This window comes from Octopus sinensis, linkage group LG16 (genome assembly GCF_006345805.1).
Source record: "Octopus sinensis linkage group LG16, ASM634580v1, whole genome shotgun sequence".
Taxonomy (NCBI): Eukaryota; Metazoa; Mollusca; class Cephalopoda; order Octopoda; family Octopodidae; genus Octopus; species Octopus sinensis.
Window position 1 is genome coordinate 3,150,053 of NC_043012.1, and position 144,179 is coordinate 3,294,231.

The 144,179-nt window shown below is 36.3% G+C and overlaps 5 protein-coding genes across 7 annotated transcripts in view; 2 read left to right on the forward strand and 3 right to left on the reverse strand.

Moving 5' to 3' along the window:
• Positions 1-3,438: 3,438 nt before the first annotated feature.
• LOC115220452 (transmembrane 6 superfamily member 1) lies at positions 3,439-31,046 on the reverse strand. Its single transcript, XM_029790579.2, has 7 exons — positions 30,589-31,046; positions 23,890-24,091; positions 20,304-20,386; positions 12,566-12,702; positions 11,456-11,539; positions 8,978-9,067; positions 3,439-6,125 (listed from the first exon to the last, which is right to left on the reverse strand). Exons 1-7 carry the CDS (start codon positions 30,773-30,775, stop codon positions 5,703-5,705), a joined length of 1,206 nt encoding a protein of 401 aa, XP_029646439.1. The 5' UTR covers positions 30,776-31,046; the 3' UTR covers positions 3,439-5,702.
• A 3,548-nt stretch (positions 31,047-34,594) lies between these two features.
• LOC115220557 (dynein assembly factor 4, axonemal-like) lies at positions 34,595-55,936 on the forward strand. Of its 2 annotated transcripts, XM_029790703.2 has the most exons (11): positions 34,659-34,864; positions 35,655-35,805; positions 38,204-38,337; positions 42,173-42,283; positions 42,940-43,027; positions 46,123-46,241; positions 47,983-48,083; positions 50,234-50,314; positions 51,917-51,989; positions 53,034-53,139; positions 55,740-55,936. In XM_029790703.2, exons 1-11 carry the CDS (start codon positions 34,742-34,744, stop codon positions 55,832-55,834), a joined length of 1,182 nt encoding a protein of 393 aa, XP_029646563.1. In that variant the 5' UTR covers positions 34,659-34,741; the 3' UTR covers positions 55,835-55,936. The 2 variants fall into 2 exon arrangements, with proteins under 2 accessions (XP_036365727.1, XP_029646563.1); XM_036509834.1 differs by lacking the exon at positions 38,204-38,337 and having other exon boundaries at positions 34,595-34,864; positions 35,655-35,801.
• A 10,388-nt stretch (positions 55,937-66,324) lies between these two features.
• LOC115220571 (cytochrome P450 3A7-like) lies at positions 66,325-96,012 on the reverse strand. Its single transcript, XM_036509835.1, has 14 exons — positions 95,413-96,012; positions 92,982-93,078; positions 90,035-90,087; positions 88,778-88,874; positions 87,043-87,159; positions 86,070-86,158; positions 85,036-85,184; positions 83,988-84,112; positions 83,387-83,516; positions 79,213-79,370; positions 78,269-78,357; positions 76,228-76,365; positions 68,152-68,314; positions 66,325-66,518 (listed from the first exon to the last, which is right to left on the reverse strand). Exons 1-14 carry the CDS (start codon positions 95,481-95,483, stop codon positions 66,444-66,446), a joined length of 1,551 nt encoding a protein of 516 aa, XP_036365728.1. The 5' UTR covers positions 95,484-96,012; the 3' UTR covers positions 66,325-66,443.
• An 8,063-nt stretch (positions 96,013-104,075) lies between these two features.
• LOC115220577 (cytochrome P450 3A24) lies at positions 104,076-133,196 on the forward strand. Its single transcript, XM_029790729.2, has 14 exons — positions 104,076-104,727; positions 112,112-112,208; positions 115,029-115,081; positions 116,231-116,327; positions 117,958-118,074; positions 118,958-119,046; positions 119,932-120,080; positions 122,605-122,729; positions 123,200-123,329; positions 125,674-125,810; positions 126,686-126,774; positions 128,675-128,812; positions 130,848-131,010; positions 133,032-133,196. The coding sequence occupies exons 1-14, from the start codon at positions 104,657-104,659 to the stop codon at positions 133,104-133,106; spliced, it is 1,530 nt and encodes a 509-aa protein (XP_029646589.1). The 5' UTR covers positions 104,076-104,656; the 3' UTR covers positions 133,107-133,196.
• LOC115220624 overlaps positions 130,235-144,179 on the reverse strand; it is a 46,703-nt gene continuing 32,758 nt past the window's right edge. For both annotated transcript variants that reach the window (XM_036509836.1, XM_029790770.2), the window contains one exon: positions 130,235-130,246. The gene's annotated coding sequence lies outside the window, so the exon portion shown is untranslated. The remainder of the gene's footprint in view (positions 130,247-144,179) is intronic.

Genomic DNA, 144,179 nt, shown 5'->3' on the forward strand with positions numbered 1-144,179 from the left:
ACAATTACAGCTACAACAAACACTTTGACCAGCTCTAATTTACCCACATTTTCATATCACTACCTACTAAATAAAAAAAAAAATTTATTTATTGCATCTTTAGCGACTTCAGATATTGCTTATGAAAATGTGGATAAAACAAATTCTCATACTGGGGTGGAGGAGCTGAGATTCTAACTGGAGGTGCTGAGCACCCCATAGCCCCCTCGTGTGCCTGAGGTATGGTAAGGTATATTTGCACTAAGGCGGCGAGCTGGCAGAAACGTTAGCACGCCGGGCGAAATGCATAGCCGTATTTCGTCTGCCGCTACGTTCTGAGTTCAAATTCCGCCGAGGTCGACTTTGCCTTTCATCCTTTCGGGGTCGATAAATTAAGTACCAGTTACGCACTGGGGTCGATATAATCGACTTAATACCTATGTCTGTCCTTGTTTGTCCCCTCTGTGTTTAGCCCCTTGTGGGTAATAAAGAAATAGGTATATTTGCACTAAGTAGCAGGGGTACTGTAAGCCAATTTGAAACCCTTCAAGGGAGATGGGGAAAATAATGAACAGCCAAATCACTAGTGTGCCCCTATCCCAAAAAATTGGGAAGAGTTCAGTATCCTTGGAACTCGTTTAAAACTTTTATTTAAAAGAAAAAAAATATGATGAAGGGAGAGAATTATGAAAGCTAAAATAATACTTGGATAATATGAGTTATCTTTCCTTACATTGTCAAATTCTAGCATCGTAGTTGAAGTTACTGAAGTCAGTGAAAAAAATCTGAAGTTTATAGAAACACCATCACCATGCTTGTAAAGTTATTTCAAACGTGAAGAGATTCAAGTGGACAAAGCAATATATATCAAAGCACTTTTATTTCCATTTTTACAAAAAAAAAATTATAAAAAAAAGGAAAAGAGAAACAAAAAAAAAAATCAAAGTTGAAAAATTAACATTAATTTGCAATATGTTAATTCATGATGTTAGTTCTTGTAGACATTAAAATCTAAGTGGAACATTTTGCCCATGTTAGACATGAGTAGATCACTAACCATGCTAGTCTGAAGTGACTGATGAATAATCGGTGAAACAAGTTAGATATGGGATGAGCTAATTTAGTTAAAATAGCAGATTTTTTTTTAAAAGTGTTCAATTTGAGAGGAGAGTGTGGTAGGTGGACTGTCATGTGAGTGAAAATTGGAAGAATGGTCTACACCCCATTGATGGTATTTTACCCCCGCGCATACATATAAATACACACACATCAATTGTCAGGTACAAGAGAAAATGTGTTTCAAGAAGCCAGTGAAATTGTTCTCATTGTCATATAATGTTTGATACCATTTATGAAAACAAAATAAAGAAGTATCATATTTGCTGGCTTATAAGTTTATTATTTTTTTTTTTGCTTAACAAATAAAAAAAATTACCTTGCAACTAATGTCACCATATTATGGATGGGAGACCAAGTGTCATAAGCTAGGGAACCATAAGCTACTAATACTAAAATACTGAGAAAAGCCAAATTATCACAGACTGTTGAAAAATTGTTCACAGTACATCAGCAGTTAAATAAGAAAGTCACTTCATATCATGATTCATCCTTCCTCAGAATACATAATTCACACCTGATATGTGCCTTACCTTATTTAATGAATGTATTACTTTTTAGAAACATTTATCTTCGATTTTCTAAATGAAAATTTCTCTTAGAGAGATGAAAGGAATGTTAAATTTTCATCCACTTATCGGCAATTTGCAACAAGTGGATAACAACAAAACAATAGCAGTGGTATACCACCCTGGTGGCTGATCACAACAGCAACACAAAACATCATAACCAAACATACAAGTTTTACATCCTATGTGGAATTCTCTTGATGAAAATATAAACAACTATATGGTCAATCTGAAAGAAGATAAAACTGAAAGATGGTACTCCCAAAATGTAGTCTATTTATGATAAATTTATGGTTTCATACTTTATTCAGTATACTGTCGTAATAGAATCATACATTTTCTCCCATAAAACCACTTTGAAATATCTTCTAATGAGTGTTTGATGAAACACAGTGAATTTGTTTTTCTCATAAAATATCCATGTGAAATAGAAGTGCATCTCATGAGAGGATGTATCTTATATGCCAGCAAATACAGTAGTTGAAATAGAAATACTGTACAAAGCCAAATAAAAAGGAGGGAGAGGGCGTTTTTGTATCATTCATTAAAGAAATTAACTTTCAAATTATTAAATGAAAGAGAGGGTCCACAGATATACAGTATTGTCTGAGTTTTTATAGTTAATTTGTATCAACTCTTTATCATTTACTTTTTGTCATGTTCCCACTAGTTTAATAAATTTAGCACAAATAATCATAATACAGAATTAATTTCAGAAACATTTCCGTCACTGCTTGGAATAAAAACACTAAAACAGTTTTATAAAAAATTTATTTACAAAATCAAAAAAAGCAACAAACTTCTTAATAATGAAATAACAATATCAAACACTTACACTAGCTCCACCTTGAAATCTTTTTATCATGTAATTTTTTTCCTTTCATTTTAGAATTATTTACTACTTTTTATCTTCCCTAGGAGCAGAGACTGTGTGAATGTTTTATACTAGTTATTGACATTGGAATGAAAATTTCACAGTTGGATGAGCTCCCTAAACAGAAATAGGTCCTATTTAACCATACTTGACTGAGCTACGTAAGAATAAGACACTAAACCAAAAGATATAACACAATATTAGTAACAGCTAATATTGACTAGCTAGCAAGATGTTATGAAAGAGCGAGATAGCAGGAGGCACCACTGAGGATTCGCATGAGGTAAAAAAGAAATAACGATTTTTATGGTCAATGGCCAAGACCCAACTATAGCTTGTTCACTGTAATTAGCAGTAAATTGGGGTTATGGTATATTCATGGTACTTTGGTCAGCGAGTAAGCACAATGACTACTGAACCATCATATGCCAATTGCTTAAATATAATCAGTATAACGTATCTGTGGGATGGTAATATGTTTCTAATTACACACACTTCAGAGCAGAGAAATCAGCTCACAGCGTCCTATCTCTGAAAATTTCTGAAGAGGATAGCCTAACCCCGAAATATTGAAATGAAAAAATAAAAGTACAAACCATCAGCTTGCATGGTTCCTTATAACTGGAATTGTTTTAACTTTAAATAAAAATTAATTACATTTCTAATTGCATTGAAATTAAATTTTACAGGTAATGCTGCAACACATGGTAGCAGCTCATGTCTAGAAAGAGTGGACAAATTGAGAGCTGTCTTTTTTCCAGGGACACAGCAAAGCAAACCACTGAACGCAAATTAGCCCCTTAACTACTTAGCCTGATACAACACTAATAGTTACACGAAAGCAATATTATAATTACAAAGTAATTAAATTTTGTAATAATTTTATAGTTTTACACTTTCTTGTCTCAAAGAGAATTTTTTTCTCCATGACAAACTGCAGTGAAAAACCTTTCAAGGGTTCAATATCTCTCAAATGTATTTGAACTAGTATCAAGTTTGCTTATTCTCAATTACTGTTTCACACATCCACTTATGAAATTGCTACAGCCTAGGATCCCATATACACCAACGGTCAATAGCTTTGACTTTTTTTTTAAAGTGAAGCTAAGATTTTTAATCACTTCAGAGTTGCCTCTCTTTGATATCTAGTACTGGTGAGAAAAAAAAATTAGTTAAAAAAATGTATTTAACAGTCCTATGGAGAATATTCTGAGCTGATATGTTTTACACTTTTTTCTCTCAAGAGAGAATTTTTTCTCCATGGCAAACTGCAGAGAAAAGCTTTTTTACAGATTCAAATATATATCAAGCCTATTTGATCTGGCACCAATTATAGTATATTTATAATATGCTAGTTATTAAATTAGAGCATTTTTTGATTGATGTTTATCAAGAGAAAAGAGATTTTCTTTGATCTGAAGACCCAATTCTTGGTTTTTGTTATTCAGGCTAACACATTTGAGATCTAAGATTCCATGTTAGTAATATATAACAGGGTTTTCTTGATTTTTTATGTTTACGATGGTTAAGACTGACAGACATTAAAAATATGGAGAGATATTGGTTTGCAAGGCAATTAGTACTTAATAATGGTTTAAGTATGTTTAGGATCATTAAAGGTACATCAACTGAGTAACATCTGGAGGTGTCAGATATTTTTCTTGGTGGAGCAAGACGTTTGTAAATCAGAACAGAATAAGAACCAGTTTTAGAAGCATCCACATATTCTTTTCTATAAAGTGATGATATTGAATTGGGAAGATTTTATGGAGAGGTAATAAAAAGATTTATCAAATTTGTAGATGTTTGAAGGCAAAGTTAAAATTAAATTCAGAATAAATACAGGGTTTGCTGAATACTGAGTTATTATCACAGAATAACAGAAGCTGTGTAGAATGTGAATGAAAGGGCTTGTAAAATTACAGAAGACAGAAAGAGTAAAATAGATAAATATTTGATTGTGACAAGCACCGATAATGTGTTGCATTATGAAAGTCATTTGCAAAATTAATAACTTCTTGGCAAAAGTTTCAATGAATATATATAAAAGATATATAATATCTGTGCAAGATTTACAAAATCTGAAAAATTATTCATTGAGCTGCCACACAATAATTTATGAACCACTTTAGAGATGGTGATTTTTTTTCTTGGTGTTAAAAAGAAGTTGGAAATATAACATGCAGCCTAAAAAAGGATGAGTTCTGAGTAGGCTTTTTCTTTTAATAATAAAACACTTTTTTTAAAGAAAGCATCAAGAAACTTGTCATATCTCCATTTCAGTCACATATATATTTTTTTCATGGATCAGCAAGTTCCTCACTCTTTCAAACATTTTATTTACATTTTATTCTTCATTAAAAAGAAAAATATTGTGAAAATGTGTAGGCATATTGCTAAGGCCATGCTGGAGCAACATTGATTGAAAAGCCAAAATATACATTTCAAAATAGAGAATATTTGAATATTTAAAATAACTGAAATCAGTTATGAATATATTTCTGTCGCTATAATTATTTGCAGAGTAGCAGAAGATTTGATTTAGCCATGGAACTGTTATTTTAAGTGAAACTTTTAAAGCTCAACATTTTACATGGATTCAAGCAAGAATTTATTTATTTACAAAATTCTAAAAAAAAAAAAAATGAATTAAAAAAAAACAAAAACAGTTCTGAACAAATATAAGCTAAAACTTCCTTTCACCATGGTTTATATTTGGTAACAGAGATATTCTTGGAAATTCATTAATATAAGAATAAAAAAATTTCTGATATGTCCATATATTCAAAATACTTTAATATCAGACAGTAAAAAGTTTAAACCAAATATTTCAGTAAAAGTTAAGAATATTGATATTTCAGCCTCAGAAAACATGAGGCTCATCTTGAATGTATAAATTACAAATAAAAAAATTTTTGAAATCACAAAAATCAACCAAAAAATAAATTGGTAGGGCTTAAAATAGAACGGTCTAAAATATTTCTTTTTGAAATATTGACCTTTAAACTAGGGCTACTGTGTTAATATAACAAAAACAAAAATTAAAATTTTCTCTGAAGGTATTAAAAACAAAATAAAAATAATAAAGCTTGTATATAGAAAATGACATTGTAATTGTGCTCAAAATGGAATGTCTTAAGATAGCAAAACCTTTACTTTTAGCATCACTTAGGTTGCAAAGCAATTTTTCGGTTTCTGGAAGCATTCTCAACAAGTCGATCAATAGCATCCAGCGATTCTTGACTGTTCATCGTTGCCATTGATCTTTTTATATCAGGACCTTCTTCTTCCACAATTGGCACAACTTTGGATTGGCAGTAAATCATAAACAGTTGTGGTACCATAAGCAATGAGAGATTAATACCCCAGAAGGTAATCCAGTGAGATGTCCTCTGTGGTACTCGGAGGCTGTAAGGTGTTCGATAATGCAGAGAGGATCCAATGTGAGAGAATTGGGCTTGAGCTGCGGCTCCGGCATGGATGAACGAGAAATCTATGACCCAACTAATTAAAGATGTTTGTGTCGATAGAAGGAAGATTATCATGGATATATAATATGGCAAAAAGTAGAACAGATAAACCAACATCTGGAAAAATAAACACACAAAAGAAAGACTTTAAAAAACAAAAGGAAAAAAAACATGAAATAGCTAAAGCTAGTTGCATCATAAGCTAAAATATGTAACACATTTTAATAACAAGTAGGAGTGGCTGTGTGGTAAGTAGCTTGCTTATGAACCACATGGTTCCGGGTTCAGTCCCACTGCATGGCACCTTGGGCAAGTGTCTTCTACAATAGCCTTGGGCCGACCAAAGCTTGTGAGTGGATCTAGTAAAATCCACTACTGAAAGAAGCCCGTCGTATATATATATATATATATATATATATATATATATATATATATATGTATGTGTGTGTGTGTGTGTTTGTGTGTCTGTGTTTATCTCCCCCCAACATCGCTTAACAACTGATGCTGGTGTGTTTACGTCCCTGTAACCTAGCGGTTCTGCAATAAAATTATGGAATTTGAACTCAGAACGTAAAGACAGATGAAATGCCTCTACAAATTTCATCCATGCGAACAATTCTGCCAGGTCACCGCCTTATTCTATACCAAGAATATTTATATCTGAAAACTCTGAATAACTTGGCATCTTCTCTTACACTATTTCGTCCGTAGCAAACTGTTCCCATGTTATCCACAGACTCGTGAAATTTGCGATGCCGTCACACAATTAGTTGGCAATTAGTCTACAAGATCTATAATGAGATGCGTCACCATCATCTCAAAATCCACTGTTGCATGCTTGTGTGGGTTACATGGAATTCAGTGAGGTAGATTTTCTGTGTATGGATGCCCTTCACATTGCCAATTAAGGTAATATTTTCCTCTGGCTGGACATGTTTTTACTGAAGATTGGAAATGAAGGACACTGCTTGTATGATGGTGACACTCATTTACAACTATCATGTGATTTCAAGACAACTTGTCACTAATACACACAACATGTGGAGCCAACACAGGTGCTTCTTACATGGTGCCCACACAGGTGTTCTTTACATGGCACCAGCATGGTTACCCTTTACCACAACTATATTGCCCAATATACGAGGTCTGACCAATAAGTGCCCGGACTGTTGTCATAGTAACAAAGCTAAAGCACGCAGAGTGAAGCCGCTAGGCACAGATTGCCCTTGACCTCTGCTGTGCATGTGCACTAAGTTTTAACAATCTAGCTCACTTCTACTGCTTACAGCAATACTCTGAAGTAACATGTGTAATGTGTGATAGTCGCATTGACCATAAGAGAAAGTTGTCGTGGTGATACCTGCTCAAGAGGCCTATGCAAAGTTACAGAAAGTGTATGGAGAGGAGTGTATGAGCCACACACAAGTGTAAGAGTGGTTCAGACGTTTCCAAAATGGCCGAACAAACGACAATATTGATGAACATTCTGGGAGACCTGCAACCAGCAGAACCGAGAAAAACTTTGCAGATGTGTGTGCATCTGTGAGGGGAAATCATCGAATCCCCATCCGTAAATTATCAGAGGATGTGCAGATTAGTTACAGTTCAGTTCAGTCCATTATCACTGAAGATTTGGGTATGAGATGCATGTCTGTCAAGTTTGTGCCAAAACTGCATTCAGCTGACCAAGAAGACACTCGGGTTTCAATTGCACAAGATCTCCTTGATTGTGTCAAGAACAATGAAAAGTATTTGAAAACTTTGTGTAGGCCTCTGAGCAGGTATTGCCAAAAATTTGGTGCAGATTCTCTGCTCAACTTTCTCTGTCATGGTCAATGCGACAATCACACACTACACACCTTCCTTCCAAGCAGTGCTGTAAACAGCGGGAGTGAGCTAGAACCTTAAAACATAGTGCACATGCACAGCGGAGTTCAAGGTCAGTCTGTGCCAAGTGGCTTCACTCTGCATGCTTTAGCTTTGTTACTATGGCAACAGTCCAGATACTTATTGATCAGACCTTGTATCTTTCCTTTTTGAAGAAAATAAGGGTTGTGATTTGAGGAACAATTGGCAAGTGGCTCAAGTGACTACGTCGATACCTGCTCATTAGTTTATAACTATATTGTTATTGTTCAGAAATAGCACCATTTTCAGAGAGCTGTCACTGTCTCAAATAGGACTTTATGGACACAATAGATTGAAATGAATAAATATCCCAGTATCAACCAGGCTATCAGAGGTTGTTACACATAGCTGGTCACAATGCATTTTCTGGCATTGTTGTAGCTTTTGAATAATGGCACCCTGCTGGTTAGGCAGATAGGCCAACATCCCCCACCCTGAATGGGATACCAGTCTATCATGGGGTTACAGATTTACGGCTGAGTGGATTGCTCTACTAGTCTAGGAATCAAAACCACAATTGCAAGATTAGTGCAACACTCCAATCACTAGGCTATGTGCCTTCACAAATAAATATAATCATGGTGATGCATGTAAAAAGCACCATCCGAATGTGGTTGATGCCAGTGCTGCCTGACTGGCTCTTATGTTGGTGGCACGTAAAAAGGACTATCCGAATGTGGTTGATGCCAGGCTCACCTGACTGGCTTTTGTGCCGGTAGCACATAAAAAGAACCATCCGAACGTGGTCAATACCAGGCTCACCTGATTGGCTCCTGTGCTGGTGGCACGTAAAAAGCACCATCTGAATGTGGTCGATGTCAGGGCCACCTGACTGGTTCCTGTGCCAGTGGCACATAAAAAGCACCCACTACACTCTCGGAGTGGTTGGAAGGGTATCCAGCTGTACAAACATTGCAAGATCAGATTGGAGCCCGGTGCAGTCGCTGGCTTTCCAGACCTCAGTCAAGCCGTCCAAACCATGACAAAATGGAAAATGGGCATTAAACAATGATGATGATGATAATGACGATAGAAATATAAAACTCTGTGAGATAACTTACTTGTATTTTAGGGAAAGCTGAAGGATCCATCAAATAAGGTTCCATATTAATCAAGTAGTACTTGAAAATGTGGTCACCACCAAGAACAGCCTTTAGACCAGAAAAAGAGGGAAAGAGAAAAAGAAATAATATAGATGCAATTGTTAGAAACATGACAAGTAAAGAGATAAAGCAGAACAAAAAGAAAATCGATTTCAAACTTTAGCACAAGGCCAGCAAGTTCAGGCAAGGGGGATAAATCAATTACATCAACCCCAATGCTCATCATCATGTCTTTTAAATCCAGGTTTTGCTCCTATTAATGGGGTGGCTGGATCTACCTCAATGCCATTGCAACCGAGGCAGGCAGGTGCAACCCACCCCAACCTTTGGGCAGGCTGGCTGGTGCCCATTCTCCCTGGCTATCATGAGACTTTTTTTGGAGCTGTACTGTCTATGGGGAGCATGCCCTTGCTTACTCTCAACCTCAGTTTCTATGAGTGGTCCTGAGACCAAGGCCTCTACCACGATTTTTAAGAAATGTGGTGGAAAACTAGCTCAGGAAGACAGGGACGCTACTCCCTGAGACCCCTTTCGGAGCCCCCCACTACCTAAGCTGGTGCTTATTTTATCAACCTTGAAAAGATGAAAGGCAAAGTTGACCTCAGCAGAATTTGAACTCGGAACATAAAGATGAATGAAATGTTGCTAAACATATTTGCCTGGCATGCAAACGATTCTTTTCTACTCTAGGCACAAGGCCCGAAATTTTGGGGGAGGGGGAGTCGATTAGACCGACCCCAGTACACAACTGGTACTTAATTTATTGACCCCCAAAAGGATGAAAGGCAAAGTCGACCTCGGCAGAATTTGAACTCACAACGTAAAGACAGATGAAATACCTATTTCTTTACTACCCACAAGGGGCTAAACACAGAGAGGACAAACAAGGACAGACAAATGGATTAAGTCGATTATATTGACCCCAGTGCGTAACTGGTCCTTTATTTAGCTACCCTGAAAGTATGAAAGTCAAAGTCGACCTCAACAGAATTTGAACTCAGAACATAACGTCAGATGAAATACTGCTAAGCATTTCGCCTGGCATGCTAACATTTGTACCAGCTCACTGCCTTAAGCAAAACAAAATATAAAAAGTTTATATTACACCAAATATATTTCCATTTTATCAATCACATTGGAGAAATACTTTGGAATTAACATAGCCTTCTAATAAGAGTTTTGTTTTTATTGAGAAATATATTACAGGCGTAGGAGTGGCTGTGTGGTAAGTAGCTTGCTTACCAACCACATGGTTCCAGGTTCAGTCCCACTGCGTGGCACCTTGGGCAAGTGTCTTCTACTATAGCCTTGAGCTGACCAAAGCCTTGTGAGTGGATTCGGTAGACAGAAACTGAAAGACGCCCGTCATATATATGTGTGTGTGTGTGTGTGTGTGTGTGTGCGTGTGTGTGTGTCTGTGTTTGTCCCCCAACACTGCTTGACAACCGATGCTGGTGTGTTTACGTCTCCATAACTTAGCAGTTCGGCAAAAGAGACCGATAGAATAAGTACTAGGCTTACAAAGAATAAGTCCTGGGGCCAATTTGCTTGACTAAAGGCGGTACTCCAGCATGGCCACAGTCAAATGACTGAAACAAGTAAAAGAGTACCATATTTTCTGGTATACAAACTGATGTAGTATATAGTGTAAAAACAACAAACATTCAATCATCATTATCTTCCCAAATCCTGTTCCATTTCACATGGAATTTTTGGTCCTTCAAAGTCGTCTTATTTCTTTACTGCCCACAAGGGGCTACACACAAAGGGGACAAACTAGGACAGACAAACGGATTAAGTCGATTGTAACGACCCCAGTGCGTAACTGGTACTTATTTAATCGACCCCGAAAGGATGAAAGGCAAAGTCGACCTCGGCGGAATTTGAACTCACAACATAACGGCAGACGAAATACCGCTAAGCATTTCGTCCGACGCACTAACGTTTCTGCCAGCTCGCTGCCTTCCTCCAAAGTCGTCTTGGTGTATAAGATGACCTACCCTTTTTTGGCTGTAAATTTTGGTCTGAAAAATTCACCTTGTATACCAAAAAAATGCACATCAAGTTATTCAAACATTTTGTAGACTTGACAGACAAAATGGCAAACATGTTACTTGAAGAAAGCACCAGAGGTGTGCTGAAAGAACCATACCATCTTGGAAAACCACAGTTGATAATATCAATGAAGATGGTAGGTAAGGAAAGCGTCCAGTGATGAAGTAGCAGGCTGACAGGCAGAGTCAAAAACATCTGCTGTATGTCTGCCATGGCATTTATGCCACTTTCAGTTCTGATGTCCAATCTTTATGTGAAACACTGATTTAGAGGCAAAGGTTGTCTAGTTGGATACCAGTCAACCATTAGGTTTTGTTTTTGACTAGCTATTTTTGCCTTAGAGTGAATATTGAAAAATTATTTAAACATAAAATTACTTACAAAAGCACGTAAAACAGCAACTAGACTTGCACCCAAGAAGAAGATGAGGAAAAGGATAGCTTTGGGATTCTTTTTAAGAAATGCCTGTAAAATAAAGAATTTTTGTTAGACACAATATTTAATTTATATAATGTGCAATCTCTCCTGTTAAGATGGTTTCGCAGGAAACAATCATAAAATTTGTCTCAAAATCAAATATGTTGCATTTAAGGAATTAAGGTATTTCACTACTAAACAAAGATGACATAAGTTCAAAATCCAGATATCAACATGAAATTATACCCTTGCTCAAACTTTACTGGTTTCAATCAATCTAGCAACTCCACAAATGGTTTAAGATGTCTATTAGACTCCTTCATGCAAAACTCTTAACTTGTAGCACTATCTAACCCCCTTTTTTTTAACCCTTTAGCATTCAAGTTACTCTTATTTATTCACATTGTTTTGAATTAATCATGCATAATTTTGTAGTTTTGAGATTTTGTTAATATGATTGGTTATTTTTTGAATTACAGGATAGATACAAGAGGCTAGATCTGACAAGTTTAAAGATAAAACAGAATAATTTGGACAGGTATGGCCAGTTTAAATGCTATAAGGTTAACAGCTCAGTCAAGAGGAAGAAAGGTAATGTCCATGACCAGTTTCTGAGACTGGTGGGAACAAATTATCCTTGAGTTGAAGACCTATCCCAAAAGTTTGTAATAAAATAGAGGGGTTGATGTAATTGTCTGATACCCTCCTCCAAAGCTGATGGCCTTGTGCCAAAATTATTATTATCATTATAGCATGCCAAGCAGGCAAAATGCTCTGTGGCATTTGGTCTGTCTGCACATTCTGAGTTCAAATTCCACCTTTCATCTTTTTGGGGTTGATAAATTAAGTACCAGCTGAGTATTGACGTCAATATAATTGACTATCCCCCTCCCCTATATTCCAGGCCTTGTGCCTATAATAGAAAGGGTAATTATTATAATTATCATCATTATTATTATTATTATTATTATTATTATTTAGGAAGCCAAACCTCTCAGATGAGAATTAATTATTGTCAAATTAGGAATTAATGAGAATTAAATAATGACAGAGAAGTAAGTATATTACACTTACCCATTTTGAAGACTGATTGTCATCTATGTTAAGTACTTGAACACGTGGTCGGTCCTGAAGCAGATTGACACCGACCCAAATTGGAATAACTAAATATGGAACATTCAAGAAGATTACCCACTTTATGGGATATTTACCTGTGAATAAACACATTTAAAATGATATTTAGATTTTTAATAAATTAATTGATTGCTACCAAATAAGACTGACCTACACAGATTAACCAAATTTAGAACTTTGAAGCAACCAATAAAAAGATTTGTTAGTAATGTCTAAATCAGACATTTCAAATCACATTACCTGAACTCTTTTAGTACCAGGCTACTTCATGGGATTATGGGCTACCATTGGTTGGATTTTGAATCCAACCAATGACTCTACTCAGAAACTGGGATGCATCCTGTTACTTGTATGATTCAGGAGTGTCACCTCAGACTGTTTGATCATGTTGCCTGGTTTTCCAAGTTGGATCTTGCATACCACGTTCTCTTCTCTGATAATCCTGCTGGTGGTGATGGCTCTTTCTATTTCTTTACTGCCCACAAGGGGCTAAACATAGAGGGGACAAACAAGGACAGCCAAAAGGGATTAAGTCAATTACATCGACCACATTGCGTAATTGATACTTAATTTATCGACCCCGAAAGGATGAAAGGCAAAGTCAACCTTGGCGGAATTTGAACTCAGAATGTAACGGCAGAAGAAATACTGCTACACATTTCGCTTGGCATGCTAACATTTCTGCCAGCTCGCTGCCTTTCTGGTCAACCACATACCACATGGTCATGATGGATGAGGAAGTATCTTGTGGAGATGGGGACTATCTGGGACACTGCTCGGAGGGTTGCCAAGCAGATACTGAACAGATAGCAACAAATGGTGTGTACAGTAACATTCTGCAGCAACACATGCCTCCATACCTGTCCTGACCTGACACTTTATAAATTCTAGACCTAACAATTTAAAACAAACTTCCATGGCAACCATACATTTTTCACATAGTCTTGTTCCTTGTCAGAAATGTTTCGAGACTGCAGCTAATGTTTCAGAAAGTACAAATCTGTACTATATTAGCACGCTACCCACACATACAGTGTTCCATCTACATTCATATTCTGAGTAAAAATAAATGTTGGGGGATAGGGGCAGACATGCATTTGAAATACAAGTTTCCACACACCAACATATCACAACCCCAGACCCATTCTCACAATATGTCTCTCATCTGTCTTTTTGACTCTGAATGCAATTTCCTGATGAAAGTTATAGCAGTTTGAATATGATTGATTGAACTGTGATTATTCTTTCATGATGGGAGTTACAGCAGATTGATTATGATTGATCTTTTATGATGAGAGATACAGGAGATCAGCTATGATTTTTCACATCCACAAAGAAAAGAAATGTGAAATGAAAGATAAGTAGCTTAAATAGCAATAGATAATAAATTAAGTTTTTATAGCTTTACATCCTTGTACTGTTTGTCAGAAATGTAAAGACAATACAATTGACTCCATTTCTCTTACATTACCAGCCTGAGAGGAAACAGCCACTTTGTATTTCATATGTATATAAATTTCATCTATTGGGTTGGCAACTAAGTTCCTGCCGTTTTTTTGAATTAAAATTTTTTAAAAGGTTTAATAAAAAATAACAACTAATTAATCAATAATGTATTCACCCTTGTTGTTTACAACTTCTTCCCAACATTCAACAAGATTTTCAATACCTTGTTAGTAGAAATCACCCAATTTCAACTTGAAAAATTGATCCAACCAAGCTCTCAATTCTGCATCAGTATTGAACGAAATTCCACGCATAGCATTTGAAAGAGATCGAAAGAGGTGGAAATTCGTTGGTACAAAATCAGGAGAGAACGGCAGGTGTGGAAGCACTTCCCAGCCATGCATTTGAATGGCTTCCTTGGTCATATTGGTGATATGAGGGCAGGCGTTGTCGTGCAGCAGAAGAACTCCATGCTGCTGATTAAGTCTTTTCTCTTGAATAGCCGTACTGAGTCGTTCCATCTGTTGAACATAGAGTGCTGTGTTGACCGTTTGGTTCCGTTCAAGCAATTCTTAATGGATAATCCCTTCCCAGTCCCACCATACACACAACATCGTTTTACGTGGATTAAGATCCTGTTTCACGTGTGGTGTTGTTTGTTTACTGGGGCTAAGCCATTTCTTACACTGCTTCATATTGATGTACAGGCACCATTTTACGTTGCCAGTAACGATTTGGTAAAGAAATCATTACTTGTGTCCATGAGTTGAGCAGTGACGAGTAAGCAAACCGGCGTAGATTGTGGCTCGTTGATTTTTGTTGCTGTCACTTAAAGCATGCGGAACCCATGCTCCATTCTTCTGAACCTGTCCCATCGAGTGAAGATGCTTCTCTATAGAAGTGTTGGAGCATTCCATTTTCTCTGCCAGTTCCCTTGTCGTTTGACAAGAATCTTCATGCAAAAGTTGGTTTAATCACTCACTCTTCATCGAACTCAACTGGACGGCCAGAACAAGGTGCGTCTTTGAGGTCAAAATTTCCATTTTTGAACTTGGCATACCAATCGCAAGTGGTTCTTTCAGCTATGGCACAAATGTTGCAAGCAGCTTTTGTGGCCTTGGAACCTAGATTAAAAGCAAAAAGAAGGATGTGTCAAAAATGCTCGTATTTCTTAACTTGACATTCCATTTTAATGATCTGAAAATAAACAAAAATTAACTAAAATTTACTTGAAAAAAAAACAAAAAAACAAAATAGATTCCAAAATGATTCAAAAATAGAATTCTAGAAAAAATAGATTCCAAAATTTAAAAATGCAATAAATTGCAAGATTTAAAAAATACAGCGGGCACTTAGTTGCCAACCCAACATAATCAAACTATATGTGCATGTAGCTGTCATCATAGTAGACCCTCATAACTAATTAGTTTCTAGAGGCAGCACTTGAAGATTTTGGTCAAGATTTAGTATACTTAAGACAAATTCGGACAAAACTCATCCTTGTCCAAGTAACACTTACACAAAGATTTTGAACTCAGTATAGCAAACAAACAAAACCCTTCCCTAGTTATACAAAGCTTCTGCTCTCCAGTGATAAACTGTAATCTCCATTATGACATCTGTCTAAACAACTAGGCTTATTGTGATGTCAATGGACACTGTAGAGCACCAATGGCCAGCCAATGAGATAACCTCTTCACACTTGTATTTCTTCTTTATTTTTAATAAATGTAGGTATAGTTGAGAGGCTAAGAAGTTCCAGTTCCTACCAGTTCATTTCAGAGATGCTAGAGATGGCCCATCAATTGCTGAAGAAGCCATAGAAGTGTTATTGAGACATACAGTTTGTCCTTGGTATTTTAAACTTGGGTGGAGGCGTGTCGCTTAGTGGTTAGGGTGTCAGCATCAAGATCGTAAGATTGTGGTTTTGATTCCTGGACCGGGCGACGCGTTGTGTTCTTGAGCAAAACACTTCATTTCACGTTGCTCCAGTCCACTCAGTTGGCAAAAATGAGTAACGCTGCGATGGACTGGCGTCCCATCCAGCTGGGGAACACATGCGGCATTGAAACCGGAAAACCGGGCCCTTGAGCCTGGCTAGGCTTTAAAAGGGTACATTTATTTTCATTTTATATAAACAGATATCCAGTCCCAGCTTGTTAAATTCTCTGAATCTCCTGGCCAACAAATATTTATTTTTTTATTTTAAACTTGGTAGACCCCACTCCACTCTCTCTCTCTCTCTCTCTCTCTCTGACTAAACACAGCCTATTTCTTCCAGAGAAAAAGTGGAAGTACTTAACTGGTACTTTACTTACTTTATTTATTGACCTCAGCAGGATGAAAGATAAAGTTGACCTAACTGAGATTTTAACTCTGAGCAGAGCAAGCCAGAACAAATATAGCAAAGCGTTCTAGCTGATACTCTAATGACTTTGCCACAGAATGGTCCTGTACCAGTAATATACTGAGTTGAAACATAAAAGTTACAAAGTTTAAGAACGGTATAAAATTTTAGTATCTAGTTAGGTGCAAGTATAGTTGTGTGGTTTTAGGTTCATTCCCACTGCACAGCACCTTGGGCAAGTGTCTTCTATAGCCCTAGGCCAACCAAAGTCTTTCAGAAACTGAAATGGTGAGCTGGCAGAAACATTAGCATGCCAGGCAAAATGCTTACCAGTATTTCATCTGCTGCTATGTTCTGAGTTCAAATTCCGCTAATGTCGACTTTGCCTTTCATCCTTTTGGGGTCGATTAAATAAGTACCAGTTATGCACTGGGGTCGATATAATCAACTTAATCTGTTTGTCTGTCCTTATTTGTCTCCTCTGTGTGTAGCCCCTTGTGGGCAATAAAGAAATAAGAAACTGAAAGAAGTTCATCTTGTGTGTGTGCGTGTGTGTTTGAGTACATGCACACCTGCCTGCCTATGTGTGTATGTATGTATCTATCTGTCTGTCTGTCTCTTTGTGTGTGTGTGTGTGTGTGCATATGTACATGTCTCCTTATCATGACACCATACGATGGTTCTAAATTAGCATCACCTTCATGCAAGAGATGTTGTTTGTTTCCAATCTTCCATAAAAGATATGCCTAGCCATGGGGAAATACGACCTGACTTAGCAACAGGTAAGGGTTGGCGACTGGGAAAGCATCTGGCCACAGAAAGATCTGTCTCGACGAATTCTGTCTCACCCATGCAAGCATGGAAAAGTGGATGTTGAAAAGATGACGACAACAAGGATGAATACACTGAAAGGAATAAATTCTCTTCTTTCTGCTCTTCATCTGCCAACCACACTCCTCCTCCACCTCCCCTTGCTTCTCCTCCTCCCCCACTATGTTCGTCACAATTTCAACCACGACAGGATATCAAGTTTGCTCTTTTGTTTGAACTAACTGACAACTGCAACATCAACAACAGGCGCAGCTGTGTCTCTTATAAATGATTTTGTCTCTGGCCTCTACTTTGCCAATTAGAAGGAATGCAGGATTTAGACATAACAAAAATTGCAACAGAAAAGAAAAAGGTCACTTCTGTGTCTATGTAAGCAATATATACCTCAGGTCAGTTAAAAAAAAAAGCATATGTAGAACACTATATACATATATAAATATATGCGTATATTTATATACATATATATAACAACCACATGTCTGTGTGTATATGTGTGTATGTATATATATATATATATATATATATATATATATATAGATATATATATAGAGAGAGAGAGAGAGAGAGAGAGAGAGAGAGAGATAGAGAGAGAGAGAGAGAGATAGATAGACATATATATATATATATATATGCTAGCATGGAAAACGGACGCTAAACGATGATGATGATATATAAACACACACGAGTGTTAAAGGATACTTTTGTGTATATATCATATGTATATATAAATACACACCTGAGTGTTAAAGGTTACTTTTGAGACAAGTTTAACCTGTTCTCTATACTAACAAAAGGTTGTTGCAGCTGTAGGCTTTGTTTAAGCTCAGATCTGCCTTGATACAGCTGACCCATGTTTATACAGTCAAAGGTATTCAAACCATAACCATTCTATATTTTCCAGGAATACCCAGGATTACAGTATTAATCATTTTCCTTTTTTATGATGCTTGGATATGTATGAACATGTCTGGTGTGAGGGAGGTTCAGCTGCTGTTTCTAGTAAGGTGGACAGACAACCATATAGATCAGTCATGGGTAAATTGCAACCTGCAGCACTTTCTGAATGGCGTACCTAATGATAAACTACCTTGAAGCTTTTTAGCAGTGTGACCTGCTTGATGATGAGCCATGTCCCATATAAATCCACTTCCGATAAAGGTTGACCAAGCCCGATACTAAATACTCTTTTCTGGTTCATCTGTGCCAACAGTTTTCTATGTCTTGTGAATGGATTTGATAGTCAGAAACTGAAGGAAGCCTGGCATACATACATATCATCATCATCATTTAACGTCCGCTTTCCATGCTAGTATGGGTTGGATAATTTGACTGAGGTCTGGCGAACCTGATGGCTGCACCAGGCTCCAATCTGATCTGGCAGAGTTTCTACAGCTGGATGCCCTTCCTAACGCCAACCACTCCAAGAGTGTAGTGGGTGCTTTTACATTCCACCAGCACGAGGGCCAGTCAGGTGGTACTGGCAATGACCACGCTCAAATGGTGCTTTTTATGTGCCACCTGCACAGGAGCCTGTCCAGCAGCAATGGCAACAACCACACTCAAATGTTTTTTCACGTGCCACCAGCACAAGTGCCAGTAAGGCGACACTGGTAACAATCACGCTCGAATAGCACGGAAGCCAGTTTGTTGCTCTGGCAACGATCATGCTCGAATGGTGCTCTTAGGGCTCCACTAGCACGGATGCCAGTCATGGAATTTGATTTCGATTTCACTTGCCTCAACAGGTCTTCGCAAGCAGCAATGTGTGTATGTGTGTTTATCTCCCACTACTGCTTGACAACCAGTGTTAGTTTGTTTACATTCCCCAAAACTTTGTGGTTCAGCAAAAGAAACTAACAGAATAAATACCAGGCTTAAAGAAATAGTACTGGGGTCAATTCATTCGACTAAAAACTCTTAAAAGGCAGTACTCCAGCATGGCCACACTCTAATGACTGAAACAAGTAAAAAAGTAAAAGATATATATATATATTCTTTTATTTGTTTCAGTCATTTGAATGCAGCCATGCTGGAGCACCGCCTTTAGTTGAACAAACAGACCCCTGGAGTTATTCTTTGTAAGCCTAGTACTTGTTTTATTGATATTTTAATGCTGAACCACTAAATTACAGGGACATAAACACACCAGCATTGGTTGTCAAGTGATGGTAGGGGACAAACACAGACACACAAACATACATATACACACATATCTATATACACACACACACACATATATATATATATATATATATATATATATATAAACAGGCTTCTTTCAAAATCCAGTCAGAAGGTTTTGGTCAGCCCTAGGCTATAGTAGAAGATACTTGCCCAAGGTGCCATGCTGTGGGACTGAACCTGAAACCATGTGGTTGGTAAGCAAGTTACTTACCACACAGCCACTCCTGCGCCTATGTATATATATATATATATATTCAGGCTGTACAACAATCTCCAATCAGAGATGGTTGGTTGTAATAAGGGCCATGGGCACTGTCCCTTCTCTTCTAACTGATATAAATAAATACCACTCTCCAAAACAGGACATGCTAATGTGTTGATGTTGTTGTTTAGCCCCAGGTGAACCCTGAACAAGCAGACTTATGCTCAAAAGTGTCCCAGAAATAGCAATTTTACTCTATTTTACCCAGACACAGTACATCTAGGTCCGCATTGTTGTGGCATTCTTGTACAAAACTTTCTAATACTGCCGGTTAAGTAAACTGGAACCATACAAAAGTGAGCAGAGACTTAACGAAAGACTAATAAAGATATGAGAGCCAAGTAATTAGCAAGAAGTTGATTGGTGTCCTTAACACTGATATCAAAGCTGAGTACATCTAAAAATATATTATTCATAGAGACATTAAGACACACAGACAGACTCACACAGACACAATCACAGAAACATGCTCACAAAAACAGATATACTTCATAGAAACAAGTAAACATACTCCTCACACTAACAAGCATACACACACACACATATATGAACAGTCAAATACACACAAACACACAAAAACATGTACACACACACACACACATACTTACCAATAACACCTCCAGGAAGCAGGATGAACATACTATGAACAATAGAGCCGACCCAAAACAGACCAACTTCTCGATAATTCTGGCTGGAATAGATTAAAAAAAACATACATTAATTTATCTCTCAGCATTGTGTATACAGTGTGTGTGTGTGTGTGTGTGTCAATGTATGAAGACAGGCATGCACACACACACACACACACAAAATACAATATGAAGCAGGAAAGTGTATTTAAATATTTGTTTATGTATGTGTATGAATGAGATAGACACAGACACACATGCACACAGACACACACACATGCATGCATGTGTGGACGCACACAATTAACAAAACAAAACAGGAAAGTGTAGTCAAGTATTTGTGCATGTACGTGTGTATGAATGAGATAGACAGACAGACACACACACATGGCAAACAGGAAAGTGTATTACTGTATCAGTGTGTGTGTGTGTGTGTGTGTGTGTGTGTACGTGTTCAAGCATGTTTACCATATTTCATAATTCAGAGTTACGGCAATAATAATTATATACTGTACTTATATTCCAATAATTCTTTCTAATTTTGCACAATGCCAGCAATTTTGAGAGAAAGAAGAAATCAATTTCATAAACCCAGAGCTTAACTGCTACTTGATAAATGGATCCCAAAAAGCAGAATGGCAAAGTCAATCTCGGCAGAATTTGAACCCAGAATGTAAAAAAACTGGAAGAAATGCCACTAAGCATTTAAACCAGCCATATCAGGCATTTAGACTCTTTAGCATTTAAACTACCCACATCAGACATTTAAACCAGCCATATCATTGATTTGAACCAGCCATATCAGGCATTTAGACTCTTTAGCATTTAAACTACCCACATCAGACATTTTTAAAACCAGCCATATCATTGATTTGAACCAGCCATATCAGGCATTTAGACTCTTAGCATTTAAATACCCACATCAGACTTTAACCCAGCCATATCATTGATTGAACCAGCCAATCAGGCATTTAGACTCTTTAGCATTTAAACTACCCACATCAGACATTTAAACCAGCCATATCATTGATTTGAACCAGCCATATCAGGCATTTAGACTCTTTAGCATTTAAACTACCCACATCAGACATTTAAACCAGCCATATCATTGATTTGAACCAGCCATATCAGGCATTTAGACTCTTTAGCATTTAAACTACCCACATCAGACATTTAAACCAGCCAATCATTGATTTGAACCAGCCACATATCATTTAAACTCTTTAGCATTTAAACCACCCACATCAGACATTTAAACCAGCCATATCATTGATTTGAACCAGCCATATCAGGCATTTAAACCTTTTAGCATTTAAACCACCCACATCAGACCCAAACATTCTACTTGTTTCAAGTTCAAAGTAGCCATATCCAGCCTCTCACACCTACCCTATAATGCCTTTCAAAAAATAAACAATCACATCATCAAAATCTTGAAGCTACGAGATAAGGCATGATTAATTCAAAACAGTGCGAATAAATAAGCATTACATTTGACAGAATAATCTAAATGCTAAAGGGTTAAATCTAGGGTAGTAATGAGTCTGTCAGCTCACCACCTTATTTATGTCCCAATAATCCTTTCTACTAATAGGAACAAACCCAGAAATTTGGTGGGAGGGGGACTAATCAATTATATTGACCCTAGTGCTTTAACTCGTACTTATTTTATCAACCTCAAAAGGATGAAAGGCAAAGTACACTTTGGTGGAATTTGAACTGAGAACATAGAGAACCAAAAGAAAAGCACCTGAGAAATTTGACAGACTAATGATTATTTCAGTTCACTACCTGGTTTGAAATTAATATTCCTTCTAGTATAGGCACAAGGCCTGAAAATTTGAGAGAGAGGCATAGCAGGTTACAGCAACCCCAGTATTTAACTGGTACTTATTTCATCAACCTTAAAAGGATGAAAGACAAAATCAAATTTGAACCCAGAACATAAAGCCAGATGAACTGTTGCTAGGTATTTGAGTTAGTGTAGTGATTATTCTGCCAGCTTGCCATCTTATTTATGCTCCGATTACGAAGGCAAATTTGTGATAATAAATAAACTGTTTTAATGAGTTTAATTAAACTACTCAAATGAAATAGGGACAAAAATTTTGAATGTTCAAAATTTGGGAGTGTGCCAACATGTCAACATGTGTGTGTGTGTTGGTGTGTACATGAGCATGTATGTGTATAAACACATGCACTCACACATATACACACATACACACTGTGGGTGCAGTCATTTGGCAACCTCATGGATTTAGGTTCAATCCCATTTGTCAGCTACCTCACCCTTGGTTTGACAAAAGCCTTCCAGTAGATGAAAAACTATAGGAAAAGCCCTTCAAAGAGAGACAGACAGACAGAGACTGGCCCTATGCTTGAGTAGGATACTTAATCTGGTCCCTGAAGTAGAGTCCACTATTTTGTCAATCCAGGACAAGTTTTTGACCTAAGGATGACTTCCACCCTCTCCTTCTTGCACCAGTCTTAGAGATCCTAAAAAAAAAAGATCATAGGCACTGCTGCCTTTCTTCCTCTAAGTAACAGATAATATTAAACACACACACACAAACATATACTTACACATACATTCACACAGATGTTTAATTTAAAAATTACTGGAAATACGCTGCTTGTGGAGAAAGATTAAAAATAGATCCAACATTATTTCTGGACATGTCTTTTCCTTTTATCAAGTATACATGAATACACTTTCCTATATTGTGTGTGATTGTGTGTGTGCGCGTGTGTATGATTGTGTGTGTGTGTGATTGTGTGTATATGTGATTGTAAGTGTGTATGAGATTGTGTGTGTGTGTGTGTGATTGTGTGTGTGTGTGTTGGTGTGTGTATGTGATTGTATGTGATTTGTGTGGTTGTATGGTGTGTGTGTATGTGTGGTGTGAGTGTGATATGTGAGTGGTGTGTGTGTCTGTCTGTCAATCATGTAAACAAACCTTCCTGCTTTCTGTGAATTTATTTATTTTAAATATCATCATCATTTAATGTCTGCATCCCATGCTAGCACAGAGTGCCTCGGTGTGTGCGTGTGTGTGTGTGTGTGTGTGTAATGTCAGGTCACTCTTAGAGTTATTGCTAACATGTAACCCAGGGCAACCTACGGCTAAGCAAGGAGGTGGTTTTCAAAAAACAAAACCTGCCAAAAAGTGAATGAAATTAAGAGAATCAAGAGTCGGTCGCCTGCTGACACTCGTTGACGATACATCGAAGAGGCCAGGGAACAGAAGAAAGAAGACATGCACCCAATACCAGAGCTGAAGACACCTCCGAAGAGGGTGGGGGGCACCACATCAAAACAGTAGAGGAGTAGGGGCTGAAACTGGACGTGGTTCCCCCTGATGATGTCTTGAGCTAACTGGATCCTATAAAGGAGCTGTTGTGGTAGCAGACCATGAAACACGGTTGAAATTCCTTTCAGGAAGAAACTAACCGTGTTTAGACCAGCAGAGGATGGACTCCACCAATTTATCCACACATGCAACCATTCACAACAAGTGTTTCTATCAAATATATAGAATGAAAGGGTTAATAGGTTAATTCTTACTTCCATGATTGTGCTGTTAACATAACCAGGTACATGGCGTAATGTGCAATGCCATCCCAATAACATATCATTGTGCCGTGAGAGGTTCTCAAGTAGGGTTCTCCTTCTCTTAAGTAGAATTCCATGAAGTCGTCAATAATTCCATCGTTTTCTAAAGCAATGATCAAATCAATTACAGAGCTGAATGTAAATATTCCCAACACTGAAATAAGAAATAAAAAAGAATAAAGAATAAAGATTATAACGAATTTAAGGAATGTATTGTTTTGTTTTAAATTATGAAATCATGTAGTGATGCTACTGTGTAAGGTTCAGCGCGCATGCGCAGAATGGGACTACTTCCGGGTGGCCACCGGAAGTCTTCCCCATGCGCATGTGCGGGAAACTGACCCCCTAAGGCACACTCACTCATTCATCCTCTCTGGGCATTTCAGCCATCGTGAACAGACATGCATTGGTAGTCTCTGATAACCACACCGACTTAGCTGCGGACGACATCGAACCACTTCAACCAACGAACAAGAAGCTGTACAACAGATTCGGCTGTCGTTTTCCCAGAAACAAACTGCTGTCTTTCACTGATAACCTGACTTCATCTGTTTATATCTAACTCTTTGTATGTGACGGATCGGATCACCCCTTTCAGTGATACCGATACCAGATCCTGTTACACAAATACAGACAGAAAAAAATGTAAGAAAATAGAGACAAAAAAAGATTTTTGTTTTCTGGAATAATCAATTATTTTGGTGAAAGACTGACTGTTAAATTAAATAACAGGCATTCCTTCTTCAATGATCCCTGGCATTAGTATCATCCATGTTTTATAAACCGACTACTATTATCCAAATTTGTTATAGTATCCCTGTAACCTTTAGACATTCTGAATAAATGAAAGTATAAAAAATCTTCCAAACAAAAATCCAGGAGGTTAAAATGTTAAACTATTCATTTCTTGGTAATGAAATCAAACCTTACAAAGTGCTACATCCACCAAGTTCTGCTCATAGGCAAGGAACATATCAGTCTGTGCGGTTAACTAACAGGATCTGCTTCACTTTGCAGTTAGTGGTATTAAAAACAGTTGCTTCGGTATGGAGCAATGCAAATTGTCCAAATTGACAAAAAACTCTGCTGAAAATTGCACAGAGAAATGGATGTCCATGTTAAAATAAGAGGAAATGGAGAAGAGGAGACTAATAGAAATAATTTACTCTTTACTCTTTTACTTGTTTCAGTCATTTGACTGCGGCCATGCTGGAGCACCGCCTTTAGTCGAGCAAATCGACCCCGGGACTTATTCTTTGTAAGCCCAGTACTTATTCTATCGGTATCTTTTGCCGAACCGCTAAGTGACGGGGACGTAAACACACCAGCATCGGTTGTCAAGCAATGCTAGGGGGACAAACACAGACACACAAACACATATATATATACATATATACGACAGGCTTCTTTCAGTTTCCGTCTACCAAATCCACTCACAAGGTATTGGTCGGCCCGGGGCTATAGCAGAAGACACTTGCCCAAGATGCCACGCAGTAGGACTGAACCCGGAACTATGTGGTTGGTTAGCAAGCTACTTACCACACAGCCACTCCTGCGCCTATTTGATTTGTTTTTTACTATAAAATTTCTCCTTGAAGAAACAAAATAATTTCTTTTTAATAGTCATAAAGGTACAAAATTGGTGGGAAAATATAGTTTTAAATTGACCTTAGTGTCTGACTGGTATTTATTTTTTAAATATGAAAGAGAATGTTGATTTGCTACACCAGCACAATAAAATGTTACAGTGTTGTGGGATCTGGATTCACAACAGCATACTATAATACTGAAGAGAAGAGGATATGAACTGCCACATAGTTGGTCTCTACCCCATTCATTCACTCATCTATGCTTCAGTTCAAACTCTCTCTCAAACAAACATTTCTCACAGATGTACTCCCCTTTCACTGAATTTTCTACTGTAACTACAATGGCCTCTGCTCATTCAGAGTTAGTTGGTTGCATACCACCTTCACTGAATCCCAGTCAATACAATTGGCTCTCTTCCTTTTAGTACAAACTGTTTCCCTACTTCCAGGCCTGCATCGACCACATTACTTAATCCTTCCTCCCCATGAAATCAAGTCTGTGGTTGTATCCATGACTTTGCGAAGCACTTCAAGACTAATTAGATCAATACAGTTGACATTCTTTAACAACTGCAAGGTATTCACATCAGAAGGAAAAAAATAAAATAAAATGATAAGCCAGTGCATTCAAACTCTGTTCATGTTTTGCTTGCAGTTGTTGACATTTTAATTTCATATCCCACGTTTTGAGAACAATAGCACAGCTGGTTATAGCCTTCCAAAGAAGTCAGTTAATGGTTAGCTGAATTTTTGATGGTAAAAATGTAAAAGGAATGTCTATGCAACAAGGATAGAATAAATACCCCAAGGTAATTTTGTTTGAATGCCCTGGCTTATCATTCTATTTTTTTCTTTCTGATGTGTATACCTTGCAGTTGTTAAAGAATGTCAACTGCTTGAGAAAGTCATGGGTACAACCACTTTCTTCTGACTATTCCATTAAAAAAAAAAAAAAAAAAAAAGAGAGAGAGAGAACAAATTAAACCAGTTCCTAAGACATATTTCTCTCAACAAAAATAAAATAACATCGACTGATATTAGACGGTGCACTTTTAAAACAACAACTCTTGCTCAAACATTTTATGCAAATAAAATATTTTACAGAATAGCAAATTATCTAACATTGGATCTTTATAGCAACCTATTTTTTTTTCTATATAAATTACAAATATTTCCCCAACATTGAAGCACTATTCACATACATCTGGGTTACTTGCAGCCACTATTTTTTCTTTACAATATGAGCTAACAAAAAATCTTCTTTGTGGTTAATCGATTGCCAGATGGGAGCCAAATCATATGCTACTTTGTAAAAGGAGATATACATTGAAAAATATTGCCCAAGATACATTGAATAATGTGCTCCAAGATATATTATAAAAGGAGAAAAAGCAGGATAGTTACAACTTGAATGCTTTGATCAGAGCTGGCTAGGAGCAAAACAAGGACAGTAAGAACCTTCATAATAGACTAAAACAACAATCTGTCTAAATCAAATGAAGCTGATCAGGAGTGGCTGTGTGGTAAGTAGCTTGCTTACCAAACCACATGGTTCTAGGTTTAGTTCCACTGCATGGCACCTTGGGCAAGTGTCTTCTACTATAGCCTTGGGCTGACCAAAGCCTTGTGAGTGGATTTGGTAGATGGAAACTGAAAGAAGCCCGTCGTATATATGTGTATATATATATATATACACACATACATACACACACACACACACATATATACATAAATTTATATATGAAGAATGAGTACAATCAGCAAAATCACAGATAAAAGAAATTTTTTTTTAGAATTTGAAAATTTAGCCTTCGTCAGCTACCATGCTAAGGATTCTGACTGTTTTGATACTTTTATATACATAATCAAGAAGAGCTACACAGTTGCTATTTAACAAACTCGCGAAGCTGTCAACAGAAGATACTTATCGAAAATGCTTTGCATTTGGAATCAAACCTCGTGGTTTGCTGGTTTGCAAAGCAAAATGCTTAACAACACCATCCTGTCTATACCTCTTAGATTCCAAGTTCAAATGTCATACAAACAGACAGAATATATATCTATTAGTTGTTGGTAGGGACACCATATTTCATCATGCAACCATAGAATATTATCAAATATATCAAAGGCTTAGAAGTCAATATTGTACCCCACCAGTGTTAGTAGATAAATTATTTCACTTTTGAAAGTTATCTCTACAGACATTCTACAGAAATTAGAGCCAGCACCGATCTGTTACATTTCAAATACAAACACATCTATGTAAACAATATGATTGAAGATAAAAAAATAGGCAATAGGTGTCTAGCATATTTCAGGAGTTCTTGCTCCTTCTTCAACACATCATCCAACTCATTGCTTAAACAGCCACCAAATATAGCAATGTAGCATAATTGGATATACCAATTTTACATAAATAGATACAGGTACAAACTGGCTGCCATTATAATTGAACACATCCCTACCCACAAAAGATTGCTTTGTGGTCTTGTTTTATAAAGAAATCAGGTCTCATTCTATATTTAGTATTAGACAAGTGAACAAAAGAACCTCTATGCAGTTGTCTGTCCTATTAAAAATAACAGTCAGATCTCCAAACTGTATTCTACCAATTTGGGCCTTGGTGCCCAAATCCTGAACTGAAAGACTTCGCCAGGTGGTGCTATTAAGTTAGACATGGCCTGGGCCAATACTGGCCAAAACCTTTCTAAGTTATTCTAAGTTATAGTGGACAATGTATGCCATGATGGTCATAAAGAGCTGGAACTCTTGTGATCAAATGTGTGTCTGTTCAATCAAGATTTACCTGGTGCTAAAACAACTTAGAATTTGGTGAAACTTAATTTACGCCCCACTTCTGTGTTTACTTGCTGAGTCTAGAAGAAGGTACAGTGGCCATCACGTTTGAGAACCCTTCAAGACTGGTGAGATTAACACGATAAATACCTGCAGGAAAGAGATACCAGAAACCCAGTGTTCTAGGAGAGAAAAGACTGGTCATAGTGATTAAGGTAGGGCCTGGAAGAATGAACACAGTAAGGATGAACACAGTAAGATAAGTGCGTCAACAGAACCCGAGTAGCTAAAGTATAAGACAAACCAGTTCCAAGGAACAGGGGCCATTATGATAATAGAAAAGACAATAAACCAGTAAAATAAGTATAGGTTTAGGTACAGGCATAGCTTCCCAACCATATGGTTCCAGGTTTAGTTCCACTGTGTGGCACTGGGCAAGTGTCTTCTACTATGGCCCCAGATTGACCAAAGCCTTGTGAGTGGATTTGGTAGAGGGAAACTGAAAGAAGCCCATTGTGTGTGTCTTTGCATCTGTGTTTGTCTCCCACCACTGCTTGACAAAGGTGCAGGTTTGTTTACATCCCATAACTTAGCGATTTGGCAACAGAAACCAGTAGAATACATATCAAGCTTTAAAACAAAGTACTGGGATTGATGCAATCAACCAAATAATTCAAGCATGGCTGCAGTCTATTGACTGAAACAAGTTAAAGATTTTTAAAAAAAACATGTCAAAGAAGTTTCTCTATTCAAGACATTATACATCTAAAATATTGCGTTTCTTTTTGGCTTTCCCACCAACTTTGTTTCCTCGTAAATTTCAGAAAAATAGATATTTTTTCAATGAAATTTTCAACAACTACCTTTCAGATAGGGTAGAGGATCTTTTCACTTTGACCAGCAGATTTTTAAAATAACTTCTTTGTAACTAAACACTTTTAAGCTTCGTATACTGGTAGAATGTGTTACATAAAACATCTTTTTCTCTTGGCTTTCTTGAGAAAATTCTGTAGTTTGTAAGCTATTTGTTGTTTAATTTCTTGCATTTCGGCAATTTCAACCAATCAGTGACGTCTATTGAGGTGAATACATTTTCTGCCGTAGTGTGTCAACAACAATTATTTGTGGTGTCCTGAGGTGGATTAGCTCGACTAAAGGCGGTGCTCCAGCATGGCCACAGTCACATGACTGAAACAAGTAAAAGAGTATATACTTGTAATCTACACCATCTGAAATGGCTTTGTAGTAAATTTTATTAAAAAATATTAATTTTTCTGAGTTATGAGGAAGCAAATTCAGACAGAGGCACACTTGCATAGGGATGTCTTCTTTTCATTTAAGTGCACCAATTAGCTCTGCAGTTTGCGGCTATATGTGGTCACTCAATATGCTAGAAATAGCAGCCAAATTCCAGCAACTCATACTCTAATGCCTTAAAAAGCGATTCTTTGGATAATATAGTTTTAATCTGGCAAAAAGATAGGTTAGCCAATTGCTAGAAAACCTTCAATCAAATCTGTTTAATGTGACTTGACTAAGTGGCTATCAACAACAACTTTTGGCTGACACAGGAAAGTTATCAACATGTCAACCCTTTAATCAAAGGCGTTCAAACAACAACCACCTTAATTTCTTTTTTGGAACAGTGGATCTCATAGTACATTAAACTATAAATACTAGCACGTAAATATTAGGTTGAAAATCCCTTTGGGGAAGAAAAAGATCGAAGGTTTCCCCTGGAATACGAACCCACATCTGTAAACACACCAAGGGTTCTATTATTTTATTTATTTTTCAGTCAGTATTTGTAAGACTTAAAGGCAGAGGTAAAGAATACGTACACCACCTGTTTTCGCGTAATAAAAACCCTAAATACCAGGTGTACGTGTTCCTTACTTGGTTAAACTAAAGCGTTACACCATTCGCCGGATATACTCTGTATTTGTTTTTAAGGAGAATACAATTTAAGGGATATTCGGCGGAATTCCCGAAGGAATCTGGTCACAGATTTGCAATTAGCGTGTTTCAGTGGTTGCCGAGGAAGCTGAGTCGAACTTCTTGTGAGAAACTGACAGAAGAGCTTGCAAGGGAATTAACTGTGTCTGTGGTTAGCAGAGGGCGGGGAGGAAGTATATTATAAGATAATTAAACATTTTGACGGCAAAGTAAACAACTCGAGGAAGACAACAGCTGAAAAGGGTAAAACAAAAAAGATTAATAAAAACTACATAAAAACGATGTTGGTTGAAATTTCATGGTGACTTACCATAAAAGAAACGATCTGTAACGTTTCGCCGGTTTCGTATGTAGAGGTATGGAATACCAATCATAACAGAAAGGACGAATACACCGCAGAAGAGTATTAGCAAAGGTTGTCGCACTGTGAAGATATTGTTTAAGCAATAAGAAGTGGGAATTGCCAGTAACGATGATAGAAAGACGATTGCCGACATTCTGAGTTGTTAGAGATTAACAGAACAAGTGGAAATATAAGCTTCTAGAATAGTTAACCCTGTTTGTTATCCAATTGACTACTGCGTTAAAATTATTTAAATTAACAGAAATCTTTTCCTTCGTTGATGTCCTTCCAGATATAACAAATAAACGTCATGTTGCATTTAGTTTTGCTTTGCTTGAAGCAGCAGCTTCTGGATTTATAAAGAAATAAGTTATCTCTCGGAATAGCAGTTTTAAGAAGTGCGGGTGAATGAGAGCTGAGTGAGAGAGGAAAGAAATAATGTGTGTGAGAGAGGGGAGAGAGAGAGAGGAAAGAAATAATGTGTGTGAGAGAGGGGAGAGAGAGAGAGAGAGAAATAATGTGTGTGAGAGAGGGGAGAGAGAGAGAGGAAAGAAATAATGTGTGTGAGAGAGGGGAGAGAGAGAGAGAGAGAAATAATGTGTGTGAGAGAGGGGAGAGAGAGAATGGAGGCGGGGCGAGAGATAGAGTGAAATTGTAATTAAGAAAAATAGTCTTTTGCTAATGTGAATCTTCAGAGAAAAATAAAGACCCGTAGAGTATTTCAGAATCGCAAATTGGTTTGTTTTTGAAAGATCAACCCACCAGGGAGACTAAATAGTGACATTTGCCGCGCTGTTTGAGGCAGCTTGAGCAACGCAGGATATAGGAAAAGCAGTTTTTAAAAGCGAATTGATATTTTTGTATGAAATAGCAATAATTAAGTAACTTTTAAAAACAGAATAAATCCGTTTTTTTTTTTCTTTTTCCTTTTCGATTCTCGATGCACTTGAAAATTACAAAGCAATCCTCTCATCAGATGTTCCGATTGATTGGTCAAAATTAGTTCAAAGTAGATACAATCGATAATGCTACCTGACTGCAGTAGCTTAATGAAAATTTCGTAACTTTTGAAGCTCGTTATTCAAACACTTGACCCTTTAAGGTAATAAACATTGTATTAAATACACCTGAAACGAGGTTATTCTATTGAGAGCAAGATCAAATAAAAATTATTTTTAGATATCTTTCCTATGTCCGCAGCATGCTTATTTAAAAAAAAAATTTCAGTTGTGTTCTCTGTTTTGTCCAATTTTCTAATTTAATTTTGTAAAACGGTAAACTTATGTTGAATGTCTCTAAATACATATGAAAAGTATACAGAAAAGCAATTTTTTTTAAACATTGTCTTTATTAAAAAAAAAACACGTTTATCTTTTGGTATTATTTTCATAATTCTTGATTTTAAAAAAACGTTGATGATTTTATTATCAAAATCACCCATTTTCAATGCTGATTCTTTTAGTAGTTCAGCCATTGGGCCCTGGCCATGCTGGAGCACCACCTTCAAAATTTTTGTCAATATCGACTCAATGTGGGGCTTAATTTATCAATGGCTGGTTTTGCCCAAGTTATCTCCCTTCTACAGACCTTAATAATGGTTCCAAATTTTTGCATGAAGTCAGCAATTTTAAGGGAGTCGGTATATCGATTACATCAACTTGTACTTATTTACCAACCTCGAAAAGATGAAAGACTATGCCAATCTCAGCAGAATTGGAACCCAGAAAGTAAAAAGCCAGAAGAAATATAGACCTTAATACTACAAGGCATTTACATACACAAAGGCATGCTTGCATACATGCTTGCATACATACATACATACATACATACAGGCATGCATACATACATACACAAACCCTCTTAAAATTTAAAGGATAACTGTTAAAACGAAATGCTTTTCTTTACAACACAAAGTATGTGGTTAGTCAAAATTTACTTTAAATTAAAAAGGGAAAGAGAAGATATACATACATGCGTATATAAATACATACATAAGGAAAGAGAAACTGTGTACAGTTGTGGAAATTAGCAGCTCAGAGGATGTTAACATAAAGCTAAAGATCAACAAAAACGAAAATACCCAGTGGCAGATGCAGGGGCATTGCTCTAGTTACGCGGGCAACACCCGTTCTAGCTGAACTGACACCAAAAGAACCGAGACCAAGGTTTATTACCTGCCGTTTCATATGCATATGGTCTGCTACAACTAAGGTAGAATACATAAAAATGGGTCCATTTGTTACGAATTACGATTCCCACCTCTTATAGTTTTTTTTAGTTTTTTTTTGAAATTTTTGGGCAACACCCAAAAAGAAATCCTGGATCTCCTCCCCCTGATACCTACACTGAACTATTGAGGAATCTACAGCTACACTATCCAGATTACAAGTTCTGGTTAATACTGGTAATTATTGGGGCACTAGGATATGTGACACAATGCCTGAATACCAATCTTCAGAAATCAGGTTTCTCAAAACTAGAAAGGAGAAAGCCGATTTGAAGACTACAGATCCAATCCATCACTGAAACTGTAAAAATTTGAAAAACTTTCCAGAAGTTTATCATTTAAATATATGTGAGCATGTCTAGAAACGCAACGCATTTGTAGACATGCTTATATATGCATGGGAATACACACATAAAACATACAAATCTGCACATACATACATAATACAAACAAAAATACTCTGTTGATGTTGAGATTCCAATGAAGGAGCCTTGGATCTATTGGCAAGAAATCTTGAAATAAACTGAATAATGCCATACATACATATGTGTATGTGTGTGTGTATCGTGTGCTTTCCATTTACTAAAATTCATTCAAAAGAGACAAGTCAACTGAAGTTATAGTGTGACACTTGCCCAGTGTTCCACCCAACGGGGTCAAACTTGGAATCAAGTAGTCGCAAGGCGAACTTCTCAATCATGAGATCCCTTATCAAGGTGCTATGCTGGGCTTGATCTTCAACCATTAAATTATACAAAATGATTAGTCACTCATAAACAAGATAGGGTAAATTTGCCTCTCAAATTCTCCTGAATTACATTTGAGAAACAAAAATTTTAAATATCTGGGTCAAATTGAAAGATGATCATGAAAAGACAGCACATGATATGAAATTAACAAAAGTCAACTAAATCAAAAAACTCATCATAAAATATTCTCTATAGCTTCTTCATTGATCTGCTTGAGTGTTTCTCTTCATGACATATTTACACACATTCAGTTAAAGAGAAGAAGTTATTGCAATTAGTTATTACTCATTTTGCCCCAGTTTAGACAACGTTTTTTGGAAAATTGAACGTTATCAAATTAGACATTAGGGGGGGGGTGACTTGGAATCCAACAGAGAAAAGAATATTGATTGTTAGTGACCAAAAATTATCCAAATATTTTAGTAACCTCTATTACAATTGGGTTAAAATTTAAGAAAAATTTCTTGAAAAAAGAGGACCTGCCACATATGTTTCAGATTCTCTCAACTTCAACAACAACTATACTGACCGATTTTTCTCTTAAATATAATGTAGCAACACAAAATGGTGATGCAATACTTGTAATATAATGATTTCAAATCAATAAGGAAAGAATAACCAAAGATCAGAAATTACTCATTTTACCCCACTTACTAATATATATAATTACACACATACAAGATGAGCTTCTTTCAGTTTCTGTCTATCAAATCCATTCACAAGGCTTTGGAAGATACTTGCCCAAGGTTCCACACGATGAGGCTGAACCCAGTTACACCTACATCTGTGAATGTGCGCGTACACGCACACATACATACACACGCACGCAACTACACAATAAACTATAAGGAGCCACCGAGTTTGACCTGCTAGAAATAACAGCTCTTAAATCCCCCTCGTATCCTGTCCTACTGCCTTAAATAAAGAACACGTTAGATAGTTAAATAACACTCGTCAGATGGTCACGGTCAGAATTCCTTTGATCATATGTCTGTTTGACCTGGGATTAAACGATGGGAAAGCAACAAAGTGAAAATCCATCAGCATCGATGTGACTAAGGAACAATAACTCTGTACGGCAAAATATTATACGAACACTTTGCGGTTACCAAAGCAACAGAAATAAACTATATTAGTCGGAAACATGCCGGTATTAGTAAAAGATTATGAATGGGAAGAAACCGAAACCAATGTACTCATCAAAGTTGCTCTAAAAGGAATACACAGCAGTAAAGCTGATGTATTAACGTCTAGTGAATATCTAAAGGTGAAATTATACTTCTTTTCTACGCTGTTTAGAAAACAGTTGGGTGTGTATATAAACTTTGGTGTGCATTGATACAATGTTAACAAAAGACTAAAAAAAGAAAAAGCCCATCCAAATTCTGTCGGAACACATTATACACAGGAATGTTGTCAAATCGATACTAACTCTTTGGCATACCTATACAATTGTACCGCACCCTCCGATTTCTTTCCTCATAACTTTCATTTTGTAGGTATATATGTATGTATGTCTGCACACCCACCAACTTTTTTTTCTTTACATTAAATTCTGATATAATCGTAATCCATACCATCTGAAAGATATTTACAGAATATTTCATTTAAAAGTAACCATTTTGAGGAAACAGTATCGACTCGTGTGATGTCCTAGCTTGGTCATGATAAAAAAAAAAAAAAACCACCCTTTTCACGCCTAGACAGGCTCATGGGCTCGGTTTCTGTGGCATATGTGATCCCCACAGCTGAACGGGACGCCAGTCCATCGCAGTGTTACACATGAAACAGGAAAAGAGAGAGAAAGTTGTGGCGAAAGAATACAACATGGGTCGCCACCACCAACTGCCAGGGCCTCGTGGTGCTTTTAGGTGTTTTCGCTCAATAAACACACACAACGCCCAGTCTGAGAATCGAAACCGTGATCCTCTGACTGCGAGTTTGCTGCCCTAACCACTGGACCATTGTGCCTCCGCTAGTTTGGTCACAACTCAGTTATTTTGCCTTTGTAAAATAATGATTGAATTTCATTTTAATATTTTCCTCTTACTCTACAGGTGAACTACCGACCTTTTCTCTTTGAATGTTTTCTTCATGAAAAAGTCGACACTGCTGCAAGTTCTGTACAGCTAAAAAATGGAGAAGTGGTCTTTTTACTGTTAAAGCTAACACCTGGTCTGTGGACTAAATTGCAGTCTGATATAGTGGGTAATAAATCTTTGTATTATTTTCAAATATAATTTGTTAATCTATTAAATAAATTATTTTACAGTTGTTTCTGATTTCTTTTATAATTCACATGAGACAAGTAATGTACCAGCCCCATATTTGATCCTTAGAAGAAGAGAGGTTGGCAAAAAAGCCAAACTCAAATTCTTCAATTTGGTTTCCACCTATGACCATCACTGTTGGGTAATGAGCAAAAGAGTAAACTAACACTCCATCAGTTATGATGATGAGTGTTCCAGGTGATCCGATCAACGAAACAGCCTGCTTGTGAAATTAACGTGCAAGTGGCTGAGTACTCCACAAACACATGTACCCTTAATGCAGTTCTCAGGGAGATTCAGCACAACACAGAATGCAACAAGGCTAACCCATTGAAATACAGGTACTACTTATTTTTGGCAGCTGAGCAAACTGGAATAACATAAAAAAAAGTGTTTTGCTCAAGGACATGAAGTGCCACCGAGAATTGAACTCACAACTTTATGATTGTGAGCTGAATATTCCTAACTTCTAAGCCTTCACATAAGTATAAAAGTATGCTTGTGAATACAAGTGGCCAAAATGGGGTTCCACTTAACGATCTCTGGAGTAATGTTACTTGACAGATCATACAGTTCAGAGATCAAGGAGTCTCTCCATTTGCAAGGCTTTGCTTGATCTGAGGTTATAGGATAAGATTCTTGCCCAGATACCTTCCAGGTAGATTGAACCTCAAATCACATAGTTGAAAGTGAAAGTGTTGGCCAACATAAAGTAAAAATTTCTTTTGGGTGTACCCCTCTGTCAGAGAAGATAAATGATTTATCTTCATACTAGCACTATTACCCAGCAACGCCGGATCATAGTGCTAGTGCGTGCATATACATCTGCGTGCGCACATACACGCGAGTACTGTCCAAATCTCCGCCCAATCACATACAGCTAGCTAGCATTCAATTGGCGTTTGAAGTTTTGGGCATTTTGGTTGGGTTTTGGATAGAAAATTAACAAAAAAGCCACTTCTATTGATTTTTTTAATGGCTTTGCGGGGTGACTGGGGAAATGTAAAGATGTGCACGACCACCCTTGGACGGTTTTGAATGACCATAGAAAGTGCAAGCCCTCTAACTGAAAAATTGTGGATTCGTATAAAGGACACACACGCAGACATTTTGCCGTTTATATATATAGATAGGTTAATAGTTTTTATTTTAACCCATATTAACACACTGTCCTCGTTTGAGGACAATTGTATTTAGTTCATTTAATGCAATAACGGTTAACTGGATGCAAAATAGTGCCTGTTGTATTTATTTAACTATTGTATCTGGTTTATTTACTGCAATAAAAGTTAACTGGACATTTCCGTATGTTTGTTATCCCTTTTTATATTATTATCTTCAAAATTTTGACAGGGTTAACATGGGTCAAAATGGGTTAAGGTGGCAGCTTAGCAGAGTCATTAGTATGCCAGACCAAATGCTTAGCAGCATTTCATCTCTCTTTGTATTCAAGGTTCAAATTCCACCAAGGTAGACTTTGCCTTTCATCCTTTCGGGGTCAATATAATAAGTGCCGGTTGAGCACAGAGGCCAAAGTAATCAAATTACCTTCTCCCCCAAAATTACTGGCCTTGTGCCAGAATTTGAATCCACTATTAAGGTGGTGTGCTTGCAGAATTGTTTGCATGCTGGACAAAATACTTTGCAGCATTTTGTCTGTTTATACATTCTGAGTTCAAATTCCACCAAGATTGACTTTGCCTTTCACCCTTTCAGTACCATTAGGGCATTCCTTTTACTCTTTCACTTGTTTCAGTCATTTAAATGTGACCATGCTGGAGCACTGCCTTTAGTCGAGCAAATTGATCCCAGGTATTATTCTTTGTAAGCCTTGTACTTATTCTATCGGTCTCTTTTGCCGAACCACTAAGTTACGGGGACGTAAACACACCAGCATCAGTTGTCAAGCGATGTTGGTGGCGGGGACAAACACAGACACACAAACATATATACACACACATATATATGACGGGCTTCTTTCAGTTTCCACCTACCAAATCCACTCACAAGGCTTTGGTCAGCCCGAGGCTATAGTAGAAGACACTTGCCCAAGGTGCCACGCAGTGGGACTGAGCCCAGAACCATGTGGTTGGTAAGCAAGCTACTTACCACACAGCCACTCCTGCGCCTTTGAAAATCAATTGAAACAAAGGCAGAGCATTTCAATATAAATATTGTAACAATTTGCAAAATTGATGTGGCTGTGTCAATAAGTCTAAGTCAATGCCAATATGAAACGACTGTTATGATAGATGTAACATGTTAATGATGAAAAAAATGGTAGCAATGTCAGTACTGTATTTATGCTTTGGGCATTTTCTTGTGATGTGTTTCAGGTGACAAGGCTGCGATGAAACTCGTGCGGGACAAAGCAATAGAGGAATCACAGAAAGAAGCAGAAGAGGCAAAAAGTAAACGAGCCGAGACAAAAAGACTAAATGAGAAATATTCTTTGAAAAAGATGATGAAAGTTAGTAGTAAGTTTTTGAGAAATTCAAATTTTAAACAATGTATAATATATATATATATATATATATATGTATTTTTGGCATGTAAAAAGCACCATCCGACTGTGGCCATTTGCCAGCCCCATCTGGCACATAAAAAGCAACCACTACACTCACGGAGTGGTTGGCGTTAGGAAGGGCATCCAGCCCTAGAAACACTGCCAGATCAGACTGGGCCTGGTGCAGCCTTCTGGCTTCCCAGACCCCAATTGAACTGTTCAACCCATGCTAGCATGGAAAGCGGACACTAAATGATGATGATGATGCTGATGATGATGATGATATATATATATATGTATGTATGTATTTATATATATATATGTGTGTGTGTATGTATGTATGTATGGATGGATTTTTCTTGGGCAATATGCTGTGCTTGAGAAGACCCGGTGTGTCAATTGAAATCGTTGTAGTGACTGATGCCAGTGCTGCCTGACTGGCTCCTGCACCAGTGGCATGTAAAAAGCACCATTTGAGTGTGGTCATTGCCAGTGTCGCTTGAGTCCCCCCCATGCCAGTGGCACATTTAAAAGCACCCACTACACTCTTGGAGTGGTTGGTGTTAGGATGGGCATCCAGCTGTAAAAACCTTTGCCAGAACCGATTGGAGCATGATGCAGCCTCTTGGCTTGCTAGTCCTCAGTCAACCCATGCCAGTATGGAAAACGAACATCAAACAATGATGATGATGATAATGATATATATATATATATCACATGCCTAAATGAGATGTTTTGAAAAAATGATAAAGTAGATCTCTGGAAATGGTAAGCTAATAATGGTGCCACATATAACCACATGCCTAAATGAGATTTGTCGCTTCTGATATATATAAGTAACAGCAAATAATATATTCATTGATATTGTGAATAGTCATCGGGTTAAATAAAAAATCTGGCTTATACAACCAAAGCAGTAATAAATTAAAAAGCAATCTATATATCATACTTAATGTATATACAACAATGTGTGTACATTAAATCTGCTGCCTTGGTGGTAAGATATGTATGTGTGTATGTAAGTGATGCTGATTTCATCAACACGAGTAAAGGTGTTGAATGATAATGGAGAGGATGAAAGATGTTGTTTTTGATGGTGGTAAGTAGCTTGCTTACGAACCACATGGTTCCGGGTTCAGTCCTGCTGCGTGGCACCTTAGGCAAGTGTCTTCTACTTATAGCCTCAGGACCACCAAAGACTTGTGAGTGGATTTGGTAGATGGAAACTGAAAGAAGCCCGTCGTATATATGTATATATATATATGTATATGTTTGTGTATCTGTGTTTATCCCCACACCATTGCTTGACAATTGATGCTGGTGTGTTAGCAATTCAGCAAAAGGCACCAATAGAATAAGTACTAGGCTTACAAAGAATAAGTCCTGGGGTTGATTTGCTCGACTAAAGGCGGTGCTCCAGCATGGCCACAGTCAAATGACTGAAATAAGTAAAAGAACATACTTCTACAATACATTAAATATTTTAACAATTTTTCATGCAATTCCTAAAAATGTTTAATTATAAAAATATCAGGATTTTTTTAAACATTGAATGGCTATGAGGGTCGAGCAGAGGAAAATGGGAATCAAAGGGATCCTTTCCTCATCCTTATCCAGGGTGTCATCACTCCTGAAAGAGGAACTCCTCCTTGGATTCTTTCCATTGCTGCTCATCTCTGGCCAGTCATGGCCAAGTGGGCCCCAGCCAGAGGATGAAGTCTTGTCCATTGTTTTGGTGTCCACTCCATCACCCTGACTGTCCATTTGTTGTCCTTTAGTCATAGCAAGTGGCCAGCCAAAAGGTGAAAAATGGTTGAGAACCATTGTTATAGAGGTCCTATCATTGACTTGGAAATAATGAAGTTGATGGGAATGATGGCGGCAGTGAATGAATGATACTGATTCAATTGTGTGACAATGGCTATTTTTTTTGTTATGGCTTCGATAATGGGGGTGGTCATGATGGCATGCAGTGGTGCTGGTGGTGGTGGTGGTAGTGGTATTTTTGCTTTTTTTGGTTGCTATAGTAAACTCAGCTTTCATTCAGGATTTATGGTATGAAAGCATCTGATTGACTATAGTCCTTTTCTTAGTAATTACTAGCAGTATCGCCCGGCGTTGCTCGGGTTTGTAAGGGAAATAACTATATAAGCATTTTTAGAGAGTTACTTCCCTTATAGATGCCAATTCGGGCTTTCTTAGCCATTTCTGTTTTGGTGTCTTCAAGCCATGAAGTCGTTCTAAAAGAACGCTGGTCTCCTTGACAACGCTTTACGACGTTGATTTCCTTACACTCCCTTCCCCACAGCTTCACGAGGGAGGGAAGAAGGGGGAGAAGCAAACAGGTGCAGGTGTAACCATGGACGCCAACTCCGCCGCCATCGACACACGAAAAATTATGCATTAAAATGGAATAAAAAATGATGTTAAATTATTTTTTAAATCGTAGACTCATCGTAGACGCGCGCTAATAGCCAGACGGGCTCGATATGAATCACGACTATAAGATACCCGAATTTGGTTAAACTGCACCGCAAAATGTGGGAGGAGTTAGGAATCTAAATCGAAGGGGACAGACACTCACACAACTACAGTTTTATATATATAGATATCTCTTACCAGCTCTACTTTAGCATGTCAAGGATTTCTAAAGAGCTGTTGTTATTATCGTAATTGGCAGCGGCGGCGGCAATTACAATAGTGGCAGAGGCAGTGGAAACAGCAGCAATAGCAACAGTAGCAGCAATGATGTTGCAACAGTAAACTCAGCTTGAACAGGTTTATCTCATTAAAGCAGATCATTGACCACAGGATTTATATATTTTAGGCGGTAAGCTGGCAGAATCTTTAGTACGTTGGGCGAAATGGTTACTGACATTTCGTTTGTCTTCACATTCTGAATCCAAACTCCACCGAGGTCAGCGACAGGATTTATATTTCTGGCCAGCTTACTCTTAGTGAATGCAGAATTTCTTGAATGTTGTCATAGTTGGGGGTCTTTTGATTAAACTATGATTAAAGCCACTTCAGCTGTGACCAAGCTATGCTGTTCTAAGCATCAGCCACGACCCTCTCGCATGTTGTCTGGATATTTGGAGCTAAATGGGGAAGGTCGAGGAGGAATTTTGTTTGAAGGACTATCAGGACTGAAATTTGGTTTGGGACTAGAATATGATGGGGATGGGTGATAGATAGTGTTGATGATAATAATTGCAAATACTCTTTGCTGTTATAATTCAAGTATTCACAATAAGATTACAATGAATTGGTTCCACCATAGTGTTGTGGATTCTCTATCAGATCTGCCTCGTTAGATTTCATCAGAGTTTCTAAGAAAGGCATGTCTCTTACACGGTCTCCTTTAACTCTTTAAGCATTCAGATTTCTCTGTGAAACGTAATGCTTATTTATTCACATTGTTTTGAATTAATCATGGATTATCTCATAGCTTTGAGGTTTCAATGATGCGATTGTTTACGTTCAGAATGACATTGTATGGTAAGTGTGTGAGGCTGAATATGGTCAGTTTGAACAAAAACCAGGTAGACTATTTGGGCCAGATAGGGCCGGTTTAAATGCTAATGGGTTAAACTCATGAGCATCCAGATTACTCTGTCAAATGAATTACTTATTATTCACATTATTTTGAAGTAATCATGTATCATCTCATCGCTTTGAGATTTTGATGATGTGACTGTTTGAACGTAAAACAGGTAGATTATTTAGGCCTATTTATATTTATCAGTGTATCATAACATATTAAATGAATATATCGTTTTTTTTTTATCATGCTATTCAGATTGAAGATGACATGAGAGAACGGATTCACAACATCAAAGAACACGAAAAACAGAAAGCAACTGAAGAAATCGAGGAATGGAAAGCCAATCAAAAATTATTAGCTGAACAGGTTCTTATTCTTTTATAAATGTTATCCCTAAGGCTGTGGCCATGCTGGAGCACCACCATTATTTTTGCCAGATGGTGAAATGAATATGTCTGATAGATTGACAAGTGGCACTCATTGCAAGTGGCACTCATTGCAAGTGGCACTCATTGCAAGTGGCACTCATTGCAAGTGGCACTCATTGCAAGTGGCACTCATTGCAAGTGGCACTCATTGCAAGTGGCACTCATTGCAAGTGGCACTCATTGCATGACTTTCAGACAAGTGGACTTATTTGTCTCCATTTTCAACACTTGTATGGCATAAATAAATTTATCTATTATTAACTCTGACACAGTAAGTTTTGGGATTGTACTATATTTCTGACAAAACTTCTATGATGTAAGAGGACAGGTTTTTGGCCCTTCAGTATCAGAATAGGAATGTGTGTGTGCGTGTGTGTGTGTGTGTACCAGTGAGAGATGTCAGCTACCTGAGTTTCTCATAGTTAATTCATAAATATTGCATCAGATCCACAATCAGAATATTTAAGACTTCACTTTATATTATTCTCATCCTCTCCCGCCTCTCTCTCTCTCTCTCTGTTTCCCTCCCTCCTTAGTTGGTGTTGTTTTTATTCAGTAAAAATATTTATTTATAATTTATCTTTTTCTTTTCAGGAAAAGGCAAAATTAATCAAAGAAAAAAAAGCCTTGAATAAAAATACCAAAACTATTAGCAAAAAGAAATTACCCGAAAAAACAAAGAGTAATTTTCTTTTAATATTATTTTCACAAATTTGCAAAAAAATATTTGACATAAGCTTGAACTTGAAGAGTTTAAAATGAAAATGAAGAGTCAAATTGTAATTTGGATTTATTTTTAAAATATTTAAGTTTGATATAGAATTTTATATTATGTTCATGGCCAGTATATATATCAGTTAGTTTTCCATTTTCACACTTCTGTGAGTTGGAACTGTGTCTCAAATGTAGTCTGTGCTTAAATATAGAGTTGAAGGGTAAAAATTTAGAAATAAGAGATTGTAACTGAGAGAATGTATATAAATTCATATACTTTATTTAAAAGCAGCAGAGATATAACAAAAGCTGTTACTCAGAGTATCACGTTCCCGTTCGTCAGACAGTTTTGTTAAAATAGAACAGAAATAATGATATGATCAAAACTAGTTAAAGGATACACCTTTAAAAATGGATTTGTTTCATTGGTCCTTTCAGATAATGGTCTTAAGCATGCGATAAAGAAAATAAACAAAATAAATGAATTCAATATAAATTCATCCTATTGTAAAAAATCGTAAATGTGAAACTCTGAGTAACAGCTCTACCTCTGATATTTGAGTACTCTTTTTTCCACATTGTTTCACATTTATGTGCTTATTCTGGTATAAATTCATATATACATATATGCTTATATCCATCTATCCATCCAATATATCCATTTTCTTTTGCTGTCTCCCTCTGACTGGGTAACCATGTTTCTCCTCTAGCATGTATCCCTCTATCACACTCTTACCACTCATCACCTGGCACAAAGCCACCTTCTCCAATGATCTCACTTCAAAGGATCTTTGTCTTGCAAGTTACTTGGTGACCCTGCCAGTGCTGGTGCCATGTAAAAAGTATCCAGTCCACACTGTAAATTGGTTGGCATTTTAGAAGGGCATCCAGCTGTAAAACATGCCAAAAATAGACCCCACCAGAACTGGTGCCATGTAAAAACAACTCAGTTCACTCTGTAAGGTGGTTGGTGTTAGGAAGATCATTCAGCTGTAAAAACCATGCCAAAATAAACAGTGAAATCTGGTGCAGTCTTCTGGCTTGCCAGATCATGTCAAACCATCCAAACCATGCCAGTATGAAAAATGGACATTAAATGATGATTGTAGGGTAGGTGTAAGAGGCTGGATCTGGCCAGTTTGAACATAAAACAGGTAGAATATTTTTGCTGAATATGGCTATTTGGATGCTAAAGGATAAAAACTGATCAGCACAGTTTTTTTTTTTCCTCTTTGGATGGACTTTGCCTAGTCTTTGTCTTCCTGGACACACCTACAAGGCAGCCAGGCTGGCTCCCACCACAGCTAAGATAACCTTATCCGCTCCTCTCCCAGGCAGATGTCCTGACAAGAACTAGACGCCCATCACTCCCAAAGTGATCTTATGGTGCACTCATTCACTTTATTGAATACTTCCTTGTCCCTCTATGTTTTCTGTCATGTTAAACCAGTGGTTGTCAGCCAGGGCTCATTTGGCCCTTGGGTGGGGGGAGGGGGTGGGGGTCCATACAAGATTTTGTTGTTAAAATTTATGTGTGATAAATTGGTTATGGTTCTACAATACATAATCCTAATAATATTTAATCATAAAAATACAGTCGGATCTTTTTTATACGCATTGAATGGCTATGGTGGTCCAGTGGAGTTAAAATAGGAATCAACTGGATACATGGGGGGAAAAGTGGTTGAAAACCACCGTGTTAAATGAATGAATGAATGAATGTAAAGATTCCTCCTGAATAACAGGTTTGATGGAAATAGTAAGTTCACAAACCTGTTCTGCTACTTCATGATAAATTGAAGCCAGTAGAGATGCCTAGTCTAAAGACACAGAAAATATCTGACTGTGAGATAAGCCGATAGTCTGACATCCAGTCCCAAACATAAATACTGTGTGTGTGTGTGTGTGTGTGTGTGTGTGTGTGTGTGTGTGTGTGTGTGCGTGAGTGTGTGTGTGTATGCATACAAGCATGCGTGCATGCATGTATGTGTGTGTAGAAGGAGGAGGTGGAGCTAATCTGGAAAGAAATAAGATTACCCATGACTGTATTAGAACCTTCTGGAACTTAGCTGTTATTGGACAGTCCATACTTTGAGTGATGGTACAAGTATCTGTGTATCTGTTGGTGATAGCTAATAAAAATTGGTGGAATATTTTTACACATTTTTTCTTCCATTATATATAATAATAATGAAATTATTGTATACAGTGCTCAGGTGCACCACAACTTGTCAGAAAGTGCGTATAAAGCATATGCAGTAATGTACGAATGTCTGGAAAGTGAACAATGTATGATTCAGATACATGCTTGCGTGTGTATGGAGGGGAGAAAATCAGGTGTAGTGTTGGTGATTCTCAGGAAGCATGGAAGTTTTGAAGGATGCAGTGCTCCGACAACTAACAACTGATGCTGGCAGTTTGTTCCGTGCTTCAGCAACTCTTAGCGTGAAAAAATGTTTCCTAAAGTCATGGGAGCAGTGCTGCTTTCTGACTTTGTAAATATGTCCATGGGTGTTAGACGGGTGGAGTTTGAAAAGGTGCTCAGAGTTATTGTTTGTAAGATGGTTAATAATTTTATGAATTTACATATTCCTTATAAACTTGAAAATTTCATAGAAATAAACTAGATAGCAGGGAAGAGGATACAACATGTCCAGACTGTCACACTTGGCCACAGCATATTAGAGCATGCTGTATAGTCTTCAGATAAATGGATGAATAGTACATCTAGAACAATAGCTTTATAAGTTATACTTAGTTGTTCAGTTGATTACCATAGATCTACACAAGCATTTTTAATACAATGACTTTAAAAGATGTAACTTGGTGCTAATTTACATAAGAAAAGAATTGATTAATTAATGAAGTTTTGTTATAATTTCTAATTGCAATTAGAATTCAGGAATTAATAAAAAATTTTTATAAATTATTTAATGAAATGATAATATTCTGTTGTAAATTCTATATGCTATTAGTATTTATATTAACTCAGAAACTTTGGGAATTTGAATTTGATTAAAAATATGCATTGAACTTCTGTTTTAATTTTTTTTTTTACTTCAGCGAAAAGTGATATATTTTCTGATATTCCAACGAGAGAAAGTGGGAAAATTGAAGTAAACTTTACTCCAAGAGTTTTTCCTACACCTGTCAGAGAATCGCAGACACCTCAAGAAGAAGAGGTAATGAAGGCTTATCTAATTATTAATTACCAATAATAAATTATCGTAGAAAATTAAGAGACATATATCATTTAATGAAACCCCCAGTGTCACCATGAAACAAGTATAAATGTCATAGTTCACTTCACATTGGGTCTGGCCTAACCAAAGGCACCAAAGGGAAATAGGGGCATAGTGTGGAATCTCTTATTTTTTATTGCAGAACATTCCATACCATTAATTACCATTTGGATTTTCCCAGTAGTTTAGGAGACTTTAGAAACAAAATCAGTGCAAATTTGTGTTAAAAAGGGAAATGATTTGAAAAGACTACTACTACTACTACTACTGCTGCTGCCACCACCACTACAATGACTACAGTGACTACTACTACTACTACTACTACTACAATAAGGCAGAATTATCAAAGCAGGACGCTGAACCTTTCAGGTGAGATGACAAAGTACTGAGGTACCTGGCACCTTGCTGTACTCAAGAAGACTTGTACTTCACAACAGAAATGTTAAGACTGGTCCTTCTGGTGGTGCAAAACACTCGTGGTGGTGCCACATAAAAGCACCCATGTGGCACAACACAAAAGCACATGTGTGACACCATGTAAAAGTACCCATGCAGCACTGCATAAAAGTGCATGTGGTAAGTAGCTTGCTTACCAACCACATGGTTCTGGGTTCAGTCCCACTGCATGGCACTTTGGGCAAGTGTCTACTACTATAGCCTCAGGTCGACCAAAGCCTTGTGAGTGGATTTGGTAGACGGAAACGGAAAGAAGCCTGTCGTATATATATGTATATATATTTATGCGTGTGTGTATATGTTTGTGTGTCTGTTTTTGTCCCCCCAACATTGCTTGACAATCGATGCTGGTGTGTTTACGTCTCTGCAACTTAGCGGTTCGGCAAAAGAGACCGATAGAATAAGTACTAGGCTTACAAAGAATAAGTCCTGGGGTTGATTTGCTCGACTAAAGGCGGTGCTCCAGCATGGCCGCTGTCAAATGACTGAAACAAGTACAAGAGTAAAAGGTATCAACATGCAGGTTTTCTTTTATTCCCAATTGTAATGATGCAGTTGAGTTGTGGCACCATTACTAACTTACCTTTTCCATAGATCTACTTTATCACCTTTTCAAAGCAAAACAAAAAAACTTTCTTGATAACCAGTTAATTAATAATTGTTTATTTTTAATAAAAATAATATGTCACATGGTTTTTCTAATCAAAGTTCTTAGTTCATCATCATCATCGTTTAACGTCCGCTTTCCATGCTGGCATGGGTTGGACGATTTGACTGAGGACTGGCAAACCAGATGGCTGCACCAGGCTCCAATCTTGATCTGGCAGAGTTTCTACAGCTGGATGCCCTTCCTAACACCAACCATTCTGAGAGTGTAGTGGGTACTTTTACGTGCCACCGGCACGAGGGCCCGTCAGGTGGTACTGGCAACAGCCACACTCAAATGGTGTTTTTTACATGTCACCTGCACTGGAGGCAGTCCAGCGGCACTGGCAACAACCTTGCTCGAATATTTTTTCACATGCCACCGGCACAAGTGCCAGTAAGGCAATGGTGGTAACGATCACACTCGAATGGTGCTGTTTACGTGCCACCTGCATGGAAGCCAATCTGTTGCCCTGGCAATGATCATGCTATATAAATTTATTGCTTTTTGTTACTTTTAATTAATTAATTATTTATTTATTTTCATTCTACTTTTCATTCTGAATTCTTCTGACCAAAGTGGTTAAGGAAACAGGCTGAAGCCACTCGGATAAAGGAATTTATGACAAAGGATCTCACAGAAGAAGAGAAAAACCCTCTCTTTTTGAGGGATAAAGGAAAGTAAGTACCATCCAGTTCATTGCATTTCCTGTACATAACTGGTGGATCATAGAATCAGTAGAGCATCAGATACAATACCTTGTGGTATCCTGCACCAATCATCTGCCTTGGTAGGGACTGAGATTAACAACTGTCATGTATTGAAGATGTCAGGCAACAGCTCCCTGTGTTATTGTTACTATTATTCCTACAGAAGGCGGAGGAAGAAAAGTGGACAAAAATACCTTGTGGTATTTAGTGGAATCCCTTTTCTATTTTGAGTTCAAATCCTGTCAGAGACAACTTTGTTCTTCTGTTGTTGATAATATAGTGCCCATCAAGTACTTAGTGATCAATATAATTAATTGTACCCCCTTTCACACACATACAGACATAAATGATTATGACAGTGTGCCAAAGGTAAAAACTATTATTACCATCCTAAACACACACATAGAAAGATATTCAAGCAAATATGCACAATCAAATGATTTATGCTCACACATACTTATCCTAATACACACACACACACACACACACAAAATACATGCAGACAAACTTGCACAAGCAAGTATTTACACCAACACATCCTTTCTTAGCCTAGCTGGTGTTGGTGTCATGCAAAAAGCATCCAGTACACTCTGTGAAGTGGCTGGCATAAGGAAGGGCATCAAATCATAGAAACCATGTCAGAGCAGAGACTGGGGCTCAGTCCAGTCTTCTGTCAAAACATCCAACCCATGCCAACATGGAAGCTGAACGTTAAATGATGATGATGATACATCACAATACCCACCCTATGACATTATCAATTATACTAATGCAGTCATTATGGTCCCGCCACCAGGATATTAGTGTTCTACTAACCTTCTTTTTAACAACCAAAAAATATTGTTTTATTAATGTCGTTGCTATTTTGCTGTTTCTATTCTAAAAATATATACTGTGGAGTCCTTGATGCTGTGCCACCAACTTTGGTTTTTTTTTTGTTACAGAGCCTTCACCATAAATATTTTATTCTCGGTTCCAATTATTCATTGTTCAAAGACAAATGGTCCCTTTATACATTGTGATTTCCTGTAATTCTGTAGGTGAAAAAAAAGATTAATTGCAAAACTGAACTGAATCTCATCATTCATCCTTTAAACTGCACACGCCTGGGTGTATAAGGGCAGTGTATGAGATGTTTTGGCACAGTCGTTTTGTCGCTACCAATTTGGCATCACTGATTCGATGCTGACTTATTTGACACCAGTTGTTTTAATGTTTCTTTATTTTAATTTCTCTCTCTCTCTCCCTCCCTCTCTCTGTTTATGTGTGTGAGCATATTTCTCTATTTGTTTGAAGAGAGGAAATGACTCTCTCTCTCTCTCTCTCTCTCTCTACCTCTTCCCCGCTTTCTATCACTTTCTATCTGTATATTTCTATGTGTACATGTGTGTGTGTATGTGTGTGTGTGTGCACGTGTCTGTGTGTGAGAAGTAAAAAAAAACCTTGTATTCATCTTCCATTGAAGCTTTGCATTATTGGAGTGGTTCCCAACCTTGGGTCCATAGACTCAGGTGGTCTGCAAATGTAGTACTGGTAGTGTGTATATATATATATATATTTCCTTCGCCATGATAGATCACGAGCCACTACACATTCTTTATTTTCTTTCCTTGTTTCTTTCTGTGGAAGAGCATAGGTTCGAAACGTTAAAAACTTTTTCACTTCTCAATCGTTATACTAATACATCCATTTGTTGTCTACACCACCTGTCTTTGTCTGTTGTTTTTTTGTGAATTCTCCATATATATATGTGTGTGTGTATATACACACACACCTAAGGATAAGCATATTAAAAGAGGTACATTGGAAAACTCATTTAAATAAAAGATGTTGGGAACTACTGTGAAAAGGTTGGCATCCACTGCTTTATTGTACGGCTTCCACTCCTAAAAAAAGAACAAAAACAAAAAGCATTCAGGCTTTTTGGTGTCAATAAAATATCAGTCAGGCTTTGGCATTGATTTAATATTTTTATCAAGCATTATTGATGTGAAAGAAAGAATAACAGAGGCTAGGATCTAAATAATTCAGTCATTATGTTAAGACAGTATATTTAACATCCGTTTCATAGTTGAAATTGCCTGAAAATAATAATTTTTTTGTCTTTTTGTTTTTTTCAGTAAATTCTTCCAAGATGGGAACTATTTGGCAGCCATTAATATATATACTCATGCTATTCAACTTGATTATAAAATGCCAGCGTATCTTTTAAAATATACCATTTAGGCCAGAAGTGGGAATGCGTTGGCAAGCAACTTTATGTCAACCAGCTGAATAGTCTTTCATTGAGTGCAATCTAGCTCTTTGTAAGTGTAGCAGTCGCACCATTCCAGATGTGGGAGCAGTACTCAATTATGGGTCTTCCCTGAGCTTTGTAAAAGGTTGGTAATTGCCAGGAGATGACAGACTTTTCTGGCTCTGATGAGGAAAGTCACACTTTGTGATGCAGTTTTCGCTATGGTATGTTTTTATTAATTTATGTTGGTTTGGCCAGGAGGAAGTAGGATTCAATCATGATTTCCATTTTATATGGTTGGTGAGATTTGTGGTGAACATACTTCTTGAACAATTGCAAGTCATTGAGTTCCAGGTGGATCTGGGGAGAAAGGACTGGAGATAGTGATTAATGTGAGACTTGGTGGATAGGTGGGTGAGTCACAGTATGAGTGATGAAAAGAGGAGAGATGAGAGGATCAGGAGTGCCTGAGTAGAGATGGTATGAAACCAGCCCCGTCTTTAAGGAGTAGGGGTCACTATATTTAGCAGTAGAAAATGCAGTGGTATGACATCTAGGCCAAAGGTGGGGGTGTGTTAGCAAGCAACTCCATGTCAGTCAATTCAGTAGTCTGTTGTCTTTCTTTCATTGCAATCTAGGACTTTGTAAGTGTCACAATTGCATTATCCCAGATGTAGGAGCAGTACTCAGTTGTGGGTCTCCTCCGAACTTTGTAGAGTGTTGTTAGTTATCAGATGATGAAGGACTTTTCTGGTTATGATGAGAAAAGTCTGACTTTGTAATGTAGTTTTTGGTATGTTAAGGATATGTGTGACATAGAGAAGGAAATGTCTAAGAGGATGGTGTCAACCACCTACCTAACTGTTTCTAATAGGTCAGGGGTCAAAGTTCCTGAGCTGCTAGTAGTGTTAAGTAAAGTAGAACTGGCAGAGATTTGATCAATCAACTGACTTGGGAGTGCCACTGGGACTGTGACGTGGGTGGTGGCATTTCGTAATTGAGTGGATATGTGGTGGGTAGTCACATCCAAGTTCTGATGATTTGATAGGTGCAGAGATGGTAATATTTTGGAAGTGCAAGGCAGTGAGCTGGCAGAATCATTAGCATGCCAAACTAAATACTTAGCAGTATTTTGTCCATCTTTATGTTCTGAGTTCAAATGCTGCTGAGGTTGACCTTACCTTTCATCCTTTTGGGGGTCAATAAAATAAGTACCAGTTGAGCACAGGGGTCAAAGTAACTGACTTTACCCCATCCGCCAGACTTGCTGGCCTTGTGTACAAAATTTGAAACCAATATTTTAGAAGTGTTTGGATTTGGCAGTAAAAAAGATATTGAGGATGTTTAGAGTGCTACCAACGCCAGAGAGATCATCTACAACATGACTAAAGAGTCTTGTACACATCAAGATTTTTGGTTCTTTTCAGAGTTTCTGCTCCCTTAAATGGGTTGCCAGTGTGTAATTTGCAGAGCCTTCATCTCTCAGTAGTGAGTTCTCAGATGTTTTATATCAATATAATTATCTTAAGTTTGTTGTGTTTTTCCTTAATATTTTCTTCATGTTCAGTTTATATTCTAACCGAGCTGCTTGTCACCTTAAAGTAAAGAATTATATGAAATGTATTGAAGACAGTTCAAAGGTAATGCGTTCTTTGTTTTTTGGACATTATAAACACCAATTTGAGACAGAAAAGAGCAATAGTTCCATTGATGAGATATGAAATACATATCTATCACTTGCTAGAGATGATATATACCAATATATACTCCCTCTAACTGTGATGATATACATCAATATATCAATGCTGTATTGGTGCTCTAGTAATAATTACGTATGGAATATATTTATCATACAATATTGCTGTGTTATATTTCATGGTTATGATTATTTTTGGTGAAGGTGCCACATAAAAAGCAGTGGTGCTGGTGCCAGTACACCCTGTAAAGTGGCTGGTATTAGAAAGGGCATCCAGCTCTAGAAACCATGTCGAAACAGACGATGAACCTGGTGCAGTTCCCATCCTTGTTAGCTCCTATCAAAACGTCCAACCCATGCCAGCATGAAAAATAGGCATTAAATGATGATTATGATGAAGATGATGAAATGTCTAAATACCTGGGATGAAACGATGAATCTATGTTAATGAGATTCTAGTTCTTCAGTTTTATGCCTACATAGGTGCAGGGGTGGCTTTGTGATACGAAGTTTGCTTTCCAACCACTTGGTTCTGATTTCAGTCCCACTGTGTGGCACCTTGGGCAAGTGTCTTCTACTATAGACTCAGGCTGAACAAAGCTTTGTGAGTGGATTTATTTGACAGAAACTGTAAGAAGCCCATCTCGTGTGTGTTTGGACTTGTGTTTGCTCCCCACCAATGCTTGACAACTGGTGTTGGTTGGTTTATGTTCTTGTAACATAATGGTTCAGCAAAAACCAACCCATAGAATAAATACTAGGCTTTAACAGAAAAATAAGTGCTGGGGTCAATTTGTTCAACTAAAACCCCTAAAGATAGTATCCCAGTACGGTTGCAGGCCAATGACTGAAACCAGCAAAAGACAAGAGGTTAAAAAACAACTACATTTTTTACTGGATCTCTTCACAGATTCAAATCTGGAATCTTTATTTCTAATCTGATGAAGACTTAATGTAGATTCTTTGTTATTTCCTATTCATTGAACAGGCTTTGGATCTACTCCTGCCTCCTGTACCTCAGAATGCCAGCAGCAGGTGCAGAGCTTTTGTGAGAAGAGGAACAGCGTTCTGTAAACTGGAGCTTTTTGTGGAAGGTAAATTACAGCTCATTATTAATTTTATTCAAAATGTTTTAGAAAAACGTGTCTGTGATATCATTTTATATCATCATCATCATCATCATTAGCAGCAGCAGCAACAACAACAACAACCACAACAACAGCAGCAGCACCAGCAGCAGCACCACCACCATCATAATCATCATGATCATCATCAGCAGCAGCACCATCATAATCATCACGATCATCATCATCAGCAGCAACAATAGCATCATCATCATCATCATCATCATCAGCAACAACAGCAGCAACAACAGCATCATTAATATCAATGTCATCATCATCATTGTTATTATTTAACCTCAGTTTTCCATGGTGGTACAGGTTGAATGGTTTTACAGAATCCAGCAAGCGCTGCAGGGCTGCATTGCACTCCAACGTTAGCTTAGGCATGGTTTCCTCAGTTAGACGCCTTTCCTAACATCAACCACTTTTGACACACACACACACATATGCATACACACACATTCATACACACACACACATTCATACACACACACATATGCAAACATAAAATGAAAGAAGTGAACTAAACTGGGTGTGTATGACCAACAGAGCACAAGTGAGCTGATAGGAATCAAAATCAAATTCGATGACTGACATCCATGCTAGTGGACCGCTAAAAGTACCATCCAAGCGTGATCATTGCCAGAGCCACAAACTGGCCTCCGTGCTGGTGACATGTAAAAGGCACCATTCAAGTGTGATCGTTACCTGCGTTGCCTTACTGGCACTTGTGCCTGGCTCATAAGGGCTGGTTTCCTGGTTTCTGTGGCGTATAGGTTCCCCACCTGGATGGGACGCCGGTCCATCACAGGTGAGCTGCAAGATGCAGGAGGAAAGAGTGAAAGAAAGTTGTGGCAAAGGAGTCAGCAGAAGTTTGCCATTACTTGCGGCCGGAGCTGCGTGGAGCTTAGGTGTTTCCCTCATAAACACTCACATCGCCCGGTCTGAGATTCGAACCTGCAATCCCTCGACCGCGAGTCCGTTGCTCTAACCTCTAGGCAGTGTGCCTCCACACAAGATTGATTATAATCTATCTTTATTCCTCTACCATTCGATTTTATCACTTTATCTCTCTTCTATCAGTGCCCCCACCTGTCACTCTACTGCCTTCCACCATGTTGTTGGTATAATGAGGGTAGAAAAAAATTTATAGAGTTTATATCTATTTGTGTTAATAGTTTCATTTGTAGGCAACCTTATTTAAATCCAGTGTCGTCAGGTTTTAATGAGAATCATCTAGAGTTATCTCCCCTGTCACATCGTTAACAAGGTGACACTTGTTAGATATAAAAAGGCGTGCTCAGCCAAGTAACATCTTCTTCTCTTCTCCCACGCGGCCTCTACATCTCTGTTCCGGCTACGAGACAACCCCACGTCGATTTGAATTTTTGTTAAATCCTCTATACTATTCATGGAAGGCGGCAAGACAAAAACCTTTTCTTATTCAACTTCCATTCTGTTCTGTTGAATGTTAATGCACAAGCTGTGTAAAATGCTCTCATCCCAAATCGGAATAAAATACTCCATGTACAATAAAGTCTTCGGAAACTCATACGAATTGTTGTTGTTCCTCACTGGATTAATTCCTACGGCTATCGAAGGAGACCGAATATTATATTAAATAGCAATATCACCCGGCGTTGCTCGGGTTTGTAAGGGAAATAACTATAAAGCATTTTTAGAGAATTATAGCCAAAAAATAGCAAAAAAATGCATTAAAAATGGAAAAAATATGATGGTAAATTTTTTTTAAATCGTTGACTCATCGTAGACATTTTAGAGAGTTACTTCCCTTTAAAAAAATATGCATTAAAATGAAAAAAAATGATGGTAAATTATTTGTAAAATCGTAGACTCATTGTAGACGCGCGCTAATACCCAGACGGGCTCGATATGAATCACGACTATAAGATACCCGGTTTTGGTTAAACTGCACCGCAAAATGTGGGAGTAGTTAGGAATCTAAATTGGAGTAGACAGACACACAACCTTTCTTTTATATATAAAGATTAGTGGGCTAAAAGCTCGCTAAACATTAATAATCACATTATCCGAGTTCCACAAGAACGAGAAAAGTATCTCTGACCAATCAGATGCCAGGTTTTCATAGGCTTTCAGCTGCTAGGTTTCAGGGCTTTCATAGGCTCTCAATAATTTATGCTGATGCATAAGGCTTATTCTCATTGGCTTATTCAGATCATTTGGTGCAATCAACTGCTAGTGTTTGCTATCATCATCATCATCATCATCATCGTTTAACGTCCATTTTCTGTGCTGGCACAAGTTGGACGGTTCGACCGGGGTCTGGGAAGCCAGGAGGCTGCACTAGGATCCAGTCTGATCTGGCAGTGTTTCTACAGCTGGATGCCCTTCCTAACGCCAACCACTCCATGAGTGTAGTGGGTGCTTTTTACGTGCCACCGGCATAGAAGCCAGTCAAGGCGGCGCTGGCAACGGCCACGTTCGGTTGGTGCTTTTTACGCGCCACCGGCACATTTTACGTGCCAAGACTTATTTGGTTATTTGCTTTGTTTACTTGACTAATTATTGTTTCTGTATTTAAATTTCAGGTTTACAGGACTATGAAGCTGCCCTGAAATTAGATCCCAGCAATGAACAACTTATCAAAGACGCTGAAGAGATACGGAAAGTGATTCAGAGTTGAAATGGACAACTCAGTCCATTTCCTGTTTTATTGTAAATTCTTGTGAACCTGTTTTACACTTTAAATAAATTTCCAATAAAAAACAGTTTATCAACATTGTGAGAAAGTTTTGTGTTATTTACCCTTCAGCTCAGTTTTATATCTGTATTCTATATCATCTCGGATTTTAGCTACTTCATTCACTCTTCTATCCAACGAATACACTTCTTATAGATTTTTATAAATTTTGAAAATAATCATAAATTTGGAGGGATTTAATAGAATAATTAACTTTTATGGTAATTTATTGGCATTTAAACTTAACTTAGCAATGGTTCTTGCATAAAATTTTGACTGAAGATTTCAGTACAGATATGAAAACCTTAAAACAGAGACAACTTTGTATCATAGAATCAGGAGTAGTTTCATGTAGTTTGGTATCAAAAAGGTTAATAAAATAGAAAGTAGGACCCATGAAATCTAGTGATTGGTCTATGTTGGCAAGAAGTGAATATAAACAGTAAAACAAAAAAAAAAGGAACAGATTCACCATAAGGAATAGATGGGAATTTTGGATCAGATACTTGGGACTCTTACTTCTCTGATAATCTGTGTGCTTCTCCAAAAATTCATGAGCTAAAAACAGTGACATTATTATTATGTTGCTTGTCAATAAATCATCTGTTGACTTTACACCTTTGAAGTGATACGGAGTAAGGGATGACTTGTCTCGAAAAACATATAAGGGTTAGTGACAGAACAAACATTTACATGTAAAACAATACCTCAATAATATATCCCTACTCCATGCTAGTGGAGAAAATCAGTTATGCAAATGAGCAAAGATTATTTACACACACACACACAACAATCTCCCTCTTAATTACACAACTTGAACCTAACCAACTGTGCGTATTTAGCTGGTAGAAAATCATTTGCACAGATGTATGCCTGTGGTCAATCACAGCAAGGTTCGTGCATGCACATCGTTTTAGATGATATTTGTCACCTTTCCTATTAGTTTTCTCCATGATGTCAAGCAAAGGAAAAGGGAAGCATTTGAATGAATCCCAGAGATCAGATATCATCGCGAAGTTGATCAAACTGAATCATCCAAGTAAACTTGAACCTGGGATTCTTGAAGATTTTGTGCATACTTATCTGGGACGCATACTTAAATGGGTTTGTACTTAACTGGGAGGTCACTGTGTACACACACACACACACATACATAGACCAAAATTTCCAGAGAACTTATGAACCTTTTCTTTGGTTCTCTCCAGGGTATAATGAACAATAAGCAGTGCATCATCCCTGTAGATAATCTATCCCAGATCTGTGAAGTGGCAGCCTAGCTCATAGAGGAGTTACAAACTCATGAGGTCAGTTAGCTGAGCAGAGTTGGAAGAACCCATGATAATGTTGAGGTTGTCCATACGCCCTTACTTCCCCCACAAATGGCCTGGAAGACGATGAGGATATTTCTAGCCATGAGAATAAGCACTCACTAGAGTCAGGAGATTCCAGTAGACTTTCAAGTAAAGATAATGACCTTATTTAGAATAATGGATAAGATGGAAGAATAATAATTATCTAAATCAAATTGCAGGAACGAGGTGCATGGCTTACTATCAAGCCTATAAATATGTGTGTGTGTGTATACACGCGCACACACCACACTATTTTATAATAGTGTATCATTTTATGACACAATTTTCCTATCAAAAACTATTCTTCTTAGATAGTGATAACAGAATTATCTCCCCTAGACCAAGCACACGCGTTAATTTTAAGACGACGGGCTTGGCAAAATCCTTCGTAACGTTATGAGTTGGAATTGACTTTCCCTATTCTCCTGAAATTATTAGCCGTGTACCAAAATTTGAAACCAAAAATTTATGCTCCCAGTTGTGTTGTCTAGTTTGATATAAAATTTTCTATTTGTCTCACCATTTTACCTGGTTTAAACAGTTAACAGAGGAAATATATTTTATGAATAATTGCTTAGCTATCATGTACACAACAACCTAATTAATCTGTTTTCCTTACAACAGTAATTACTGGATCTGTAACCATTATAGTGGAGGCGCAATGGCCCAGTGGTTAGGGCAGCGGACTCGCGGTTTCGATTCCCAGACCGGGCGTTGTGAGTGTTTATTGAGCGAAAACACCTAAAAGCTCCACGAGGCTCCGGCAGGGGATGGTGGTGATCCCTGCTGTACTCTTTCGCCACAACTTTCTCTCACTCTTTCTTCCTGTTTCTGTTATACCTGTATTTCAAAGGGCCGGCCTTGTCACTCTCTGTGTCACGCCGAATATCCCCGAGAACTACGTTAAGGGTACACGTGTCTGTGGAGTGCTCAGCCACTTACACGTTGATTTCACGAGCAGGCTGTTCCGTTGATTCGGATCAACCGGAACCCTCGTCGTCGTAACCGACGGAGTGCTTCCAACCATTATAGTATTTTTATGACCTCTTCAATAATTATTCTCATCTAGTTCCATTCTCATTTTGAATGCCTTATGGGGATATGAAAACGTCTGTGTGCACCTATCCACTGTTGGATTTGACTCCTTTGCTAGCCAGCATTTGGTTGTGTTTTGCTATGTTACTTAGTCTTTCATTTGATCGGAGTTGATAATATAAGTACCAGTGGAGTACAAGAGATGATGTAATTTACTCTACAACTCTCCCAAAATTGCTGGCCATGTTTCAACATTATTGTCATTAAAACGTTGTCATTAAAATGCTGGCTGCAGAATGCTTGTGTGGATATGCGGTTATATCAAGGGTGTTGAAAATTCGGCAGCAGATGCACTTTCTAGAATGAATGTAGATGCATTAAATTCACTAAACACTATAAATTTGGAAGAAATGTCTAAGGATCAAGTTGCGGATAAAGAATTTTCTTTATATAAAAATTCCAATTCAACTTCTTTAAAATTTAAAGTGTTGCCGATCCATCGTGTAATTCACATATTTGGTGCGATATTTCTACAGGTTTTTCGAGACCGTTTGTGCCTGAAAAGCATAGAAAAGTTGTTTTTTCTACCTTACATAATTTATCTCATCCAGGTATAGAAGCTTCATTGAAATTAAAGTACTACTAGCGAACAGTGGTCCCGCTGCGCGCACTCGCGCTAGCTAGTCGTAAGTAGTCGATCCTACAACGACTTGCGCGTATGTTTGTATTTCAAGGCTGATTACATATCAAAGAAAATTAAATAATATTTTTCGAACAAAGTAAATAATTTTTTAAACTAAGTAAATAAATTTTTTTATAAAAAAACTAAGGTTGGGTTTAGGGTTAAAAGTCGTTGTTGGATCGACTACTTACGACTAACTAGCACGCACCGGGACCACTGTTCGCTAGTAGTACCGAAATTAACATCAAGTCGTTTTGTTTGGCCTGGTATGAATAAAGATATTCGTTCCGGGCTCAAATCATGTATGCAATGTCAAAAATCAAAAGAACATCGTCATATCAAAGCACCATTAGGTACATTTGCAAATCCAGATGCGAGATTCCAACATATCCACATCGATATAGTTGGACCCTTAACTCCATGTGAAGATAATATATATTTGTTGACGGGAACAAAGGCGCGAGCTGGCAGAAACGTTAGCACGCCGGGCGAAATGCGTAGCCGTATTTCGTCTGTCGTTACGTTCTGAGTTCAAATTCCACCGAGGTCGACTTTGCCTTTCATCCTTTCGGAGTCGATAAATTAAGTACCAGTTGCGCACTGGGGTCGATGTAACCGACTTAATCCGTTTGTCTGTCCTTGTTTGTCCCCTCTGTGTTTAAGCCCCTTGTGGGTAGTAAAGAAATATATATTTGTTGACGTGTATATATCGTTTTTCGAGATGGCCGGAGGCTTATCCGATAAAGGACGTATCTGCAGTAACTACAGCGAAAACCTTATTTACCAATTGGATGTCTAGATTTGGCATACCAAACACAGTGACAACAGATCGTGGTTGACAATTTGAGTCTAGCTTATTCGCAGAATTCAATAAGTTGTTGGGGATTAATAGAATTCGTACAACTTCATGTCACCCACAATTTAACGGAATGATAGAAAGGTTTCATGGGCAGTTGAAATCTTCATTAAGAACTTATTCTGATTCTAACAGTTGGTTTGAAGCCTTACCAGTGGCATTGTTAGGAATTAGAAGTGCTGTTAAAGAAAATTTACAATATTCTCCTGCTGAACTCTTGTACGGAACAACATTAACTCTACCTGGTCAAATGTTCCAAGAAACCAATTCTTTTAATGGAGATGTTAATGATTATGTAACTCGTCTACAAGAAAATTGCAAAATGTTAAAAGTTTTGTTCCTTCTGATATAAATTCTTGGACACAAAGCTTATTTCGACCAATATTCCTGTCATGAAAATGAAGATGTGAGCAATACATATCGACATAGTTTGAAACAAAGTGATATTCAAAGCAACAAATCTAATGTTAATGGAAACACTCTAAAGTCAATTTTGAAATCCCCGACCCAAGTGAAAAAGACTAGAAGTGGCAGAATTGTGCATTTTCCAAAAGAACTTTCTCAGTTTGTTTGAGGATTTTCAAAATATTTTTTATATTTCTGGATTATATACATAAATTTATTTTTTCCACGTGAACTGAAAGGAACTGTATTTGAACATTATAATTGTAAAGCCGTATTGAAAGGCTAATTTCATATGTTTAACATGTAATTTATAATGCATTGTATATATTGATGTGTTATAACTATTAATGCAAATGTTGTATTGAAAAAAATATGTATTACGAATTTCTTTTTCGCAAAATTTTAATTTTTCTGGCGAAAAGCTGAATGTAGCAAGTAGCCATTTTAGACATTTTGAAATAAGGCGCCAATTGGTGGTAGCTGGCAATATGACGCAATGTCGTATTACTCTTTTACTCTTTTACTTGTTTCAGTAATTTGACTGCGGCCATGCTGGAGCACCACCTTTAATCGAGTAACTCGACCCCAGGACTTATTCTTTGTAAGCCCATTACTTATTCTATCGGTCTCTTTTGCCGAACCGTTAAGTGACGGGGACATAAACACACCAGCATCGGTTGTCAAGCAATGCTAGGGGGACAAACACACACGCATATATATATATATATACTTTATTTTAAGCAGCAGAAAATTCAACAAAATCTGTTACTCTGAGTTTCTCGTTGCCGTTCATCAGACAGTTTTTGCTAGAATGGTTCCATTCTAGCAAAAACTGTCTGATGAACGGCAACGAGAAACTCAGAGTAACAGATTTTGTTGAATTTTCTGCTGCTTAAAATAAAGCATATTACTCTACCACTGGTATTTGAGTACTCTTTTTTCCACCTTGTTTCACATTTATGTGTTTACTCCGGTATATATATATATATATATATATATATATACATATATACGACGGCCTTCTTTCAGTTTCCGTCTACCAAATCCACTCACAAGGCTTTGGTCGGCCCGAGGCTATAGTAGAAGACACTTGCCCAAGGTGCCATGCAGTGGGACTGAACCCGGAACCATGTGGTTGGTAAGCAAGCTACTAACCACACAGCCACTCCTGCGCCTATATTGCCAAAGAATTATTATTTTCGTTTTTTCCATTGGTTAATATAACTGCTCATATAAGGATTCTAAAAAGTTACGTAAAGAATATTTGTAATGGATTTCGATTCTTTTAAGTCAAGTTGAGCAGTTACAAAAACCCTGGATTTTGGGAAAAACTTTGGATCTTTTCCTTTTGAACGGCACATGTCAACACAATTTCTAGTTAACTAAACACTTTTAAACTTCGTATACTGGTAGAATGTGTTTATAAAACATCATTTTTTCTTGGCTTTATTGAGAAAATTCTATATGTTGTAACATATTTCCACTTTAATTTCAAGCATTTCAGCAATTTTAACCAATCGCTCACCTCCATTTGGGGTGAAAACATTCCGTGCTGTATGAATATGTCCCTCGTTTAAGAAACAGATTGGGTTTATTTACATTTGCGATGAAAAAAAGATACCCTTCCCCCACCCCTAACACTAACCCTAACTCTAACCCTAAATCTAAAATAGATTGAAATGCAATAGATCGATACTAGGGTTATAATTATGGGTGACATTTTCATTTGACACCGCTAGAAAAAAATCCCATTTTCCGTAGCAGTGTAGTATTAATTTAACAATTAAAAAAAAAATTAGGGTTAGGTTTAGGGTTAGTGACAGGATGTTATCTCAGTTTTAGACGCAGCAAATGATTTTAGCTCAATTAGAGGCGATTCATTGGTTAAAATTCGAAAAATTAAACTACGTTAAACAAACAAATTACAATTTTCTCAAGAAAGCCAAGAGGAAAAAATGTTTTATTTTGACACATTCTACCAGTATACGAAGTTTTAAAGTGTTTAGTTAACTAGAAATTATGTTGACATCTGCCGTTCAAAAGGAAAAGATCCAAAACTTTAGTGTTTTGTTGGATGTAACTGAACTCCATGACACTCACTCCTTTGAAACATTGGTGATTTTCATGCCATGTCCAAAGATAATCACAACAAGTCTATTTTGAATTGTTCATTTATTTATTAGTTAGATTTACGAATTAGCTAGTGAAATATATAGTCGTACTTCTACACAACGAAAATTATCTTTTCTTTCACATGTACATAATATAAAATGTTATATTTATAGAATAAAACTAATTTAGAAAATGTTTCTCTTCACGTTTTTTTCAAATGTGTATAAATATGCATTTCTGTAATCATTTCTGCTACCATTTTGTTGATATGTGTGTTAAATGAGGCAATGTTGCTCATTTCTATTCCAAGATCACACACCATATTTGATTCTGGGATCGTTGCTCCACTTGGTCCAACGTACTGATGTCGTGATTCCTGAGTAGTGCTTAACTGGTAGCGGAGGGCTTGGAATTTACTTGCATTAAATTGCATGTTGTTATCCTCAGCCCATGTATAGATGGCATCTAGACCTTTCTGTCAGAGCGTAGCATCAGAGGTTTCCTTGACTGACTGTGAGACTTTTGCGTCGTCGGCATAGCTGGTAAGCATGACTGCCTTTGTCACTGATGGCATATCCGATAGGGCTACCACGAAAAGCAGTGGCCCCAGCACAGTGCCTGGGGCACTCCACTCACTATTGGTGTCTCTGTGGAGAGAGCTCTGTTGGCTGCTACAGCTTGGCTCCTATCCTTTAGGAAATCATGCAGCCACTCTCCGACTTCACCTGTGATGCTGAGTCCCCGTATTTTGTGGTATATCATTCCATGGTCGACCTTGTCAAATGCCTTTTCAAAGTCAAGGTATATCACATCCACTTTTGAGCAGTTCATTAATTGCTTCAGTACCCAGTCATAGTGTCGCAGAAGTTGTGTAAGACAGCTCCTTCCCAAGCGAAACCATGTTGGGTGTCAGAGAGCAGGTCATTGTCCTCAAGGAACTCAATCAGTCTCTTCCTGACAATGTGCTCCATGACTTTACTGACGTGGGAGGTCAGGGAGACAGGTCTATAATTACTAGCCTCTGCCTCTGCTTCCTCCCTTATGGATAGGGCATATTCCTCTTTTAGTTTTTGGGGGAGTTTCCCCATCCTGAGGGACTCCTGGAAAAGGATTTGAAGTGGTCTAGCTAGAGCTCTTTTGAATTTCTTTAGGAGGATTGCAGGGAATCCATCAGGGCCCGTTGCTGAGTTTGAGCTCGGCTCTTCAATGGCTGATATCACATCAGTTTCCTCTATTTGCGTTTATGTACAGAGATGGACATTAAAACTCACCTTCTTTCTTTCTTTCTTTATTTATTCATGGATTTTGTCTGAAAAATAGGCTGTCATAAGTTGAATAGTTTATATATTTTCACATGGTATGTTTGTGTTGGTAGTCATTGGCATTTTAAAACTAGACTATAGAAACTATAGTTACATACATGCACTCACACACACTCACACAACCATACAGATACATTTTAGATTAGACTCCCCATGTTCAGTCCATTGCAGAATGAAGGCGTCAGCATCTTCTCTCCACCAACCACAGTCTGATGTGTAGGCCTTGAATTGGAGCTTGAGATCATGCTGGTTTGATGAGCTTGCTCTGCCACATTGGTTCAACATGGCTTGGTAGAGCGGGCAGCTTTTATACTCATTCCCATAAATAATTAAGTTGGATTCATCCACCCCAGTGCTCAAATGGTACTTATTTTATCAACCCTGGAAAGATGAAAGGCAAAGGTTGACCTTGATGAAATTTGAACTCAAAACATTAAGGTGGATGAAATACCACAAAGCAATTTGCCTGACATTTTAACAATTCTGTATATGTTGAAGACATAATCCATAATTTTGGGACAAGTAAAGCAGACAAACAGGTGTACCATTCTCAAACACTCATATATTAGCAAATATTCAACATCTCAAATTAACTGGAAATTGAAAACCTACACAGCATGTACTATGTCTAAGAAACCAGATAATTTGTAGAGGTTTTTTTGTTGAAATTCTGAAAACGTCCTTTTGAGATATTTCCCGCCAGCTTTAACAAGCAATTCTTTCTAAATTCAACATGTTCAAAGATGAAGCTTTGTTAAATTATATGTTTGTCTTAGTTAGCTCTGAAAGAGCTGACTTGTGGGCCAGTTAGATTTTAAATACTGTCATTTTGTATGGTTAAACATATATTTCAGACTATGATATCTAGTTTGTTCTTTTTATTCATTGTAATTTTTATGTGTGGGAAAAGTTATTTCAATAATATTTGATTGGTTTTCCTAATACTTTGAACATGTAGGATTTATCTCATTTGCTAATTAGCAATAAATGTCGTTGTTCTGATTATTTATAATCTGAGTTCAAATACTGCCAAGGTCATCTTGTCTTATCATTCAGGCTTCAATAAAATATAATACTAGGCAAGCCATTGTTCATGTACTTCTACTCTTCTATTCCTTTTACATTTTCCTCTCTCACTTTTTAGTCACTTGGACATCACAGACTCGTGCATTTAAACCACTCAGAGATTTTATCTAGTTTGTGGTCAACGCTACTCAGAGTTATTTCCCTTTCCATTAATTACAGTATTTGTTGACATGAAAAAACACAGGGGTGTATAAGACATACCCCGATTTCAGCAATGCATATTCAGAGTTAGGGACAAAATTTGTTTATGGGAAGTCCAACTTTGCATATAGAACCCTGGTTGTATACAACACACATCTATATATATATTATTATATATATATATATATATATATATATATATATATATATATACATATCTACTACATATGTGGAAATCTGTAGGTGTGTTTGTTATCTAACTCCTCCAACATTGTTTTATCGATTTCTATGCAACCTGACGTGTGAGTAAAACTTAGGTCTGGAAAACTAGTGACATACTTTGATTGTTGAAAAAAAGTCGATAATAGGGCCCTTGGAAGGGATTCCCTTTACTACATATAACTAATGTATTATTTTTAAACATCCAAGGGAAAATAAACCATTTGCTCCTGAAAGGGATTCTTATATATAGCCATGGGAAATGACCCATTCATGTTCATAAATTATTTCATATAAATCAAATTGAGTATGCTTATTTCATAGTATTTGAACTATTTGAGTTATTTTCACAATTTATCCACTACAATGCTTAAACAAGTAAATAGTATTTCCTAAACAATAGATCAACTTATTTTGTTTAGTGACTTATTCATGAATATACCAACACTAGCACCGCTGAGGGTAATATTCTCTGGGAAAACAAAAGCTTTTTTCAGAGTTATTTACTTTGAATTGTTATTATCTCATATCAGATTAGCCTGTTATTATATATATTTTATGATTTTAGTATACATGCCTTATTAGTATTTCCTCCGAAGTTCTATATACTCTGGAAATGCATTAAGGCCCTTTTCGGGGCTACTTTATTTGATTTCTTACTATCGAGTAATTAATGTCATGTTATTACATAACTGACTTCACAATTTGGGTATTCATAACTTATTGGGAATTCCTAAAAACAAGATCTTCTGTAAGACAGTTCGGTATTCTCAATAAATGCACAAAAACCATTTTAAGGGCAACATACTTTGTATTGTTGTTACTGGATTAGCAAAAACAGTTTTATGAGACAGAACCAAGGGAAAGCCCCACTCTCTGGAAATATACAGAGTACCTCAGATAGTATTATATATTATTTGTTTGTATGTCTGTGCTTGTCTCCCCACCATCACTTAAGACAGTTTCGGTATTCTCAATAAATGCACAAAAACCATTTTAAGGCAACATACTTTGTATTGTTGTTACTGGATTAGCAAAACAGTTTTATGAGAACAGAACCAAGGGATAAGCCCCACTCTCCTGGAAATTACCGAGTACCTCAGCTAGTATTATATATATATTTGTTTGTATGTCTGTGCTTGTCTCCCCCACCATCACTTGACAACTGATGTTGATGTGTTTATGTCCCTGTAACTTTGTGGTTCAGCAGAAGATATATATATATATAAGAAAAAGAATTTATATTGTTAAAGAATTATTCTGGTGTTGTCTACAGGAACTAATTTTACTGTTTGAAATGTGAAGAACATTATAGCACAGCATTTCTTTGGCAAATTTCAGATTATCGTTTTTCAGCCTTCAACCATATTCCATTCTTTGCATAAAGAAATATTTGCCCTCCTGTCTTAAGAGGAACCTAGAAAGAGAATTACCAGGAAATAAAGTCAGTGAGCATTAAGATATTTCAATTGTTGATCAATGATAAAGTGTGACAATCAAACACATACAACTAATGATATTTCTTTAAAATTTCAGATTCAGTCAAAATATGAAATCTTCTAATATTTATAACAGTTACAAAAACTCATTTATAAGAGAAGAATTCTTACCTTGTTCAATCAAAATTTAGATTTCAAATGGTCAAAGTCATCACAATACACTTAAGATTCACTTCACTTTGGAAGATGCATTAATACTTCAAATGTCGATTTCCCATGTCCCCAGGTGAGTTACAAATTCATTTCTAACTATACTAGTGGGGCTGAGGGTACAGTAATAAATTATGCATTCAGCCAGCCAACATGCAATCCAGTTTCAATTCCCAGTTGTATTGTATACACTCACCTTTCATAACTGACATTTCGTAACAATAAATCATTGCTTGAAATTACATTATACTAGCAATGCACCCTGGCGTTGCCCGGGGGGTTATTACCTACAGCCACATTGTATTATTTGTTCCTTTCTTATGGGCAGAACCAGCTTATGAGGAGTATGAAGCAAACAACTCTTCTTTATAAACATGTTTTTCAGTCATTTTCTGTTGAACAATGCTGCAGTTTCAATCAACCAAATTCAGTCACAAGTCTGTGGTTGGCCTAGGGTTATAGTAGAAAACACTTGCTCAAAGTACCATGCAGAGGGATTGAACATGGAACCATGTGGCTGGGAAGCAAACTTCTCAACCACATTCTTGCACTCAATATGTGTGTGTGTTTACATTTGTTGTAAAAATCGAGTATTGTGCCCCATTATGTCTCAAAGTTAGCAGTTCATCAAGCAGAGATCTATAAAATAAATAACAGATTGAAATACGTACTGAGCTCAGTATGGTCAATTACATTTTTAAAGGTGATACCCTATCATGGTGACAGTCAAAAGACTAAACCCAGTATGATAATGTTTAAAGACTTAATGGTTTCAAATTTAAGGTAATGGATTACTAACCACAAGATAACGAGTTCAAATTTCATATTGAACTTCCAATCTATACGATAACAGTATATGTACATCTCAGTCTACAAGACTTCCAGCAATTAACAATTGTTTTTTGAAGCTGAATGGTTAGCAGTAAGAAAGATGTCCAGATTTCTTACAAAATTATTGTGCAAAATATTCTGAGAAAAAGTATTTTTTTCACTACAACAAAACACACACAGACACACACACACAGAGGTGTGTCTGTAGTAACGTGTGCTACTACAGAAAGCAGCCAAATCTCTCTTAAAACACAACCTTTCATCAAAAGAAAGACACAGATCTACAGTATTTCAGGAAGGAAAAAAAAGATATTCGATGGGTCTGCTATATCAGAGGTAACGCTGGGCTAAACAAAACACAAAAGTACTTCACATTAGATCATCTACTAAGTAATACTAATAAATCTTACATTATTTGGTCGATGAAAGATTACTGAATCATTTGATACCTAATACGCCAAAATCGGCAACTAGGTTTTCAAATCCATAAGGAACATATGTCCATGCACACACACACACACACACAAACTCTGTTTTATATATTAAGATTTCATATTCATATTATCTTACCTCGGTTTTCGGAGATTTCACAAATTTATATTTTCTGATTATGGTAGCGATAGCAAGCTTAAATTCCAATCTTGCCATTTTCATGCCTATACACATTCTTGGTCCAATGCCGAATGGTAAGAAGGTATAAGGATTCAGTTTGTCTTTTGCTTCAGGTGCAAATCTGAAGATTAGAGTACCGTTATAAGAAAATACCAAATGATTCGTAAATCAAGACAGCTTTGCGATACGCTAAAAAGTAATATAAAACACATACAATTTTGGGAATGAGAATTTACCTTGTAAGGTGCATAATATATCGTTATTCATCTATGTGTATTTTGTATTGTAGCAAAGAACTATACCAGGTAGCTATGAGGGAGGTTAGAAGACAGGTATGCTTGGCCAGGGGAGAAGCAGAAAGGAGAAAGCTTGTCAATGGCCTGCGATGTGAAGACCAGAAGCTTGAAGTATTTTGGATTGCAAAACATTGTCAGAGAAGATCGTGCTGTGGTAGCAGAGCAATGTGTTCTCATAGATGATGGCTCACTTGCAGTTAGTGATTTTGCAAAGAAGAGGCTTGGAAGTGCCACTATGAAAGGTTGCTAAATGTAGAAAATGCATGGGAGAAGGAGAGCCTGCTTAACCCTTTCGTTACTGTATTTATTTTGAGATGCTCTGTGTTTCTTTCAATTACTTTAAATATAACAAAGAATTCAGTAAAATAACATAGTTATCATTAAGCTAGTGTAAGGAACATAAATTGAGATTAAGGTTTGGTGGAAGATTTTCATTCAAAACTTATGAAAACAGCACATTTATACTCAGAGCCAGAGCCGGTTTCAGCCGGATAGGTAACGAAAGAGTTAATCTGAACCGAACAGAGAGACCAGCCATCTGGATGACAGTAGCTTAGTAGATAAAGCAACTAAGGATATGGAGACAGGAAAAGCCTTCAGCCCATCAGGAATCACTGCTGAGATGCTTAAAATATCTGGCAGAGTGAGATATGACTTGGTCACCATTATAGTTAATCAGGTTGTCCAAGTGGGAGTCATGCCCAATGATCAGAGAAGCAATATTATAGTCAACTGCTACAAAGACAAAGGTGATGTCCTAGACAGAAATAATTACAGAGGCATCAAATTTCTGGCCCAGGTGATGAAAGTTGCAGAAAGGGACGTAGCTCAATTAATTAGGAAAAGAATTAGCATAAATGAGATGCAGTTTGGATTTGTACTTTGAAGAATCAACACTGATGATATCTTCCTGATGAGGCAACTGCAGGAGAAATACATGGCCAAAAACGAACGTCTGATTTTGGCTTTTGTTGATATGGAAAAGGCCTTTGACTGGGTTCCCCATTCCCTTGTCTGGCGGGGAATGAGGACACTAGGGATAGATGAGTGATTAGTGAGAGCTGTACAAACATGTACAGGGATTCTGTCAGTAAGGTGAGAGTCGACAATGAGTATGGCAAGTAGTTTAGTGTAAAACAGGAGTCCATCAGGGATCAGTTCTTAACCCCCTCTTGTTTATCATGGTCCTCCAAGCTATAACCGAGGAATTTAAGACTAGCTTCTAATGTATGGGTGCATGAGGTTATCAGATGTGTGTATGTATGTGCAAAGGTATGGGTGAGTATATACTTTATGTGAGTAGCATGCGTGTGTGCATGTGTTGCTTTTAGGTGTGTGTGTGTGTTAAAGGCATGAATGTGTGTTTGTGCATAAAGTGTGTGCTCAGGCATTATGTGTGTTTATGTGTGAATATTGTTTACGTTTGCGCGTAACCACAGGTGACACCAACAACATCCTCATGCCTTAAGGCTACCAAAGATACACAAGGAATGCATATATGGCCAGCACCCAAGCCTGTAAATATATCGGACTGTCCAGCTCAGCTTTCGAGTGAAGCTTCTGCAACCACCACTCAACCTTTGGAGTCCCTGGCCAGCTATGTGTGGCACCTCAGTGATCAAGGGATCCCATATGATATCAGGTGGAAGATCATAAAACATCCAGGCCCATATATTAATGGGAACAGATGCTGTAAGATCTGCAAAATAGAGCAAACCAAAATTCTTAAAAAGTAGAAATATAGATTAATTGCCAACATAACATGGCAGTCCTGGTTTAGGACCAATGTTGCTGTAATTTAGCCCCAGGAGACATCATCTCCAGCTGGCTATATGACACGATCTGTGTCCTTATGTTTTCGAACAAGAGAATCTAGCATCCCCACTCAGCTCAAAACAATATCTGTGTATCGCGATTTCTGGGACTAATTTACAGCAATATTAGTCCTAAACCAGGACTGCCATGTTATGTTGGCAAACAATCTTTACTACAAAGTACTGTTGCTGAATATCTCGTGTTGTGAGATTTTAAAAATAATAATTTTCTAATTGTAAAGAAGTTTTCTGAAAATGTGTTCATTTCAAGCACGACTGACTGGAAAATTGGGTCTTCCAGTTTGCTGTTTAAGCTAATAAGAGACCTTCACAAAATAGATACTAAGCCATACTCAATATCATTTTTTCACTGTTAGTTGTTTAAAATTTTGTTGTAGCATTTTTCTGATTCGGTGAGGTGAAAAGTTAAATTAGTCTTTGCATAGAGTCTGATGAGCCGTCTACAAAGCTGTTGCTTTTGTGGATACAAAACTATCGGTCACTCTATGACCAGACTTTAAGTTTATGCTTTATAAAATTAAGGCAAAATTTTCCTGAAGAAGTATCTATGTCAAATTAAGGGATTTGCCGAGGGTCCATGGATATTATAAATAATATTTAATAATATCCTAAGGATATGGTAAGGTAGTCCCATAAGAAGACATGTCTTGCGAAAACATATGTAGCAATTCGTTAATAAAAATATAAAAATCTCCATCAATGAAATATTTCTCATTATTAACATAATTAAAGCAGGTAAGGCTATATATATGCTACAGGAGGGCCACAGTTAGACTCCCAGTTCCATAATAATATTAATGAGGAGTCTAATGTGGGTGTTGTGTGAGCCTGTATATGTTAAATAAAATGAGACTACAAAATGGTTTAAATATTTTAAATGTTTTAAATGTTTAATAATAAATATATATACATACACATATGTGTGTGTGTATATATATATATATACAGTTGCGGCCAAAATGTTTAGAACGGCATTGTTTTCGTCAGAAAAGTAGGTATAATATTTTATCAAAGTTGTTTTGTATTCTATAAATACGATATTAATTGTTATTGTCTGAGATTTTGGTGTACTTTGAGAAGATAATACAAAAGTTATGGATGATTTAGGGATTTACTGCAATCATTTGACAATCATTTTCTAAAAAGAGAAACCGGTAAAGTAAATAAACATCTTTTAAAATTGCATTTTCAAACCTTCTTTCATATATAATTCCGCTCATGTGGTACCTTACAACTCCACTTTGATATATATATATATATATATATACGGGAAGCTTTATGAAAATAGACAAAAGACGAAGGCAGGTGGAAAACAAACAAACAATTGTATTAGTATGGCGCTCAGGAAATATAAATAAAACAAGTCTTTAACGTTTCGAGCCTACGCTCTTCAACAGAAAGATACACACAGAGAGAAAAACACAGAAAGGAGAGAAAAAAAATGTGTGCAGTAACTAACGAATCAACATGGCGATCTGATTTCGGCCAGAAGTCAAAGATCAAACATGAGACGCGAGAGCGAAATAAGGGGAGATAATAGGGTTGATAATAGGGTTGAATGACCACCTATTAGTGCGTAGGAGGGGTCTGGACGTGTGTATGTATAGGGTTGGTGTATGTATTAGTATGTATTAGTATGTATAAGGGTGTGTGTGTGTGTGTGTATGAGAGAGTATTAGTACGTAGGATAGGTCTGGACAGGCGTATGTATGGGGTTGGTGTATGTATTAGTATGTATTAGTATGTATTAGTACGTATTAGTATGTATAAGTGTGTGTGTGTGTGTATGAGAGAGTATAAGTGCGTATGAGGGGTCTGGACGTGTGTATGAATAGGGTTGGTGTATGTATTAGTATGTATATATATATATCTGTATGTATGAAGATATGCATATGGGTATAGGTACATAAGTATGTGGGCCTACATAATAGTGCATATACACATTTTTAAGCATGTGTGTACATGTGAATATCTATATGCATAACTTGCTTCTTCTCTCTGATTCATCAGCCCCCAATATCACTTTAGCTAGTACAATAAATAACTACTTCTATTTTTACAAACTTGACCATTATATCTTATTCTTCCCTCGTTTTTGAGGTTTACTACTCACTTTACTACCCCCACCCCACACCATAACATTTTCTTTGCCTATCTCCCCACCTTAGTACCTTCCAAACATATCACCCCACCTCCCAATCCTCATGCATATTCCTTCCTTACATTCTTATTTCTTCCTTCTATCCCTCCCCCTATTCCTTTTATCCTGATAGCTCTCCTCTCCCATCTCCCTTACAATATCTTGACCACCATCTAGCACTCCTTTTTCTATTTTTCTTCCTGTTTCTTTCTTTCTTTCTTTCCTTATTCCTTTTGACTAATACCATTCTCCTCCTAACATATATATCTATTCACTTGTCTCTGTCTACCTACCCCTACCAGTACATTCTCAAAATTTCATTCCCACCACAAGACCCCTTTGAATGAACAACACATGGAATTTATGTCTCCACACAATCTACTTGTAATAACAAAACATGAACTCCAATTGGAATCTACATACCATGCACAAGAAGTATTTCTACCCATTCTATACAGCACTTTCTTTGGATAACGGACCTGCAACATCCTATGTATAGATATAATTTTATTTTTTTCCTAAATAACGCCTTATATTGAACACTACTATTTCTCTCTAGTTAACTCTCTCATATTGTCTCTGATGAAGGGATATCACTAATATCCCAGAAACAGTTGTAAGACTACCTTTCCCTTTATAAACGTCCTATAAATTCCACAGAGAATTGGTTATATTGTCTCAATTTATTTAACACTCATCCACCCACTCCCCACCATACATACAGATATATATATATATATGTATATATATATATATATATATATATATATGTTATATTAAATTATATATATATATACATATATATATTGCCAGGATAGCAGAAATCGGCTACTGAGTTAGGAGGAAGAATAAGCATATGGGTGGAGGGAGGTGCAGAAGGAGAAATATAAAGAGACGTACAGGGTAGATAGGAAAAGGAAGGAAGGTATGTGAAAATAAAAGGAATGGCGATTGGTTGTGTGCATAGTAAAAGGAGGAGGGGTAATTGAGAACAGGGAATAGAATTGAAAGGGTTAAGGAGAGGTTGGGGCAGAGAATCATGTATCAGTGTGTAGTTAGGAATGCTAGTAGTGAACAGTGTCTACAAAACTGATGTGCATTTGGGCTTAAAAATATGAGAGGAGTTGAAGTGATTTGGACTAAAATCACAATAGCAACAACGATGATAGTGATGATGATGATGAGGAGGAGGAGGATGTTAGGCAGACAAGGAGGAAGAGGAGGGTTTTAGCAGAAAAGTAATGAAGTAGATTAAGTAAAAAACAGTAAAAGTAAATACAAAAATTTTGGGTTTTCCAGAAAGTTCATGCCGATTTATAAGGGAAAGAAAAAGGTCAATAAATACTTGCCATTTCCTTTTTAATCAACCAAATATGAACCATTTTGTTACACAATGCATCTCCATCTTTCCTTTAACTTGAAAATACCCAAGCTTCACCAGGTGCTCATAAACGACGGATTTTGATAGGTTGAGGCTTTCTTCCAATTCTCAGGTTGTGCAATCTGGATTATACCTGAGGTGGTTTCATGGCAAAGAATTCATCAAGGTATCTTTTTACGTCATCCAAGGAATTGAAATTTTTACCATTAAGACTATTCTGCAGAGACCTGAATAAGTGGGAATCTGAAGGAGCAATATCTAGTGAATATGGAGGGTAGGGTAACACATCCCAGCTAAGCTACAGCAATTTTGTCTGGTTCCCAAAGAAACGTGCGGTCTTGCATTATCATGTTGGAAAACAGCACCCTTCCCATTGGCCAATTCTGGATGTTTCTCTTGAATTGCTGCTTTTAACTCATCCAGTTGTGTGCAGTATTTCTCAGAATTAATTGTCTGGTTACTTGGGAGAGGCTCATAGTACAGAATTCCTTTCCAATCCCACCAGACACAAAGCAAGACTTTTTTAGAGTGAAGACCCGCTTTTGGGGTGGCTAAGGGTGGCTCATGTCACTTACTCCAGGATCGCTTTCTCTGAACATTTTGGTAGATAATCCATTTCTCATCACCAGCCACAATTTGCTTTAAAAAAGGTGCATTTTCATTCCATTTATAAAGCGAATTACAGATGGAAATGTGATCCAAAAGGTTCTTCTCATTCAACTCATGTGATACCCGAACATCGTAGCAATTTGTGTACCCAAGCTTTACCAGGTGCTCGTGAATGATGGATTTTGATAGGTTGAGGTTTTCTGCCAATTCTCGGGTTGTACAATGTGGGTTATTCTCAATTAATGACTTGATTTGGTCATCATCTGTAGTGGACGGGTTGCCAGCTAGCTCTTTATCAATAAGGCTACAATCTCCAGTTCGGAACCTTACGAACTACTTCCGTACAGTTCTTTCGGGTAAAGAAACATCACCATAAACTGCGCATATTTCTTTCGTTGCTTGTGCGGCATTTTCCCCTTTACGGAAAAAGAAAAGCATCAAGTGCCGAAAATGAACTTTATTATCTGCCATTTTAAAGGGTTACAGAATTAACACAGGTTATAGGAAGATAAACCTTCTTCCACAAAAAGATAGCTTAAACTGTGCTCTAAATGGAGGTGTAGTCAAATCCTATTTTATGGACTCAACCATGTTCTAAAATAAGTTGATAGGTAAGCTACTATAAATTGGCATGAACTTTCCAGACAACCCAATATATACTTGAATAAATTGAAAATATATATCATCCTTGGGGGTTAACAGTGTTCATATCCATACAACCTATATGCACACATTCAATAAAGATAAAAAGCATAAATCTATATGCATAAACGCATATATAAATATATTGGGTCATCCCATAAATAATGTGGTTTTTTATACATCCTTTACTTTACAAAATTAAAATAAACAAAGTCCATTTTTAATCTCCCTGGCCACATAGTTGGCATGACTTTTGTTCTATGTGTGGGGTTATAAATTTCACTATGTTCAATTATAATGAGTGTTGGGGATTTTGATTTTTAAGTTGCTAGATGTATTCAGCCAATGAAGTAGTGGGCCAATTTAGGCTTTGTGTATGAGGGGATGTGTGTGTAAATGTGCTTCTTAAAGTTGTTGGCTGTGGCTTCAACATATTCTCTTGTAGTTGAACTGGTAATCACTTGACATCTGTAAATGATGCTTTTAGCAAAGCAGTTTCTTTTCAAAGGGTACTCAAGTGTATTTTTATAATAACAAGTTTTAGATGTAGAGGCTCCTCAGGTTGGATATATCAGTGTCTGATATTTGTTCAGAGCAATTGTAGAAGTATGTGGGAGATATGAAACAGTGTTTGTAGTTAGAGCAGCCAGTTGGGTTTCATTGAAGGTCATTCTGCACGGAGAGAAGAGGAATTGGGAATGTATGATGCTGGAAATCAGGATCAGTAAAATTAAGAAGTTGACCATCAGATATCAGAGGATGTACAACATTGTATTTTTTAGTGTAAAGTTATTATTCCCAGTCATGTTATCTGCAGGGTTGGGGTTGTAGAGTACAATAGCCTAACTATATGGTTATTAGATACTTGGTAAATGTGTGTGTATGTGCATACATGTTATGCATTCACATGCGCACATGTGTGTTTATGTGTGTGTGTGTGTGTGTGTGCACGCATGCATGTAGAATGCTTTTATATAGATTTTTTTTTTAAATCACTAATTATATGGCTATTCAAATATATTTTAACCTTTACCAAGATAAGTTCATTGATTATTATTCAGTTTATATTTAAATATATCAATATTGGATTTCTTTGTTTTCTTATATAGAAATTTTAATAATTTGACCTACCTTTCTGGAATAAACTTATGTGGTTCTGGCCAGTATTCAGGGTCATGTTGAAGGCTATAAATAGATATGTCTATAGGAATGTCTTTCGGAATTATCCAGTCCTTTATCTTAACAGTTTCCTTGGCATACCTCTGAAGCCTGTATAAATGAACAATAGGGAAAATTCTTAATTAATTGCAATATTTAATACCTAAGAATAATTCCATAAAATATACAGATATATATATTAAAGCGTCTAGCTGACACAATCATTAACAAAACAAGGAAAATGTTTTGTGTTGGGCAAAATGCTACATTCTGAGTTCAAATTCCTCCAGTCCATATTTGCTTTTCACCCTCCCCGGATTCATTAAATAAATACTAGCTGAGCCTTGTGGGCCAATGTAATTGATTTACTGATCTCTGAAATTGCTGGTCTTGTACCAAAATTTGAAATCAATGTACAGATATATTTACACATCAAAAGCAATAAAATATATTCCCATATTTTAGCAAACTCTTGAAAGTAAATGAAGTTAAAATTATTGACTCAGTACTTAAACAGAGTTTTGATCACTATATATTTGAAGGTGATGGTCTGATATGGACACATCACAGCTGAATCACAGACACAATTCAGATATAATAAGAACACTGGAGAAACTCTTCTAGATTCTCACTTCATGTTTGTCTGAGACTGCCTCAATAATGTACAGACCATAATTGCAATAGAACACAATTATAAGCACATCATTACTTCACTTTCGTTTGATAATGTAGCATTCTCTTTGAGACAGGAATATGAACTTATACATTTTATGCACAGGATGTTCTGTTATTAGGGCAATGACTGACTATTACATTTATGTTAATAGTAGGCATCTGTCGGTCTTGGGAGACCATGGATCTATGCCTGAAGAAATCATGTCAGCTGCTGATGGTGATGCAGCACGTGTTGTGGCTGTATAGGCCCACATGTGAGTGGTTGTATAGGCCCACATGAGAGTGGTAATCATGCATACAACGATTGCATTTAAAGAAGCTTTCTACAGGTGCTACTGGTTTTTCCTTTCATGAAGTGCACTTTTCTTTGGTTGCAAGTTCCTGTTTGTCTTCCACTTGCTTCACACACTTTTGCAATATTTGTCTCCAGCATGGCGATCATTTGCAGTCTCCTCCCCTCTCAGAATGTCCAGAACCATCAACTTCATATCTTTCTTGCAGACGTACTTGAAACAAAGATGAGGTTGTGCTCTTGTGCCAATGTCCAATTCTCCATACAGGATGTCCTTTGGGGCTCCCCCTGTCTGGCATGTGAAGTACATTTACATTATATCACAACAACAAAGTAGATTTTTGCATGTAAACATATGATGTCATAATTTGTTGTAATGAAAGGTTATAAAATTTGGTACTAATATATATTTCTTATGGAACATATTTTTAAAAATCAATAAGCGGAAGTATTGATATAAATAGGGAGTTACAGAACAGGAGATATGCCATTGCTATTATTATGTATTTGGTAATATTATGTATTCCTTATGGAACATATTTTTCACACCAAGTGTAGAATATTGATATGAACATTGGTACTATCATACATTCCTTATGCTACTATTATGTTATTTGGTACTGTTATGTGTTTCTTATCAAACACATTTTTGGTACTATTGTATATTTCTTGTGGAACACACTTTTCAAAACAATAAGGGAAGAATATTGATACAAATAGGGAGTTACAGAATGGGAGATATGCCATTGAATATTGCAGCTTTCCTTTATAATTTTCTCCTCAAAATTGTTCGTTCACTTTTCAATTACTTGCTCTCTTCTCTTAAAAGAAGGCCATCAACAACAAGTAGTCTTATATCCCTTCTCTATAGTTTTCATTTGTATTTAAGTAGAATATATTCTATTAACAAACCATACAGTTGATACAATTTAATGTGGAATATTCCTGATAGTAATAAATAAAATTCATAATGCATCACATTAGCTCACCTCTTTACAACAAACATTATTTAATTATTTCATGCACATGTAAACATTGTAACACTACCTGAGTGATGCAGGATACATTCTAAGTAATTCAGACATACACATATCGAGGTAAGTTAGTGTGTTCAAATTTTCAACCGTAGGTTCTTCCTGCAAACAAATAAATATCAAATTCAATTCATGACACTGATTTGCTACTGAATCATAAATAAAATAAGTGAAATATAAGCATTTAACAAAATACAGTTTAGGATTATGTTGATATTAGATTCACAATAGCTACTGTCATTTCCACACTTTTCTGAGTAATCACAATTGTCTTTGTTCATATTTTAATTTTGCAACCAAAATAATTATTCTATCTATATTAATATCCAAATAATATTAGTGAATATATATATATACACACACACACAAAGCAGTTATATCACAATCACCTCAGACATATGCAGCTGAGTAGCCTCTATAGTTAGAAATGTATCACTGGCTTAGATAGACTTCTAAAATAATTACTTTAGAAGTCTATCTAAACCAGTAATTAGTTATAATTAATGCTAAATTTCTCTAAACATTTGTATTCACTATGACTAGAACTTTTAAGTCACAGACAACCAAAATTTTAGAGTCTCATTAGTGATGAGCTAACCAATTGCAGATCTCTTGCATTATGTCTTAACACAAGTGCAATTCTACAATACAATACATATTACTTGAACTCAAAACTGTTTATCACATAATACAGCAGTACACATCACTACAACATCTCTGGTTTATGAATTATTCAGGTATTATTAGGTTACTGACTCGCCAGCACACCAGGTGAAATGCTCAGCAGCATTTTATCCATCTTCATATTCTGAGTTCAAATTCCACTCAGGTGTTTTTTGCCTTTCATTCTTTCAGGGTTCATAAAATAAGTACCAGCCAAGTACTGGGGTTGATGTAATCAACTTAGCCCCTCTCACCAAATTACTGGTCTTGTGCCAAAATCTTAGGGAAACTTACGTCACCAATGACATCCATCACTTCATCATATACCTTCTGCTGTATTTCTGGCTGAGTGGCAAGGATATATGAAAAAAACGACAACTCAGTTGAAGTTGCGAAGTGTGAAGCAAATAAGAACAACACCACCTGTGCAACAATTTCTTCATCTGTTAAACCTATATTAATAAAAGATGATAAATTGAGCTTATGTTGCTATATAGTAAGATTGAAATATCCTGAACTAAGGATACATGTACATGTATACGACAGATAATGGATGTACATATGTATTTGTGTTCATTTTTGATTGAACCTAGTCATTTTACACATACATGATAACACCTCTCTCTCTCTCTCTCTCTCTCTCTCTCTCTCTCTCTCTCTCTCAGTCAAACACATGCTAAAAGAGATGTGAGGAAAAGTAAATAAATATAATTTATGCTATCTCTCTCTTTTTCTCACTCTCTGTCACACACATACATACAGCAACACACACACTTTCTCCCCCTCCTCTCTCTCAGTCAATCACACACTTGCTAAAAAAAGATGTGAGGAAAAATGAATTTAAAAAATGTTCAGTCACCCTGTCCCCTACATCTTTCTCTCTCTCTCTCCTCTCTCTCTCTCTCTCTCTCTCTCTCTCTCTCTCTCTCTCTCTCTCTCACACAACACTCACTTTAAATTTATTATTCAATTTTCAATAAGCTAAAATCTTAAATTATTAATTGACACATTATTAATTAGCATAATAGCATAGCCTGGGAAAAAACATGGATTACATGGAAAAATGCAAGCAAGAGAAATAATATTCTTAAGATTATAAATCTGGAAAAGTTCAGGAAAAGTTATTACACTTGGAAAAGTTCAGGACAAGTTATTACGTCTAGTAAAGTATAGAACAAGAAAATTTTTACTTAAAATATTGCAGCTAAGGATAAAATCTGAATATTAAAAATTATTTGACTTTAATTTACGAACTAACATGATAATTAAAAAACATACCATCATTTTGTTAAAATAGTGACACATTAGATTACTTAAAAAATGAGAGCCAGAAGTACCAATATTGCTATAGTTTTATGCAAAGTAGAATAGTATATAAGGTAGGTAAATTCATTATGTAAAAAATAGGTATTGGGTCAAGACTGAAAATGTGAAGTCTTGGCAATAACTCGAGCAAATTTTACTGTAAATTTGTTGTTATACGTAGATTTTACAGTAATATATAATTAATTTTTGCATTATTTTATTTATTGAACTAACTAATTATATATTTTTCATAACCTATTTTCAAATTTCTAATTATTAATCAATAATTAAAAAATTGAATTTTTTTGAAGGGTAAAAAGTATTTTGAGTTATATTTTATTTTTAATAGAAGTAACAAATGAAAGTAATAACTTGAAATACAATTTTTAGTTTTAATAAAAGCTAATATTTTCTAAATCTAAATATCCTATTTGAAATTTTATCCTTAGCTGCAATATTTTAAGTAAAAATTTTCTTGTTCTGTTCTTTACGAGATGTAATAACCTGTCCTGAACTTTTCCAAGTGTAATAACTTTTCCTGAACTTTTCCAGGTTTATAATCTTAAGAATATTATTTCTCTTGCTCCCATTTCCCCATGTAATGAAACTACTGCTTCGTTAGATTTGTTTCTTCACACTGGCTTGCAACTCAATTTATGAACAGCTATGTTTTCTAAACAGTGTTTGGATGCTCTCTCTGTTGATTTGTTTTCTGATCTGGTTGAACAAACAACTACTGTGTTGTGCTGGTTAGAGGACAGATATCATTATTATACCAATACTATCAGCCTTCCTTAGATAACTTAATTGCTTTTGCACATGTTCACTCTTATCTGATAAGATTGCCTAAGAACCACTGTTTCTAATATCTACATCTTTCTCTTTCCCACGGACTTGTTTCATTTTTATCTGACATTCTGCTTTTGCATTTATATCTATAATTGTGTCTGGTGACTGCATTATGTATCTGCATGAGCTCTCCACTAGTTGGCATGAATGTTTCACTGTTCTCATTCTGCTCTCTGTCATGAGACGCAGAGAGCAGAATGAGAACAGTGTACCTGCTGTGGATCAAATAAAAGGTGAGGTCTGAAATTCCAATACAACAACCAAGTAGAACACAAGATATCTGAAGAAGGCAGGAACATACAACAGCTGAAATGTAGTGAAAGCAACAATCAAGATGAGTACACCAGTTCAACTAATGTAAACAGTCAAATTTTATACTGTTTAAGACACCAAAGACCTTACAGGTTTTCATGGTACTGGTGATTAAGACATAATTTCAGACAACTGTTTGTCTGGGTCTTACGGAAGCAGTAAAACCATAGCACAGAAAAGCACTACGCACCCTTGTGCATTGGTAAAGATTTTCACTGGCATATGTATTGCCATCAAGCATGCATCATGTGCTTTTTTTGGTGGTAGTTATAAATTACTATTGTACCTTCATGGTTCAATGATAGATTTCTTCCTAGTTAAGAGATTAGTTCGAGTGAGTGGTACTTATGTGCATACACATAAAAACGATCATGCACACACAGATATATATATATATATATCAATATACACACACAAATATATATAAATATATGTGTGTGTGTATATCATCATCATGATCATCATCATGATTATCATCATTTAACGTCCGTTGTCCATGCTGGCATGGTTTGGACGTTTGACTGGGCTAACATGCTGGAAGGCTGCACCAGACTCAAGTCTGATTTGGCATGGTTTTCTACAGCTAGATGCTCTTCCTAATGCCAACCACTCCGAGAGTGTATTTGGGTGCTTTTATGTACCACCAACATGGGCACCTAAAATATGGTATCCACACCCAATATTGATTTTCCATCTTTGATCTCATTGTTGTTTACATGAGGCATGAGGGATATGAAATGTCAGAGCAAAATAAGTGCTGGCTGTATTTTCTACAGAAAATCTCTAGAGATAACCTTAACCTTAAGTGATGTAGTAGCACTGCTAACACAGTAGAACACAGGATTGACTTATCAAAATGTTTAATATACTTTGTAGTATATTATGGTTGCATAATGAAATATGGTGTGCCCACAGATCATTACTATTCATATTTAGCTGATGAGACACAAAACTCTAATGTATTAGAATATTTATTTTATCAGATCTTAATAATGCCCAAATATTCTCACTGAGATCCATTATAGATTATTGCTCACATATCAAATATGGTGCTGGTACTACTACACACACACATATATAGACATCCTAAACATTGTCCACAAAAAGGTCACCCAACTCACAAGCAGACTCCAGCCTCTGAAGCAAAGACATGCTGAGTTATATTCCTCAGCTTTTCCTTTTGCTACTAAAATAATTCTTGCTTCTTTGAGCATCTCCTCTGAGCATTTCCGATTTACTCATTTCTTTTTCCCTCTTTCTCTGCCCAACCCCAATAGATCCAACACTAGTTATTGTGCCTTCAAAATCCCTTCCCTGATCATGTATTTTCTGCAGATGTTGATTTGCAAAAGTCATTTTCACTCTGTTCTATGTACACACTGACATTACCCTTCCAATGGAGCATACTGGCTTTACTTCCTTCAAGATTTGCATGTCCTTTGTAGTCATAGCCCATGTTTGACAGCCATGTAGCATAGCTGTACATACACAGGCATCATACAATCTGCCTTTCACTTTGAGGGAGAAGTGCTTTGTTACCAACAAATGTAGTAGCTCTTAGAACTTTACCCGGCCTATTCTTACTCTAGCAACTATGCTTTTAGAGCTTCCTCCATCACTGCTAACTTGGTCTCAAAGGTAACAGAAGCTATCTACTACTTCTAAGGATTCCTGGGCATTGCAGGAAGTCTGTTCTCTGCACATTCTCAGTGTTTATTGTACCCACACATTTGCTACACACAAATCTATTTTCTCTGTTAAACTTCCCATGACACCACTACACCTTCAATGTGTTCAAAGCTTGCACTAAGTAGTTTCTACTAACACATTTCTTACATATTGAGCAGGGCTGTCTCCTTGAAGGGATTTGTGATTCATCTGTTTTCCCACTTAATAAGGCTTTGGTCTTTTCTCAGTGAATTTCTGCAGAATACTGCATCTAAAGCGTTCATATATATTTTGTATATCAAACCTATATTTCAAATAATCAAAATTTACTTGCCTCTTTTTGACCTCCAGTCACTCATGTTCTCAAATGTGAGTGTTTCCAGTTCGTGTTTCATATCATCATCAATTTTATCAACATTTTCAAGTTTTGCATCCAACAAAAGTTGGAGAAAATCATGTCTTACCTAAAACCAACAAGAAAATCTAGAAATATTAAACAGCTGAATAAAATTACTGAGGTTTTAATATAAATATTAGGCATTCTAAGTACTAATTTTAGAAATATCCAATCACTGGATTTTACTGGTAGATTTTTTTGGACAAGTGGAACATTACTATGAATGAGATGTATATTGTGATATGGCAAAATTGCGTTTTGGTATTCTATAGACATATGATGAACAGAGCAGTAACATAGAAAACTCCTTTTCAATTTCTTGTAAATTCAGTTAAATAGAAACTGTAATAAGGAAATGCAGAACATATATTTCATATTTTTCAGTAGACAGTATATAATTCTAATTCTCACTGTCTAATCTCATTTCCTCACTAGAAAAAAATGTTTTTCTTGCTGGTTATAAAAAACATTTTAAAACACATTGACTGAAAACATACTATGAAATGCTCAATAACATTAAATAAATTTCAAATATTACCGTTTTATTTTTTCTCCGTTCTGCTATAACATCTTTGGAAAACATAGAGATAGAGTGCAATGAACTGGAAAAGTTAGTGTTGATTCCGAAAGTACCCAGAATTTTTGGAATTACTGGAAATAACACTGAAACAACAAATGCACAGGCTAATTAGTACAGTTGATTATATTGGCGATAAAAATTTGTATTCCATGTAATAAACCAATAAACCTTAGCAGTTTTCTTGAAACGAATGATATACATGTTAATAAATAAACTCACTGATCAAAACTAGAAACTTATTGAGAGTTCCTTTGTTTTTAGTGAAATCAACAATCAAAACAGATCCAAATGTTCTCAACAAGCTTACGTTCTATTTCAGATGAAACTGTTTTTGCCTGTTTTGTGTTGATTTTGTAGAGGTAAATATTGTAAATGCAATGAAAGATAGGCTAGGTGCCTTGCTATCTCTAGATTTGTTCAATAGAAAGTGGAATTTTCTGGAGAGAAAACAAAAGGCTTCAATTTAAGACTTTCTAGAGAGTTTCAAAAGGTTAGTGTTGTATAATTCATGTACCTGAAGAGTGAAGTGCAATGATTTATTTATATATAAAGCCGAAAAAGGAGCTTAATTTCAGATTATTTTGTGACCAAAATAAAGGGATATTGTGATATTATCTGTGTTATTAGGCATCATTGATCAGAGCAGAACACCTGAGCACAGGAGTGCTCATTCCAACCTGTTATCTGCCCATATAGACAGGTGCACCAACATATAGCATAGATAAATTAACAACAACTAGCTGAAGCATCGTTCAGTGAGAGATAAACATAACTGCAATGATGTCTGAGTTTGGCTTTTCTTTCTTTTCTGTATATTTATCATAAATACAGTCTTTTATCTAATGTATAGAGGTTAAAATTTACACACACACGCGTACAGAAACTCATTTAAACATACATCGATACAAGCACACACATGATGTGTGTCACTGCAATACACACAGTTAGCAACAATGAGGTCATATTCATTCAATAACATATCTTAAGAGAATAAGTAAATATTTACTTTGAACAGAAGTGATCGGGTCATAAAAATTGACATAAAAGAATTTGTCAAAGCATTTTATTAATGCATGATCTGGATTCTTCTGTGAATTAACTTCGATGCCAAACGCAGTAGATGCAATCATATCAACTGTGTAATGTGAAAATACTCTGAAATGAAAATAAAGAAATAAGAAACTAAAATAATACTAAAACTCACTTTGTTCTGCTCTTTTAAATACATTTTAATTGGGAACTATTGTTGTGCATTGAGTACATTTTAAAACAAAAGCTATGCTACTAGTATGTGACGTGATGGTATAGATTCAATTTACAGGTTAAATTATTTCACATATCTTACATTGATAATAATTATTGGAAATGTATCAATTCCAGTTTTTCTCTCCAAATACAAAGCTATCATGCATAGTGAGAAAGACATGATTTCTTTTTTCCTGCTTATTATAAAATTAACAAATTGCTTGTAATTTTTCACTTCAATGGGTCAAATACCTACACTGGTGCTTTTTGGCATAGACAGTACAATCCTTACTCTGCCTCAGAATGCTGAACCTTTCAGAAAGAGATGACAAAGGACCAAGATACCTGGCACCTTGCTGTACTCAAGAAGACCTATCCTCCACAGCAGAAGTGTTATGGTAGCATTCGCTGGTGAAGGGGATTGGCCTGCAAAAGTCCTGTGCGGTTGCCATATAAAAGCAATTGTGTTGGTGCCATGCTAAAAGCACCCTACACACATTGTAAAGTGTTTGGCATTAGGAAGAGTATCCAGCTGTAAAAACCAAGCAAAATCAGACTGGAACCTGGTGCAGCTCTCTGGTTTGCAAGCTTTAGTCAAACTGTCCAACCCATGCCAGCATGGAAAATGGACATTAAAGAATGATGATGATGCTATAATAGTTTATACAAACATGGTTGTGTAACTTGGTTAAGGATAAACACTTTATTTGACATCAATACATAAACACTCTTACATACTTACACATAACAACAAGAACAACACAAAAGTAAATCAGTTTAAACAGAGTCACTCACTGTTTCATTTCAACAGCTTTGTCACTGTCAGCAAAAAGAGAAAAGTTTTCTTCCAGGTTTTTCACAACACTATTCATAATTCCCATTGTCTGAAAGAAATTGAAATTCCCAAAATTGTTCTTATTCTTTTCTCATGGTTTTAGTTTTACTGCTGTAGACGTTTAAGACAGTTGATTTTCTAATAATTCTTGAAAATATGATTCATGTTATCTCCTCATTTTAACAATTCTCACAACATCTACGGTCTACATTGGTCTTCTGACAGAAGCTAGTTGTTGTATACTATCTCTGCTTAATGCCACATGAAACACCTCCTCTTGTCACACCTACTGTATCTTTTCTTTAAGAGCTGCACTAACCATTCAGTCCAATAGCTTTCCCAGTGAACCAATAATCTGGAATTCATTTCCTACCCTTCCTTTCCCATCAGTCATTGAATTACTGAAATACATTAATACCTCAGGTCGTTGAAAGCCAGCAAACATTTGTAAAGATCAATCCTCCTAATTAGGCCATTAGAAAAAAGGTATATTAATTAGTTGAATCAAATTCATTCTCCCCAACACAATTATAAAGTTATGTAATTGACATAAATAAATGTGGTGAAATCTTATGATGAAAATGTATATCTTATAGGCTTTTATTAAGTCAATGTGTCAGCATTGAAGACTTTCTCCATATAGTATATGGAAAATAAGCTTGGTAGCAACAATATCTGAGTTTGCTGTAAAGAGGAGTCTTGCCCTGACACAACAGATGCTCTTTGTAAAACTATTAACATTATGATTTGTTAGATAATTACAGCTTATTACCTTTAACCAAAGCTATAGAGCCTCTTGTTTATCAACTAATGATTCAAGGAAAGGAAAAATAATATTTAAATGTATTAACAACATATTTTTAATTTAGAATAAGAGGAATATAATTTTCATTAAAATTAAGACTATATGAAATTAAATAGAATTGATCTTACCTGTTTTAAGTGACTGGTACTGAAGGTTGGGAGTAGTACAGTACGGGTAAATTTCCAATGATTGTCTTTGAGAAAACTTATGAATCGATCACTAATTTTGTTTTGTGGCAATACATCCTATAAAGAACATGTGACATCTGATCAAAGTGAACACACCATGAAGAAGACATTACAAAGAAATAATTCCATCTTACTTTGAAATGAAAATAGAGAGAAAAGAGGAGAAATATGTCACATTTTGTGGGGAAAATGAGAAAAGTCAAAAAGATTTCTGAATCTGCAAATCAAATTTTGGTGAGGATAATCCACTGACAAACAACATTGTCAGTGAATAAAATCTTTTTGCATTGGTAAAAGCTATAGTCATATTAGCTTAATAACCAAGTAATTGAAAATCAATGATCCTGGTAATTGATGAGGACCTAGAAATTAACCCATTACCCTAGGGTCATGGCAAATGCTTTGTCATCTCAGACATGTACAAAGTTTATTCTAAGAACCATGAATGATGATTAAACAATTTAGTGTTGTTGAATTTTATCAGCATTGCTATCAGAGATGATATGACCATGTTTACTGCTAGAAGTCTGGAGGGAAGCTTCAATTGATTCCATCAGCCTTTATCTTGAACAAGTGTAAAGAAAGATGTTTATGATAAATGCATGTTTATCATGGCCAGAGGATTATACATGTCATAATAATCCATACTGATATCCTCACTCACAAACACTTCTCGCCTGATACAATCATCCCATCACACTGATGCAATTGGGAGAGGAATTGAATTTTCACAAGTGTAACTTCAGTTACTCTCATCCCTGGTAATTACTATGATCAACACACAAATCCTCCACATACACTTGATGTTTCTTTCATTTACAAACCCAACCTCTGCCATATCAGACACTAACTTTGTATCAATTTAGTGGTAAGAGAATTATATATCTCATAATAACCCATAATAATCCATCATCACTCACAAATACTTCTTGGTTCTCACATTCATCTGAATATGCTGATAATGCTAGTGGAGTAACTGAATATTTTACATTTGTAAATCTTTTACATCAGTTAGTTTTGTCTTCAACAATTGTCTCTTTTCAACACGTGAATACTTCAAGTACCATCAATTTAGTTTTCAGCCACACGCCCAACCACTGCCAAACCAAAATTGACTCTGTTCCCATCTCAAGGCAAGGTCTCTTCCTTATCACAACTACCCATTACATATCTATGTACTATGCATCTATCCTCAGATCTCCAACTCCATAACATTTCAAGTCAACTGGTTCTACAATTCATATTCTAAATATGCATGATGACACATGTACTTGTAACCTATCAGAAACAACTCATCTTTTCACTGAAACCATCTTCTTCAGTATATTTCTCCACATCCCACACGCAACGAAATTTCATAATTTTAAGTACCCAAAATCATTCACTCATTTTGGGCTATGCCACAGAATTTCAGCAGAGAAAATGACCTAGGCACAAACAGAATGGAAACTCTCATAATCAACAGACTTCTCCAACATGAATATCTCTCACTCCTTATTTAACGTTTGTGCAGTTTTCTTATGGCCAACTCAATGGGAGAACTTCCCTCTTATGCTATTCAGCTGTAGGTCCACATCTTATTGAAAATCTGTTAATGAGGCAAGAAAAGAAAGCTTATGTTATTTAGATGCATGCCTGGATGTAAAACATCTTAAATTTTAAAAAGTAAACTTACGTATCTGTTTGTAAATACAGCAAATTGTTTGATGCAAATTTCTTTAACCATTTCTGGGTCACTGATGAGTATATGAGGTTGATTACAAATGTAAAATCTGTAAAAGTAAGAAAACATAGGAAAATTACAATTCAAATTTTCATATCTGTTCACAAAATTGCATTGTATATCTTCCGGAACTTATAACATGATTGGTTTTTGTGTCGACAGGATGGACAGTAAAATGTCCACAACACTATCTGCATCAAAAAAAGTGACTGTTAGCATATTTAAAGTTGGAAATAAAACAATTAAGAAGAAATAACTATAAAAGAATAGAAGAAAATATTTACTAAAGATTAAAATTAAATGAAATTAAATAAAGCTACATTTCTAATGGAACAACAACGATCAATGATTAATAGAAAATATGAGAGAAACAGAGATATCACTGGCAATACAACTGCACTGGACACATGGTCATAAATCCCTGACACTGTTACCAAATATGTAAGGACATGCATGTGTATGTATGTGGTGTGCATGTGTTTATGATCCTGTGAGTGTGGAAGCATTCCAGTATGTATATGTATCCAGGCTATGGACAAGGAGCCAAATCAGGCACTGCAGTTGATGTGACCAGCCACATTAACACTGACACACACACACACACACTGAGAAAGGCTAAAGAGCTAGAAGCGTGCATGTGGGAATCTGCTAGATGGAAGCACTGAATTGATATGGTGTTTTTACACCTTTTATCATAAGAGAGAATTATTTTCCTCCATGGTGACTGCAGTGAATTTGCCTTTTGAAGCTGAAATATGTGGCAAAAATATTTTAACTAAATTAAGGTTCATCTATTCCTAATCACTGCCTCGTGCTGATACTGCTATTTTCATTCCATCCACTCGTGCAAGGTAGTCACTGATGTTCACTGCATTATTTGGTTAAAGCTATGGCTCTGAATTTGCCTAGGGTTATGTCTCTAGGGTATTTCCCTATTGAGGAGGGCTAAAGAACCAGAAAAGAGCCAGAAATGTGCTTATGATAAAAGGTTTTTACACTTTTAACATAAGAGAGAATCTTTTCCCCATTGCAACTGCAGTGAATTTGCCTTTGTAAGTTGGAATGTGTCACTAACATATTTTAACTATCCTAAAATTCATATTTATCTATTTTCATGACCCCAATTGCACTTCAAGAGGAATAAACAATAAATGTACACACTTAGTCATCACATCAGAATGAGATATAAACTGTTTAAAATGTTCGTACCCTAATACTTTTCCATATTTCTGTTTCATTTCTTTGTCAAACTTTGCCATTCCCTAAAAAAGAATAACTAAATTACAATTTCAATATAGAAAGGTTTAAATACTTGTTTTTTCACTCCTCCAAGATAATATTTTTATGAATAGTTTTGTATTAATAAGCAAATCTAGTTTCATTTACATAAAGATCCAATCACAATATTATTATAAAGAAACAAAGTAAAGAAAAAAAATTAATGGAGTGGGAGGGATTAAGCAGCAGAAAATGGGTGTGTGGAGAACACTTCTGGAATAAAAGAGTACAATCAAATTCTGCCACCATTGACTTTACATTTCACCCTTTTAGGGTTAATAAAATAGGTACCAATCAAACACAGGGGTTGGGGTGGGGGAGAATAATCGACTAATCCCTCCCCAAAATTACTGGCTTTGGGCCAAAATTTGAAATCAATATTATACACACACACATACACACACACTCACATATAAACCAAGAAAATGAAGAGTTTCTACTGGTTGGTAAATTTTAAAAAGTACAAAGAAGAAAATGCTCCAGTATGACCACAGCCATATGACTGACACGAATAAAAGAATACTATTTTTTGTAGCATTTGTAAGTTTCTTCATGGGATATCATGCGCTCAAATATGTGCATTTCTAAATTACAAAGTGTGTACAGCTCAAAATAACTGCAAATTGGGACCTTGAAATTTCCTTGAAATTTCCGTGGCTGATAAGGAAAATGCTAAAACTTATGTAAACTATTAAAATGTGAGAATTTGACATCTAACCAGTAACTGTTAGTGCATTGGTACACATTGAATTCTAATTTATACTTTTGCACCAGAAATATACAATACAAGCGATGTGCCACTCTTCGTTGCGGCAACCCCCGCGTAAGTCTCCATGACCGAGGGTCGACGCTCCTTCTATAAAAAGTAACGACACACAGCGACAAGAGACTCGTGCAATTCGATCCTGTTCCATCTCTTTCTACAATTTTTCACTTTTTATTTTCACTCTTTCACACAATAATAACGTCTGACTCTGACAGCAATACATCAGGTACTCAGTTGAAGCATCTTTCGAGAAAACAGACATTACATACAGCTAAACTTCATATAGATACTTAATGCTAGCTAATTAGCAAATAATCTTATGTAAAAGCCGTGCACAGCTCCATCTGGACTATTCCATTTCTGCACTTAAATTTTATTTTTTTATTTATTCCCATTCCTGTGAAACCACTTATTCAAGTTCAAGTCATTGATGCGATTTTATACCAATAGCTATTTTTACTTTTTTTATGTTACGATAATATTATACTTTAGTTTGATTTTAATTATTACTTACTACATATAATTCAATTGTTATTGTGAAAGCATCTGACATAAAATAGAGAAATGTTTTTGTTTCACTTTTAACACATTATACTGAAATAGTGGAGAAGATATGATATGGCTATGGGCTCGCTCTAGGTAAGAAGTTGAACATTTTTCTTGCCCATGAAACTACATGGACCCTAAGTAAGGCATCTGTAAAATTTGAATGAAATTGGTTGTGTAGTTCTCAAGTTTTAGGGAAACACACAGACAGACAGACACACATTCTCAGTTTTATATATAGAGAGATATTCTAAGAATATGAGAAAGACTGATTTTCCATAATATTTATCCCCAGGGTGTGAAGTGAAGCCATTGCTTTTAATATTAAAACATGGATCAAGGCAGTGACATGGCAGAATCATAACCATGCCAGGCAAAATGTTTAGTGGCATTTCATCTGTCTTCATGTTCCAATTTCAAATTCCAATGAGGTTGGCTTTGCCTTTCATCCTTTTGGGATCGATAAAATAAGTACAAGTTCAATGCTGGGATCGATGTAATCAATTCATCCCCTCCCCCGAAATTGCTGGCTTTGTACCAAAATTTGAAATCAATATTAAGACATGGATCAAGGCTGCAAGCTGGCAGAAACCTTACCATGCTAGGCAAAATACATTTCATGTGTCTTTATGTTCAGAGTTCAAATTCTACTGAGATTGATTTTGCCCTTCATCCTTTAAGGGTCAATAAAATAAGTACCAGGTGAACACTGAAACACTGGCTTTATGCCAAAACTTGAAACCAATCTTAAGACATGGAGCGAAATAGAAAGGAAATGCGAGGTTGTAATTTCCTGTTTTCAATGAGGGCATAAGAAGTGTGAAAGGATGGAATTGTTTGCAAGGGTGAAAACTTGTAATTTCCCTTCTGGATCATTGATACGTGCTTAAAAAATTCTTTTCAAATTGTTATGTAGGATGATGGAGTTCTATAAGTGAGGAAAAATGTCAAATTGAATTGTTCCCAGTGTATTACTGGTACTGATTTTACTGAATCAAAATGATAAAATACCAATCATTAAACCTTATTGTTTAAAGTAAAGAGTAAGATTATATAAAAATAACAAGAAATAAATAAAAAATATCTACTTTAATAAATGCCAAATCAACACCGACAACAATTATGTTTAGAATGCTGAGAAACCAATCACAATGCAAAATTTTAACTACCGTATACACTCGCAGATAGGTCACACCCTTAGTTTGGGGTTGTCAAAGTAGGTCACACTATAATCTGAGGAGTTACAATGGCCCCCTTTATAACGTAAATATAACTAATATTTCTTAAACATTATCAAATATACATCTTTATTTCAAAACTTTGCTTATAAATATTAAAACATTTTGTGGAAGTGACTTTATGAAGGTAGTCTGATTGATAAATCTACTTCACCATTGATACACTGCCATCTACTTCAGATAAGTTGCAGCCCTGATTTTATCAAAATTTTTGGTAAAAATAGTGCAACCTATATGCAAGTATACATGATAACTTTTATGTCATTCAGCTATCTAAGTCTATCAAACAAGGTACACATAGGGTATGAAAAATTCCAATGCCACCTACCTTCTTCATGAGTTGTAACATATTTCCAAAAAAGAACCATGGCTCTGGGCCAGGAATATTGATGTTTTTGAAGTAATCATATGGTTTTTTTGCCAGTCTAATATGTAATTGAAAAAACATTGCATTTAAGATTATTGTAGATAAATACTGTTTATAAAATTTAGAAATACTCGAACTAAAATAATTAAACTAGTTTATAATGGAATATAAAATAGATTCAATCATATAAATGCACTCACTGCTTTCGATTTGAGAAATGTTGAAATATGAGATTTATCCATTGTGTTGTTTTAGAAGTGTGCACTTAGAATTTACAAAATCTACTGACATTATTAACCTATATCTTTCAGTGAGAAAGTGGTCTGTTCATAAAAATCTCAAAGTATTATTTGAGTAATGATAAGTCATCATCATTACTATTGCCAATTAAAGTTTGTTCTCCATGCTGGCATGGGTTGGATGTTTCAGCAGGAGCTGGCCAGCTACAGCACTTGCCAGTTGGAGGGCTGCCTGAACTTGTTTATCTGTTTTAGGCATGGTTTCTATGGCTTTACAGAGTGTACTGTGTGCTTTTAACAGGATACCGGCTCGAGTGCTCTTACATGGCACCGGCTTGGATGTTCTTACATGGCACCAGCTTGGATGTACATTTATGCAGTAGTGGCACATGTGTTTATATGTGGAACTTGGATGGGCACTCTTATGTGTCACTAGTACGGGTGCTTTTATGCAGCCCCAGCACCTGCGAGTCTGCGAGAGTAGGATCTCTTAGCTGAGAGACGGATGTAAAGGACAAGCCTGTATGTATGGATGGCCACAATTTTACTTAGCTTCATGCGTCTTGCCTAGCACAATACACTGCTTAATGTCTCAGTCCCTTGTTGTCCCTTCAGTGAAGCCCAACATCTGAAGATCCTTTCTCAAAATTTCATCCCACATGTTCCTTCCTCAGTTAGAGATTAGCAATTCTTGATGCAGCTGTCCTCGTCCATATGCATCATATGTCCATATCAGCACAATCTTATCGTTCACTACATCTAATGTTTTATATACCCAACTTTTTTTTCCAATCACTTACACCATCATACATGCACACTGACATTACCCATCCAGCAGAGTATGCCGGATTCATTTCACGTGTTGTCAGTGGTCACAGCCCATGTTTCACTGCCATGTGGTACACTGGATTTCAAGGATTGCCAGAATGTTCTGAAATGTTTCTCAAACAGACTTCTTTCATTGGATTTATAATTTCCAACCATCTACAACAGGTATTTTTTGAGTAATTCGAATATATTTCGACATATACATTAATTCTTGCTTTAAGAGTTTAGACAGTAGCTAAAATGAATGTTAGATAAATACATAGGTACAGTGCTGGCCTATAATGGATGAAATTGTTTAAAGAAATGCAAAACATTAGCTTCTAACTTCTCTCACAAAAGTCAAGACAAAACTGTTTATAAACTAGTGTAGTATCATGACAGGGTATTTTATGCTCAACAGCATGTTTGATATGCATATTATATAGTAGAAGATTAGCATATTCAGAAGGCTCATCATCGTTTAACGTCCGCTTTCCATGCTGGCATGGGTTGGACGGTTTGACTGAGGACTGGTGAGCCAGAGACCACACCAGGCTCAATCTGATCTGACAAAATTTCTACAGCTGGATGCCCTTCCTAACGCCAACCACTCTGAGAGTGCAGTGGGTGCTTTTACGTGCCAGCAGCATGAGGGCCAGTCAGGCGGTTCTAGCAACGACCATGCTCAAAAGGTGTTTTTATGTGCTACTCACACAAGAGCCAGTCCAGCGGCACTGACAAAGACCATGCTCGAATTTTGTTTTTCATGTGCCACCAGCACATGTGCCAGTAGAGTGACACTGGCAATGATCACACTCGAATGGTGCTTTTCATGTATCACTGACATAGGAGCAAATTCATGGCCCTGGCAACGATCATGCTCAGATGCACTTTTAACATTCCACTGACACGAGTGCCAAGCAGTCAGTACTGTCATAAACACAGATAGCGTAGACTCTTGAGTGCCACGATATGTCCTTACTAATAGCGTTAGAGACCTAATGGAGAGAAATTTATTTTATCTTGGAATGAAATTTGCCCGTAAACTCCGTATTCTGTCGTGCATTGCAGTAAGAGGTGGACAAAAGTGTGTAGAAAGTGAACTCATAGAATTAACTCTTAGAACATTTTAATAAATTAGCTTTTAAATTAGCTTATAAGTATAAACAATTAATTGATATTTAAAAATGGTCATAGTGAGTATAGAAACTTTAGTCGTAATGAGAATACAAATGCTTTAGTAATAACGTTAGTATAAATATTTTAGTAATTTAGTTGGTAAAAGATTTTACAATTCGAAGTTTGTGTAATTTTTTTCTGAATAAAAAGTTGATAAATTTACTTACATATATAATAGCAGAAGAACAATTGAGAGGAGAACACAATTCGGTATAGTAAAGAAGCTGAGGGTATCCATTGTCTTAGAATTTGCTGATGAACGACTGTCAAAATCAATATAGAAAAGCTAACTACACAACTGTTTTCATCATATAACTAATGTCGGCTGTAATAAAGTTAACATCAAAGAAAAGTCAAAATAATATCGGATGAAAAAGAAAAAAAGATTGCTACTGAAGTATTTCTAATTTAAGCAGAAGGCTAGCGATTTTATGGAGAAGAGGTAAGTAATATAAACGACTTCAATACTTGACTGGTATCTCAATTTATCGAACCTGGAAATTTACTGTTAAACAGGGCTTGATTTGAATTCAGAACGTTAAAAAGCGATAATGGATATTGCGAGTTATTTTGCAGACGTTCACTAAAAATTAAATTAAAAAACCAGTAACAATTTAAGGGCGTAGCTAAACTCGCAATTTGTTAAGCGACGTACAACCCGTCACTCCACCCAGCCATTTAAAACCCTCCCCTTTCTTTTTCTTTTTCATAGTAATTTAATTGTGATTCAAATTACGTAATTAAAATTACAGTATATTTGCAAAGCGAGTTTTTTTTAAATCCTCCAACTTAGTAAAGAATGTTGTGACCTGAACTGCTTAATGTTATCTAAATAATATTATATACTGATATAGACGGTGGCAGGTCAAAGAATCTGCAAATAGAGATTAGAGATAGGAGAGGAAATTTAACATACGAGAAAATACAGTAAACTGCAAAAGTATATTGAAAAATTTATACTATCAATTAATAAAATTCAAATATCAAATATAGTAAAGTCCAAAGTAAACGTTCGAGAGATCTTTTACCTGTCAGAAATAGTATCGAGGTCTCTCAAGTTTCCATCAATATCTATAAATCTGAAATGCAAAAAGTTTGTTTGTCTCGTTTTGGCATTTGAACAGGTTAAAGGGCACTGCATTGATTCCAAATTTAACAGGGACATGTAGAATGAGGTGAGGATGAGAGTGGGCTAGGTTAGAAATCCATATCTTAAAAGGTGTGGTTATTAGGGCAAAAAACGCACACTTTGACAAGTCTTCTCCCATTCTTTTATGTGTCTGTCTTCCTCCGTTTCTCTCTCTTTCCTCCCTTCCTTTCACGTTCTCTCTATAACGTCGTTTGACAGTGTCTACTATCTTTCCCCCGCCGCCTTCACTCTTTTTTCCACATCCTCTCTCTCTACGTCTGTCTGCATTCATAGAGAGAATTATTATCGCCACAAGAACCACACAATCATGAGAACAAATATTTTGTTGAATTTCTGCTGCTTTTAAATAAAGTATATATATATATATATATATATATATATATATATATATATATAATGTGTGCGCATTATGTGGTCGGTTGAGCTAAAAATATGCACACCTATGTTAAAAGTGCTGGCGATTTTGCATGGCATCTATTTTTTTTCCTCAATTGAAAGGCGTGACCTCTAGGAAAAAATTCCTCATCTTATAAAATGTGGCTTGAGTAGACCCGAATGAAATCGGGTTATGTTAACCAAAATGTGAAAAGGGGTCTAAATGGGTCTGGAAGGGGATTCAAATTTACAGGAGCCGGTGTTTAGGAATTCTGTTACATCAAGCTAAAAAATTTGCGCCAGCCTTTTAATCGTCAATGTGTTGCCGTCCATGATGAAGAAGTTTTGAATGCTTGCCATGGTGAGTCTACTGTCATGAGAAAGAATCACTTCAAAACTTGGTGTTTAGGAATTTTCTTTTACATCAAGTTCAAAATTTTACGCCAGCCGTTAAACTGCCACTACGTTGCTGTCCGTCATTAAGAAATGCCAGCCATGGTGACTCTACTATCCTCAGATTCTATCCCTTCAAACTTTGGTTTCCAATATTTTATTATTTTTATTCAGCTCGCAAATTCTTCTGTCCCCTTTAAATGTTAGTGTTTTGCTGTCTGCCTTGAAGCAGACTTTTCCGTTGTCACTGCCTGATATTTATGAATGATCTTCCAAAATATTTCATTTCTCAACTTACTCAAGATCTTTTGTTGTTTATAAATGGGAGAGAGATACATAGAGAAAGATAAAGAGTAAAAGAAAGCGAGGGAGAGTCCGAGAGAAAGGAAGAGTAAGAGAGTGGGAAAGTGAGAGAGAAAGGAGAGAGAAACAAAGAGGGAGAATGTGGTGATAAAAAAACAGGAAAGAAGCAACAGAAAGTAACAACCACACTCTTACCCGTGCATAGGCTAGGCTATCTTTTAAAACGATAGAGTAGTTAAATAAATAATAAGGTTACAGTTATTCCATTTTCTGAATGAGGTTAGTTATAAATAGAATGTCAAAGATTACACTGGGGAACAATTTTTAACGTAATTTCTGTTGTTTGGTTTTTCACTTGATTTAGACCAAAGGTTTTCAGCGGGTCCATTGGGAGCTCGTGGTTGGGTTTTGGAGCAAAGGGGCGCTAGGGGGCGTTAAGAGATTTGGGCGGGGAGGGGGAGACTACTGGGGTGCCGAAAGTCCCTTCTACTTATTTTCACATCTCTGTGACAATCAGTTTTTAAAATATACCAGCCTTATATTGGAAATTTTCAAAAACTTAAAAAACACTTTTTCCACTTTGGCGACACCAAGCAAAATCCTGGTACCATGTGTAACCGGTGTTGCTAGAGTGAAACGCTCAAACCGAAAACAAAAACTAAAAAGATATGAATAGTGACAGATGACTAATAGAAAAAAAGCAACGAATAAAAGCAAAAAACTGAATGTATGTGTTATGTGTATGTTTGTGTGTAAATATATAAAGAATGGTGGTCAGAATTTTAAACGAAACTGGCTTTTGGGAGTGGCTGATAGGTATGTGGTTGTGTATGTGTATGTATGTATGTATGTATGGGTATGTTTGTATGTATATGACTGCGTGTATTGCCGATTTGAATTCCTTTCTGTGATTGAACTTAAATTGATCCCTGGCTATTAAAGGCCCAACCACACACACACATTCGTTTTAGGTTTTGTACCCATTTGAACTGCGGCCATACACCAGATAACGTGGTAAGTTTTATGTTCCGAAATTTAAAGTCTGAATTTGTTTTAATTATAATATTGTACCTTAGCTAAAAAGGCATATTTTGGTTAATGTTTACAATATTACCACGAAACGAACAAAGAAGAATAAAAAAGTGCAACCGGCGTAAAAAGATGTGTATGAAACGAATATGAAAACAAAAATGTGCGCAAACCAGCGAGGGTGGGGACAGGACTTTTGGAAAATTCACAAGATCCGAGTTTTTTTCCCCAAAACTTTTAGGGTTAGTAAAAACATTTTGTTTGTGATCCTTCAAAATTAACAGAGGTTGCTTAGGATCAAGTGGTTCTGTCTTCATTTGTAGGTTATATTTCTCCATGATTTTCATAGCCTCAATGTTGGCTTTCTTAAGTATTCTTTTATCAGCAATTTTATACTTTTTCTGAATTTCTTTTTTAAGTAATTCCAAATAATAGTCTTTATCAAGTTTGTACAGATTTCCAGTCTTATCCAACATAGTATCCATAGAATTGATTTCTTTGGTGATGTTGCGAAGATACCCCAGATGTTTATTTCTTAGTGGTGATCGTTGAAAATTTACATTTCTCACAATGGACCAGAGATCATCTTCAAATTGCTTCAATCTTGGGTAATTTAGATAACCTGAATGAAATATTCTTAATTAAGTTCTTAGTAATTGCTCTAGGATGATTACTAAATTTGCTAATGTACTTAAGATTGGTCAACGGTTTACGATATTTTTTCTAAAAATACTCTAGTAAACACGGTTATAGAGCGAGCATACAGATGTAAGCATTGGCAAAAACACACATTTAGTGCATATAAGTAATCTCTATAATTATATATAATTTAAACTTTAATTTCCTTTATATTTAACATTCACTATTGGTATCCATACTCTTTCTGTTAGCTACTTATGACGTTATATCATATAACGTTTTTTTAAACAATATTAATAGCGTTCTGTCAATCGCTAAACAAATCCATCATTTTTTGCTAAAATGTCGTATTGACGAGTTTCGTTTTTTTTCACTTTCCCGAAGAGAAGATTGCATTGTTTATACCATTTATTCTTTTGAATAGTATCAGTGGAATTTTCGAAACATGTGTCGAAAGTAAAAATATTTGATTTACACTGCGTTAAACTCCATTTATTTATTCATATATATATAAAATATATATATATATATATATATATATATATATATATATATATATATATATATATATATATATATATATATATATATATATTCAAGATGAATAAAGATAAGGAACAATTCTTTACAAAAATGAAGATATTAGGATGGGCAATGATGTACAAGGGAAAGTGTCTTTTGAAGGAGCTCAATGAAACAGTTATGCATACAATTTCTTGTACATTGTGAGGACATTATTATACAGACTAAGCTAAAGTTCTAGATAGGTTTATAGGGAAGTTGCTGTGCTTTTCATATTTTCAGCCATTCAGTTTGGAGGGAACTTTGTTATGAAGTATTGTTCCATATTTTTTCTGAAGAAGGTGTCATTCCTTGGGCATTTATAAAAGGGAAATATCTTGAATTTTCCTTCTCCACATGTTTCTAAGTGTTTACTCAGTGGAATCTTTCGCAGTTCCTCCTGTTGGACATGTTGTTGGTGAATTCTGGCTCATTGACATAAAGAATTTCCAGTTTTGCATATATAATTCTCCTTGCATATGGCACAGGTTATGCTGTATATTATGTTCTGCGTCTTGCAATTCATGTCTGCATTTACTTTGAATGTGTAACCACTCTTATATTTTATTCATATCCCACATGAGGCATGTGGGATATGAAATGTTATAGCAAAATCAGTGCTGGCTATATTTTCTACAGAAAATCTGTGGAGATAACCTTAAGTGATGTAGTAGCACTGCTAACACAGTAGAACACAGCATTGACTTATCAAAATGTTTAATATACTTTGTAGTATATTATGGTTGCATAATGAAATATGGTGTGCCCACAGATCATTACTGTTCATATTTAGCTGATGAGACACAAAACTCTAATGTATTAGAATATTTATTTTATCAGATCTTAATAATGCCCAAATATTCTCACTGAGATCCATTATAGATTATTGCTCACATATCAAATATGGTGCTGGTACTACTACACACACACATATATAGACATCCTAAACATTGTCCACAAAAAGGTCACCCAACTCACAAGCAGACTCCAGCCTCTGAAGCAAAGACATGCTGAGTTATATTCGTCAGCTTTTCCTTTTGCTACTAAAATGATTCTTGCTTCTTTGAGCAAGTTAGGCTCATACTATCTCCTCTGAGCATTTCTGATTTACTCATTTATTTTTCTCTCTTTTCCTGCCCAACTCCAGGAGGGTGGGGGTAAATGTTGGGTATGTAGGTGTGGATGGCATGGGATGGGGAAGGATCGGAAAGGTGGGGGTTGAAATGTTTAGGAGTGGGGTGGGCTTACGAGGGAGGGGTGACGATGAAGGGAGAAAGGAGAAGGTGGGTAGGAGTGAAGAGAAGAAAGAAGGAGAGTAGGAGTGAAGAGAAGTAGGAGTTGGTGTAAGAGAGGAGAGGTGGGTGGGAGGATGTAGCTGTGAGGGGGAGAGAGACGAGGGGAGGTTAGATGAAGAAGGGAGGAGAGTTGAGCCCATGTGGCGTAAAGGAGTGAAGAGAGAAGATTAATCCCTGTTCACGGCTCAAGCGGGAGTCTGGATGGCCCCTATACAAGGGCAGTCTGAATATGGACAGGTGTTGCAAAGAATGACCAGCAGAGCGGAAATGATGTGAGACCGTGGTGTCATTGCTGAGTCGGGTGTCTCGGAGGTGTGCCACGAACCAGTCAGCCAAGCGGTGTCCCGTTTGCCCAATGTATAGAGAATGGTAGAGAGAGCAGGGGATGCAGTAGATGATATTGGTAGAAGTGCAGGTGAAGGAGTCGGTGATGTGATAGGGTCAATGATGGGTGCCAGTGAGGAGGGTGGTGTTGGAGAGGTAAGGGCAAGTGCGGCAGCGTGGGCGAGAGCAGGTGAACGAGCCGGGTTGGGAGGTTGGGTTAGGGAAGAAGCTGTGAACCAAGAGTTCTCATAGGTTGTGGCTCGTTTGAAGGAGGGGAGGGGTCGGTTAGAGAAGATGTGCTAAGTCGAGGGGTCAGACTGGAGTCGCCAGAAAGCTCGGAGAATGGTGCGTTGGAGAGGTAGGGTGGTGGAGTGGTAGGTGACTGGAAATGCGAGGCAGGAGATGGCGGGGCGGGTTCGGTGGGAGAGTGCAGATGCATGGTCCATGGAACTTGCTCTGGCAAGGGCGGTGTGAATAGTGGTGAGGGGATATCCACGTAGGATGAAGTGGCAAGCCATGAGTTGAGACTGAGTCTCAAAGTCATGGTCATCACTACAGAGCCTACGTAGATGGAGGAATTGGGAATAAGGGGTGGAAAGTTTGGTGTGTTTAGGTTGGGAGGAAGAGAAGTTGGGGTATGAGTGTGAGTCTGTGTGTTTGTAGTGGATGGAGGTGGTGAGAGTGGAGTGATAAATGCTGCCTGAAATGTCAAGAAAGGAAACAGAGATGTAAGAGATAGTGCAGGAGAAGTGGGGGGCAGGATGGAAAGATTTCTCAAAAGAGATGAAAGAGTCTAGATGTTCGTAGGAGAGTGAGGTCACATCGATACAGTCGTCAAGAGTAGGACCAGTGAAACTTGAGAATATTTGGACCTCAACGTAGCCAACGAACAGATTCACATAGTTGGGGTCCATTCTCGTTCCCATGGCCACTCCCGAAATCTGCTGGTAAAAATCACCCACGAACGAGAAGCAGTTAAGTGAGAGGACAAGTTTAATGCTTTTAATGTGGCACCAGCACTGGCAGAGTAACCAAGTAACTCACAAGATAAGGAATTATGAGAGGAGCAGGGGCATTTGAGGAGGGGAACTTGTGTCAGAAGATGAAAGGTTAGAGTGTGACAAAGAGACAGAGACAGACAGAAGCAGGTGTCTTGCCATGACGGAATGGACATTAAAGGAGGTGATTTAGTATCAGATGATGAAAGGTTAGAGTGTAACAGGGAAATAGAGAGGCAGATATAGGTGTCTTGCTATAGAAGAGGTACATGGTTACCCAGTGAAAGAGAGAGAAAGAAAAAGAGGGAGAGAGAGAGAGAGAGAGGGGGTACAAGAAAGAGGCTAGAAACAAGTGTGCTGATGTAAAGGAGATACTTGCTTACCTTGTCAGAGGAAAAACAAGAGGAGAGAGTGACCACAGGGAAATAGAGAGAGAGAGAGAGAGAGAGTATATGTGTGTGTGTGTGTGTGTGTAAGAGAGAGTAGGAGAGAGATGGTGAAGTGCTAGGGTGTACTTACAAGTAACAAGAATATGAGTGTAGAACCGGGTTGGAAAAATAGGGTGTGGGTGTGGGTGTGGGGGGTTTGGGGAGCAGTGATACTCTGAGCAGGGCAGTGAGGGCAAGAAATGGGATTGGAATGCAGTCATAATTTATGAAGAGGAAATGTGAGGAAGAGAAAGATGCAGTTAGAAGAGGAGTTGTAGTTTGATTTCTTAGGGTATATATATATACACAGTCTTAATCTTTCAATCTACCAAATTCCACTCAGATGGTATTGGTCTACTCCAGGCTAAAGATATCATACAGGCATCAAACCCAGAATTATGTGATTACAAAGCAAAAATCTAAACCACAAAGCCATATTTGAACTTATTATGTACAGAGATGGACATTAAAACTCACCTTCTTTCTTTCTTTCTTTATTTCTTTATTTATGGATTTTGTATGAAATCTATACCTTTAGTATAAATAGGCTGTCATAAGTTGAATAGTTTATATATTTTCACATGGTATGTTTGTGTTGGTAGTCATTGGCATTTTAAAACTAGACTATAGAAGCTATAGTTACATACATGCACACACACACACACACACACAATCATACAGATACATTTTAGATTAGACTCCCCATGTTCAGTCCATTGCAGGATGAAGGCCTCAGCATCTTCTCTCCACCAACCATAGTCTGATGTGTAAGCCATGAATTGGAGCTTGAGATCATGCTGGTTTGATAGCTTACTCATCTTAACGCCCCCTCCCCTAGCGCCCCTTTGCTCCAAAATGCTCCCTCAAGTTCCAAATGGCCTCCTTTGAAAACCTTTGGTCTAAATCAAGTGAAAAACCAAACAACAGAAATTGTGTTAAAAATTGTTCCCCAGTGTAATCTAAGACATTCCATTTATGACCACCTCATTCAGAAAATGGAAAAACTGTAACCTTATTATTTAACTACTCTATTGTTTTTCTTAACATAGATGGAAATTTGAGAGACCTCGATACTATTTCTGACAGGTCAAAGATCTCTCGAACGTTTACCTTGGCTTTTATTATATTTGATATTTGAATTTTAAAAACATACTTTTGCCGTCTACTATATTTTCTCGTATGTTAAATTTCCTCTCCTATCTCTAATCTCTCTCTCTCTCTCTTCTGTCATTTAATATCTGCTAAACTCCACCTTCCTTTAATTTTCTTATTTGCAGATTCTTTGACCTGCCACCGTCTATATCAGTATATAATATTATTTAGATAACATTAAGCAGTTCAGGTCACAACATTCTTTACTACGTTGGAGGACAAAAAAAAAAAACTCGCTTTGCAAATATACCGTAATTTTAATCACGTAAGTTGAATCACAATTAAATTACTATGAAAAAGAAAAAGAAAGGGGAGGGTTTTAAATGGCTGGGTGGAGTGACGGGTTGTACATCGCTTAACAAATTGCGAGTTAAGCTACGCCCTTAAATTGTTACTGGTTTTTTAATTTAATTTTTAGTGAACGTCTGCAAAAGTAACTCGCAATATCCATTATCGCTTTTTAACGTTCTGAATTCAAATCAAGCCCTGTTTAACAGTAAATTTCCAGGTTCGATAAATTGAGATACCAGTCAAGTATTGAAGTCGTTTATATTACTTACCTCTTCTCCATAAAATCGCTAGCCTTCTGCTTAAATTAGAAATACTTCAGTAGCAATCTTTTTTTCTTTTTCATCCGATATTATTTTGACTTTTCTTTGATGTTAACTTTATTACAGCCGACATTAGTTATATGATGAAAACAGTTGTGTAGTTAGCTTTTCTATATTGATTTTGACAGTCGTTCATCAGCAAATTCTAAGACAATGGATACCCTCAGCTTCTTTACTATACCGAATTGTGTTCTCCTCTCAATTGTTCTTCTGCTATTATATATGTAAGTAAATTTATCAACTTTTTATACAGACAAAAATTACACAAACTTCGAATTGTAAAATCTTTTACCAACTAAATTACTAAAATATTTATACTAACGTTATTACTAAAACATTTGTATTCTCATTACGACTAAAGTTTCTATACTCACTATGACCATTTTTAAATATCAATTAATTGTTTATACTTATAAGCTAATTTAAAAGCTAATTTATTAAAATGTTCTAAGAGTTAATTCTATGAGTTCACTTTCTACACACTTTTGTCCACCTCTTACTGCAATGCACGACAGAATACGGAGTTTACGGGCAAATTTCATTCCAAGATAAAAGACATTTCTCTCCAATAGGTCTCTAACGCTATTAGTAAGGACATATTGCGGCACTCAAGAGTCTATGCTCTCTGCGCTTATGTCTTCGTTGACATCTTCTCCAATTGTCAATTCCTCTTGTATCAACATCTCACATCATCAGTACGCTATGTGCCTTTGTTTATACAGTAGAACCTCGCAATACGAGTGCCCCATTGTATGAGTAATTTGCTGTACGAGCCGAGACTCGAGCGAAATTTTGTCTTGAACTACGAGCAAACAAATCGTCCCATCTTTAAGGTAATTCAGTTAATAAGACCAGTTTACATATTTCTTTTGCATTCTCTTTTTTATAATTGTCATTTTGCTTGTAACTACACCTTCTCTGTTTTAACAACTCATAAAAAAATTATTTTTGAGTAGTTTTGGGGGTTCTGGAACAGATTAATTATATTTTAGTTAATTTCAATGGGGAAAATTGATTTGTAAAGCGAGTAAATCTTAAGACGTGCTCGGTCATGGAATGAATTAAGTTCGTACTGCGAGGTATCACTGTATATACATTTTTTGTAACACTTGAGCATTTGAAAGTGTTGAACTTGTTCCAATTTATAAAATTTATTTTCTAAATCATACGACATGAATTGGAGCCGCTTATTTATTTTTTGTATTCATCTTGTAACTTAATGAAACAGTATGAAATGTTCTGGATTAATCAACCCCGCCTCTACTTTGTTGCTATAACAACGTCTCTACTGAGTTGTTCTGAAGAAAGAGAGGTAAAGAAAGAGAGAGAGAGAGAGAGAGAGAGATCATGATGTGTGGGAGAAAATAGAAACCCACAGTAAGCGGAGACATACTGGAAACATCGGGAGACTGTTGGGATAGTCTGTGAAGGACAGCCTAAGACTTGGCGATTATAGTACCAATAGGTGGAAATACACCAATACCAGGGGCAGGAGTGCAAAGGATCCTTGGTTCAACTGAGGAGGGTCGTTGGGTGAAGGCAGTAGGACTTGCTCACCAGGGTCAATGGATGCAGTGGGACCAGACACTCAAATGTCCACTGCCTTGGAAGGAACTCTGGAACACTGACCAAGGAAGATTGGCCTACTTCCCTCGTGCTGTCACTGATCTCTTGCCAACCTCAAACTATCTTAAAATATGGAATAAAGAAAAAGACTCATTCTGCAAGCAGTGCGGGGCAACTCTTTGCACTTTGAACCACATTTTGACCGGATGCTCTAGGGCTTTGGGAAACATGACAAGGTTCTTGCAGAAATCGTATAGTGGACTTATATGCAAAGGGTGAAGGCTAATAAACACCACCCACCTCCAAAAAAGGGTACCAAATTCCTAAAGATAGGTGACGAATATCATAAGACGAAAGCAATGAAAGGCGCCTTGTTTGCCATTTTGCGTTAAGCATCAGACTGGGAGATGCAAGTTGGCCCGAGGGGTAGACTTGTTTTTCGAGAAGAGATAGTGGTAACCTCACCTCAACCAGAGATGTTCTTGCTCTGCAAGTTCCTGCATCGTGGTCGAACTTACAGTGCCCTGGGAGGACAGACTCGATATTTCCCACCAAGTAAAGAAATCGAAATGTCTGGACTTAGATAACAAGGCTTTGTCAAGGGCTGGCTTGCAGCCTTATTTCCACTGAAATCGGCTGCCGCAGCTTTCCATGTTGGTCGGTCTGCTATTTCCTGCAGAAAATAGGTCTGAGACCCAGACAACTAAAGAAAGCCATCGAAGAAACAGGCACATCTAAAACTAGAACAAGATAGCTATAGCTGATAAGAGACCGCAAGTGAAACCCTTCGGTAGGTGCTCTGCTCAGATGAAGGTTACCGGCAGAGGGGTCAGCTAATTGCTTCACAACGTGCGGATTCGTTATTTTTTTCTTTTTACCTGCGTAAAAAAGTGTGTTACTATCTGGGAGATCTTTACGGTAGCAGAAAAGGAATTTTTACTCCTATTTCTAAATTCGGTGCGTTGTGAAGGAATTAGCTATTATAGAATATTTGTGTGTGTATATATATATATATACAAAATTAGAAAATGGAGAAACATACTTAAATTAATCAAACATCAACCATCAGATAATACCCAATCAATACTTTATTACACCATTACATAACAGCAAAGGCATTATACAAAATATATTGTAAATATAATTAGACAAGGAAATAGAAATATAAAATATAAAATATAATATATAATTATATCATATCTGACAGCTGTTTCGGCCGTGAGGACAAGTATGCCTCATTTAACCTATAAGCCATATAAGGCAGGTATAAATGAGACATTAACAAGGATGTCCCACGGCCTCTTCAGAGAATTTAATTTATTATAAGTGTGAAAAATTTTTTTTACATATAAATATAAAAATATAAAATATAAAAACGTGTGCATAGACACTCATAATTCTACACATATATATATATATATATATATATATATATACACAATAATACAATATAAACAAAATAAACAAAATATATCAATATACATTCACAAACACAGTTATTCTACATATTGGACTCCTAGTTCCATAATATATATATATATATATATCGCTTTTGGAAAAGCATAAATCCGGAGAAGCACACTCTAAGAAATAGAGCAGTCTATATTTTATCACTGGTGAAGGCCGGTTTATGGGGGTTTCCTGGGTTTCCCGTCCATAAAGGGTTTAACTCTATGGCATATCGTCAGACCCCAAGGCCTGTTGGCCTAAAACCCCTATCCAAGGTAACCCCATAAACCGGCCTTCACCACTGATAATATATGAGGGGGGGGGGGTTATTTGTTATGAAAGAGAGATCTTTGTAAGAAAAAAAAATGAGAGAGAAAGAAATATAATGAAAGAGAGAAAGACGCAGTAGAGGGCAGAAAGAGAAAGAGAAAAACTGAGAGTAGATTTGTAGACAACATGTTTTAAAAAACACAGACGCAGTTTAAGGAAAGGGAGAGAGAGTAAGCAAGAGAAAAGTATTATAATATATTTGAAAGTTCATTCTGCATTCATAAGCGTGTAACGAACTTAGTGTGATGTGTATCTTCTCTTGTACTTTCGGGGTACAAGAAAGCAATCACTAGCCGTTGCTTTAATAATACAGATTCTCTACCAGTCAGAAACAACAAGACGCAGACGTAAAATATATATATACTACTTTATTCTCTTTCTTGGTAACAATAACAATAAGTGGTTATCTGATGTCCTTGGTTTGGGGCGCGCAAGGCTGAAAGTTAATCGATTGTAATATTTACAATATTCAGCCGCTAAAACCAGAACGGGTTCAAGATGGCGTCGAAACAGGGAAGTTGAATGTGGTCGGCAACAATTTGGTTAAAGGCATTCGGCCGACTGCTGCTAGAATCAAGTCCTGACGGAGAGAGAATATACGTGACCGTTGCCTTCGATAGCCATGTCTCAAAGTCCCCGCTGACTGCTGCTAGTGGTCAAACGTTCTAACTGCTACGTAGGCAATAGGGTTCTTCTTCCGGTACTTCGCACATGCGCGAGAGGGCCCTTCCTCTCTCTGCCTTGGTAAAGGCACCAACATGCGCGAAATACAAATGGACGGTGCGCGAGCGCGCGCCGTTATAGTGTCACTACAAGCGTAACTGATCTCATTTTACACATAACAAAATGCAATGTGTTTCACATCGGTCAACGTTGCAGAGAGAAGTAAAGCAACAATCGGAGCATTCAGTGCAGGCGAACTGTAGCAAGATGTTTACAAAATTGTTGTGCAAACTGTAATCGTAAATAATATTTATTTTAAAAATTTCACACATACGCACACACGCGCTTATATATATATATATATATATGTATATATAACAAGTAAGTGTATTATTTTGACGCTCGGGAAAACTGAAAAAGTCTTTTATGTATATCTATATAAATAAAACTGAGAATGTCTGTCTGTCCGTATGTATGTGTGAATCCCTAAAACTCGAGAACTACTCAACCGATTTCATTCAAATTTTACATATGCATTACTTAGAGTCTGCTTTTTGCCTAATGCGGGCCCAGAGCAATCTCTTAGACTGGCTCGGTATTACGAGATGGGATATAATATTGTTTCACTTTTAATTCTAATGTGATAACACTAAGATCATATTTTTTTACACATATATCGTTCAATTAACAGTTAATAATTATCACCGCTGTTCCAAGGTTGCAAGATATTTATAGTTACATATTAACCCTTAGATTAACGTTTAATACCTGTACTTAATCCATATATATAAGAATTCTTTGTCTCTCTGCCTCTCTGTCTGTTCCCAATGCATTCTCAAACGGCTCCACCAAATCATATTAGTGTCAATATGTAATTTTTTTCATTAAAACAATCTTTCTATAGTCAAATGTAGTACAGCACATTTTATACCACGACGATGACGACAACGTCACATTTTGTATATGAGTGTATGTCTGTCAATGTATGAGTGCGCATGTGTCTGTCAGTGTGTATGTGTGTTTCAGCAATCGACAACGTCACATTTTGTATATGAGTGTGTCTCTGCGTTAGGTACGTTATTCAACACACATACATATACATATGTGACGACTGGCATGCATGAATGTATGTGTCTCTCTTACTATATGTATGTGATTGTATGTGAGAGTGTGTGTGTGTGTATCGTCACATTTTGCATATGAATGTGTATGTATCTATGAGTGTGTTTGCACGCCTGTTACGTATGTAATCAAGACCTGGGATGAGGTGGTGAAGCACGACCTTCAAACATTGGGCCTTAGTGAGGCAATGACTAGTGACCAAGACCTTTGGAGATATGCTGTGCCTGAGAAGACGCAACAAACCAAGTGAGATCATAGCCCACGGCATATGCCAATGGGTGTAACCAACCCACTTATGAATACTCTCATTCATTAGATAATAAACTTTGCTTGCGAAGACCTATTGAGGCAAGTGTAATCAAGATCTAAATCGCTGACGTGGCCGATGGCAGTACCGCCTGATTGGCACTCATGTCAGTGAAACGTTAAAAGCATATCCGAACGTGGGGTGTAACCAGCCCACTTATAAGTACACCTCATTCATTGGACAATGAACTTTGCTTGCAAAGATTTTTGAGGCAAGTGTAAACAAATCTAAATCGCTGACTTGGCCGATGACAGTACTGACTGCTTGGCACTCGTTGCCAGTGGAACATTAAAAGCACATCCAAACCTGATCGTTGCCAGGGCCACGAATTGGCTCCCGTACCGGTGACACATGAAAAGCACCATTCGAGCATGATCACTGCCAGCGTTGCCTTACCGGCACATGTGCTGGTGGCACGTGAAACACAACATTCATGCAGGGTCTTTGCCAGTGCTGCTGGACTGGCTCCTGTGCGGGTAGCACATAAAAACACCTTTTGAGCATGGTCATTGCTAGAACTGCCTGACTGGTCCTCATGCTGGGGGCACGTAAAAGCACCCACTGCACTCTCAGAGTGGTTGGCGTTAGGAATGGTATCCAGCTGCAGAAACTTTGTCAGATCAGATTGAGCCTGGTGTGGTCTCTGGCTCACCAGTCCTCAGTCAAACCGTCCAACCCATGCCAGCATGGAAAGCGGACGTTAAACGATGATGAGCCTTCTGAATATGCTAATCTTCTACTATATAATATGCATATCAAACATGCTGTTGAGCATAAAATACCCTGTCATGATACTACACTAGTTTATAAACAGTTTTGTCTTGACTTTTGTGAGAGAAGTTAGAAGCTAATGTTTTGCATTTCTTTAAACAATTTCATCCATTATAGGCCAGCACTGTACCTATGTATTCATCTAACATTCATTTTAGCTACTGTCTAAACTCTTAAAGCAAGAATTAATGTATATGTCGAAATATATTCGAATTACTCAAAAAATACCTGTTGTAGATGGTTGGAAATTATAAATCCAATGAAAGAAGTCTGTTTGAGAAACATTTCAGAACATTCTGGCAATCCTTGAAATCCAGTGTACCACATGGCAGTGAAACATGGGCTGTGACCACTGACAACACGTGAAATGAATCCGGCATACTCTGCTGGATGGGTAATGTCAGTGTGCATGTATGATGGTGTAAGTGATTGGAAAAAAAAGTTGGGTATATAAAACATTAGATGTAGTGAACGATAAGATTGTGCTGATATGGACATATGATGCATATGGACGAGGACAGCTGCATCAAGAATTGCTAATCTCTAACTGAGGAAGGAACATGTGGGATGAAATTTTGAGAAAGGATCTTCAGATGTTGGGCTTCACTGAAGGGACAACAAGGGACTGAGACATTAAGCAGTGTATTGTGCTAGGGAAGACGCATGAAGCTAAGTAAAATTGTGGCCATTCATACATACAGGCTTGTCCTTTACATCCGTCTCTCAGCTAAGAGATCCTACTCTAGCAGACTCGCAGGTGCTGGGGCTGCATAAAAGCACCCGTACTAGTGACACATAAGAGTGCCCATCCAAGTTCCACATATAAACACATGTGCCACTACTGCATAAATGTACATCCAAGCTGGTGCCATGTAAGAACATCCAAGCCGGTGCCATGTAAGAGCACTCGAGCCGGTATCCTGTTAAAAGCACACGGTACACTCTGTAAAGCCATAGAAACCATGCCTAAAACAGATAAACAAGTTCAGGCAGCCCTCCAACTGGCAAGTGCTGTAGCTGGCCAGCTCCTGCTGAAACATCCAACCCATGCCAGCATGGAGAACAAACTTTAATTGGCAATAGTAATGATGATGACTTATCATTACTCAAATAATACTTTGAGATTTTTATGAACAGACCACTTTCTCACTGAAAGACAGGTTAATAATGTCAGTAGATTTTGTAAATTCTAAGTGCACACTTCTAAAACAACACAATGGATAAATCTCATATTTCAACATTTCTCAAATCGAAAGCAGTGAGTGCATTTATATGATTGAATCTATTTTATATTCCATTATAAACTAGTTTAATTATTTTAGTTCGAGTATTTCTAAATTTTATAAACAGTATTTATCTACAATAATCTTAAATGCAATGTTTTTTCAATTACATATTAGACTGGCAAAAAAACCATATGATTACTTCAAAAACATCAATATTCCTGGCCCAGAGCCATGGTTCTTTTTTGGAAATATGTTACAACTCATGAAGAAGGTAGGTGGCATTGGAATTTTTCATACCCTATGTGTACCCTGTCCGATGGACTTAGATAGCTGAGTGATAAAAAAGTTATCATGTATACTTGCATATAGGTTGCACAATTTTTACCAAAACTTTTGATAAAATCAGGGCTGCAACTTATCTGAAGTTATCAATGGTCAAGTAGATTTATCAATCAGACTACCTTCATAAAGTCACTTCCACAAAATGTTTTAATATTTATAAGCAAAGTTTTGAAATAAAGATGTATATTTGATAATGTTTAAGAAATATTAGTTATATTTTCGTTATAAAGGGGGCCATTGTAACTCCTCAGATTATAGTGTGACCTACTTTGACAACCCCAAACTAAGGGTGCCACATATCTGCGAGTGTATACGGTAGTTAAAATTTTGCATTGTGATTGGTTTCTCAGCATTCTAAACATAATTGTTGTTGGTGTTGATTTGGCATTTATTAAAGTAGATATTTTTTATTTATTTCTTGTTATTTTTATATAATCTTACTCTTTACTTTAAACAATAAGGTTTAATGATTGGTATTTTATCATTTTGATTCAGTAAAATCAGTACCAGTAATACACTGGAAACAATTCAATTTGACATTTTCCCTCACTTATAGAACTCCATCATCCTACATAACAATTTGAAAAGAATTTTTTAAGCCCGTATCAATGATCCAGAAGGGAAATTACAAGTTTTCACCCTTGCAAACAATTCCATCCTTTCACACTTCTTATGCCCTCATTGAAAACAGGAAATTACAACCTCGCATTTCCTTTCTATTTCGCTCCATGTCTTAAGATTGGTTTCAAGTTTTGGCATAAAGCCAGTGTTTCAGTGTTCACCTGGTACTTATTTTATTGACCCTTAAAGGATGAAGGGCAAAATCAATCTCAGTAGAATTTGAACTCTGAACATAAAGACACATGAAATGTATTTTGCCTAGCATGGTAAGGTTTCTGCCAGCTTGCAGCCTTGATCCATGTCTTAATATTGATTTCAAATTTTGGTACAAAGCCAGCAATTTCGGGGGAGGGGATGAATTGATTACATCGATCCCAGCATTGAACTTGTACTTATTTTATCGATCCCAAAAGGATGAAAGGCAAAGCCAACCTCATTGGAATTTGAAATTGGAACATGAAGACAGATGAAATGCCACTAAACATTTTGCCTGGCATGGTTATGATTCTGCCATGTCACTGCCTTGATCCATGTTTTAATATTAAAAGCAATGGCTTCACTTCACACCCTGGGGATAAATATTATGGAAAATCAGTCTTTCTCATATTCTTAGAATATCTCTCTATATATAAAACTGAGAATGTGTGTCTGTCTGTCTGTGTGTTTCCCTAAAACTTGAGAACTACACAACCAATTTCATTCAAATTTTACAGATGCCTTACTTAGGGTCCATGTAGTTTCATGGGCAAGAAAAATGTTCAACTTCTTACCTAGAGCGAGCCCATAGCCATATCATATCTTCTCCACTATTTCAGTATAATGTGTTAAAAGTGAAACAAAAACATTTCTCTATTTTATGTCAGATGCTTTCACAATAACAATTGAATTATATGTAGTAAGTAATAATTAAAATCAAACTAAAGTATAATATTATCGTAACATGAAAAAAAGTAAAAATAGCAATTGGTATAAAATCGCATCAATGACTTGAACTTGAATAAGTGGTTTCACAGGAATGGGAATAAATAAAAAATAAAATTTAAGTGCAGAAATGGAATAGTCCAGATGGAGCTGTGCACGGCTTTTACATAAGATTATTTGCTAATTAGCTAGCATTAAGTATCTATATGAAGTTTGGCTGTATGTAATGTCTGTTTTCTCGAAAGATGCTTCAACTGAGTACCTGATGTATTGCTGTCAGAGTCAGACGTTATTATTGTGTGAAAGAGTGAAAAAAAAAAGCGAAAAATTGTAGAAAGAGATGGAACAGGATCGAATTGCACGAGTCGCTTGTCGCTGTGTGTCGTTACTTTTTATAGAAGGAGCGTCGACCCTCGGTCATGGAGACTTACGCGGGGGTTGCCGCAACGAAGAGTGGCACATCGCTTGTATTGTATATTTCTGGTGCAAAAGTATAAATTAGAATTCAATGTGTACCAATGCACTAACAGTTACTGGTTAGATGTCAAATTCTCACATTTTAATAGTTTACATAATTTTTAGCATTTTCCTTATCAGCCACGGAAATTTCAAGGAAACTTCAAGGTCCCAATTTGCAATTATTTTGAGCTGTACACACTTTGCTATTTAGAAATGCACATATTTGAGCGCATGATATCCCATGAAGAAACTTACAAATGCTACAAAAAATACTATTCTTTTATTCGTGTCAGTCATGTGGCTGTGGTCATACTGGAGCATTTTCTTCTTTGTACTTTTTAAAATTTACCAACCAGTAGAAACTCTTCGTTTTCTTGGTTTATATGTGAGTGTGTGTGTATGTGTGTGTGTATAATATTGATTTCAAATTTTGTGTTTGATTGGTACTTATTTTATCAACCCTAAAAGGGTGAAATGTAAAGTCAATGGTGGCAGAATTTGATTGTACTCTTTTATTCCAGAAGTGTTCTCCACACACCCATTTTCTGCTGCTTAATCCCTCCCACTCCATTAATTTTTTCTTTACTTTGTTTCTTTATAATAATATTGTGATTGGATCTTTATGTAAATGAAACTAGATTTGTTTATTAATACAGGACTATTCATAAAAATATTATCTTGGAGGAATGAAAAAACAAGTATTTAAACCTTTCTATATTGAAATTGTAATTTAGTTATTCTTTTTTAGGGAATGGCAAAGTTTGACAAAGAAATGAAACAGAAATATGGAAAAGTATTAGGGTATGAACATTTTAAACAGTTTATATCTCATTCTGATGTGATGACTAAATGTGTACATTTATTGTTTATTCCTCTTGAAGTGCAATTGGGGTCTTGAAAATAGATATATATGAATTTTAGGATAGTTAAAATATGTTAGTGACACATTCCAACTTACAAAGGCAAATTCACTGCAGTTGCAATGGGGAAAAGATTCTCTCTTATGTTAAAAGTGTAAAAACCTTTTGTCATAAGCACATTTCTGGTTCTTTAGCCCTCCTCAATAGGGAAATACTACAGAGACATAACCCTAGGCAAATTCAGAGCCATAGCTTTAACCAAATAATGCAGTGAACATCAGTGACTACCTTGCATGAGTGGATGGAATGAAAATAGCAGTATCAGCACGAGGCAGTGATTAGGAATAGATGAACCTTAATTTAGTTAAAATATTTTTGCCACATATTTCAGCTTCAAAAGGCAAATTCACTGCAGTCACCATGGAGGAAAATAATTCTCTCTTATGATAAAAGGTGTAAAAACACCATATCAATTCAGTGCTTCCATCTAGCAGATTCCCACATGCACGCTTCTAGCTCTTTAGCCTTTCTCAGTGTGTGTGTGTGTGTGTCAGTGTTAATGTGGCTGGTCACATCAACTGCAGTGCCTGATTTGGCTCCTTGTCCATAGCCTGGATACATATACATACTGGAATGCTTCCACACTCACAGGATCGTAAACACATGCACACCACATACATACACATGCATGTCCTTTCATATTTGGTAACAGTGTCGGGGATTTATGACCATGTGTCCAGTGCAGTTGTATTGCCAGTGATATTTCTGTTTCTCTCATATTTTCTATTAATCATTGATCGTTGTTGTTCCATTAGAAATGTAGCTTTATTTAATTTAATTTAATTTTAATCTTTAGTAAATATTTTCTTCTATTCTTTTATAGTTATTTCTTCTTAATTGTTTTATTTCCAACTTTAAATATGCTAACAGTCACTTTTTTTGATGCAGATAGTGTTGTGGACATTTTACTGTCCATCCTGTCGACACAAAAACCAATCATGTTATAAGTTCCGGAAGATATACAATGCAATTTTGTGAACAGATATGAAAATTTGAATTGTAATTTTCCTATGTTTTCTTACTTTTACAGATTTTACATTTGTAATCAACCTCATATACTCATCAGTGACCCAGAAATGGTTAAAGAAATTTGCATCAAACAATTTGCTGTATTTACAAACAGATACGTAAGTTTACTTTTTAAAATTTAAGATGTTTTACATCCAGACATGCATCTAAATAACATAAGCTTTCTTTTCTTGCCTCATTTACAGATTTTCAATAAGATGTGGACCTACAGCTGAATAGCATAAGAGGGAAGTTCTCCCATTGAGTTGGCCATAAGAAATAAGGAGTGAGAGATATTCATGTTGGAGAAGTCTGTTGATTATGAGAGTTTCCATTCTGTTTGTGCCTAGGTCATTTTCTCTGCTGAAATTCTGTGGCATAGCCCAAAATGAGTGAATGATTTTGGGTACTTAAAATTATGAAATTTCGTTGTGTGTGGGATGTGGAGAAATATACTGAAGAAGATGGTTTCAGTGAAAAGATGAGTTGTTTCTGATAGGTTACAAGTACATGTGTCATCATGCATATTTAGAATATGAATTGTAGAACCAGTTGACTTGAAATGTTATGGAGTTGGAGATCTGAGGATAGATGCATAGTACATAGATATGTAATGGGTAGTTGTGATAAGGAAGAGACCTTGCCTTGAGATGGGAACAGAGTCAATTTTGGTTTGGCAGTGGTTGGGCGTGTGGCTGAAAACTAAATTGATGGTACTTGAAGTATTCACGTGTTGAAAAGAGACAATTGTTGAAGACAAAACTAACTGATGTAAAAGATTTACAAATGTAAAATATTCAGTTACTCCACTGCATTATCAGCATATTCAGATGAATGTGAGAACCAAGAAGTATTTGTGAGTGATGATGGATTATTATGGGTTATTATGAGATATATAATTCTCTTACCACTAAATTGATACAAAGTTAGTGTCTGATATGGCAGAGGTTGGGTTTGTAAATGAAAGAAACATCAAGTGTATGTGGAGGATTTGTGTGTTGATCATAGTAATTACCAGGGATGAGAGTAACTGAAGTTACACTTGTGAAAATTCAATTCCTCTCCCAATTGCATCAGTGTGATGGGATGATTGTATCAGGCGAGAGGTGTTTGTGAGTGAGGATATCAGTATGGATTATTATGACATGTATAATCCTCTGGCCATGATAAACATGCATTTATCACAAACATCTTTCTTTACACTTGTTCAAGATAAAGGCTGATGGAATCAATTGAATCTTCCCTCCAGACTTCTAGCAGTAAACATGGTCATATCATCTCTGATAGCAATGTTGATAAAATTCAACAACACTAAATTGTTTAATCATCATTCATGGTTCTTAGAATAAACTTTGTACATGTCTGAGATGACAAAGCATTTGCCATGACCCTAGGGTAATGGGTTAATTTCTAGGTCCTCATCAATTACCAGGATCATTGATTTTCAATTACTTGGATATTAAGCTAATATGACTATAGCTTTTACCAATGCAAAAAGATTTTATTCACTGACAATGTTGTTTGTCAGTGGATTATCCTCACCAAAATTTGATTTGCAGATTGAGAAATCTTTTTGACTTTTCTCTTTTCCCCTCAAAATGTGACATATTTCTCCACTTTTCTCTCTATTTTCATTTCAAAGTAAAATGGAATTATTTCTTTGTAATATCTTCTTCATGGTGTTTTCAAATTTTATTGCTGCAGAGATTTCTTAGAAAACTTTGATCAGATGTCACATGTTCTTTATAGGATATGTTTCCACCAGACAGAGTTGGGGATAAATTCCTAAGCTTTCTCACAGACTTACATTGGAAGTTTGCCCGTACTGTACTACTCCCAACCTTCAGTACCAGTCACTTAAAACAGGTAAGATCAATTCTATTTAATTTCACATAGTCTTAATTTTAATGAAAATTCTGTTCTTTTATTCTAAATTTAAAATATGTTGTTAATACATTTAAATATTATTTTTCCTTTCCTTGAATCATTAGTTGATAAACAAGAGGCTCTATAGCTTTGGTTAAAGGTAATAAGCTGTAATTATCTAACAAATCATAATGTTAATAGTTTTACAAAGAGCATCTGTTGTGTCAGGGCAAGACTCCTCTTTACAGCAAACTCAGATATTGTTGCTACCAAGCTTATTTTCCATATACTATATGGAGAAAGTCTTCAATGCTGACACATTGACTTAATAAAAGCCTATAAGATATACGTTTTCATCATAAGATTTCACTACATTTATTTATGTCAATTACATAACTTTATAATTGTGTTGGGGAGAATGAATTTGATTCAACTAATTAATATACCTTTTTTCTAATGGCCTAATTAGGAGGATTGATCTTTACAAATGTTTGCTAGCTTTCAACGACCTGAGGTATTAATGTATTTCAGTAATTCAATGACTGATGGGAAAGGAAGGGTAGGAAATGAATTCCAGATTATTGGTTCACTGGGAAAGCTATTGGACTGAATGGTTAGTGCATCTCTTAAAGAAAAGATACAGTAGGTGTGACAAGAGGAGGTGTTTCATGTGGCATTAAGCAGAGATAGTATACAACAACTAGCTTCTGTAAGAAGACCAATGTAGACCGTAGATGTAGTGAGAATTGTTAAAATGAGGAGATAACATGAATCATATTTTCAAGAATTATTAGAAAATCAACTGTCTTAAATGTCTACAGCAGTAAAACTAAAACCATGAGAAAAGAATAAGAACAATTTTGGGAATTTCAATTTCTTTCAGACAATGGGAATTATGAATAGAGTTGCGAAAAACCTGGAAGAAAACTTTTCTCTTTTTGCTGACAGTGACAAAGCTGTTGAAATGAAACAGTGAGTGACTCTGTTTAAACTGGTTTACTTTTGTGTTGTTCTTGTTGTTATGTGTAAGTATGTAAGAGTGTTTATGTATTGATGTCAAATAAAGTGTTTATCCTTAACCAAGTTACACAACCATGTTTGTATAAACTATTATAGCATCATCATCATTCTTTAATGTCCATTTTCCATGCTGGCATGGGTTGGACAGTTTGACAAAAGCTTGCAAACCAGAGAGCTGCACCAGGTTCCAGTCTGATTTTGCTTGGTTTTTACAGCTATATACTCTTCCTAATGCCAACCACTTTACAATGTGTGTAGGGTGCTTTTAGCATGGCACCAACACAATCGCTTTTATATGGCACCCGCACAGGACTTTTGCAGGCCAATCCCCTTCACCAGCGAATGCTACCATAACACTTCTGCTGTGGAGGATAGGTCTTCTTGAGTACAGCAAGGTGCCAGGTATCTTGGTCCTTTGTCTTCTCTTTCTGAAAGGTTCAGCATTCTGAAGCAGAGTAAGGATTGTACTGTCTATGCCAAAAAGCACCAGTGTAGGTATCTGACCCATTCAAGTGAAAAATTACAAGTAATTTGTTAATTTTATAATAAGCAGGAAAAAAGAAATCATGTCTTTCTCACTATGCATGATAGCTTTGTATTTGGAGAGAAAAACTGGAATTGATACATTTCCAATAATTATAATCAATGTAAGATATGTGAAATAATTTAACCTGTAAATTGAATCTATACCATCACGTCACATACTAGTAGCATAGCTTTTGTTTTAAAATGTACTCAATGCACAACAATAGTTCCCAATTAAAATGTATTTAAAAGAGCAGAACAAAGTGAGTTTTAGTATTATTTTAGTTTCTTATTTCTCTATTTTCATTTCAGAGTATTTTCATGTTACACAGTTGATATGATTGCATCTACTGCGTTTGGCATCGAAGTTAATTCACAGAAGAATCCAGATCATTCATTAATAAAATGCTTTGACAAATTCTTTTATGTCAATTTTTATGACCCGATCACTTCTGTTCAAAGTAAATATTTACTTGTTCTCTTAAGATATGTTATTGAATGAATATGACCTCATTGTTGCTAACTGTGTGTATTGCAGTGACACACATCATGTGTGTGCTTGTATCGATGTATGTTTAAATGAGTTTCGGTATGCGTGTGTGTGTAAATTTTAACCTCTATACATTAGATAAAAGACTGTATTTATGTTAAGTGTACAGAAAAGAAAGAAAAGCCAAACTCAGACATCATTGCAGTCATTTTCATCTCTCACTGAACGATGCTTCAGCTAGTTGTTGTTAATTTATCTATGCTATATGTTGGTGCACCTGTCTATATGGGCAGATAACAGGTTGGAATGAGCACTCCTGTGCTCAGGTGTTCTGCCCTGATCAATGATGCCTAATAACACAGATAATATCACAATATCCCTTTATTTTGGTCACAAAATAATTTGAAATTAATCTCCTTTTTTGGCTTTATCTCTCTATATATAAAACTGAGAATGTGTGTCTGTCTGTCTGTGTGTTTCCCTAAAACTTGAGAACTACACAACCAATTTTATTCAAATTTTACACATGCTTTACTTAGGGTCCATGTAGTTTCATGGGCAAAAAAAATGTTCAACTTCTTGCCTAAGGCGAGCCCATAGCAATATCATATCTTCTCCACTATTTCACTATTACATGTTAAAAGTGAAACAAAAACATTTCTCTATTTTATGTCAGATACTTTCACTTTAACAATAAAAATTAGAGATAATAATAACAATTGAATTATATGTAGTAAGTAATAATTAAAATCAAGCTAAAGTATAATATAATCGTAACATAACAAAAGTAAAAATAACAATTGGTATAAAATCGCATCAATGACTTGAACTTGAATAAGTGGTTTCACAGGAATGGGAATAAATAAAAAATAAAATTAGTGTGCAGAAATGGAATAGTCCAGATGGAGCTGTGCACATACCGTTTACCACAGCTTTTAGATTAGATTATCTGCTAATTAGCTAGCATTAAGTATCTATATAATGTTTGGCTGTATGTAATGTCTGTTTTCATGAACAGCCGCGCTTACTAAGTACTGCTGTTGGTTTATTCTTATACATAAAGGACTATAACTTCAACTGCGCACTGCTTTTTGATTCACCGTAAGGTTTGTTGTTATTATTATTACTGTTTAACTATTGTTATCACATTTGTTGGTTCCTCGTAAGGGAAACGTTGTTGTGTTGCATTTGCTAAATAATTGTAAAATGTAACCCTCCCCCTTTGGGAGAAGGAGCTTTGGTTATTGTTTAAAAATTGAATTATGTCCTTGTTTGGGGAAATTGACAATATTTTCACCATTTATACGGAAGCATTTTTGTTAGAATGCCTTTGATAGGAAAGTCCAAAAATGAATTTCGCTGCAGCCGTTGGCGGGCGTGAACTTATTTAAATTAAAATGGAAGACATACAAACCTATTTCGGATTGATCACCGACAAAGATGTGAATCTACGATAACACCACCAAACGAAATAAAAAATTAAATTAAAGAAAAGACTATTGTCTATAAAGTATACAATGTAGAGAAAAAAAAAAGATTTAAACACCTGGAGGAAAGCACCATGGAAAAGTGTCTTGGTGCGACCATGAAAGATATCTAACCAGAGGCAGTAAATTCGACACAATAGAAGCAAGGTTCAAGTCAACGGAGCGTGCAAGAGAGTACTCGACTCGAACCTCGCAAAGTGGAAATATTTTATTTTTACCTTTATATCTAGGACGTAGGACGTCCCGGATAAAAATTTAAAATGTCCCCCCAGAAGTAGAGGTAAGCTGGATTGTAGCCACACTTCTAAACAAGAGGGAGGACAAGATACAATTGATCGAAATTGCAAGAGACAGGCCTACAATTCCAGTCTGTTATATATTTTGAGTATTGTTATCACTAGTGATATCAAGATATAACTTTGTATTTTGTATTTTATGTGTAGATGTATATATATAGATGTACATGTAATATGTATACATATATATATACACATATATACATGTACTAGCACTATGACCCGGCAACGACCGGTCATAATGCTAGTATATGAATAAATCATTACACTTCACTCTTCAGATACATGAATTATAAAACACTAACCTTTTGAAACTCTCTAGAAAGTCTTAAATTGAAGCCTTTTGTTTTCTCTCCAGAAAATTCCACTTTCTATTGAACAAATCTAGAGATAGCAAGGCACCTAGCCTATCTTTCATTGCATTTACAATATTTACCTCTACAAAATCAACACAAAACAGGCAAAAACAGTTTCATCTGAAATAGAATGTAAGCTTGTTGAGGACATTTGGATCTGTTTTAATTGTTGATTTCACTAAAAACAAAGGAACTCTCAATAAGTTTCTAGTTTTGATCAGTGAGTTTATTTATTAACATGTATATCATTCGTTTCAAGAAAATTGCTAAGGTTTATTGGTTTATTACATGGAATACAAATTTTTATCGCCAATATAATCAACAGTACTAATTAGACTGAGCATTTGTTGTTTCAGCATTATTTCCAGTAATTCCAAAAATTCTGGGTACATTCGGAATCAAAAGTAACTTTTCCAGTTCATTGCAGTCTCTCGCTAAGTTTTCCAAAGATGTTATAGCAGAACGGAGAAAAAATAAAACGGTAATATTTGAAATTTATTTAATGTTATTGAGCATTTCATAGTATGTTTTCAGTCAATGTGTTTTAAAATGTTTTTTATAACCAGCAAGAAAAACATTTTTTCTAGTGAGGAAATGAGATTAGACAGTGAGAATTAGAATTATATACTGTCTACTGAAAAATATGAAATATATGTTCTGCATTTCCTTATTACAGTTTCTATTTAACTGAATTTACAAGAAATTGAAAAGGAGTTTTCTATGTTACTGCTCTGTTCATCATATGTCTATATGATACCAAAATGCAATTTTGCTATATCACGATATACATCTCATTCATATTAATGTTCCACTTGTCCAAAAAAATCTACCAGTAAAATCCAGTGATTGGATATTTCTAAAATTAGTACTTAGAATGCCTAATATTTATATTAAAACCTCAGTAATTTTATTCAGCTGTTTAATATTTCTAGATTTTCTTGTTGGTTTTAGGTAAGACATGATTTTCTCCAACTTTTGTTGGATGCAAAACTTGAAAATGTTGATAAAATTGATGATGATATGAAACACGAACTGGAAACACTCACATTTGAGAACATGAGTGACTGGAGGTCAAAAAGAGGCAAGTAAATTTTGATTATTTGAAATATAGGTTTGATATACAAAATATATATGAACACTTTAGATGCAGTATTCTGCAGAAATTCACTGAGAAAAGACCAAAGCCTTATTAAGTGGGAAAACAGATGAATCACAAATCCCTTCAAGGAGACAGCCCTGCTCAATATGTAAGAAATGTGTTAGTAGAAACTACTTAGTGCAAGCTTTGAACACATTGAAGGTGTAGTGGTGTCATGGGAAGTTTAACAGAGAAAATAGACTTTGCGTGTAGCAAATGTGTGGGTACAATAAACACTAAGAATGTGCAGAGAACAGACTTCCTGCAATGCCCAGGAATCCTTAGAAGTAGTAGATAGCTTCTGTTACCTTTGAGACCAAGTTAGCAGTGATGGAGGAAGCTCTAAAAGCATAGTTGCTAGAGTAAGAATAGGCCGGGTAAAGTTCTAAGAGCTACTACATTTGTTGGTAACAAAGCACTTCTCCCTCAAAGTGAAAGGCAGATTGTATGATGCCTGTGTATGTACAGCTATGCTACATGGCTGTCAAACATGGGCTATGACTACAAAGGACATGCAAATCTTGAAGGAAGTAAAGCCAGTATGCTCCATTGGAAGGGTAATGTCAGTGTGTACATAGAACAGAGTGAAAATGACTTTTGCAAATCAACATCTGCAGAAAATACATGAGCAGGGAAGGGATTTTAAAGGCACAATAACTAGTGTTGGATCTATTGGGGTTGGGCAGAGAAAGAGGGAAAAAGAAATGAGTAAATCGGAAATGCTCAGAGGAGATGGTATGAGCCTAACTTGCTCAAAGAAGCAAGAATCATTTTAGTAGCAAAAGGAAAAGCTGAGGAATATAACTCAGCATGTCTTTGCTTCAGAGGCTGGAGTCTGCTTGTGAGTTGGGTGACTTTTTTGTGGACAATGTTTAGGATGTCTATATATGTGTGTGTGTAGTAGTACCAGCACCATATTTGATATGTGAGCAATATATAATGGATCTCAGTGAGAATATTTGGGCATTATTAAGATCTGATAAAATAAATATTCTAATACATTAGAGTTTTGTGTCTCATCAGCTAAATATGAATAGTAATGATCTGTGGGCACACCATATTTCATTATGCAACCATAATATACTACAAAGTATATTAAACATTTTGATAAGTCAATACTGTGTTCTACTGTGTTAGCAGTGCTACGACATCACTTAAGGTTAAGGTCATGTCTTGAGATTTTCTGTAGAAAATACAGCCAGCACTTATTTTGCTATGACATTTCATATCCCTCATGCCTCATGTAAACAACAATGAGATCAAAGATGGAAAATCAGTAATGGGCGTGGATGACATATTCCAGGCATTTTTTCTCCTTAATCAGCACCCATCCAACCCATTAATCATCTACAAACACATTGCTTAACCCTTTTGTTATTATATTCCTGTTGAGATACTCTGTGTTTCTTTCAATTTATTTAAAATATAACGAAGTATTTAGTAAAATAACTTAGTTATCATTAAACTATAGTTAGGAACATAAATTGTGACTAAGGTTTGGTGGAAGACTTTTATTCAGAACATTTGAAAACAAGACATTTGTACTACAGATCCATAGGCAGTTTCAGCTGGGTTGGTATCAAAAGGGTTAAATATGTATGTATATATATGTATATATATATATATTATTTATTTATTTAAATGAATGCAATGCATCCATTCCCAAGTATGATTGTATATATATATATATATTTACACACACATATTTATAACTGTGAGTATAATGATTTATATATATATATATATATATATATATATATATATATATATATATACACACATATATATCTGTGTGTGCATGATTGTTTTATACATATGCACATAAGTACCACTCACTCAAACCGATCTGTTGACCAGGAAGAAATCTATCATTGAATCATGAAAGAACAATAGTAATTTATAACTACCATCAAAAAGAGCATATGATGCATTCTTGATGGCAATGCATACGCCAGTGAAGATCTTTACCAATGCACAAGAGTGCATAGTGCTTTTACTGCTTCTGTAAAACTGTATTTTTTAAAGATGTTTTGGTGTCTACTACATATGACTGCATTGTTGTAATCAAAACGTGTGTGTGTTGCTTAACTGTTCCGTTTGTAATTATTCCTACTGGCTTTATAAACACCCAAAAATTATATCTGCCCACTTCCATTACTATATATTTATTGCCAGCTGCAAGTTCTATGTGTCTCTACCAAAAAGAATCTCTGAATCCTTAGTTCAGGATATTTCAATCTTACTATATAGCAACATAAGCACAATTTATCATCTTTTATTCATGCAGGTTTAACAGATGAAGAAATTGTTGCACAGGTGGTGTTGTTCTTATTTGCTGCAGACTTAACAACTTCAACTGCGTTGTCGTTTTTTTCATATATCCTTGCACTCAGCCAGAAATACAGCAGAAGGTATATGATGAAGTGATGGATGTCATTGGTGACGTAAGTTTCCCTAAGATTTTGGCACGAGACCAGTAATTTGGTGGGAGGGGCTAAGTTGATTACATCAACCCCAGTACTTGGCTGGTACTTATTTTATCAACCTTGAAAGAATGAAAGGCAAAAAACACCTGAGTGGAATTTGAACTCAGAATATGAAGATGGATAAAATGCTGCTGAGCATTTCACCTGGTGTGCTGGCGAGTCAGTAACCTAATAATACCTGAATAATTCATAAACCAGAGATGTTGTAGTGATGTGTACTGCTGTATTATGTGATAAACAGTTTTGAGTTCAAGTAATATGTATTGTATTGTAGAATTGCACTTGGGTTAAGACACAATGCAAGAGATCTGCAATTGGTTAGCTCATCACTAGTGAGACTCCAAAACTTTGGTTGTCTGTGACTTAAAACTTCCAGTCATAGTGAATACAAATGATTAGAGAAATTTAGCATTAATTATAACTAATTACTGGTTTAGATAGACTTCTAAAGTAATTATTTTAGAAGTCTATCTAAGCCAGTGATACATTTCTAACTATAGAGGCTACTCAGCTGCATATGTCTGAGGTGATTGTGATATAACTGCTTTGTGTGTGTGTGTATATATATATATTCACTAATATTATTTGGATATTAATATAGATAGAATAATTATTTTGATTGCAAAATTAAAATATGAACAAAGACAATTGTGATTACTCAGAAAAGTGTGGAAATGACAGTAGCTATTGTGAATCTAATATCAACATAATCCTAAACTGTATTTTGTTAAATGCTTATATTTCACTTATTTTATTTATGATTCAATAGCAAATCAGTGTCATGAATTGAATTTGATATTTATTTGTTTGCAGGAAGAACCTACGGTTGAAAATTTGAACACACTAACTTACCTCGATATGTGTATGTCTGAATTACTTAGAATGTATCCTGCATCACTCAGGTAGTGTTACAATGTTTACATCTGCATGAAATAATTAAATAATGTTTGTTGTAAAGAGGTGAGCTAATGTGATGCATTATGAATTTTATTTATTACTATCAGGAATATTCCACATTAAATTGTATCAACTGTATGGTTTGTTAATAGAATATATTCTACTTAAATACAAATGAAAACTATAGAGAAGGGATATAAGACTACTTGTTGTTGATGGCCTTCTTTTAAGAGAAGAGAGCAAGTAATTGAAAAGTGAACGAACAATTTTGAGGAGAAAATTATAAAGGAAAGCTGCAATATTCAATGGCATATCTCCCATTCTGTAACTCCCTATTTGTATCAATATTCTTCCCTTATTGTTTTGAAAAGTGTGTTCCACAAGAAATATACAATAGTACCAAAATGTGTTTGATAAGAAACACATAACAGTACCAAATAACATAATAGTAGCATAAGGAATGTATGATAGTACCAATGTTCATATCAATATTCTACACTTGGTGTGAAAAATATGTTCCATAAGGAATACATAATATTACCAAATATATAATATAGCAATGGCATATCTCCTGTTCTGTAACTCCCTATTTATATCAATACTTCCGCTTATTGATTTTTAAAAATATGTTCCATAAGAAATATATATTAGTACTAAATTTTATAACCTTTCATTACAACAAATTATGACATCATATGTTTACATGCACAAAATCTACTTTGTTGTTGTGGTATAATGTAAATGTACATCACATGCCAGACAGGGGGAGCCCCAAAGGACATCCTGTATGGAGAATTGGACATTGGCACAAGAGCACAACCTCATCTTTGTTTCAAGTACGTCTGCAAGAAAGATATGAAGTTGATGGTTCTGGACATTCTGAGATGGGAGGAGACTGAAAATGATCACCATGCTGGAGACAAATATTGCAAAAGTGTGTGAAGCAAGTGGAAGAGAAACAGGAACTTGCAACCAAAGAAAAGTGCACTTCATGAAAGGAAAAACCAGTAGCACCTGTAGAAAGCTTCTTTAAATGCAGTTGTTGTATGCATGATTACCACTCTCATGTGGGCCTATACAACCACTCACATGTGGGCCTATACAGCCACAACACGTGCTGCATCACCATCAGCAGCTGACATGATTTCTTCAGGCATAGATCCATGGTCTCCCAAGACCGACAGATGCCTACTACTAACATAAATGTAATAGTCAGTGATTGCCCTAATAACAGAACATCCTGTGCATAAAATGTATAAGTTCATATTCCTGTCTCAAAGAGAATGCTACATTATCAAACGAAAGTGAAGTAATGATGTGCTTATAATTGTGTTCTATTGCAATTATGGTCTGTACATTATTGAGGCAGTCTCAGACAAACATGAAGTGAGAATCTAGAAGAGTTTCTCCAGTGTTCTTATTATATCTGAATTGTGTCTGTGATTCAGCTGTGATGTGTCCATATCAGACCATCACCTTCAAATATATAGTGATCAAACTCTGTTTAAGTACTGAGTCAATAATTTTAACTTCATTTACTTTCAAAAGTTTGCTAAAATATGGGAATATATTTTTTGCTTTTGATGTGTAAATATATCTGTACATTGATTTCAAATTTTGGTACAAGACCAGCAATTTCAGAGATCAGTAAATCAATTACATTGGCCCAGAAGGCTCAGCTAGTATTTATTTAATGAATCCGGGGAGGGTGAAAAGCAAATATGGACTGGAGGAATTTGAACTCAGAATGTAGCATTTTGCCCAACACAAAACATTTTCCCTGTTTTGTTAATGATTGTGTCAGCTAGATGCTGTAATATATATATCTGTATATTTTATGGAATTATTCTTAGGTATTAAATATTGCAATTAATTAAGAATTTTCCCTATTGTTCATTTATACAGGCTTCAGAGGTATGCCAAGGAAACTGTTAAGATAAAGGACTGGATAATTCCGAAAGACATTCCTATAGACATATCTATTTATAGCCTTCAACATGACCCTGAATACTGGCCAGAACCACATAAGTTTATTCCAGAAAGGTAGGTCAAATTATTAAAATTTCTATATAAGAAACAAAGAAATCCAATATTGATTATTTAAATATAACTGAATAATAATCAATGAACTTATCTTGGTAAAGGTTAAAATATATTTGAATAGCCATATAATTAGTGATTTAAAAAAAAAATCTATATAAAAGCATTCTACATGCATGCGTGCACACACACACACACACACAAACATAAACAACATGTGCGCATGTGAATGCATAACATGCATGCACATACACACACATTTACCAAGTATCTAATAACCATATAGTTAGGCTATTGTACTCTACAACCCCAACCCTGCAGATAACATGACTGGGAATAATACTTTACACTAAAACACTAAAAATGTTGTACATCCATGATATCTGATGGTCAACTTCTTACTCTTTGATTGATCCTGAATTTTACTGATCCTGATTTCCAGCATCATACATTCCCAATTCCTCTTCTCTCCGTGCAGAATGACCTTCAATGAAACCCAACTGGCTGCTCTAACTACAAACACTGTTTCATATCTCCCACATACTTCTACAATTGCTCTGAACAAATATCAGACACTGATATATCCAACCTGAGGAGCCCTACATCTAAATAAACTTGTTATTATAAAAATACACTTGAGTACCCTTTGAAAAGAAAACTGCTTTGCTAAAAGCATCATTTACAGATGTCAAGTGATTACCAGTTCAACTACAAAGAATATGTTGAAGCCACAGCCAACAACTTTAAGAAGCACATTTACACACACATCCCCTCATACACAAAGCCTAAATTGGCCCACTACTTCATTGGCTGAATACATCTGGCAACTTAAAAATCAAAATCCCCAACACTCATTATAATTGAACATAGTGAAATTTACAACCCCACACATAGAACAAAAGTCATGCCAACTATGTGGCCAGGGAGATTAAAAATGGTCCATATACACACAGTAACTGATAAATGGGACACACGCAAACGTAAACAATATTCACACATAAACACACATAATGCATGAGCACACACTTTATGCACAAACACACATTCATGCCTTTAAACACACACACACACACACACCTAAAAGCAAACACATGCACCTCACACATGCCTACTCCATCAATCCGTATACTCACACCTACCTTTGCACATACATACACACACATCTGATAACCTCATGCACCCATACATTAGAAGTAGTCCCTTAATTTCTCGGTATAGCTTGGAGGACCAGGATAAACAGGGAGGTTAAGAATTCATCCTTTCTTTTGCAACTTTCATTTTCTCACCTGGGCCAGAAATTTGATGCCTCTGTAATTATTTCTGTCTAGGACATCACCTTTGTCTTTGTAGCAGTTGACTATAATATTGCTTCTCTGATCATTGGGCATGACTCCCACTTGGACAACCTGATTAACTATACTGGTGACCAAGTCATATCTCACTCTGCCAGATATTTTAAGCATCTCAGCAGTGATTCCTGATGGGCTGAAGGCTTTTCCTGTCTCCATATCCTTAATTGCCTTATCTACTAAGCTTCTGTCAACCAGATAGCTGGCTCCTCTGTTCTGTTCACATTAAGCAGGCTCTCCTTCTCCCATGCATTTTCTACATTTAGCAACCTTTCATAGTGGCACTTCCAAGCCTCCTTCTTTGCAAAATCACTGACTACAAGTGAGCCATCATCTATGAGAAAAAATTGCTCTGCTACCACAGCACGATCTTCTCTGACAATGTTTAGCAATCCAAAATACTTCAAGCTTCTGGTCTTCACATCGCAGGCCATTGACAGCTTTCTCCTTGCTTTCTCCTTTCTCCCTGGCCAAGCATACCTGCCTTCTAACCTCCCTCATAGCTACCTGGTATAGTTCTTTGCTACAATACAAAATACACATAGATGAATAACGATATATTATGCACCTTACAAGGTAAATTCTCGTTCTAAAATTGTATGTGTTTTATATTACTTTTAATGTATCAAAAAACTGTCATGATTTATGAATCATTTGGTATTTTCTAATAACGGTACTCTAATCTTCAGATTTGCACCTGAAGCAAAAGACAAATTGAATCCTTATACCTTCTTACCATTCGGCATTGGACCAAGAATGTGTATAGGCATAAAAATGGCAAGATTGGAATTTAAGCTTGCTATCGCTACCATAATCAGAAAATATAAATTTGTGAAATCTCCGAAAACCGAGGTAAGATAATGTGAATATGAAATCTTAAAATATAAAACAGAGTTTGTGTGTGTGTGTGTGTGCATGGACATATGTTCCTTATGGATTTGAAAACCTAGTTGCCGATTTTGGCGTATTAGGTATCAAATGATTCAGTAATCTTTCATTGACCAAATAAAGTAAAATTTTTGCAACTCTGCCTCCCTTATCTTTATGTCTAACATCAAGCATAATGAGAAAATGTTTAAAATATTTTACTAGGGAATGAAACTTTGAAGTTATACCGTCAACTTCATTAGTATTACTTAGTAGATAATCTAATGTGAAGTATTTTTGTGTTTTGTTTAGCCCAGCGTTACCTCTGATATAGCAGACCCATCGAATATCTTTTTTTTCCTTCCTGAAATACTGTAGATCTGTGTCTTTTTTTTGATGAAAGGTTATGTTTTAAGAGAGATTTGGTTGCTTTCTGTAGTAGCTCAGGTTAATACAGACACACCTGTGTGTGTGTGTGTGTGTGTTTTGTTGTAGTGAAAAAATACTAATTTTGTAAGAAATCTGGACATCTTTCTTACTGCTAACCATTCAGCTTCAAAAAACAATTGTTAATTGCTGGAAGTCTTGTAGACTGAGATGTACATATACTGTTATCATATAGATTGGAAGTTCAATATGAAATTTGAACTCGTTATCTTGTGGTTAGTAATCCATTACCTTAAATTTGAAACCATTAAGTCTTTAAACATTATTATACTGGGTTTAGTCTTTTGACTATCGCCATGATAGGGTATCACCTTCAAAAATGTAATTGACCATACTGAGCTCAGTACGTATTTCAATCTGTTATTTATTTTATAGATCTCTGCTTGATGAACTGCTAACTTTGAGACATAATGGGGCACAATACTCGATTTTACAACAAATGTAAACACACACACATATTGAGTGCAAGAATGTGGTTAAAAAGTTTGCTTCCCAGCCACATGGTTCCATGTTCAATCCCTCTGCATGGTACTTTGAGCAAGTGTTTTCTACTATAACCCTAGGCCAACCACAGACTTGTGACTGAATTTGGTAGATTGAAACTGCAGCATTGTTCATCAGAAAATGACTGAAAAACATGTTTATAAAGAAGAGTTGTTTGCTTCATACTCCTCATAAGCTGGTTCTGCCCATAAGAAAGGAACAAATAATACAATGTGGCTGTAGGTAATAACCCCCCCCCCCCCCCGGGCAACGCCAGGGTGCATTGCTTGTACAATGTAATTTGAAACAATGATTTATTGTTCACAAAATGTCAATCATTACATTATTCATAAAACTGTTCCCGCGAGTGAAATATTTGCTGGGTTATCTGCATTTTAAGTTTACTTTTATTTCAAACTTCAGCTGAGATGAACATGTAGAAGAATATTATTGTTATTAATAATCTCCTATTTAATAGAATGTCTTTCATGAAACATTTATTACTTTTAACTGAATGCAAAATCACAAACAAAATAAAATGTAACACATTATTCCTTTGGGAATTATGGACACCTCAGATAATCTTAGGAAAGATGTGATCTTCATTCCTTTCAGCAGAGTCATAAGATTTCTTTCCAATGCAATTAATGAGGTAAGTGTAGACAATACAACTGGGAATTGAAACTGGATTGCATGTTGGCTGGCTGAATGCATAATTTATTACTGTACCCTCAGCCCCACTAGTATAGTTAGAAATGAATTTGTAACCCACCTGGGGACATGGGAAATCGACATTTGAAGTATTAATGCATCTTCCAAAGTGAAGTGAATCTTAAGTGTATTGTGATGACTTTGACCATTTGAAATCTAAATTTTGATTGAACAAGGTAAGAATTCTCTTATAAATGAGTTTTTGTAACTGTTATAAATATTAGAAGATTTCATATTTTGACTGAATCTGAAATTTTAAAGAAATATCATTAGTTGTATGTGTTTGATTGTCACACTTTATCATTGATCAACAATTGAAATATCTAATGCTCACTGACTTTATTTCCTGGTAATTCTCTTTCTAGGTTCCTCTTAAGACAAGTGGGCAAATATTTCTTTATGCAAAGAATGGAATATGGTTGAAGGCTGAAAAACGATAATCTGAAATTTGCCAAAGAAATGCTGCTGTGCTATAATGTTCTTCACATTTCTACCAATAAAATTACTTTCTGTAGACAACACCAGAATAATTCTGTAACAATATGAATTCTATTTCTTATATCATCAGCATCATCATCATCATCATCATCATCGTTTAAAGTCTGCCTTCCATTAATTGCTTTTAACCCTTTTGTTACCATATTTCTGTTGAGATGCTCAGTGTTTCTTTCAATTAATTTTAATTTTAACAAAGAATTTAGTCAAATAACTTCGTTATCATTCAGCTAGTGTTAGGAACATAAACTGTGACTAAGGTTTGGTGAAAGATTTTAATTCAAAACTTCTGGAAACATGATACTTGTATTACAGAGCCAGAGGCAGTTTGGTATCAAAAGGGTTAAACAGAAGTATTTGTTGATCAGGAGATTCAGAGAATTTAACAAGCTGGAACTGGTTATTTATTATATAAAATCTGTTCTGTCTGTGTGTGTGTGTGTCTTTTAGGATCTCAGGCATCCTCCATTCACTTGCGCTCAAATTTGATATGTAGATACCAACGGTATCAGGCCATGTATAAGTCTTGAAAAAATTACAAAAATTGATTCCAGGTGAGAATGTGATTTGGTTTAAATGTTTGACAACTCAGCACCGTCCATTGGATGGTGGGGATGCGTTCTGCTCGTCTGTTTATATATGTGATGGTTAAATTAAGTTAAAGAGAAAAAATAACTAATTAGCATATTTACAAGATTTGTGAGTTAGAAAGCTTTAACTCAGTTTATCATAAGTTCTGCTAATGGATGTTGAATATATAATTTGACTCTCGTCTGATTCGTGTTCCCTTTTTTCCATCTTAGATGAGTATTCCCTTAACTCTTTAGTGTTCAGATTTCACTGTCTAATGTAATGCTTATTGATTCACATTGATTTGAATTAATCATGCATTACATTGTAGCTCTGAGATATCAATGATGTGATAGTTGGGTGTGATGTGGAGGTGATCTGATTGCTATTTCTAGCACATCAAGTTGACTGGTCGTGTAGAGCCACCTTTATTGTTTAACAACTACACTTTATATATGGATAAAGAAAACTAGTAATAGAGCTCATACAGTCAGAAACCACCTTCACTAAAGAAAACAGGTAAACGTTTACTGTATCAAGTCAATGAAAGACCATCTTTATGGTTGCTTGATTTGTTAGAAATTGAGGTCAGACCGCTCTCAAATTATAACCTGTCTTATAAAAGAAAGACACACTTCTTTTGCTCTGAAAGCCTAGAAACATTGTATGTATTGAAGTCTCTCTTGACAATGGCATTTGCATCTGAAAGCCTGTATTTCTTGTGTTGTACCATTTTAAAATTTTAGATTTCTTTCCTTTCTTTTTCTTTTTTCTTTTGTCAAGTTTACAAAGTTTGTTTCAGTGTATGACACTTCTTTTTTAACATATTCTGTGGAGAAAAAGAATTTGTTTTAAATCTCTGCAAGAGATATAGAGTAACAATACTGAGTATATATCAACAGAATGTGGCAGTCATATAAAGGATGATATTACTGTTATTTTAGCCCCAGGAAAACATCTTTTCCTGCTGGCCATCAACACACAGTCTGTGTCTGTATAGCATTTGTGAGTGAAGTCATCGCTCCCATCTCTAGCCTCACGTGATACACACAGACCTAGGTTTCTGGGTGGTTACCTGTCTTCAGTGTGAGAAAACCACAAGCTAGCAACGAAAGCTCTCTCCACTCATAAATATCAGGTTGTCCCATAAGTTCTGTCCGAATTTCGAATAAAGAAAACAAATGATCAAATGTTATATTTAATTGAAATCTAATCATCAATTTACTTTCCCTGATTATCTATGACTTGCTTCCATCTATTTACAAGTTTTTTAATCCCATCAATGTAAAACTCTTTTGGTTTCAAAGCAAAGAACTCTGAAATGCCAGTTTCGACCTCCTCCTGGCTTGCAAAAGTTATTCGTCCCCCCCGATGAAATTCTGTAAACTACGACAAATGGTAGTTTGAAGGAGCAAAGTCGGAGAATAAGGTGGATGAGGATTTTTCCCAACCAAGCTCTTCAAATCTTTGTGATGTGATCTTTGCAGTATGGAGTCGCACATTGCCCTAATGAACATCACTCCTTTTCGTTCACTAAAGCGCTTCTTTTTTTTTTCTTCAAGCTTGGTTCAAACACTCTAATTGCTGACTTGAGCATTGATTAGCTTCCATCTATTTACAAGTTTTTTAATCCCATCAATGTAAAACTCTTTTGGTTTCAAAGCAAAGAACTCTGAAATGCCAGTTTCGACCTCCTCCTGGCTTGCAAAAGTTATGTCCCCCAAATGATTCTGTAAACTACGAAACAAATGGTAGTTTGAAGGAGCAAAGTCGGGAGAATAAGGTGGATGAGGAATTTTTTCCCAACCAAGCTCTTCAATCTTTTGTGATGTGATCTTTGCAGTATGGAGTCGCACATTGCCCTAATGAAACATCACTCCTTTTCGATTCACTAAAGCGGTTCTTTTTTCTTCTTCAAAGCTTGGTTCAAACACTCTAATTGCTGACTTGAGCATTGATTGTTGCATTAGGTGGTAACAATCAAAGTGAATTACTCCTTTGCAATTCCACCAGATTGAGAGAACTTTTTTTCCATGAAGTTCCCTTCTCAGTTGTGGTTGAGCTTTTTCCCTTTTACCAAGCCACTGTTTATGACGTTTAACATTTCGATAGAAGATCCATTTTTCGTCACAAGTCTATCCAAAAAGGGTGAAAGGAGTTCACGAGAATGGAGAGAAGAGCAGATATCAACTCGGGATTTGCAGTTGCTTTTAGACAATTCATGAGGCACCCATTTTCCAAAGCTTGGTATGAAGAAAGATGTACAGTTAGACCTTTACAGCTGCTTCAAGAATGATGTGCCATTGATGCATTTTCCTGCCAGTGTTTGAGGGGCAATTTATTCTCCCATAGTATATAACAACCGTTTTGCCAATATTTTATTGGTGCATTCTTAGATTGCATCATGGCAAAATACTACCATCTTCAGGTAAATTTTAGACATACAAGCAGGTAAAGCAGAAGTAGAAGTGACTAATTCATCAACAATCATGGTGGAACAAGTGATATTTTGAGAAAACACCATAGCATTTATAGGGAAAATGGAGCAGAAATATAGAGAGCAACTAGTTCTGTAGTTCAGTTGTAAAAAATGCTTTTCCTCAAACATTTTAGCAGAATAATTCTTATTTGTTATGGAGATGTACTTGCATAGCAAGTGACCTGATTTGAGATCATTTGCTAGAACGAAAACAATTGCAGTGTGGAAGATGCAGCATGGAATTTTGTCAGTGAACAGGTCGCGGTCTCAAAGAGACGAAAATATTTTGACAAATTAAATTTATATGTTGAAGTGAATCTAATGGTTTTTGTGTGTTTCTTAAATGGCTTATAAACACCTTCCATGCTGCAATTCTTATTTACACCTTTGAAAATATACCTCTGCAAAATTTTATTTAAAAACATGCTCTTTTCAGAAATTTATGAGGAAACTAAACTGTAGTTATGCCTAAGTATTGTAGCCATACAATCATCTAACCATAGCCAGTCATTAAAGGCTGACTTTCTTTAATCAATATTTTTAAAGTTAAAAAGAAAATTTTGTGAATTCTGAAAGTCTGATGTTAAAAAAAGAAATTGAAAAATCTTAATCTTTTTTTTAAGACATAATAATAGTAAAAAAAAAAACATTAAGACTGGAGAAGTTAATAACTGTTTACTCTATAACAAATAAGTTCTAGTTTTGTTGCATGTTGTGAGGGTCATTCTGCCAATAATAAACTCTTGCACTGGTTCTATTTCACTTTTTATAATTCCTTAATCAGATAACAATTTAGCCAATTAACCAAAGCAATTGTTTAATTGTTTGTCTAATCACCAACATGCAAATTCACATCTAGAATCTTGGAAACCAAATCCAAAAATGAAATAATTCTTGGACTATTTAGGAAAATGTAACTTTCAAGACATTATACCTGAAACAACAACAAAGATAGCCTTTTTGTCATCACAGGTTTTGTTTGATTAAGGTTTACCTGGGGCTCAAATATAACAACAATCATCATCATCATCATTCAAAGCTGATAAGACTTTGGTGCAAAGGCATAGGCAATGAAATCAAACTCAGTACACAATAGGCAGAGCAAGGAGGGTAAAGTATGATGGAGCAGGGAGGAGTACATGGTTTCTTGACTTACTAGAAATAGCAGTCAAGTCTCTCTCAAATCACACCGTACCAGTTTCAAAGAAGGAAGGGCACTTTGGATAATGTGGTCCTACATATATCTCTGGAAGAAAAGACGAGAGAGTAATGGTTGACTTATCTATCATGGGCCTGTGATGGCGAGTTGGCAGAAAGGTTAGCACACCGGGCGAAATGTGTTACCGTATTTCGTCTGCCGTTACGTTCCGAGTTCAAATTCCGCCGAGGTCGACTTTGCCTTTCATCCTTCCGGGGTCGATAAATTAAGTACCAGTTACGCACTGGGGTCGATGTAATCGACTTATTCCCTTTGTCTGTCCTTGTTTGTCTCCTCTGTGTTTAGCCCCTTGTGGGTAATAAAGAAATATATCATGTTGGGCCTGCTTGACCAAGCCTGACCTGACATTAAACAACAACTGTTGGTAGTTCATTTACGAACTCTTATGAGTTGTTGTTTAACCCCAGGTCAACTCTGGTCCAGTGAATCTATGGTCAGGCATTCCTACTATGACCATCCTTTTGTTTTCAAAGGCAGTGCACCCAGGAACCACATCCAGTGTGTTCTTTTCAGAGACGGTGGGGTCTCAGCTTGAATGCTGTTGTAGATGACTTTGCTGTTCATTCTTGCCCTATGAAGAAGTTTTCACTCACTAGAAATAGCAGTCAAATATTCCTCGTGTGCTGAACCAAAGGCATGAGTCAATAAGCAAGCAATCCTCTGTACAGTCAACTGACCAAGAAAACTCACAGCCAAATCTCCTTCAAACCATCAACACAAAATACTTTGCACCTTTAAAGATATGCGGCATAAGAGATCCCTTAACTTGGAAAATAGATAAGAGTTATCAACAGGATAGACATCAGAGTGTAAAACAGTGCCTCATTAATATATTCTCCTAACCCATGCCAGTATGTAAAAATGGAAGGAAAAATGAACAAATGAAGATATACATACAGTCATATATATATTATATACACACACATAAACATATACATATACATACATATATGTATATATATATATATATATTCCCAGCTGCATGGTTCCTGATTCAGTCCCACTGTGTGGCACCTTGGGCAAGTGTCTTCTATTATAGCCTCGGGCCGACCCAAGTCTTGTGAGTGAATTTTTTAGATGGAAACTAAAAGAACCCCGTCATATGTGTGTTTGTGTGTCTGTGATTGTCCCCCACCATAAACACTTGACAACCGATGTTGGTGTGTTTACGTCCCCATAAAGTGACCGATAGAATAAGTACTAGGGTCAATTTGTTCGACTAAAGGCAGTGCTCCAGCATTGCCGCAGTCAAATGACTGAAACAAATAAAGGAATAAATAAATATATATATATACACACACATACATACATGTATATATATGTGTGTATGTATTATATATATATATATGTGTGTGTGTGTGTATATATGTGTGTGCATATATGTGTGTGAAACTTTTGTATCTCTGCCGTAGGGCTTCATTTCCACATGCACCAGCTTAATTCAATTCGTCCTTATTCGAAAGACACCTGTTGTTATGTCCTGTTATTATTCTTATTGTATTTTTTATTGTATTATATTTGTGTAACATTGTCCGTTTTTTCCATCCTTGATTTTGTATACATTTGTTGCTTTCTTCCAAGGAAGCTAATGCTCTTAGCTTAGTTTTTCCTTGGGGCTGGCCAGATTGGAGCAATCTCAAGAATAATCAGCCAAAATTGCGAGGATAATCTGGTTCTTGACTGAAGATAGAAAACTTTGAATAACCCGTCCATATTTTTTTTGTATCATCTATCTGGATGTTTTGTTGTCCCTTTTTGTATCACCTAGTTGTCCGGATGTTTTGCAATCTCATCCCATTTTGTATTTTATATATATATGTATCATCATCATCATCATCGTCGTTTAACGTCCGTTCTCCATGCTAGCATGGGTTGGACGGTTCGACCGGGGATCTGGGAAGCCAGGAGGCTGCTCCAGGCCCAGTCTGATCTGGCAGTGTTTCTACAGCTGGATGCCCTTCCTAACGCCAACCACTCCGTGAGTGTAGTGGGTGCTTTTTACGTGCCACCTGCACAGGTGCCAGGCGAGGCTGGCAATGGCCACGGTCGGATTGGTGTATTTTATGTGCCACCGGCACGGAAGCCAGACGAGGCGGTGCTGGCATCGGCTACGAGTCGGATGGTGCTTTTTACGTGCCACCAGACCAGGGATCCTGGCTGGTTCAATCGATTTCGATTTCGATTTCGCTTGCCCCAACATGTCTTCGCAAGCAAGGGGTTGGCATGGTGCCTGTTGTACGGTCAGATTGGTGTATTTTACGTGCCACCGGCACGGAAGCCAGTGGAGGCGGCACTGGCATCGGCCACGAGTCGGATAGTGCTTTTTACGTACCACCAGACCAATTTAAAAAGCACCAAAAGTAATTGATAAAAACAAGCAAAGCATTACAATATATAATTAGGTATGATTTTTGCTCATAATGCTCGTTAATCATACTTCCATTCAACGATGTATACAAATTGTAATAAAATTAGTTTAAAAGTCATGACAGTTATTTAATAATTTTAAACAAATTTTATTTTCATAATTCATAATTATAATCTATAATAATAATAATAATAATAATAAAAGACATATTTTTACCCCAGGATTTTCCTTTATGCTGGAATTGCTAAATATATGTATCATAGTATATTAAAAAATGGAGGTGGAAAAATTTGAAGATATACAAAAGATTAAACAAAGATATATAAATATATATATTCATATATATATATATATATATATAAATAGATAGATAGATATCTAAAAATACATATTGTACATAGGAGTAGGTATCAAAAAGTTCCCGAACTAACTCTGTAGCACATCAACAGATGACAGCACATGGTTATGTATGCAGTGAGAGATAACGGTGACCTTCGTGAGGAAGTGTTCCAAGTGACATCACTGTGTTTACTTCGCAATTTTTTGTCATGGACAGGAAGTTGGAACAAAGAGCCAATGTGAAATTTTGCATTAAACTTGGGAAGTCTGCTGCAGAGCCATTGAAGATGCTTCTGCAAGCTTATGGCGATGAGTCAATGGGTCGTACACAATGCTTTCCAGTGGCGTGCAACTCAACCAAGAGCATGCTTATTGTTTTTTTTTTCAACATCCATGGTATTGTGCATCGAGAATTCATCCCCCTGGGCCAGACTGTCAATTAAGAGTTCTACTACGATGTTTTGAAGTGCTTGAGGGAGGACATTCAGTAAAAGCAATTAGATCTCTGGAACATGAAGAACCAGATTCTCCATGAAGATAATGCACCATGTCAGTGACGTCTCCTCACTGAGGAGCTTCTCACCCAAACCAACATGGTATCGTTTCCACACCTGTCCTATTCACCAGATTTAGCACCTGCAGACTTCCATCTCTTCCTCAAGATAAAAGGCGGCAAACTTGCAGAAACGTTAGCACGCTGGGCGAAATACTTAGCGGTATTCCGTCTGCCATTCTGAGTTCAAATACCGCCGAGGTCAACTTTACCTTACATCCTTTCCGGGTCGATAAATTAAGTACCAGTTACGCACTGGGGATCAATATAATCACTTTAATCCCTTTGTCTGTCCTTGTTTGTCCCCTCTATGTTTAGCCCCTTGTGGGCAATAAAGAAATAAGATGAAAATGCAGCTCAAAGGTTGCCATTTTAACACTGGTGTCGAGATCAAGAGCAAATTGCAGAAAGTCCTCAACTCACTTACGGAAAACAACTTCCATACTGGATTCCAAAGGTGGCAGGAACACTGGAACAAGGTGACTATTTCAAAGGAGATGATGTTAAAACTTAGGCAAATAAGTTATTTTGTATTAAACGTAACTAGTCCAGGAACTTTTTGATACCACCTCATATATATATGTGTGTATATATCCTTAAATATTCTTGTAAAAATAAAAAGTGATAATAGAATTATCTTTAACCAGACAAGTGTATTCTTTCTAATTATAGCACAAGGACAGCAATTTTGAGAGGTGGAAGATGTTGATTACACTGTTATTTAGTCAACCCCAAAAGGACAAAAATCAAAGCTAACCTCAGCAGCATTTGAACTCACAAACATAAAGAGTCAGCAGAAATGCTGCTAAGCATTTTGTCTGATGCAGTAACAATTTTAACAACTCATTGCTGTATCCTTGTTATATTATTAGATATATATTACTATATGTTATATGAATGTTAAACTATATAAGCTACTGAGAAATATTGTTTTTGATGAGGCATTCATAGCTGAGGTTTTTTATGTTCACATTTTTAAAGAAATGAAAATAAAATAATCTCCCCTAACAGGAATAATATATAAGGAAATAAAAAGTGAAGAAATAAAGAGATGTGTAACTTAAACCCAAGTCCCCATATTGACAATACCTCAGCTAAATGTTTTGATGACCTAATATGATCTGGTTAAAAGGTCTTCAAGTTATGTAGTTAACCAGATATACATGTATACACTACCAGATATCTATATGCGTGTGTATATACATATGTATGTACATACATGTGCACATATGAACGGAGGAACTCTTGAGAGTCAATGGCCATCCAATAAGTGTCTTAAGGCTGTCTCATGCGTGGGGACATAGAAATAAATGGACTGAATACCCGATCGCGCGGTTAAACCATTGGGAATGAAGGACTCCTAGCCTTTGTTAGGGTATCCTTCTAGGAGAAGGTAACTCAGGTAACTGGGATAACTCCGACATAAAACCTGCAGCTCAGTGGTTACCGATGATGTTGATTTGTTCTTCTTTTCGGATTATGGCTGCTGTTGCTTAGTGAGTGGGATTGACTCAGTGCACAGCCTTTCCTCACTTAAAAAAAATCCTCTTGCACAGGCATTGCACGATAACAACATTGATTAAGCTTTGCGCAATGGCCATACTCGATAACGAGGGGGCAGCCACCACATATGAACACACATACTTTTTTGTATATACACACACACTCTCACAAACACACACACACACACACACACACACATACACTGTACATGCATTTGTATTAATTTCAGGATCATATTATATATTACAAGAAGTCAAAAAGTATCAAAAGTACATCTACAGCCTAATCACTGACTCAGTTTCACTTCACTGACCAGCATGTTCAGTGTGCACATATAATGTATAATGCCATCATAAAGTATGTAAATGAATATATAATAACACACACGTGTCTGTAGTTGGTCAGTGTTATTGTTTCAAGTTCAGTACACAAAAATCTCAGATCAAGTCCACACACACACACAGACACACACACATACACTTATGTATAATCATCATCATCATCGTCGTCGTTGTTGTCGTTAAATGTTTGTTTTCTATGCTGGCATGGGTTGGACAGTTTGACAGGATATGAGTCAGATGACTGCATCAAGATCTAGTGTCTGCATTGGTATAGTTTCTACAGCTGGATGCCCTTCCTAATGTCAACCATTCTACAGTGTGTACGGGGTGCTCTCTTCATGCCACCAGCAGTAGTGACTTCACTATGTAACTTACAGGATGAGAAAAGAACAGGCAATAGGAAAATGTCACCTCGGGGTGAGTTACTGAGAGGGGATGGGTGGTTTTATGCTAGGTGTTGAGAAACTAAAGTGCTATCTGTCTATAGAGGAGATACATGGCTACCCTATTTTATACAACAGTTGGTGGAAATAGCTGGAATGGAGGTAGAGATGGTGGTAATGAGATGTCAGGTCATTTAAAGATACAAAATGTTGAGTGCACATATATATATAGAGAGAGAGACACAGAAGTCTGGTGCAGGTTCCTGCCTGGCCAGCACCTGTCAAACCGTCCATCCCATGCCAGCATGGAAGGCGGACGTTAAACGAAGATGATGATGACAACGATTATGATGATGATGATAATGACAGACAGACAGACAAACAGATAGATGGATAAATAGATGACAAGAGAACAAGAAACCATGTCAGAAAATTCGGTAGGTTGCGGTTCTTTCTGCTACTTCATTTTTAAAGCTCTGATGAAGCTATAAGGTGATGCACAAACACTCAAATATGAGTGCATTGCAACTTATAACAGAAACTGCTGTGAGCTTATGAAGCACATGACACAATTTCGACCATTCTAATCTATTATTATGCTCTATACTCAACTAATGCTTCTCTCTGAAGCATAGAGATATTTAGTTCTAACACCAGGTTATTAGTATTGCTATGCCTAAGCAATATATATATATATATAAATTCAGCAAAAATTTAGATTTGAATGAATATAGTACTTAATTTAGATGCACCAGAATTTTGTATGGTGTTATCCATAAAAATTTGTGGGGTGATTATAATCAAAATAAGCAACAAGAATTACTCCGGTAATTTGGTACAATTGTTTCACACTACATTATTTTATTAAATGTTGTAAGTATTACAACAGATTTAAGATGCTGAGTATTCATCAGCCAATTATAGAGGTTTTCCATTAATACAAAAGTTTTCAAATCAAGTGGCAACATTATAGAGGAAGTAGATATACAGACAAAGATGTAGATTTAAATTTTAAGAACATATGAATGAAGTCCAGCCACTGTATATGACTTCAGAGAAAAATTGGGTATAAGAGGCATGAGGTGTTGTGTGCAAGAGAGAAGACTGTGTTGGTTTGGTCATGTGATGCATATGGATGAGGACAGCTGCATCTAATTGTGGAGGGACCCAGGAAGATGTGGGACAAAGTGGTGAGAAAGGATCTTCAGACACTGAGGAAATGACAAGGGACTGAGAGTTGTTGTGATTTGCTGTACTTGAGAA

What these genes read in the sequence shown, in the direction of transcription:
- LOC115220557 (XM_029790703.2), top strand. Translation starts at nt 34,742, where the DNA reads ATGCCGGTATTAGTAAAAGATTATGAATGGGAAGAAACCGAAACCAAT. An exon ending in AGACACCTCAAGAAGAAGAG is followed by an intron (nt 46,242 to 47,982) that starts GTAATGAAGGCT and finishes TTCTGACCAAAG; the next exon opens with TGGTTAAGGAAACAGGCTGA. An exon ending in TTTTTGAGGGATAAAGGAAA is followed by an intron (nt 48,084 to 50,233) that starts GTAAGTACCATC and finishes TGTTTTTTTCAG; the next exon opens with TAAATTCTTCCAAGATGGGA.
- LOC115220571 (XM_036509835.1), bottom strand. Translation starts at nt 95,483, where the DNA reads ATGGATACCCTCAGCTTCTTTACTATACCGAATTGTGTTCTCCTCTCA. An exon ending in TGACTGGAGGTCAAAAAGAG is followed by an intron (nt 79,371 to 83,386) that starts GCAAGTAAATTT and finishes TTATTAATATAG; the next exon opens with GTTTAACAGATGAAGAAATT. An exon ending in CATAAGTTTATTCCAGAAAG is followed by an intron (nt 68,315 to 76,227) that starts GTAGGTCAAATT and finishes TCTAATCTTCAG; the next exon opens with ATTTGCACCTGAAGCAAAAG.
- LOC115220452 (XM_029790579.2), bottom strand. Translation starts at nt 30,775, where the DNA reads ATGTCGGCAATCGTCTTTCTATCATCGTTACTGGCAATTCCCACTTCT. An exon ending in ACAATCAGTCTTCAAAATGG is followed by an intron (nt 11,540 to 12,565) that starts GTAAGTGTAATA and finishes TTTATTTTACAG; the next exon opens with GCATTTCTTAAAAAGAATCC. An exon ending in TTGCTGTTTTACGTGCTTTT is followed by an intron (nt 9,068 to 11,455) that starts GTAAGTAATTTT and finishes TCTGGTCTAAAG; the next exon opens with GCTGTTCTTGGTGGTGACCA.
- LOC115220577 (XM_029790729.2), top strand. Translation starts at nt 104,657, where the DNA reads ATGGATACCCTCAGCTTCTTTACTATACCGAATTGTGTTCTCCTCTCA. An exon ending in AAATATGGAAAAGTATTAGG is followed by an intron (nt 115,082 to 116,230) that starts GTATGAACATTT and finishes TTACTTTTACAG; the next exon opens with ATTTTACATTTGTAATCAAC. An exon ending in AAAGCTGTTGAAATGAAACA is followed by an intron (nt 119,047 to 119,931) that starts GTGAGTGACTCT and finishes TTTTCATTTCAG; the next exon opens with AGTATTTTCATGTTACACAG.